The following is a 138249-nucleotide window of genomic DNA, read 5'->3' on the forward strand; positions in this document are numbered from 1 at the left end:
CTAAAACAGATGCATGGACAGAGGGGCACCAATCAAAAATAGTGAGGAGCCTGTGGCCAGGGGAGGAGATAGGAAAGGAGGAAATTCCAAAGGCCACCCAGGTCAAAGCTGCCCCCCTGGACTCCTGGCTCCAGGGCCCCTCCTCTTGGGGAAGTCTGTGACTGTTGCTTTGGCCGTTAGCCCGATGCCGGCTTGTGACCTCTGTGTCCGGCTTTTCAGTTCTTCGCTGAGCAGAGACAAGGAACCCGGCGCCCCTGGATGGTAACATTAGCATCTCCCCAGAACCTCCGCCCTTGCTGTGTCCCCTCCCCCAAGGGCGATTCACTGTTTGCCCTACCAGCGGGAAAGCTTTGCTGCTGTCACCCGCGGACACTCCACTGTCATCTCCCTCCCCCGCTCACATGGTCCAGAATCCACCCCCGTCCCCAGAGTGGCCCCCTTTCCCTTAACTTCTGGAGGGTTCTGGAAAATGCCCCGACACCCCCTCACACCACCCAGACGATCGCCCCAAACTCTGATGACCGAACCTCCCGGCACCCGAGTTCTTCACGGGCACAGACGCAGTTGGGGAGATGCCAGGTGAGGATGGAGGGCAAGCAAAGCCAGTGACCCTGCCTCTAACTCCTCACCAGAAGCCCAGGGGAAGGAGTCACGCCCCTGTTCTTCGCGGCTTTCTTCAGAATGTGAGGTTTTCAACTTGTTCCCAGCTTTGGGTCCGAATTATCCATTCAGGGGTCACAGGACTCATGACACCTTTGATTTCTTTCAGAACCAGGTGGACCCAGGTTTGCATCACCTTTTTAGCAGCCACTGTGGCAGAATGCCCTGGGCCACACGGGTGACAGCGTACACCTTCCTCTCCCTATCCAAACCCAGCCCCGCCCACACCCAGTCCTCATTCTCCTGGGAGGAAAGCGAACATTTTTTTCTTAATATGTATTTTTTAGGTGTAGATGGACACAACACAATGCCTTTATTTTTATGTGGTGCTGAGGATCGAACCCGGGTCCCACCCGTGCTAGGCGAGTGCTCTACCACTGAGCCACAATCCCAGCCCCGAAAAAGCGAACATTGTTTAACAATGGTATTGAAATCCCTGAAGTTCTGAGCTCAACCATCTACCCCTAGTAGGTGATCAATAAATGCTTTGGCAATAAGACTGAGTACAAACAGGCGCCAACGTTTCTCTGGTTGCCCTGCGGGGAAGGGAGGCCTGGCCAGCTGTTTCTCATGTGTCACCCCTCAGTGCAGAGCGAAAACTTGCACGATGACCACATCTCAGCAAAAACAGCTTTTAAGAAGGTCCATCTATGTTTGTCACCATCTGAAGTCAACTGTGCTAATGACCTTAATTAATTAATAATTATTATTATTTTTTGCACGTATTTCTTTCCTGGGAGGAGAATGGACCTGCACAGAGAGCAGACCTGCTTTGCCTCTGATTTTGTCTCTCCTTGGGGCCTGTTTACTTTTTTCCTACTTTTTATACCGAGTCCCCCAACTTTGGAAGTTGGCCTGAGCCAGGTCACTGCAGACTGACCCACAGCTGAAGGAAGGATGCAGAGTGGGCTGGGGGTTTAGGTTTTGGAGTCCAATTTCCAGTCCTCCTCCAGTCACGCACTAGGCTAGCTCTGCCATCTCAGGGGAATACTTGGCCTCTCTGGGCTGGTTCCCTGCTCTGCCAAATGGTGATAATGTCGTCCCCACCGTGTGGCTATTGAGGAGGTAATGGATCCAGCCAGCTCCTAAGATGGTTCACTATTATTTTTCTTTTCCCTGACCCAGAGCCTCGGCCAGAGGCATCCTGTCGTCTAGTTCTTTCCCTTTGGAGTCTGGGTGCTGATGCTTCCATTCACCACGTGAGAAAAAAGGAGAATAAAGAGAGACCATTCTCTTTTGCTCGCTACCAATTTATTTGGGTGACTTTTCTCTGTCATGGTTCACAAACCGTCCCTGAAGATCTGAATTCTTTGAGCACTGGGAACTTTCCGGTACAGCCCACCGAGGGCAGGTTGCTCCCCACCCCTGGGGCCCTGTCTGCTCCCTTCCCGACCTGAAGAGTGAACTCCTCCTTCTCCCCTCTCCTGGCGCCAGGCCGCTCCCTCTGACCCTGGGCACCACTCTTTCCTCCTTTTCCCTCAGAAAGACACAGGAATTGGCCTTTGCTGTCAGGGCTGGGGGCGGGGGGGGGGGGGGGGGCGACGCTGGGGGAGGTCATTTTCTTCCAGAGAAGTCTCGGATCCTGACAACTTCCCAGAGTCAAATCCAGAGCAGATGGGAGAACCAGAAGAGGCAAAAAATCAAGAGCTGGCTTCTGTGAGCACATCCCTAAGAGGGCAGGGTGTCTGCTCTGCCCCTGAGCCATATCCAGTCGTCCTGTCACGGCATGGCATGGTCCTGCCCTGGGGACATGGATCTGCTGCACCTCCCTGCCCCAGAGGACCACACTCTCAGCCCAGACCTTGGGGCTACCTGTTCCCTAGCCTTCCTGGAGTCTGTCCCTGCTCTCTAGGTCGGACAGTCCTGCACCTGCCCCTCTCCTCCACCCTTGACCTTCAACTCCACGCTAACCTCCAGCCTCCAAGGGCTGCAGCCGCCCATCAGCCTCCTCAGCAGCTCCTGGAAATCGGCTTGGAACCTAGAGGATGAGAAATAGTAGACAAGGGGGTCCACGCAGGAATTCAGGGTGCTGAGGAGCAGCACGTAACTCCTCCAGGTGGGGCTCTGACCCTCGAAGTAGCCCACCAGGTGGGACATGTTGTAGGGCCCGAAGCACACGAGGAAGTTGAGCAGCGTGGCCACCACGAGCCCCACCACCCTCCTGCGCCTGCGCCGGCTGGTCCCCCTGCTGAGGATCCACACGAGGCGACTGTAGCAGAAACCGCTGATGAGCAAGGGCACCCCAAAAAGAATCACGGCCATCTCCAGCCGGACGGGCAGCAAAAAGGCCAGCTGGTCCTCCTGGAATTCCAGGTAGCAGGTCCCGTTGGATCCCTGGCTGTGGGATTGGTCCCCAGAGAATTCAACGACGTAGACCACGCTGCAGTGAGAAGCCGCCAGGAGCCAGCAGATGCCACTGACCAGGGTAGCCTGGCCCAGCCTCGGCCGCGTCTTGTACCATATCGGGTAGGCCACGCTCAGGAAGCGCTCAGTGCTCACGGCTGCCAGGAAGAGGGATGTGAGATAGATGCTGGTGAAGAAGAGGAACCCGGACAGTGGGCAGAGGATGAAGGGCAGCGGCCAGCGCATGCCACTGGCCGCCTCCACCATGCGGAACGGCAGGAAGAGCAGCAGGAGCAGGTCCGAGAGGGTCATGTTGAGCAGGAGAATGTCCACCGCCACCGGGTGGCGCCGCAGCTTGCCCACGAAGATCACCAGGGCCATCAGGTTGAGCGGGAGCCCCACAAGGAAGGAGAAGAGGTACACAGAGAAGTACAGCCAGTGGTTTCCCGGGAAGAAGAACCTGTCTGGGCTTGTCTCCATGGTCACAGCCACTGGTAAGAGGGGGAGAGGTGAGTGCAGGAGTCCAGGGAGGGGTCTTTCTGTCCCTCACCCATCAGCCAGGAACTCTGTCACCAATGCCAGCCCCACCCCCACCGTAGCACAGCCCCACATACTTTTCCAGGCAGGATCAGCCAGCCTGCCTCCGGGGACCTGCCCTTTCTCCTGTCACTCCCCCAGCACAGAAAGCACCCAGGTGCTCCTCCAGCCCCGTGCTCACCTGCTTCTTTGAAGATGCAAGCCCCCCGCTGCGGGTCACCTTGCTCTCCTCTCCAGAACAAGTGCTCTGAGCTCTTTATCTGGCAGAAATGCTAAAGACCTAGCAGTGCCCGTGACGTCACTCACTGTGGAACACAAGCACAAAAGATGCCTTGAGCTCTGTTCCCAGGGCTGTGTCCCTATGCAAAAAAGAAGAGCAAGTTCCACCACGGGCCTCCTCCTGAGCAGCCTCAGCCGGGATGTCCCGTCCAGGCCCATGCTCCGATGACGCCGTGGTCCTCTCTCCTCTTTTCCACTTGATTTTGGTCTGTTTTCTCTAAGAATGGCACTTCTCCAGTTTGCCTTGTAAGGGCAGGAAGTGTGATGTGATGATGGAGGGCTGGGCTCTGGAACTGGCTTTGTGACTCGCCAACTTTGTGATTTGGGGCAAGTGTCCCCCTTCTGTGTCCCCTTTCTCATCTCGAAAACAGGGATGGTTATAGAAACAGAGTCACAGATTAAAACATGAACACAGGCCAGGTGCCTCCAATGGAGCCTGGAACTGTCCCTGCCACAGTCCCTGTCATGATGCAGGCTTGACGATGATGATGATGATGATGATGACGAAGACGATGGTCACAGCGACAGAGGTGGCCAGGCTGCTACCGGCTTCATCCTGGTGGGCACGAGATCCATAGCAGGCCCTCTGTTCCTTAGGGTATCACTGCTTTATCTCACTGTGTGAAATCCTTCAGCCTCTCCACGGGGAAGTGACTTGCTCCAGGGCATAAACCTCATTAAGTATGACCACCAGGGTTCAAAGTCAAGTTCTCTCTGGCTTCAGAGATAATGCATTTATTCACTTAAATACTGAGGGAGCACAATGTGATGCCATTTCACACCCATTAGGGTGACTATCATCCAAAAGTCAGACAGTTCCAAGCACTGAGCAGCCCAGGGGAGGAAACCAGGGCTCTCATCTGTTGCTGGTGCAGCCACTTTGGAAAGCAATTTGGCAGTTTCTTAAAAAGTTACCCTAAGGCCCCACAGTCCCACTGCAGATATTTACTTAGGAGAAATGGAGCCCCCTGTGCACAAAAGCTTGCTCCTGAATGTTCCTACAAAGAGTGGAAACATCACGGGCTGTCCGTCAACCTGTGAACGGATAAACAGACGGACACATCCGCACAATGGCGTTCTATTTGGCGATGACAAGGAATGAACCACACACTGTGGCCAGGGTGAACCTCAAAACCACCATGCTGAGAGTGGCAAGCAGACATAAGAGACCACACCACACGTGATTCCATTTATAAGAAACGTCTAGAAGAGAGACTTTTTTAGAGACAGAAAGTGGATCAGCAGTTGCCTGGGGGCTGAGGGAGGAAAGGATTAATTGTAAATTAATTGTAATAAACTGTAAATTAATTGAGCTTGAGAGATCTTATGGGGTGGGGAGCAGGGTGATGAGAGCACCCTGAAGTCAATTTACTAAAGATCATTGCCTTGGAGGCTTGGCAGGGGTGCCTTTTATATGCAAATGATATCTCAAGTTGTTAAAGGTACAGCCCTGAACAAAGTTTTAGTTGTGGTGTCCTAACATCTGGTGAGGAGCCAAACGAAGAGGGAAGTTTGCTGAAGACATCAATACCTGAGAGGTACAGAAGGGAGAGGGGAACAGGAAGGGAAGGAGGAGGTACTGGAGTTTGAATCAGAACAAGATATATTCCATGTCGGGTGTGGTGGCACACGCCTGTAATCCCAGCAGCTCGGGAAGCTGAGGCAGGAGGATTGCAAGTTCAAAGCCAGTCTCAGCAAAAGTGAGGCACTAAGCAACTCAGTGAGACCCTGTCTCTAAATAAAATACAAAGTAGGGCTGGGGATGTGGCTCAGTGGTTGAGTGCCCCTGAGTTCAATCCCTGGTACCATCCCCACAAAAAAAAAAAAAAAAAAGATACATATTCCATGCATGTATAATTATGTCAAATACATCCTACTGCTGTGTATAACTAAAAAGAATCAATTTAAAAAGAAAGATGCAGAGAGACATCTCAGAGAACATGCCAGAAGAAAGGCTGATATACAACTCGACCTCCTGGGCTCAAGGTGAACAGAGGAAACTGGGGCAAGTCCTGCAGGGCCTCACAGGACCAGGCAGGAACTGCATTCTCCCCCAAGTGGGAAGAAGCACGGGTCGCTGGGAGCAGCGGCCCAGCACCTCGCTGATGCTCCAGAGCAGCGAGACTAGAAGGCTGTCCCTGGCACTGTGAGGGTGGGCAGAGGGGCCTCCTGGGCTGGAGTTGGGGTTTTTACTAAAATTTGCTGATGTCCCCCCTGCACAGGGACCGAGTTTATTTCTGACTTTGGTAAAAAGTTATTTAACCTCTCTAGCCTGTTTCCATATTTATAAGATAGGGTTCTAGAACATTCTTTGGAGAGCTATTATGGGCATTTATTCTTTCATTCAGCAAACATTTATGGAGTGCCTGTGATGTGCCCATCGCTCTTCTAGACACCTGTAGACACTGAAGTGTGCCAAGAGACCATTGGGATAGCCCAGTTTGTACATGGCAGCCACATAGCCCCATAGGGGCTCTATGAACATCGGTGGCATTATTGAACAAATTTGATTCCCATTCCTCCCCTCATTAGAGCAGATGCCCAGGTCTTCTACAGCTACTTTTCTCTGTCTTCCCCCTTGAGGGCCACTCTTTACCCTTCCCAAAATGGGTCACCAATACAGGTATTATCCTGACACTCCAGGTTTTCCCCTGACCCTCAGGGGAGCCTGCTTGGAAAGATCACATCGGACTCATCCCTCTTCTTTGCTATAAGCCTTGGGCAAGTTTCCTTGGGCCAGATGTGATACACCTGGCCCCAACAGAGGCTACCCCATGCAGGCCTTCTGAGCCAAGCGGATAAGGCACCCTTTTGGGGGAGTGCCACCCTGCACCAAGGGGCGCTACTGGAGGAGCGGGTGGTGTCTTTGTTGAAATTAAAATGAGAGGCTCCTTCCCTTGATTGGAAGCAAGGCAGGCACACGGCTTAGTGAGCCCAGCACAGGCTAGTAGTCAGTGTGTGTCCCCTCTGCCTGTCGCCCCTGTGCAATGAACAGCCTGCTCATCTGGGCTGCAGTCACCTGGCTAAATCCAAGGGTTGTGTGATCTGGACACCGTGGCATATACCTTGGTCCCAGCTTCTTGGGAGTCTGAGACAGGAGGATCGGTTGAGCACCAGAGTTCAAGGACAGAGTTCAAGGCCAGCCTGGGCAACAGAGCAGACCCTGCCTCTTAAAAAAAATAAAGGGAGTGGGAGGGTTGTGTGAGGATAAAATGAGAAAAAGCTCATTATAAAGCACTGGGCATGGTGGCTGACCTGGGCCCCTTCTCACCAAGCATCTTTTCTGGGCCAGCTTCCCATTCACAGTGCGAATGCTGCCCCCTTGTGAGCTCTAAGTGGTATGGCAGCCTCGTTATCTTGGCTAGTGCCTCCATCTCTTCTTTAGAAATCAAAATGTTCTTTCCTCACAAATGGCTGCAGGGTAGCATTGCACAGTGGTGTTCCTCTGGATTAGAAGCCAGACGTCATCCTCCTAGTGGGCAGAAAGGACGCGAGGAGTGAGGCAGAGGCAGGAGGCAAGCTGACGTGTGGAGGTACCAGCCCCTGGCCTCCACTCCTCTCTCTGGACGGGGTGTTGTCCTCTCCAGGCTTAGCTCTTCCCACAGATGGCGCTGGGGATGGCTCCTGGCAAGGCTGCCCTGCAGTTCTGATGGGGCAGCCCCGACATGGGGCCTGGAGAAGCCCCTTTCTCCCCGCAGAAGCTGCTATTTCTGGAATGTTCCTCCTTGCATTCTTGCCACACACACCGTCCCACGGCCAGGACCTGCTCCCAGGTAGCCAGTCACCAGTGGATTGAGCACCACACTCCAGGCCCCTGTGATGAGCCCCAGTTTTCGCCACTGGGCCCCCATGTCGGGGCGCAGGAAGCCGGCCACGTTGGAGGCGTTGTAGGGCCCCAAGCAGAGTAGCAGCGTGAGCAGGGCCCCACCGGCCACCCAGGCTGCCCTGACCTTCCGCCTGTGGCTCAGGCCCGAGTGGGCCAGGGCCCGGAGGCAGCCCACGTAAGAGAACGCGGTGATGATCAGGGGCACAAAGAAGAGCAGGAGGGAGAGACTGAGGCGGGCGGGGCCGGCAGACGCCGGGTCCCAGGCCTCCAGGCAGACGGGGGAGCCGTTGGCCACTCTGTTGATGCCCAGGGAGCTGGTGGTGTTGTCCAGCCAACCTCCCGGAGCCTCCAACCCCAAGACCAGCCCCAGATGACAGAGGACGAGGGCCCATATCACCACGCAGACGCCCCAGGAGTAGCGCGGCCGCCGGAGGGCTTGGTAGCCCAGGGGGAAGGCTGCGCCCAGGTAGCGGCCGGCGCTCAGAGCAGCCAGGAAGCCCCCGCCAGCGTAGAGCGGGGCGAAGTGGACCAGGGAAAAGGCAGGGCACAGCTGGACCGGCAGAGGCCAAGTCCCCGAGGCCAGGGCCTCCACGGCCTTCAGGGGCAGAGAGATGGCCAGCAGGAGGTCAGAGCAGCCCAGGTGGAGGGCGTAGACCAGGCTGGGAGTGAGGCGGTGCCGGGCGTGGGAAGCCGCGCTTCTGATGGCCAGGACATTGAGCGGGAAGCCCAGGGCAAAGGCGGCCACATACAGGGCGAAGGAGAGCTGCGGAGGCAGGTTCATGAGGCAGCCGCTCCTGCACTCCGCTTGGTCCCACTTGGTCTTCAGATCGCGACCAGAGAGCTGGCTTCCGCGCTGCCTGGGGTGAGGCAGAGGAAACCGAGGCCGCTGAAGGAGGTGGCAGCCAGGCAGCCGTGGAGCCAGGATCAGCAGCAAGGACTCAGCTGTCTTTCCACCATGTCACCTCTTGCAAAGAAGAGGACAGCGGTGTGGTAACAGGAAAAAACAGCCAGGCATGCAGTCAAGGAGGATGGGCAGCCTCTGGCTCCCTTAGGCTCTGGGGAGGGAAGGGATTTAGAGAGGTCAGAGTGGCTTCCTTGGGGATGGGTCCCACTCCTGAGATTACTCCCTGCCAGTGGGGAGCCCGCAGGGCAGGTGCAGAGGTGAGGGAGGACCCTGGGCTTGGATATGAGCTACAGGGAGCAGAGGAGGTCCCCAGGGGAGAGCCCAGGGTAAGCCAGATCCCATCCATGTCATGGGGGAGGAACTTAGCAGATCTCAGGGGACACCCCAGGCAGGGGACCTGGGGGATCATTGGTGAGAAGAGGAGCCACAGAAAGAGGGACTCACCTCTTGGTACTGCCAGATGTCTCTGAGGCTCAGGAGTCCCCTCACTGGGTTGCCGGAGGATGCCCGGGATGGGCAGTGAGCTGGAAGAGAGGAGGGCGGGGTGGCAGGGCCATTAGCCTCAGGCACTAGCAGCTTGGGTGAGCAGCTAATGGGGCATCCTGGGCTGGAGCGAGGCTGGACTGCCAGAGGCGAGGGGCTAAGAAGGGAGCCAGGATAGGAAGGGGCTTTTTTCTGAGTGATGCATGTGTAGCCGAGATCGTGGGGGTCCACCAGAGGACAGCTCTATGCCTAGCCACTGATGGCTCAAACTGCCCCAGGGGCTACGTCTTCCCCAGTGCAGGAGGAACACTTGGGCCAGGCCCCTGCCTTATTGGCTCATTCCAAGTGACTTTAGTCACCAACCCATTGGTGTGCAGCAGTTTATGTTGGGATGTCAAAAGCGTCATTCCAAGGGAGAGCTTACCCTGGCTGTGGGCATGCTCCCCCTCCTTCTCTCCCTAGCTTCATGACAGCAGCTGCTGACCTTTGCAGTGTTGGTAAAAGACAGGAGAAGAAGGAAGAGACAAGCAGAGTCCGTGTGGTGGGCACTGGAGTAACTGGGCTGCGGCCTCAGCTCAGCCTCTCTGGACAGCGAGGATGTCCAGGCCGATTCCTCCCCAGGTTTCTTGGGTAGGGACATTGGACGGTGCTCCCTGGGGACAGGAGTTACCTCCAGCAGGTTGCTTAGCTTGCTTTTCTCAACCCTGGGGAAAATGCCTGGCCATTTACCTCCCCATGGAGGTCATCTTGACCTTCCAGAAAAATCTCCTAAGCAAGACTTAAAATGGCTCCAGTCTGGCTGTCTCTCAAATGTGGTCCACATCTGGTCAGTGGAAAAGAAGGCTCTCAGTCTCTCTGATTCTCTGACCATGCCTGCACCTCTTCATCTGTCTCTGTCTCTTTCTGCCTCAACTTCTCAGCTTCAGTTTTCTTAAGGGTGTGTGGTAGTCTCCAGGCCACCCTGCCCCTTCCAAATCCCCCGTCCAAATAATGAGTCCTCTCACCAGGCTGCAGGAGTGAGCAGCATGGGGTTCTCAGCACATCAACAACTCCCTCCAGAAGAATTATCCAACTTCCTTTTTAGACCTCAGATTCTATTATTATTATTTTTTTTCCTTTTGAGCGGGTACCAGGGATTGAACTCAGGGGCACTTGACCACTGAGCCGTATCCCCAGCCCTATTTTTTATTTCAGTTAGAGACAGGGTCTCACTGAGTTGCTGAGTGCCTGGCTGTTGCCGAGGCTGGCTTTGAACTTGCCGTCTCAGCCTTCCCAGCCGCTGGGATTACAGGCCTGCGGCTCTGTGCCTGGCTTAGACCTCACATCTTGCTTGCACCTCTCCAATCCTTCATCTGTGGCAAGGGGCCTCACTTTGAATGGAGAAGAACGTGCCACCGACTGCTTAGTATTTTATCTTTGGCAAATACTGAGAAATGGACAGAAAGGAGAAAAGAATCAAGAGTGCCATTTTACCTCCTGGGACAACTATTTAGGAGAAAAGCAGAGCTCTAGGGGAGACGTGGGGTCTTCCAGATCTCTGCTTAGCCCCCCATCACCTGGCTGCTGGGGCCGCTGCCCTGCGCCACTCCTCAGCGGGCCTTCCTCCATCTCTCCCCCCAAACCCACCCCCTCTCCCCCTCCATATCCATCTTGCATTGTGTAAATCCGGAGCCTCTGTGATTCTGCCACATCACATTTGCTGGCCCCTCTGCTAGAAGGCTGGCCTCAGGAGGGCAAAGATTCTGGGCTGCTTTGTCCATTGTGTGGCACCCTGCAGGGGCTCCGGGCACTGGGAGGACGGTAAAACCCAACCCGGGCGGGGGTGGGGTGGGGGTGGGGTGCCTGTGTTCTGGAGTCCCTGGCCGCCTGCTCTTCACGCCTCAACAATGCCTGTTGACAGTCCCATCTCATGGTCAATGGGTCATGAAGTAGGTTTATGTCAGCAGCTGGGCTCAGGGACAGGAGGGGAAGGCTCCCGGTGGTTGCCAGGGAGCCTGAGCCAGGCTTGGTGAGGCCCAGGGCTGCCTTCAGCTCCCTCCAGGTGACTCCGCCCTGAAAAGCTCTGGGGTCCCTAGACTAGACGGAAAGTCCCCAAGGCTGGAAGTGTGTCTTTTTTGCACCCCAACAACCGCCTCTGTGCTGGTGTTCAGTGAATGTCTGCTGCAGGAATGGATGAATGGTCAAATGACACTGGACCTAATCGGGGGGCACAGAAACCCCAAAACGCTCCTTCTTTCATTTAAACAGTTCTTGAAGTCCCACTGTCCTCCAGAAAAGTTAACGATGCTCACAAGAAATCAAACTAGCAGCAAAGAGGGCTTAAGGCAGGGGAGGATCCATGCATTGAGTGAGTGGAGATGGGAGGGGGGACCCGAAAGGAAGGTGGGACCTACTATGTGCCAGGAACTGTATGTCCATCACGTTGGTGGTTGGTTCGCCACCTGCTCCAGCCTTCTGAGCAGAATGGGTCTTAGTTCTGTGGTAAGCAGGTAAATGGGTGAAGAGAACTCAACCTGAGAAGTGACAAGGGGACTGAGGACAGTGACTGCGAAGTGTTGTCTTTTGACAAGTATGTCCCTGAACAGAGAACTGGTGGGGTGACAGTGAAGGACAGGAGAACTGTGCGGCTTCTCCTGGCAGCTGGCCTTTGAGAGGTTCCCCAACTGCAGGTTGTGAAAGAACTTGGTAGATCCCCTTCTTAGAATAGCTGTGAGTAACGAATCGGCTTCCCCCACTTTTTTTTCCTTTTGAATATTCTTCTAGAAATATAAACAAAAGCTGGGTGTGAGAGCACATGCCTGTAATCCCAGTGGCTTGGGAGGCTGAGGCAGGAGGATTGCAAGTTCAAAGCCAGCCTCAGCAACTTGGTGAGGCCCTAGGCAACTTAGGAAGACCCTGTCTCAAAATAAAAAAATAAAAAGGGCTGAGGATGTGGCTCAGTGGTAAAGTGTGCCTGGGTTCAATGAAGGACTTCTGGCCTCTCTGCTAGGCCTCCTATAAAGTGACTCAGGCGTATTTAAGGTTAGACTTCACTTCCTGCCATGAGCCACCTGCATGGTACGGAGTGCCATCCTCCTTTTACGGTTGCAGAAACTGAGCTGCAGGCAGGTTGGTGAACTCTGCCCAAGATCATTCAACTGGTGAAGCAGAAGAATCAGAGTCAAACTCAAGTTCGCCCAACTGAAAAGCCGGTGTGCTTCTCCCAGCCAGACAACTGGACCCTCTGATCGGCTGATTTGATCATGAGATAACTGTGACTCTTTTCCTTCCCCCTACACCCCACAATGCCATCCCCAGCTCCCCGTCCCCACTCTGACTCCACAGATGGGAAAGAGCTCACTGGCTCCTGGAAGTGGCCTCTGTGCCATTTTTATTATGCAACTCTTTGTACATTATCTTTGTTCTTCTCAGTGCATCTGCGCAGTCCACGAGACCCCGAGGGCAGGGGCTGTCACCGCAACGTCCTCCACGGAAGGCTTAGCTGGCTCGTAGACAGTTTCTAGAGGAGAAGCCAGCTGGGGACAATGCCTCTGTCTACCTCATTTCTGTCCTTCCCTGGGATTTCCCCAGGAGCAGAAAGTGAGCATAGGATTAGTGGGTGGCAGTGGGGGTGGGGAGGGCCAAGGGACAAGGAAGACAAAACAGTGTCAAATCAATCCCAGGGCAGTCGGGGAGGGCTCAGGAGGGGATGGATGGTGGCAGTGTCTCGGGTGTGGGACACAGGGGGCTGTGCAATCCTGGACGGGTGCATAGGTGAATTTCCGGGTGGGAAGGAGAATGGAAAAAGATCAGGAAGGTCAGGGTTACCAGTCCTGGGAAGGAAAATGGCTCTGAACCAGACAGACACAGGTTCTCCTCAGTGATTGTGTGTGTGTGTGTGTGTGTGTGTGTGTGTGTGTGTGCAGGGAGATTAAAAAGGTCCTGTGACTTAGCAGCTGAACAGCTGCAGCTGGGGACACCCTGGGGTTTCCTTGGCCCCATTGGCTCTGGGCACATCCAACGCAGCCTGTGTCCTGCTGTCAGTGCTTGAGAGTCACATAGTCCACATCTTCTGGTGCCCGAGGCCGCTCCCCAGTCCCAAAATGAACGAGCTCCGAGTAATGAATCCCGTCATCTTCTGGAAGATTTGGAGCCACATTCTCGTAGTCACCCTGGGAAAGCTACACGGGGGTAAGCCTGGCCTTGCAATGGGGGCCAGCCTCCCTCCACCTCCCCCACTTTTCCCTTGTTCCACTCGGGGAGGGAGGTCTAAAAGCCCACACAAGAGTCCCCTTGTCTAGAAACTAGCTGTCTTGGCCTTTGGTCACAGAGGTCCCTACCCTGGCTCCAACCACAGCTCCACCCATGTGTCCCCCAGATTGCATGGGAAATTCAGTCCCCAGATTCGTATGCTAATGTGTGTGGAGGTGTGACCTTTGAGAGGTGATTGGATTAATGGGTTGATGGGTGACTGAGAGAGTGGCTTTGTCATAAAATTGAGTTCTCTCTGGCATGCACCCCCCTTGCTGAGCAATGCCTCGTGCCACCTCAGAACTCTGCAGAGAATCCCCATCAGCAAGATGGCGCTCACCAGATGTAGTCCCTTGACCTTGGATCTCCAGAACCATGAACCAAAATAAATCCTTTTCCTTTATATATTACCCTGTCTCGGGTATTGAGTGATAGTAACAGAAAACAGACTAAGGCCACAAACCTCCCCCAACATCTAGCTTTAGCCACACTGACATCTACCCAAGTCCTTCCCCTGTGGGGCTCCCAGCTGAGACCAGGACCCAGGCCCCCCAACCTTCTCAGCCTTGGCCTCTTACCACATGACACTTCTGCACCACTGAGTAAGTGACCGTGTCTTCATTATCTGGGAGAGATCCTTGTGTTTCTGAGGGGCCTGTACCTCTGAGAGGGAGAACAGATGGAGAGCCATCAGTGAAGTGCTTCCTGTGAACTCTCTTCCTTCTCCCGACTCCCTTAGTGCCCCCAGCAGCACCCCAACCTCAGCCCTTTATGGAAAAACACAACTTGCTGTCTTCCACGAGCCCCATGCACACAGTAGGGGCTAATAAAAAACATGTGCCGGATGAATGAGCATGCATGTGTATGAGTCACCGCGCCTTAGCCTCCGTGACAAAGGTTGGCTCTGGGCACACATGCTCTTGGCTTGTAGAAACAGGTCCCGTTGTGAGGCCTGTTACTTAACAGAGGTTGTTATAGAACAGGAATGAGGTAATAGGTAGATGGTGTCAGGAGGTGCCTGACACAGAGCTAGGACACTATTTTCCCCCTACATCCCTCCCAGGCTGCAGGACCCACCCGTCCTGTACCCTCAGTACCCAGTTCTTGGAGTGTCAGTCTCTGGAAAGCGCAGAGTAGCATAATTAGTGCCGTCTTCCATCATTGGATTGTAGCATCCCAGGGAGTGGGGCCCTTCAGAGAGAAGGGTCCTTCTAACCTGGGAGAGAGGCAGGGTTGCAGTTCTGACTCTCTCTCCCCACCCTCCCCCAGCCTCTGACCCCATAGAGGACATTTTTTTGGTACCAGGGATTGAACTCAGGGGTACTTGGCCACTGAGCCATATCCCTAGCCCTATTTTGTATTTTATTTAGAGACAGGGTCTCGCTGAGTTGCTTAGTGCTCGATTTTGCTGAGGCTGGCTTTGATCCTCCTGCCTCAGCCTCCTGAGCCACTGGGATTACAGGTGTGCACCACCACGCCTGGCCCCAGAGGACTTTTGATCACTTTTCTTTAGCTCTTCACCTCGGTTCCTCACTCCACTTTAAGGGCTGCCCTGCATTTGATCTTCCTCCCATCCTACCTTTTTATTCCTCACAAAGAAGCTCCGACCATTGGAATTTTCCTGAGGCCCCTGTTGGCTCCGAGTCCTCTTCCAGCTAAGGAGAAGAGACAGGCTTGGTGGGGGTCAGGGAATGAGAACAGGACCCTGTGGATTCAGGAGACTGGAGGCTTTGGGCCTGAGTAACTGGAAATGGGACGAGCCAAGGGAGGGGGCAGCAGGAAGAGCTCACTTTTGCTGAAGCTTCACCCCCCAGATGACCAGGATGAGGATGGCCAGGCAGATGCCAATTCCCATGGTCGTTCGCCTGCCGATGGTCTCCGGGCTATCTAGTAGAGAAAAGAGTCGCAGGTTCGCTCTGCACTCCAGCACCCTTGACTTATCTCTGCATCCAGCCCCCGTTCTTCTTCCCAGCACATCTCCTCTGTGCATGGGAGAGTGAGGCAAGAAAGATGGAGAAGGGCCCTTGGTTAGAAGAAGGATCTCTGGTTAGGAGGAAAGCACTGTCTTTCCCCCAAGCAGGAGTTTTCTGCAGGCCTGGCCCTCACAGAGTGCAGCATCCTCAGCCTTCTAAACAAGTACAACTTTCCAGGCATTTTGGACACACAGGTTCTTTGACTCAGCAATTCCACCTAGGCATTTGTATCTTGTGCCTGTCCTTGTAGGCATGCCCAAAACAAGGGTCTACCTGCTCAGCCTTGAAGAGGGGGCTGGGGAAACTAAATGGGCAGCATCCATTCAGGGGACACAGTGCAACCCTTAGAAAAAGAGGCAAGTCTCAAGTTGTCCAAAAAGTGGAGACCCAGGGCATGGCGTTTCTATGCAACGCGCCAGTTACATTTCCTGAGAGAGGGACCCAGCAGGAGCTCATGAAGCCTGGAAGATAGGTGCAGCCTGAGGGAATCCTGGACAGAGGATTCCCTGTCCAGAAGGGGAGGTAGATGGAGAGGCTCCCGTGAAGCAGGACAAGGCGATTGCTCCAGCGGTGGCAGCAGGAAGCTATGGAGCAGGGAGTGTAGCTGGGCTGCTCTGGGCAGGAACTGGGAGGGAGGAAGCGGACTGTAAAGACTGTGATCTAGCAGCATAAGGCTTAGTGGTGGGAGGAGCTTCAAGCGCAGTCAGCACCAGAAAGGAGCCTGAGAAGAAACAGAAAGGGGCCTTACAGTAGATGGTGAGGGTGCTGGGGGGTGACTCGCCCTCGCCCAGCTGGTTGACCCCCTTGCACCAGTAGGAGCCCGAGTGCTCGACCTTCACAGGATCCAAGCTCAGCGTCTGGCCAGAATGCTGGAGGTCTTGGTTATTCCAGTCAAACCAGGTGTACTGTGAGATGGGAGGGTTGGCATCGCTCTCACAGGTCAGGGCTGCCTTTCTCCCTTCCATCACTCTGTCTCCTGGGGTAATGGACACCCACAGCCTCCGAGGTGCATCTGAAAGGGGAAAACAAGTCAGGGTCCAGGTAGCTGGTCTCCGGGTCTCTGCTGGTCTCCACTCTCAGCCTCCAGCGCCAGCCACTCACATAGCACTTGCAGCCTCCAGGCCTCAGATGCTGACTGTCCTATGGAGTTTTTCACCAAGCAGCTGTAATTTCCAGCATCTTCCGGGGAGACGGAGTCAAAGTTCAGTTCTCTTCCTTTTGCTTCAAGAAGACTTCCGTTTTTCTTCCAGAAGAAGTGGACTTCTTCCGGGTGGCTCTTTGAGAAGTGGCATTGAAGTCGGACCTGGTTCCCAGCATGAATCTCTGACAGGGAACTGATCTGCAGGACCTTCACCTCCTTGGGAGCATCTGCAGGGCCAGGGCTCATGCTGACCTCTCAGATCTCTTCTCCCTCTGTTGTCTCCAGTACTTCCCGTCCCCTTGGTCTCAAGCCTTTCTCCCACCCCTCAATTCTCTGTTGAAGACTGTGACCCAGGTCCCACCTCCTCGCCCTTCCATCCCAGATCCCATGGGGCCACCTCCCAGGTCCCCCCACCCTGTCACTCACACTGGACATCCAGGTTGATGGGAGAAGCTGGCGAACACCACTGGTTATGGTTACAGGCGGAACAGGAGATGGGTGGGGTGTCCCAGGCAACGTTCTGAATCTTCATCACCTCATGGGATGGCTCATTCCACAAGTGTTGGGGGCTCCACTCATACCGGGTAACTGTTGGGTTACTGGAGTTGTACCTACAGCGCAGGGTCACGCTGTCTCCTTCTCGAATCGGTGTGGGGCTTTCAATCACAGTGGTTACCCCCTTGGGGGGATCTGGGAGTAGACCAGAGAGGTGAATAAAGTAAGGCCAAGCCATGATGCCTCTTCCTGTCTGAATCCCCGGCCCACCTGCCCCTGTATTCACACAGCTGCTCCGTGGGGGGAAATCCCTGCTTCTCTGTTGCACCTGTGTCTATTTGACCTGGCTGTGACTTGAAGGAGGACAGTACAGTGGTTAAGAGCTCTGCTCTGGAGTCAGACTGCCAGATCCTGCCACAGAAAGTTGTGTGGCTGCGGCTGCAGGCCTCGGTGTGCCCCTCCTGTCCAATGGGGTCCTGAGAAGATCACACCTTGCAGAATTCTCTCAAGGATGAGCTAAGAGGATGCCTTAGAGAAGTGCTCAGTAAACCACCAATCAATGCCAGGGATGCCTAGAGTTTGGGGATCCCTATCCATCATTTCAGGGCCCACAGATCTCATGATCTTAGTGACTCAACTTCTCCAGTGCAACCCTTAGAAAAGAGGTAAAAGAAGTTCTACCGATGGAGAGGTAATGAGACACTTGCTCCAGTTCTTGAAACTTTCAGGACCTTTTCTGGGACCGAGCTGCTGCCTGGCGCCAAGTCTCTCTGTTCCTGGTGGAGCCCAGCATCAGTTATGCATTCATTCAACAAACATCTGAGCACCTGCCAAGACTCAGGCCTTGGGCTAGGCAGATGCTGGGAATACAATTGTGATCCCTGAGAAACTTGTGTCGGAAGAGCCTGGCTTCTGCTTGTTCTCCATTCTAGGACCCAGGGACCCCCTCTGCCCCCTCTGTCTTCCTCCTCCCCCTACTTTCCTCTTCTCTCCCAAGAACCAGAGGCTCCGTGACTGCTCACATTGGACGTCCAGCTCGGCTTCCTGGCCAACCTGTCCAGAACCAAGCCTGTTCTCTGCCACGCAGGCGTAACGCCCTGCATGCCAAGTAAGGACCTGGGCGATCCAGTATTTCTCTTCTGTCACTCCTGGCACTTCCTTCCCATTGTGATACCAGGTATAATTTGTTGGAGGAGGGTTGGCCGGGGACGTGCAAACCAGCTCTACTGACTGTCCCTCCTTAGCAGGTGTGTGGTGGATGTAAACCTCGGAAACTGTCGGGGGATCTGGAAGAAGGGGCAGAGGTGAGGCGAGAGGTGAGGGGAACCCTGTGACATGAGCAAGCAGCCACTGTCACCTCCACCCTCAGCTCCGAGGAGGCTCACACAGCACTTTGAGGGCCACTTCTTCCGACATTCCTAAGCCTATGTGATTGGAGGCCTGACAGCGGTACTTCCCACCACTGTCCTTGGTCACTGAGGACAGAGTTAGCGAGAGATTCTTCTCCCCCAGGAGGGTCCCGTCCTTGAGCCAGGATACAGTGCCATGCTCTGGGTTGCTGCTGGTGACCTGGCACGTCATGGTCACGGACGCCCCTTCCATTACAGTGGTTTCATTGGGAAAGACCTTGATCTCCAACTTCGGGGTGTCTGGAGGAACAGAGGGGTGATTGGGGAGGGGACTGGGACATGTGTAGTTCCCTTGTGGACCCAGGTGACTGTCAAAGCCTCCTCACTCCATTCTCCTTCCCCCTTCTCCACATGTCCTCTCTCTATGGTCCCCACCTGCATCTGCCAGGATTCCTGTCATTCAGAGCTTGTCAGTGCCTGCTTGAAGCCATCCAGTGGATTCCACACTTAGAATAAAACCCCAAACATGTCCCACAGTGCAGGAGACCTAGAGTCCTCTCCTGCCAGGTGGCCCTCGAATGCTGTGAAGTCCAACCTCTCAGGCCCTGGGCCTCATCACACACACACCGGGGTCTCACCCCGCGGCTTTTGTACCTGTTCTTTCCTCTCCCTGGAACCCCCTTTACCTGCCCCAGTCTCTCTCTCCATTCAAGGTCACCCTACATATTCACCTTCTTCAGAGAAGTCCCCGTCCATACCGTCACCCCCCAATCCTAACCCTGCTTTATTTATTTTTTTCTTAAGACACATACAACTTCTACAATTAGGTTCTGTGTTTCTTTGTTAATCTATTTCTCGTCTGCCTGTCTCACTGCAAGGCTAGCTTCATGTGGGCAAGAACTGGGCTCCCTGCTATATCCACCCTTCCAGCTGGCGGCCACTGTAGGACCCGGCACCTGGTAGATGTGCAGTGAATATTTATTGAATGAATGAATGAATGAGGCACAAAATAATGATATGAAAAGAATTCCCACAAGGGGTGAAAGAGAAACCCAACCAGATGATCCCACGCTATGGTGAGGATGGATCGTTTTATTTCTGTTAGGCCAAAGCAGAGGCTGAAATGAATCTGTGTCCCGAAATTCCAGGGCTAAGAGGGGAGTGGGGGGAGAGGCCGGGCAATGCCACGCTGCAGGTGATGGGCAGCAGATGGATTGTGCATCCTTCTGTAAGGTAAGGCTCCTCTTACCCTTCAGGGGCTCGATGGGGCATAAGGGAGAAGGTGACAAGGACTGCGTCACTCCCGTGGGAACATGGTGTGGGGGGGACTCACGCTTCACGTTCAGCTGCACCGTCTCTTCAGAGAGCACTTCGGCAGAATGCCACACCTGGCAGGTCAAGTTCTTCCCGTGGTGAGTCCACTCCGGTTTAAAGTCGATCTGGCTCTTGGTAGAGACAGTCTGGGTGGTAGGTGAGGAGGAGATGGTGGAGGAAGCAGGGGTGAAGGGGAGCCCCTTCAGGGCCCACCGCAGTTCAATGTCGTATCCAAAGCAGGTGAAGTTCAACAAGCAGGTCACAGTGACTGTGTGGGACTCCTGAAGTTCTGGAGGGAGCTGGATGCGAGGTGGAAAAGGAGATTCTGCAAAAGAGTGGGGACAGTTCTAGAGGCCTGGGGACCTGGATTCCATCCCAGTCTTTTACACCTGTATTTAGAGGTCCCGTTCCAAAGAACCTGGGCAGGAATCCTTATCAGCTACCTCTTGGCTCAGTTGAGATACTCTCTGTCATTCCCTGGGGACCCTGAGCCTCTCTGGGGATGTATTTCACATTTCTTTCTCTCTGACTTGCTGATGTTTGCTTTCTAAATGGCTTCAAGTTCATGACTCTCTCCACCCCTAGGTGAATTGTACAAGTTTAGTTCAATGTGTATTTCTTAGCTTTGGTGACACCTTTCTATTTGTTCAATGGCTTCAATATGGGAGGCACCCAGGCACCGCGTCCTTTTAGTAGGTGAGCCTGTGTACAGCGAGCCCCTCCCCAGTGGGAACACTCTTCAGACAGCAATGTCTGAGTGACAGCTCTCCCCCTAAACACACAGCTGCTTAGAACCGACCACCAAAGAAACAGGCATGACGTGACCACTCTCGTCAGGGCAGAGGCCCCTTGCTGTGTTTGATGGGTCACATCCACACCCTGCCCGCGTGTCATCCGGCCTTGAGAGGTTAATTAGAATTGGTCCCCAACATTAATACAAGGGGAGTTTTCGTTTGAAAATTCATCTCTCCATCTAAGACCAGAAGCTCTGGCTACCTGGAACCCAGATGGCTAGAATGGGCGGGGGCTGAGGGGCAGGGACAAGCGCTCACGCTGCAGTTGGCCCATCTTACGCTGCCACATCACATAGCTAGGGCATCCCTTTGCCTGACCTCTGCAGGGAACTCAGTTTGTGACTCCTGTCCCAGTGGTTGATTCTGTCTAGCCTCCCTCCTTATTCTGAGGTAAGCAGACACCTTCCCCCAAGGCCTTACTAGAGATACTTAGGTTTACGGTTTCCATCCATTTGTCGTCCTTTGTCATCATCCTCAGCCCCAGCCGGCCGCTGTCATTGACCGACAATGACTGGATGCTCAGGGTGCAGTTGCTTTTTGAGTCTCCCAGGAACTGTACCCTTCCCTGCTGAGAAGGGGACTTCCAGTCCACTGTGCTATTATAGAGGACAGTCCCCACGTAGCATTTGGTGGTTTTGTCATACTCGTGATTGTGGAACACGACAAGCCTGTCCACTTGCGCATCCGTCTTTGGGATTTTGTAGGTGCAGGGAATCCAGACGCAGGCCCCTTCCCAGGCATACAAGGTGGCGGGGTGTTTGAAGTTCCACAGATTTGAATCAGAGAAAGCCAAATGTTCTGAAACCCATGACAGTGATCAGAAAGCATTATTTAGGGCTACGGAGAGCTTTTGAAGGAATAGAGTTCTCTCTGAAGCTAGAGGGAGACATGGGGAGACCCCAGAGGAGCAAGACCAAGAGAGGGAAGCTTCTCTCTCTGTGTGTACACCCTGCCGGCCCGCCCACCCCACATTTCCTCTTCTCTGACCCAGATCTGTCCTCTTTCTCCAGTGCCCACTGACTGACATCCCAGAACCCAGGTACCTGCCTGGGCCACAGCCCTTACCCAGGAGCAGGAGGAGACAGGGACCGAGGAGATGCATGATGTTGTGTCTGGGCTGGAGCCTGAGTTGGGAAGAGTTTGTCTTTGAGCCATCTGGTCACCCACTTCTGGCCCATCCACACGGAGCTCTGACCCCTTGCTCCTGATCCTGGGGGCCACGTCTGGTTGCATTGTGGGGATGTGGGGGACTTGGGTGCTCATGGAGTCTTTTCTGGGTATGCTGTGCTTCTCCTTCAGCCCAAGAGCTTCCTTCCCTCCTTATTCCTTCTCCCTCCCTCTCTCCCTTCATCGTTCATTCATCCATCTATGCTTTTCTAAAATTCCTGCCCAGTTCTCAGGCTCAGAATAGAGCAGATCCCTAGGCATCTTGAGAGCCAGGCTCCCAGAGTAATGGGGAGCTCTCTTGGGGACTACTGGTGCAGGATTTTGCACAGGGGGAAGACATATTTTGATTTGAAAGACCAGGAAAAAAAATAGTCATTCCAAAACCAATAATGAAGTTCAAAGCCAGGAGAATATTTACAGAGAGCTGGAAGGTCTCAGGAGGAGAATATGGTCTAAGGGACCTGCTCATGCATCCCAGGGCTAAGTAGGAAACATCAGTCAATCAAGTGAGGGCAAAGGTCATGTCTTGTCTAAAGATGGTGGCTGTCTCAATCCAGCCGACTGTTGTCCAGTGGGAATCAGCATCCCAGCACTGTCTGACCTTCCAATGTTTCAGAAGAAGGAAAAAGCCACATTTGCACATTTAAATGTCCTGCTTTAAAAACAATACACAGGTGCCAGGGCCTTTGGTGCTATAATCCTAACAACTCAGGAGGCTGAGGCAGGAGAATCGTGAGCTCAAAGCCAGCCTCAGCAACTTAGCAAGGCCCTGAGCAACTCAGTGAGATCCTGTCTCAAAATAAAAAATAAAAAGAGCTGGTGTGTGGTTCAGTGGTACAATTCAATTCCTGGTACAAAACAAAACAAAACAGAACAATAACAACAACAAAAAGTCCAATATACAGTGCTGGTCAAACAAAACTTATCTGTGGGCTGGAGGTAGCCCAATGCCACCAATTGGCAACTGATATTCTCTCTCTCTCTCTCTCTCTCTCTCTCTCTCTCTCTCTCTCTCTCTCTCTTCCCTCTCTCCCTCCCTGTGCAATAAGCTTACCCTCAACCATTCTACATTTTTACACAGAGTTACATTCACAGAGTTAAATTTAAGTCCCTATTTATATGGTTATGAACTCTGTTCTGGTCCCCAGGGAGCCAGCAGGATGTGCCAACCGAGTGTGTCTCCGGTGTCACCACAGACCCTGGCCCCTTCCACCAGCCCCACCAACACTTCCCACACAATATATCGCATCAGTGGCTGGCTCTCTGGCTGTTTATCTCTCCAGGCTGCAGGATACAGGCTCTGGGTTATTGGGTGACTGATGACAGGGGAAAGCTAGGCTGTTGCTGAAGGCAGGAGGTGCTCTGTCCCCAGGTGTTGGGGTTGGCCTGGCCTGGGCATGGATTAGGGGTGAGGGGATGGAAGCCAGGTCAGATCCTCCCAGGCAAAACTGACCTCAGTTCTGCAGGTGTTAGCAATGTTTTATACAAAAAAAAAAAAAAGTCTTCAAAGTCAGCCACTTGGGAAAAGCTGAGCTTAAAAAATTAAGTAAGATTCTTTACTGTAGAACATTCTGAATCTTTTAATAAGCTCTATATACATCAGAAATCTCCAGACATGGGAGCCAGAGTGTAGTATATTACCTACACTTCTTTGGCCATGGGATCATTTTACCTTTTCCACCAAAAGCTTCACAAAGTCACAGGGCCATTTTCTGAGAGATAACTTTGAGCTCCCCTTAGGTGACAACAGGGGCTGGGCCATTGTACCCTTCTGGCAGCACCCACTAGTCACGTCCTATCAGGTCCTGGCTGAGTGGGAAAGGGACACAATGTGTGCCCACCTAAGGATCTCCCGACAGTCTCTGAAGCATAAGAAATGGGGACGCAGGCCAGGTGTGGTAGCATATGTCTATAATCCCAGCAGTTTGGGAGGCTATGGCAGGAGGATCTCAAGTTCAAGGCCAGCCTCAGCAACTTATCAAGGTCCTGAGCAACTTAGCAAGACCTTGTCTCAAAATGAAACATAAAAAGGGCTGGGGATGTGGCTCAGTGGTTAAGCATCCCTGGGTTCAATCCCTAGAACAAAAAAAAAGGAAGAGAGACCCCGGCCCTATAAGAACTGTAAGGCTGAAGGGACAGGATGGGGCTGTGTGTGGAAACATGTCATTAGGTTCAAAAGGCACCTGTCCAGAACTGCCTGCTCAATAAGGGCCAGATTAGGGCTTTGTGGGACCTCTGAGCCAGCTTCTCCAATTCCATCATTCCCTCCTGAGCATCCAGGTGACCCGTTCCAATCTCAGAAGACTCACCAGACCTGGCCAGGGAGTGCTCAAACACAGGGTCTGTCTACAACCTGTTGCCATGCAAGCAAGAAAGAGGAAAGGAGGTGCCCCCTATATTCCCAGCTCTGGGAATTGTGCCCAACACATAGTAGCCTCTCCATACTTGCTTTGAAGCAAAAAAAAAAAAAAAAAGAAAAAACAAAATGTGGCTTTTACCTGTCTCCTCGTGTCTTCCCTCTTCAGAGACCCTGGCGACATCTGCAAGTGAAACAGGAAGTACACTGAAGTCTCCAGTGATTGATTTTTACTCTCCTTGGCCACACCTCCTGCCTCTCGTGACTCTGAGGGTGACCAAGAGGCATCATGGATGTGGAGAGTAGGGAAAAGAAACAGTGGAAGGAAGGTGGGCTTGGGGTCAGATTGAAAAGGGGCACGTCCATATCTAAGGTCAGGTCTTAGTGTTAGTGGATGGGTTTTCTGTATCAAATTTCCAAGCTGGTTTCTCTACAACTCTTCACATCATTGTGCTTAAAGGTATTTGTAGTTTGGGGACACCATCTGGTTACAGTCATTCCCATGGCCTTCCATTCTGGACAGAAATGGCGGGAAATCTGCTCACTGACACTGATGCTTCAGAATCCCCAGGGTGGAGGGAGGAGCTCGTAGCCATCAGGAAGGAAAAGGCTATCTTGCATGAAGTGTCACCGAGTGGGAAAGTCTCAGTACTGAAACCTCACCACTTTTATCAAGTTTCTTGTTTTTGAGTATCTCAAGAGCAGAACAAGACAGCAGCCCAAACTATGCAAATCCTACAGATGATGCAAGAGGCTTCTGAGAAGATCTTCACTTTGACACCACTGTGCGTTAAGGGCCACTGGCCAGAGGAATGGAAACTGAAAGAGTAAAAACAACTTCTTCAAAAAGTAGTGCTATTTTTGAAAGATGGAGTAGGAGGATAGTTGTCCCTTAGAATCTGAGGGCGATTGGCTCCGGAACCCCTCAGATACCTGATGAACCCAGCCTAATTCCATCTTAGATTGGGAGCCATCTCGTCACGAAGTCATGAAAAGTAATTTCTGTTTTACTATAAATTATTGAGATTTCTAAACTTGCTTGGAATGCCTGCCCGTGCCTTGAACTCACCCATGATAATAACCTCTCTGAAACCCTAATGGCACCTCATAAATTCTGGCTTTCCCTGACCAGATAATAACCCTCTCTGAAACCTTAGTGGCAACTCAGAATTTTCTGATGTTGGGATCTAAATATACTCCCTAAGTGTTGAACCATTTAGACCATTAACCTACTACCTGCCTTTGTATTATGCTTGTCAAAATCCTATTATCTGTAAGTTCTCAAGACACCCCCCCACCCCGCTTTTTGCAACCTCTTGTGCTAGAAAATTGCACTCTTAGAGAGCTGGGATACTGTTCTCTAACCCACGGATTTCGGGAGAGACAGTCCCGTCTGGTTGGAATTACAAGCTTGCTTTAATTTGATTTAAAATAGGAGTTAGTGGTCTGCTCTTTGTGTCATGGTTTAACATTTGGAGGCCTGAGTGAGATCAGACCACCAAAAATTCTGAACCCGGACCTTCACTCTGGGACTCCAGGCTGGAGAGCTGCTCTGGGGAGTGTGCACCTTGAGACATTCCAAGGCCCTGGGGTGTGACTTCGGTTTATCGGATTGCTGGAGTGAACTGCAGCCCTAAAACACTTAGCAAGCATTTGGTGGAGGAGGCCTCCATAGGTAAGTGGCACCTGTATAACATCTGGTATCTGGTTAAGAGAGATCTCTTCTGGGGACAGAGAGGAGCCTGGCGAGGCACCTACACTCCTGTCCAGGACAGTAGCAAAGTGTCGCTCTGGTACTGGTTCAGTAAGGAATTCCTCCGGAAGGACAGTGAGGTACCCGATGGGGTACGCACACACTCCTGTCTGGGAACATTAGCAAGACATTGCCCTGCTCCCTCGGTTTTGGCGCCTGGTTCTTGTTTTCTTGTGTCTTGTTCTGTGTTCTCCATGTTTTTTCCTGCCTTTTTGTTGTGTGTCTTCTCTAGTAGAAACTTAAGACAATTGAACATCAAAATGGGTAATAAGGCAAGCGAGCCTGATGCCCCTTTGAGCTGTGTTTTAAGGAACTTTGGTAAACTTTACCCCCCTTAGTTAAGTGGGATTAGGGAAGCAATGTTTTCTTCCTCTAGTTGGCTGCCTTGAGAACACCCACTGCAGAGGTAAATGCCTGCTGGGGATCTAGGAAATGAATATCCCCCAAATTAACCTGCCATTAGGGCACCCTGGGAACCCCTACCAAAATTAACTCTTGGAAAATTCCTTTAAAACCCCTTGTTCCTCCAGATCAAGAGAGTCACAACCTTTGGGACAGATTCCCCCGTGTTTCTCCTTTGTTAGCAAAGCAATAAACCACCTTTTCCCTTTTCTCAGAACCCTCTCCTCATTATGAAATTGGCATTAATTGGCTTCGAGGACAGGAACCAAACTTTCAGTTAAAGATTTTGACACCCCAGGTGGGATTCCAAAGGAGCCCCCACTCTGCTTTCTTGGGGAAGCCTAGCACTCCAAGCAGCTGCATGCCAAGGATGTAAGATGAACTTTTTGAGAGCTGACTCCTGGAAAGTTAGGAGACATGCGAGCGTGCCTGGGGTCGGACTGAACCAGAGGAGCTATTCCTGTAGGTAAAAGGAGGGACTGAGGGACTCCCAGCAGCTGCCGAAGCCCCTTTTGCTTGGGGGAACCCCCGCCTTCCTTCCCTGCCCTGTGAGGATTGCTCCATCTCTGGGTACTTTAAAAAAAAAAAAAAGGAAACTGAATGCAGTCAAGTTGCCACACTGAGACCCTTGGTTTTACACTTCTGGTTCCCCCTTTGTGAGAACATCTGGTCCACTCGTGGGAACGTCTATGGTGCCACTGGTGTGGGAGTCGTGGTAAATGGGAGTTAGAAACTTGGGGAGATTTTTCCCTTATCTGGTCTGTCTGTTTTAAAGGCTCCTGTCTGTCAGCCATAGTTTGGGGCTCCTCTCTGTCTGTCACTGTGTCTTTGTATCTGTTTCTGGCCCTTTAAGACATGGGCACTAATGTGTTGATATTATAGATTGTTTCTTGGGAATAATCTTGGCTGAATGGGCTACTTATAGATGTAAATGTGTCTAAGGAGATGATGTTTTACTGTAACAATCTGGTATCTGAGTGGGTTTTTGAAGCATGGTACATTCTTGCAGTTAAAAGTTGGCTTGTCAGAGATCAAATAATTAATAAGGAGTCTTAACAGTCAAAAGCTGAGTTGGATGCAAAGGTGCTGCCTCTAATTCATGAGCACAGCAGGACTCTCAGGAGGATCCTCCCCCACCCATAATTCAGCTCCTCTTTATTCTCTCGCCACTTTCTTTCTTTCTGGAGGATGATATGAGCACCCGATGGCTACTGAAATGCAGCTAATGCAGCCCCAACTCTTGGAAATTCAGGAGAAAGGTATCCCAGCCTAGGTAGCTCTCAGTCACCGTCAATACAGAGCAGGCGTGTTGGGCTCTGCCTTCTGAAGCCGTTTCCTACTTTTCTGTCCAGGCTCAGAGAGCAGTTGTCGTGACTACACAGTGTCCCAAGTTCTGATCTGCCTTAGATGTGTGGAGGTAACCTCAGCCAAACTTTAACCTCAAATGCCCCAGGTACGCTTCTCCTGCTTCTCTGTAGGGGGCCAGAATAGAATAGAAGTGCCAGCTTTTCTGTTCTCACCTCGTACCTTAGACTTCTTAAAAATAGCTGAACAGCCTATTACCAAAAGGTTTACTTCCCGTAAGTTAGGAGCAGGCTTTGGAGCAAGATTTATCCTGTTTGTCACTGAGAGAGGAAGACAAAACCTAGGAATAGCCACACAAGGAAGTGGACCTGTAAACAGCAAATGGCTTAGTTCCTCTTAGTAAGGAACTTAACATCATAGCTTTGTTCCCAAAGTCAATAGGAAGTAAGGTATCATAATTTTAGATATTCAAACCTGTCCAACTACCAACTAGGAAAAAATGGTTAAAATGCCTTAGGCTTGAGGTTTCTGCTCAGAATAACAGTTTTCCCAGCTCCTTCCTGACCTAAGCCAGGACTCACATTGAAATGCAAATGGAGGCGCAGTAAGAGACCAGTCTCAGACCCTAAAACAGGAGAGAGAAAGTGTCCTTTACCTGAACTTATATTAGACTAAACCAAAAAGTAAATTGTATGATACTTTACTAATTACTGGCCGGTCATTTTTTCTAGGACTCTTGCTTTTTCTTAGATTCTGTATGTTTTGAGCCCATAATTTTGATCCCACAGACCTAGGTTAATGTTTTTCCAATCAGCCCTATTTTTTATTCAACTATGGAGATTTTAACCAGTGCAATGGAGATTTCACCTGCAAAAAGCTACAAGGCCTTTGCTATTGTGTTATGTGTGCACACTTCTGTTATATGTTGCGTGTCTATATGTGCATATGTCCATATATCATGTACATGATATGAAAATTGGCAGATATATAAGGAGCACTCATAAAATTTAGAAAAAAAAATGAATCCAAATACCTTTAATCCACATGATTCAAAATGGTTTAATTTAAATTGGGTAAACAGATGAAAATAAATATGGTTAAAATTAGACTTAACTCACAAGTCTCTCTAGGTGGTCAAAAAATTAATAAAACATTGATGTCTATAACATGTCTAATATTCTTTGGTTCTAGAAATTTTCTTCAACAAGGAAAAATGGCTAATACTGTTCAATATACTTCTCTGACATTTTGGTAAAATAAGTAAAGTAGAATTGACATGAGATTACTTATTTTTATCAGTAATTTTGTTTGTTAGACATCTGATTAATTTACAAGGTTAAAATGCTAACTGTTAAATATACTATCAAGTACTCTTAACTCTTTAAATTCCATTGGGTAACATTATTGATGTTCTCATAAATTGGTAAATGAAAAAAAAATTGCTTTATCATCACTAAAAAGGATTTACTAAAAATTTAAAGTCCTAACAGGCATAATTCTATATATTAAACATTGTGTTTGCATGAAATGGTAAACAGATGTAATTCTATATACAAAGGTTTATTGAAGATTTTAATATGCAAAGGCCCAAAAGTTTCAACTCTTCCAATTAAGAGTGATATAAACAACAAAGTGTTTTTTTTTTTTTAAATGAAATAATTTGTCTAAACTCAAAAATTTACAAGAATTGTTTCATATTGTGAACAAAAAGGGGGATAACAGATAGAAAAGAGAAATTAAAATTAAATTAATTATATGAGTTATATATATATATATATATATATATATATATATATATATATATATGTAAAATAATTAGTCAAGGCTATTTGAAGTTTTTCCTTAAGGTCAAATGTTAATATACTGACATAAACCAAAGTTTAATCTATATGTTAAAAAAAATGAGGATTTCTTAAAACATTGAATTACCTATAACATTGTGTTTATTAAGTATTGGGGTTTTTTTGAGCAAGTAATCTTAAAGGAATTAAGGATTATACAATTATGGTTAAATAACAACTGTTATTTTAAAATATTATGTTATTTCCTTGAGAGCTAAACTTAATTAATATAAAATTATCAAGGTAATTATGGTGCTACTGCTATTATTTATATATTAAATGTGTTCATATCTTCCAGGTATACAAGTTTTAAGGTAGAAACTTTAAAAGAACTTTATATCAAGCTGGTGTTCTCCAAACTAAAGTTGTATGGTAATTTGTGGCTTATAAAGATGATAAACTTTATTGGAGATTTATTTATAACATTTAATGTTCTATAACTGGACCTGTTATCAATAAGATCTAAAGTTTTATGTTACTTTTTATACTGGGGTACAATTTATTTATTTATTTTAAATATTTTTTAGCTGTCAATGGACCTTTATTTTATTTATTTATATGTGGTGCTGAGAATCGAACCCAGTGCCTCACACATGCTAGGCAAACTCTCTACCACTGAGCCCCAGCCCCAGCCCTACTGGGGTACAATTTAAATGTATTTTTAAGTTAATGAGAGCCTAATGTATGTAAAGGTTAATATTGTAGAACTCAAACATTTTGCAACTTTTCCACAAAAGGTTAAAAGTTCTCAGCCTTTCTGCAATTCATGTTTTAAATGTAATATCATATTGTGTTAGCTAATATTCATGTGACTTCAAGCAACAATATATGTAAACTTTATAAAATGATATTTTAGAAACAAAAATCAGGTTCACAACTAGAATAGCTTACTTAAGATTTATAAAGAGCCCTGCCTTACCTGAGATAAGGCTCTCAATACTTTTCATCCATCTTAATACTTGTCAGATGACTCCACAGCAGGCCAGACTTCAGTTCATTTAAAGTTGTATTGAAAAGATTGATTTTTGTTGTTAAGATTACTAGGATCTCAAATGGGATTATAATATGACTCAGTCGAAGTCCAAGGTGGATATTACACAAACTAAATATGTTTTTACTCTGGTTAATTTTATTTTGTATTTTCCTTATAAACTGTCTAAATGTTGCCTGTTAATGTTTTACAGGTATTGCTTCAAGAACACACAACCTGGGTTAATTTAAGATAATAAGCCTTCACTCAAAGGACAGATAGGATAGCACAGACCCCAATTAATGTGAGATTATAGACATTAAAGTTAAAGCCCAGTATTCTTAATTTAAGACTGGTGAGAGTGACTTGTAGATGTTTAAGATCAAGACTCAAAAATTAAAATTAAATTACAAGGGACCCAAGAACCAATATTTGGCTCTTGCCCTCTGAGTCAGTGTAAACCCAGGGAACAGGGAACTTCTCTAAAGAGCTTTGCAACTTTGGGCCCCATAACCTCCAGATCAGGGAGATTAATGAGACCCCTGGAGAACAGAAAGCCAATCGATGCACTTGCCATGAAGAGGAGGGTTATTGGAGAAGGGAGACATCCCTGGTGCTTCCAAGGGAAGCCACATGGTCTGCAAGACCTGGATCCCTCCTAGCACAAATGGCCCTAGCAGAACTAAGAAATTGCTCTCAAGTCCCCACAAGAGTAACTCCTATGGAAACTCAGCTGACTCTTAATAATAGAGAGAAACAAAAGTCATTTTGACTTGCTTTATCCTAAACACCTAACAAAAATAGTTAAAACCAAAAGATAGCCACTCCTAGGCATTTAAAGATAAATAATAATAGTTAAATATAACTTAACCTATACACTTATGTTAGCCCCCAAGATAAGTAAGACTGGAGGCTACAAAGAGGGATTCTCAGGCAGGAATGCCTGATAACTATCAAAAGAAACTATCAAGAGGAACTGCCAGAGTCAGAAGTTTTTAGTTAATTTAAGGCCTGCAGATATTCCTAACCTACACAGGTAAGCTTGATGTTTGTGAGTATGACTATCCAGCCCTAAGTAACAGAAATAAAGGGTTCTCTACTAGACACGGAGGTCATACCAGCAAAAATTTTACAAGATCAGATGACATTGAGTAGCTTAACTACATCTCATGGGGATGGACATCTACAACATTAAAAGTTAAATGTTGTGTTTACATTCCTGATAATTCTAAAGATGTTAAAAATTTACATTCCTATATAAAGGCCTTGTCCACTCTGGCCTTATTATGGGGACAGCTTCTCAATCTTCACACCTCCTGGTGAGAAAATATTAACTTCTGCCATCTTCATGATATTCATTGACATGTTCCAGAGGCAGCAATATTTGTTCAGTACTCATGTTTTTTGTTTCTCTTTCATAGAAGCACCCATCCTCACAGAACTTTACAACCTCTTCTTCCCCAACCAGACTTCAATCTGACCTGAACCCCACATCGCGCCCTCTCAGCTCCGAAGAAGCCAGAACAAGCACCACCCCTTTCCTTACAACAGTGAAGCCAGAAATAGATAGACAGTCAATATAGATAGGTAAATCTAGTCAGGTCGGATCAGGGGGCCAGTTTTGGGTGAGTCCAAGAGGGATTAAAATTGAAATGTAACCTGAGGGATTAAAATTCCTTCAGAGCTCTTCCTCTACCCTATCAAAGATTTGAAAGGGACACATAAGACAAGGGGGAATGATGAACCCAGCTTAATTCTATCTTAAGATTGGGAGACATCTCATCACAAAGTCATAAAAAGTTAATTTCTGTTTTACTATAAATTACTGCGATTTCTAAACTTGCTTGGAATGCCTGCCCATGCCTTGAACTCACCCGTGTCTGGTTTTCCCTGACCAGATAACAACCCTCTCTGAAACCCTATTGGTGCCTCATAAATTCTGATATTGGGATCTAAATTTATTTCCTAAGTGCTGAACCATTTAGACCATTAAACTACTACCTGCCTTTGTATTATGCTTGTCAAAATCCTGTTATCTGTAAGTTCTCAAGACACCCGCCTTTTTGCAACTTTTTGTGCTATAAAACTACGCTCCTAGAGAGCTGGGGTACTGTTCTCTAACCCACGGATTTCGGGAGAGACAGTCTCGGCTGGTTGGGATTACAAGCTTGCTTTAATTTGATTTAAAATTGGAGTTGGTGGTCTTTTCTTTGTGTCATGGTTTAACATACCAAAATCCATAGCTGCTCAATTCCTTCATATATAATGGCATAGTATTCGCATATCACCTACACATATCCTTCTGCATACTTCAAGTTCTTTCTAGATCACTTATATATACCTGATACAATGCAAATGCAATGTTGATAGTTGTGTACTGTATTGTTTAAGGAATGATAACAAGAAAAAAAGTCCATACATTTTTATTTTAGATGCAATCATGGTAAACCTAATTACATTTCTCTTTCTTTCTTTCTTTCTTTCTTTCTTTCTTTCTTTCTTTCTTTCTTTCTTTCTTTCTTTCTTTCTTTCTTTCTTTCTTTCTTTCTTGTGATGGTGGGGGGGTTACCAGGATTGAACTCGGGGTACTTGACTACTGAGTCACATCCCCAGCCCTATTTTGTATTTAATTTAGAGACAGGGTCTCACTGAGTTGATTAGCACCTTGCCTTTGATGAGGCTGGTTTTGAATTTGTGATCCTCCTACCTCAGCCTCCCGAGCTGCTGGGATTACAGGCTTGCACCACCTGCTCAGGCCTAATTACATTTTCAATCTATGATTGATTGAATCTGTGGATACCAAACCTGTGGACCCAGAGAGCTGATGGTGTTTTTCCCTATTTCTTCTACTAAGTACAATTAAAACCCCTGATATTATAAAACAAGCATATAAAGACTGTGAGGTAGACAGAAGACAGACAGATTAGGGGTCTTGGGACACAGGAATAATATGTTATGAATTCCCTGGATATTTTTTTTTCTTCATATATCCTAGACTGGATGCTGAAGAAGATAACGCTGGGGGAGAAAAAAATTCCAGCAAAACTCTATTTTAGCCAAAGAAACAACAAATAGGCATCCAAAATAGAAAATTATTTCTGCCAGTAAGTGCCATACTCCAACCAAATGACACACACACACACAAACAATCCGGGTAGCCTCACCCCCACCTCTGCTGACAAAAGCTGGGTGGGGGCCTGGACCTGCACCCTTTCCAGGCTGTAACAAAGACCCCTAGACCACTCCCCATGCTCAATAGGAGTGATGTCAGAGAAGGTTGAGAGTAGAGTTGGGAACTTCATGCCCCCAGGACCTTCTAAAACTAGTAAGTAACTTCAGCAAGTTGAAGAAAGTATGATCAACACAAAAATTAGTTGCATTTCTTTATACTAAAAATGAACTTGTTTAAACAGAAATTTGAAACACAACTCCACTTACAATGGCTAAAAATTACTTAGATATAAATCTAACAAAACATATATAGGATGTGTACCCTAAAAACTAAAAATACTGCTTGCTGAAAAACATCAAAAATTCTAAGTAAATGGAGAGATATACCATGTTTATGAATCATAGTAATGATGTCATTTCTTCCCAGACTGTGAAACAGATTTAATAAAAGTACTCTCAAAATCCAGGAAGCCTTTTTATAGATATATTCAAGATTATTCTAAAATTCATATGGAAAGAAAAAAGAACAAGAATAGAAAAAATTCTTGGAAAAAAAAGAATAAAAGGAAATCATTCTATCTGATTTCAAGGCTTTTTGTAGAATTAATATATGTAACTAAAACTGTGTGTAGTTGGTGGAGATATAGACACAGATCAAAAGAGCAGTCAAGAAAGCCAAAAAACAGCCCCATACAAGTAGGGCCAACTGATTTTTGACAAAAGACAAAAGCAATTCAAAAGTAGAGAGACAGACTTTTCAACAAATGGTGATAGAACAATTGGTTATTCATAGGCAAAAACATGAACTTCAACCTAAACTTTGTACAAAACTTAAAGTGGACAATAGATTTACATGTAAAACATGAGTCTATAAAACTTTCGGAAGGTAATATAGGAGAAAATATTTAGGACCTAGTATTTGATGAAGTATTCTTAGACATGACACCAAAATCATGGTCCCTAAAAATTGATTAATTAGACTTCATCAAAATTAGCAGTTTTAACTCTATGGAGAACACCATTAAGAAAAGGAGGGGATTGGGGCTGGGATTGTGGCTCAGCGGTAGAGCGCTCACCTAGCACGTGCGAGGCCCTGGGTTCGATCCTCAGCACCACATTAAAAAACAATAAAGATATTGTGTCCAACTACAACTAAAAAATAAATATTAAAAAAAAGAAAAGAAAAGGAGGGATGAATTACATTCTGGAAGGAAATGTTTGCAAATCTTATATCTGACAAAGACCTCGTATCTAGAAGGAATATATAACACATTTTAAAAAAACATTAAAATGACATAAATAAAATGATCCAATTAGATGAGCAAAATGAAGAGACATTTCGCCAAAGAGAATATAAAGACAGAAAGTAATCACATAAAAAGATGTTCAGCACCATCATTCTTTGGGGAAAAGCAAATTAAGAACACAATGGGAAATCACCATGACACATCTATTAAAACAACTAAAATTAAAAATAGTAGCATTATCAAATGCTACAAGCTAAATCTTTTCTCGATTGCTAGTGTGCATAAAAAATTATGCAGCCACTTTGGGAAAAAAAAATTCTCAGAACAGTTCCTCAAAAGCTTACGCATTGAATTAATATAGGATTCTACACTTGCTATACTCTTAGGTATACAAATAGCCAAGATAGAAACAAGAGTTGAGTTATTCATGAAATAACACATTATTATTATTGTAATAATAATATTGTTTTATTATTCATGAAATACAAAAAGAGGAAACAATGCAGATCTCCATCAAGTGATGAATGAACAAATGGAACATGGTATACACACACAACAGAGTATTATTTGGCAATAAAAAGTGAGGAAGGTTTGATAATAGATACTACAATATGATGACCCTTGAAAACATTAAATGAAAAAAATTACAAATGCCTCATACTTATGATTCCATTTACATGAAGTGTCTAGAAAAGAAAAATCTATAGAAGCAAGAAGTAGACTGAGTGGTTGCCCAGGGCAGAGAGTGGAGGGGGTTGGCTGTTCATGGGAATGGGATTGTTTGGGGGTGATAAAATGTTCTAAAATTGGTTGTGGTGATTTTCATAACTCAATTAATATACTTCAAACAATTGAATTGAAATGGAACCACCATTTGACCCAGTTAGCTCATCCTCAGTATATACCCAGAGAACTTAAAATTAGCATACTACATCAATGTTTATAAAGCTCAATTCATAATAGCTAAGTTATGGAACCAACTTAAGTGCCCTTCAACAGATGAATAGATAAAGAAAATGTGGTCATATGCACAACGAAATATTACTCAGCCATAAAGAAGAATGAAATTATGGCATTTGCCAGTAACTGGGTGGAACTGGAGACTATCATGCCAAGTGAAATAAGCCAGTCCCCCAAAAAACAAAGGCCTATTGTTCTCTCTGAAAGGTAGATGCTAACACACAGTGGGGGAGGTGATTAGAAGTTCACTGGATTAGACAAAGGGGAATAAAGGGAAGAGAGGGAGGATGGGGACAGGAAAGATAGTAGAATGAATCATATAGAACTTTCCTATGTTCATATATGAATACACAACCAGAGAAACTCCACAACATGGACAATCACAAGAATGGGATCCTAATTAGAATGAGTTATACTCCATGTATGTATAACATGTCAAAATACAATCTACTGTCATGTATATCTAAAAAGAACAAATTTTTAAAAAGAAAAAGAATGAGCAAGGACAGAGACAGCTCACAGAAGAAGATTAACAGGTGGCAACTCACCACACAGAAAGATGCTCCACATCACTGGCCATTAGTGAAATGCAAATTAAGGCCATGACAAGAGATCAGTACATGCTTATTAGAATAGCTAAAATAAAAATAGTGCCAACACCCTGGGCTGGTAGGAGACAGTGAGCCTGGGTCGTTCACACGTTGCTGGTGGGAATGCAAAACGGGACAACCGCTCTCAAAAAAGAGTTTGTCAGTTCCTTTAAAAACAGAAAAAAACACCTATCAGTTGATGAAGCAATTACACTTCTGGGCATTCTGTCAACAACAACAACAACAACAAAAAACTTACATCTGTACAAAAACTTATTCAAATTATTCATTTCAGCTTTATTTGTAATAACAAAAAATTGGAAGCAAACAACATGTCTTTCAAGAAGTGAGTGTTTAAAAGAATTGGGAAGCATCCATACCAGAGAAGACAGTTGTCCTTCAGTATTTTGGGATGATTAGGTTCCCAAATCTGTGGATGTTCAAGTTCCTTATATAAATTGGTGGTGTTATTTGCATTCAACTACGCAAATACATTAATGTATTTATTTTATTTTTTTTCTATTGCTATGCTGGGGATCAAACCCAGAGCCTTACACATGCTAGACAAGTGCTCTACCACTGAGCGACATCCTCAGCCCCTCATATACTTTAAAGTCATTTCTAGATTACTTAGAATACCTAAACCAATGCAAACGCTGTGTAGATAGTTGCTGTAATGTATAGTTGCTGTAATGTATTGTTTAGAGAAAATGACCAAAAAATGACATCTTCATTAAAAATGCAATTTTTTTCCAAATACTTTTGATTCACAGTTGGTTGAATCAAATGTGGAACTTGCAGATATGGAGGGCTGGCTGTACTCTGTAGCTGGGAAAAGGAATGGAGTATTGATATGCACCCACACAGATGATTCCGAAGGTCATTTTACTGAGTGAAAAACACCAGTCTCAAATGGTCATACCCTGTAACATTCTTCAGAGGGCAAAATTACAGAGATGCAGAAGAGATTACTGGTTGCCAGGGGTTAGGGATGGTGGAGAAGGAGGAGGGGGGAGCTCTTTGGGGAAGGGAGTAATTCTGTACCTTGATTGCAGCGATGGGTGTACATGTGCAGACACAATAAGAACGATGTGGGGTCATCCACATGCATTATGCCAAGGTCAGATTCCTGGTTGTGATATTGGACTGTAATTATGTAAGGAGCATCTACAGAGGGGAACTGAGTGAAGGGCACAGAAAATCTCTCTGTTCTATCTTTGCAACTTCCTGTGAGTCTATAATTATTTCAAAATAGAAGATTAAAAAAAAAAAAAAACAGCGATCTCAGTGTGGGACTGAGATCTTCCAGCTCCCAAAAGTCTCAGGCAGGGGACTCACTGGATTGCTGCTCATCACCTGGGAAGAGTATCTGAGGATTCTGCTGGCCACAATGCCAGGAGGAAATTGGGTGACAGGATGTCACCCAATTCATTTCTGGAAACCTCGTGGAGAAGGCAAAGACTGGGGTGCAGGACTCCCAGGAGAGGTAGTTTTGATGCCCTTGCTAATCCTTTCTTCTTTTTTTTTTTTTTAAATATTTTTTTAGTTGTAGTTGGACACAATACCTTTAATTATTTATCTTTATGTGGTGCTGAGGATGGAACCCAGTGTCTCACCCCTGCTAGGCAAGTGCTCTGCCATTGAGCCACAACCCAGCCCCTCCTTTCTTCTTTTATTTGAATGATGTATATGGTCTCCACTTGGGGTGACCTGACTGTCAACTCCTACTAGGGAAGCTGCGGGGCCAGGCAACTAGACTGCCACTCCCCGCCTGGCTGAGGGACGGTTAGTGCCTTCCTCGAGGGGTCAGCAGACTCCCACAGGGTCAGTGCTCTGCAGCACCTGCCCCTGGGAAGAGCACGTGGTAACCAGACCTGGGTTCAAATGCCAGTTCTCCATTCGTCACAGTGCTATCCCCTCAGTTTCTGTCTAAGGATGACATTGATGTCACCGAGTTCATGGGTGTGTTGTGGGATCACCCTTTACCACGGTCACAAGCGTTGTAGCACTGTGTGCTAGCTGTCACGGAAAGGGCACTCTGTAAAGGGAGCTGTTGTTATTATAGACATTGTCACTTGCTCTGTTGAACAAGGCTCCATGGTGACATTGGTTTCCTCCCCTCTGGATATCCGACCCTAGCCTGAGTTTGATAGAGAGGGCTTTTGAGACCAAATTGATCCCCCTCCTTGTGCCCAGGGAAGATATTCTAAACCAAGTGAGTTTGTGGGCGGGGTCTTCTGCTTGGCTGCTGTTCTGCCTGGGATGAGGTTGTCACCTCCTATCTGGGGAGCAGGTGGAGTTGAGAGTGAAGGATGGAGAAGGCAGGAGGTTTGGCTATTCCTGCGCTGTGAGCTCCCACGGGGGCCCATCCAGAGCCCAGTCCTCCTCCAACCAGGGACCCTGCCTGGATGAGGCTCGGGAGTAGCAGCAGCAGCCTGGAGCCCTTTCATCCAGGAAGATAATGGAGATGCCTGCCCCAGGCACCGTCCCAGGGACAGGCTGGGGGTGGGGTCCTCTGAACCAGAAGTAACTCAATGTCAGGAGTTGATAGGAGGAGAGTTGTCCCTGGTGCCTGGGTGACCTCCCTCCTGCGTGTGGCAGCCCATCCCTCCCCGCATCTGACACCATGAGACCTGCTCAGTTCTAGTCTGGCCCGCCCACAGCTCATCTCTGGAGTTTATCTGTGTCTCTGATTTGGTGGCTGTGAGTCACTGGGTCACGGGTTCTCCAGGGAAGGATGCCATCAGCCTTTCCGGTCCCCAGCAGCCCCTCCCCGGGCCTGAATGAGGCCAGAACACACCACTCTTGTGTTCCCCACTGAACCTGTCCTCTCTCTTCCTCTGGCACCTAAGGAACAGGGGAGTCGCCTCTGGTTTCCCTTCCTTGGGAATCCCCTTCTCCCATCTCTTCCTCCTCTAGGGTCCTGGCCTGGCCCCTCTCTCCATGTCCACTTCCTCTGTCTTGGTCACCGCTGCACCCTACCTACGCCGCTGCCAGTAGGTCTGCTACACCTCGAGCCTGCCCAGGACGCTTCTCTGAGTCCCATTCTCCGGTGGCTTCCCGACTCACTCAGAGTAAAAGCCCACGCTCTGCCCCTGGCATAGAAGCCCTCTGATCCAGGGCTTGGCAGCCTTGGGCTCCCTCATGGCTCAGACTCCCTAGTTTCCTTCTTGTTCCACGAGCACCACAAAGACACTCCCACCATGGGCCTTTGCCACTGATTTTTGATGTTCCTTGGACCCACATTTCTCAGAAGCTCCCAGAGCTCCCCCTCTCCCTTCCTTCTGGGCTCCACTCAAAATGACTCCTCTTCCTCACACACAGGTTTGTCCCACACATTCGCCTCCCAACCTGCTCGGGCGCCATATTGGTATGATTACCATCTAAAGTACAATAATGTGGCACTTGCTGACCTCATTGTTGTCTGTCTCTGTCTCACAATGTCAGCTCCAAGAGGCAGAGGTTGGTTCTGTTGGGGTCCATCCACAGGCCTGGCTAAGCACGTACTGAGTTCTGGAAGGGTCCAGGAGCTGGGTGAAGAAAGTCCAAGAGCGTGAATCCTACTTGGGTATCATCTTGGAGTGTCCGTCTCTCCTAAGGGATGGTCTTTGCCATCAGATGACTTCACCATTTCCCAAACTTTAGAGATTTTCCCACAATCTTCAAAACTTGGGTTCTGTCTGCAAACCTCGGGAAATATTTTCATTTAATACATTTCTTTAAAACAACTCACTTGATTTTTTTATTCTTTTTAGCTTAGTCTCCCTCCAATGCTTTTATTTAATCACTTATTTTTAAATTGCCAGTTGGGTACGCTGGTTTCCTTTTGTTGGGAGACTGACTAAATGAAGCACAAACAGTAATATAAAAGTCACGCCGGCCCCTCTGGGATCATCTCGAGTGCCACCATCACGCTTGGGTTGCACTTGGGGCAGCCAGATGTCATTCCCCGATCCCTGGTTATTGACACTACTCTGCTCTTCAGGGCAAAGTCCTCAGAGCACATTCCTACCTGGCCAGACATGCTGGAGCCAGGGTCTGTTGCCAGGGGACAGGTGCGCCAGGGTGGGGCCCATGAACTCGTGTGCGGGAAACTGGAAGAAACTTCCATCCTGCGGGTCAGGAGAGCCTCCTACTCTCTGCCCCATTTCACACGCCTCCTGCCGCTTCAGCTCCTGGAATTCTGCCAATCACATTCCTCCCTGGGACTTCACCCAGGCGTGATTTTTCCTCCCCTGGGAAGCCTCTCCTGACCGCTGAGTCCCTAAGTCACACTTTCATGCTATGCTCTGAAAGCCCCTCGCTTTCCCTAGCAGCAGGTGTCCCATGTCACTGTTTGGTATCCTGTGTGACAGAGACTATTTGTTTCCTGTCCTTCGTCCTTCGAGACGGCAAGAGATGACAAGCTCCGTGAAGAGAGCTCCAGCCCCTGATCTGGGTCCTGTATCTTCTGTCATCTTCCACCAACAGAGACAACTGCTGTCTTCTTTCCCTGATTCCTGATCCCCTTCCTGAATACCTGCAGCACCACAGCTTCCTTCTAAATCTTCTTTCAAGGCCCCAGGACCCTGCAAAGTTTGTTCTCACCAAAATGACAGGACAAAAGGCTGATAGGAGGGTGGCCTCTGAGCCACCGGTAGGTGCTCAAGTCTAGGCTCCACACCTACCAGCTGGGGGGCCTAGAGGAGGAGACTTGATCTCTCCGTGCATTAGCAACTCCAGGTTCTGAAACATCAGTGGGCATCAGCATCCCCCAGAGGCCTCAACACACACACACACACACACACACACTCTGCTGGCCTCTCCCCAGTGTTGATTCCTGCAGTCTGAGGCACGGCCTGCAAATTTGCCTTTCTAATGAGTTTCCCAGGGAATGCTTATGTTGCTGGCTGGTGAGTTGCACTTTGGGAACCATTGTCATAATTTTTAGGAAAAGGATATGGAGATTAATTAACGTAAATTGCACAGAATCCTGTGGCCCACAGTAAGCAATCAACAAATGGTGTCATAATACCATTTATACCAGAGAGACTGGCCCTTTAAATTCCTGACAGGTGTGACAGAAACAAGGCACATTTTAACCAGAAGAACTGAGTCCAAAGTTTGGCCACACCATTCCCTGGCTCTGGGACCCTGGAAAAAAATCACTCATCTTCTCCAATCCCAATAAACTCATCTTCATAGCCTTCTTCTGGGAGTCTTGTCTCAGGATGGCCTGAGCTTCCTGAAGGGGCTCTGTATACAACTGGCACCTAATATTTGTTGGGAAGCTGCAGGGTGCAGCCTGAGTGTGAAGGGTGGGAGAAAAACCAACACAGGCTCATGAGCTGCCTGGGTCTGGGGTTCCCACGTGACCTGCAGGGACCAGAAGATAATGTCAATGAGTGAAGCCAGTTGGGTGTGGACAAGAGGGAGCGGGGGGGACTGTGGTCAATGGGACCCTGCACCCTTCAGGGACCTGCCTTCCTTTCAGTGAGCCTCATGCAAATGGGAACCTGGGTGTCAGTTATCCTGACTGCCACCAAAGCAGGAATGAGGATTGTCACGTGAAATCCCCCAGAAGCCAGAACAGACCTCTCCCCCAGCCACCAGAGAGGAGAACAGACTCCCTGGGCTCAGCCCATACCAGGGCCCAGCAGAGGGTGAGGAACAACTGAGATCATTCCAGAAGCAGGATGCAGGATCCCTAAGGACACGTCAGAAATCATCAGGGCCTAGACATTTGGTGTTGGGGCATTTATTTCATGTCCCTTTTGTACAGGTCCAGGGTCCAGGTGTGGGGACAGGAGACCAGGCGGGGTGGGGAGGGGGGGCAGCAATAAATAACATGGACAGACAGAGCTCCCCTCCAGACAGATGAGGTTAGAGAGGATAGAGGGGAGCTGTAATGTGGGCGCGGGGTGCTGGCAGGGAGGGGGCAGCTGGGAAGGAGAGGGAGGCCAGGCCCCCAGGACCTCAGTGTCACCTGCCCCAGCCCCTTCCTGCCCCAGCCCCCACAGCTCTCAGGAGGAAGGGAGCCCACAGCCAGTGGGGGCTGTGAGGGTCCTGAGGGCGGCTGGCTCACGGGCTGCCCCGGCCCCCTCACTTGACGCGGATTTCCGCATACTCCGCCAGCTCCTCCGTCAGGGTGTAGCTGTCCTTGGTGGGTCGCTTTCCCAGGTCCGAGTGGGAATAGCTCAGGTCCAGCTCTGGGGGCTCCCCCCGGAGGCCCAGCAGCCTCCTCTCAGATCCCAGGCGTCTCTCGCTCTGTGGGAGGTGACAACCCTTCAGCAGTGTCCTCTCTCTCTTTTTCCTTTGCATCAGTAAGTGATGCAAAAATGACAGAGTGTTGGCACCTCCCCGGTCCCCAAGTTCAGCTCCACAGCCCTGCACGAGCCTCCTCTCTCAAGGACCACCAGCCCACGGAGCCCCACAGCCACCACGTCCCACTCTGGGACCTTTGCAGGTGCCCATGCCCCTAACACCACAACCTTCTCTTTGCAGAGCTTGAACCTGGCCTACAAAGTCTGTTCCTCCAGGAAACTCTCTTCAACAGGGACTCCAGGGCCACATGCTGCCACCGAGAACACCTTTCCAGGTGAAGTCTACTCAGTCAGATCCCACCTTTCCAGAAGTTTCCAAACTCCCCCATTTGGATTTGGCGTGGTCTCCCTCCTCCATCTGGGAGGACCTGTGGGTGTGACTTCATCTTCCCATGATGCTTTGCACCGGGTACCCCCACCCCCCAGGTATCTGGACACACATGGGACAGCAGCCACAGACAGAGGGAGCAGCAACAGCAAGAGTAGACGAGGCTGCTGGGCAGGGCCAGACTAAGCCAGAGACTGCCTTAGACGCCTGACGAGGACACACAGGCAAGCCGACCCCAGGACCGCGGAGGGCCCAGAGGGAGGCACACTGAGGCCCCGGAACCTACCTCCTGGGGCTCTTAGTGACATTGCAGGGTAGAGACCTCTCTGGACTATTGGAGAAGGAAAGGCAGTCATAGACACAGGCAGGGCAAGGGCTGTCTTGAGCCCTGTCCCTCATGGTCCCCCCACAGCCTCAGCCTGGCACCCCCTTCCCCACCTCCCAGCCAACCCAGCCCTCCACGACTCCTTCCTCTCCCCCCCGCCCCTTGGCCTCGCGGGCCCTGCTCAGGCCCTCAGTGTCCCTGACATCCAGGTCCCCTGGCTAGCCTAGAGCCATGGGGCTCTGGCCCTCACCTCGTACTTCTCCGGTGCCCCAGAAATGCGGAAGTCGCTGCTGTACAAGACATGAGGGTTGTCTCCCGCCGAGAAGCTGGGGCTCTCTGTCACGTTCTTTCTGCAGGGCAGGACATGTCAGCCCTCGTGGCACTCCCAGATCGCCCTCTCCCTGAGCTCTCCTCACCCACATCCACCTTAGGACTTTGGCCCAAGGGACCCCACGGTGGCTCCCAGCCCTCTCTTTCTGTTACCAGAGCAAATACTCTTCATTGCATTCACAGCTGCCCACCCTTCCCGGCCTTGGGGGCGCCTTCCCTGGTGGAGGACGGCAGGGGACTGTCCCTATAGGCAGGGAGGCTGAGCACACAGCTGGGCAGACAGGTCCTGTGTCATCCACATGCTCAGCCAGACTGGGCCCTGACCCATGAAGGCAGAAGCCCTCCCTCCCCGAGCAGAATCTGCCTCCCCACTCACGCAGGGCTGCCCTCCTGCCCAACCCGGCCTCTGCTGCACCTCCCGCTCCCATCCCCTGGAGCCTCCCCCTCCCCTTATCAGCCCCCACACTCACTTCCTGCGTGTCTGGGTGATGTAGCAGACGATGGCAATTAGAATAGCAAAGGCGACCACAGCTCCCACTGGCCCAATCTTGGCCCACATCAGTCGGTCTGAAGACAGAGAAGACCCAGGTGCCCTCAGGGATGCTGGTGGTAATGAGGACACTTGGGGTCTCCAAAGACAGGTTGGGAGAGTCAAAATATTGACACATCCTTGCAATGCCTGGCTGACGTGAGGCTCCGGCTCTATGCAGGATCCCTTTAGAAATTGCTAGAGGGCTCAGGAAGGGGCTCATGAAGAGCAGGCAGACTCAGGGCAGCTGCTCCTCAGTAGCTTGTGCTACTTTATTAATCTGCACCACTGATCCGTATCCAAGTGGCCTTGGTGGAGAGGGGGGTGCCTGGATCGAAAAGGGGCCCTCTGCTTCCTGGGGCTCCCACCCCAAGGCCCCAGCACTCACGGGCTCCCTGGAAGGGCAGCTCCAGGCTCTTGGTGCCGTAGAGGTTCCTGGCGGTGCAGATGACCCGGGGCGGGGCCTGGGCCTGTCCCCGCAGTGTGAGGATGCTGGTGAGCAGCAGGCCACTGCGCTCTGAGTACACGAATTCCCGCTCTGTCTCGTTCACGGTCACGTTGCGCGATGGCAGCTCAAAGGCCACAGACGGCTCTGGGTTGGACTTTACCACGCACAGGCACTGCACCGTGTCACGGGCCGCGGCACAGTGCGACTCCAGGAGAATCATGGGGGCAACTGCAGGGTCAAGACCAAGACGGAGTGGGCTAGAGCCCGCCCAGGGCTGGGCCTCAAAGGCCTCCTTGGCCGAGGGCAGGGCCAGGGTGGCCACGGGTGGGGGCGGTAGCTGTGTGTGGGATCCCCGGCTCTCCCTGCTCTTTTTCTCTGTCTTGACCAAGAAACACGGAGCGCCTTGACCCCTGTGTGATCCGGCCAGCTGCAGGTTTTCCCTGCAGAGTTGAACCTAGGCCAGGGCCTTGAACATTCCCAGGCACTGATAAAGATGTTTAGGTTGTTCCTCAAAACCCTGAAAAACAATTCAGCCCCGGCCCTGAGCCGAGTTCTTTCAACCCTCTTATAAACACCACATTCCAACACCCTCATGACAGAGATCCCTAGGAAGAATGTCCCTTTCTCTAGCTGTCTTTGGCAAGGACATAGCACCCCCCCCCCATCTGTGTGAGAGTTTCTCTAATAAATGCTTTGGACCGACCACCCTGGCCTTCAGAACTTCTTCCTTTAGAACCGCATTGGCCCCAACTCTGGAGGGTTCAGGATGTCCTCCTGCCACTGCTTTGGGGGCAACTCCAACCTCAAAATGGGCCAGACCAAGATATCATGTCACAGGGATGAACTGCACTTCCCTGCTTGCACCATCTCTAACTTTGTTCACCTTATAAAACATAAACCGAGCACTCCCTGCTCAAAGCCCTCTTCCAGCTGCTACCTGGATCACTTAGAATAAAACCTCAATTCAGGCCGGGTGCACACCTGTAATCCCAGTGGCCTGGGAGGCTGAGGCAGGAGGATTTGGAAGTTCAAAGCCAGCCTCAGCAAAAGCGAGGGGCTAAGCAACTCAGTGAGACCCTGTCTCTAAATAAAATACAAAACAGGGCTGAGGATGTGGCTCAGTAGCTGAGTGCCCCTGAGTTCAATTCCCAGTGCCAAAAAACCCCCACAATAATTTTTTTTTAAAAAAAATCTCAATTATTTGGTCTACAAAACCCCAGGGACCTGGCCACTCCCTCTCTCTCCTGCCCTGGCTCCTTCCTTTCTACCTTGGTCCCTTCCCTTGCAAGTCACAGTGGCCTTCTTACTGTTTCTCAGACCCATGGAGCACCTTCCCGCCCCCAGGTCTGTGGTTCCTCCTTCCACCTGGAACGCTCCCCTAGGAGACCTGCCCATCTCCTCCCTCCATAGGAAAGAGGCAGCTCCTTCTCTGACCCACAATGGAAACTACACTCATCGCTCACCCCTTGCCTTGCTCAGGTTTTCTTCCAGGCACTCATCCCCACCTGGTTATATACTGATAATGGTTGTTCTCTCATTTCCAAGACTGGGTCTTGCTGTGTCTCCCTCAGACATTTAGAAGGGAAGAGCTATTGGATTCTCCCGGCCCCCAGAATCCTGCACACAGATCCAGTCTCCTGTCTTCTTCCTGGCTTCCAGCCCGCTTTCAGTCCAACCATCACATGACTCCTACCTGTTTCCTCCCCCAGAATCCCCCTGCTCCCCTCTCATTGGGCTCCCCATTGCCACCAGCACCAAATACCAAATCCATCCCAAGTCATTTGGTTGAGCTTTTCTTTGCTACCATTTGATTACAAATATTGTATTGGAATTTTTATTGTTTCATTTTTCAAAATATGAAATTATATGAGAACATTGAATGTTGCTTTTTAAACCATGTTCTTTATCCCCCTTGAAAAATTGGTACTTTCCTCTGCTTACTCTGGACTGAACACTGGTCCTGTTAATTCTGACCCAAATCCATTTACGTGCAGGCAAAGACCCTTGGTCCACCGACCCCATGAATTTTCAATTTCCAGCAACAAAAGAGTGGGCCAGGAAGTCACATGAGCAGATAGATTGCACCAGGAACAATTCCAATAAGAATCTCAATGTACTTGTCTCTTAGTCTACCAAGTGAATACAGAAGGCCCAAAATGCCATTTAGACAAATGTGCAGTATGCTCGTTGTACTACTGACCAATCAACTCAGCCCAGAGAAAATTAAAAACAATAAATCTAAAATGATGGAGATTGAACTCTACCAAAACCCTTCCACTCAAACAGCACAGCTGTCACTCCCGTGGTGGGGCATCCACCCTGGACCATGGGGGACACTGGCCAACACCTTAGTCCAGGGCATGTGCTCAGTATCTTGGCAGCTTTGCGGGGAACCTGGAAGACCTATGAAACCCTGACATGATGTATAAATCCCAAGGGGAACAAAGAATGGGGAGTTTGGGGTGGCATGGCTTTGGCTTGAGTCTCAGCTCTGCCATCTACTGGCTAAGTGACATCACCCAGCTTCCCTGGGCCTTCCAGAGGGACTTCTCTGTACAAACAGGGGTTGTGGTCCTTAACCTGCAAAGGGCTTCGGGCTCTGCAGATTGGTGCATGAGTGCACTGTAAATACTTAGAGTCCTACTCAGATTAGGTAGATAGCAGCATCCTAGCAGAGACAGCACATGAGCCAGGTCTCAGCTGCAGGAACTCGTGACAAATACCCAAGCTGGTGTCCCAGTAAAAGGTGGATGAGAAAAGAGATTGAAAACGAACATATAGAGTGCACAGGATTCATCAGGTGCTGGGAGGCTCAACACGAATCCCTTAGTCCTCTAAGCCTTGCTTGTAGTGCGGTACTGTTACTGTTGATCATACCTTTTTCGGAGGAGGGATCTGAGACTCAGCAAAGCTGAGGTCACTTGCCCGGGATTGTGCATCAAAACAGGAAAACAGAGCTGGGATTTTTGTCCTAGGTCTGCTCAACTTTGTCAGGTCCAGGACTCCAGTAAAACTTTATAGTTTCCTTCTATTAAGCTGCGGTGAAGAACAGTCCCCTCTCCCCACGCGTGTGGTGGTGACAATGAAGTCAGTCAATATGGGCACCTTGCTCAGACCAGTCCTCTGCATATTGTAAGCACTCAGTAAAGGTGACTGCCTCCTACATGCCCTATGGGGACACTGACTGCATGGACAGAAGGGACCTGGGGGCAAGCAGTTTACAGAGTTCTTGGTGAAGAAGGAGGACCTCAGGAGGCAGGGCAGGGGACAGGGCCACTGCTGCCCTGCACCTGCCTCCAGTAGGTTGAAGGCCTCATGCTCCAAATTTGGTCATTTGTTTTCAAAACAAGATTCAGTGAGTCCTCCTGTGTCAAGGGCTAGAGGGAGGAGAAGCAGCCAAAGATCTAAGAGCAGAGGCCAGCTGTCAGGACTCTAAAGACCCAGACATCCACCCGCCTTCCTAGCTTTGTGGCCAAGGCTACATGGCCGCAGGGAATTCTGACCTTTCATTTTCTCCTCAATTAAAGGGGATGATGATGACGTGTATCTGCTTTGCAAGATAATACCTGCGAAGAACTGGGTTCCATGGCCCGGGGCAGGCCCTTAAGGAGAGTGTCCTGCCCCCTCTTCTGACCCAGGAGGGGTGTGTCTGTTCTGAGGCTTCTACCAGATTCTCAGAGGGTTCTCCGGCCCTTAAATATAAGAACTACTGATTTGGGGTAGCATGGGGGAAAGAGTGCTGAAGCAGAGGGGACACTGGGCCCAGGATGGCACATATGAGAAAGAAGAGCACCGTACAGCCACCTGCCATAATCATGAGGAAGTTAGAGGGGGCAGTGATGGGGCGGGGGGTGCCCAGGATTATAGGTCAACGGAGGAGCTGCTGACCAAGGCTTAACCACCCGAGATGGCGTTTAATGATCGTTCCTATCCACTATGTCCTAATTACTGCCACAAACAGAATAGTGAGCACAGACTGTGGGGCAGACACTACTGAACGCTTTACATGTCCAATCTCACTGGCAAACTCATATGGAGGGGGCCGTTAGAGATGGAGTCACTGAAGCCTGAGGTGAAGTGCGGGAGAGACCTGCGCCAGAGGCCAAGCAAAGCTGAGGAGGAAGCAGGGGAATGGAAACCCAGAAGTGACACACTCCAGAGGGAGTTACTTGCCCAAGGGGAGTGGAAACTGTGACTTGGCTGCTACAACCTGCAGTGATGGCCTGGGGTGGGGAGGCGGGAGCAGAGGGTGCTATCTGCAGAGAGGAGGTCAGGAGAGGCCCTAGTTTGCAACGGAACGATGCATTTCATTGCCAAGACAGTAGCTTTTTTAATGAGCATCCCTCTCACCACTCAAGCTGCACTGTATCTGTTAATAAGCTTGGAGTCTTCTAAACCTGTGACCCACCTCCCACAGAGTCGCTCAGCCCTTTGCACAAAACAACTTCTCAGTCCATGTACGCTGATGTAGTAACACAGGATGAGGTCCATTCTGGATAGTACAGGAGAGTAGAATCAGATCACCTGGATTTGAATCTCAAATCCTGCCATTTGCTGGCTATGTGACCTTGGGCAAGTGGCATAACGTCTCCAGGTCCCAGTTTCCTTCTCTGTAAACTAGGGACAGTAATAGAACCTCCCTGGGAAGATGAAATGAGTGGGTCCTTGGACCGTATTTCCAACAGCACCTCGTACATAGGAATGATCCACAGTCTCTGTTCTAGTTCATGTAGAGGGGCAGTCGCCCCAGGACCCTGCAACCTCCCTTGGTCATAGTTCCACGCTGGCAGGTGGGAACACAGTATTATCTGGTGAGATTTTTATTTTTTATTTTTTTGCTATGGATTCAGCTTCCCTGACACCCCCATTCTCATCTGCTGGTGAGGACCTGCAAAGCTTCCCCTGGCTAAAATGTGTGTGTCCCTTCCAGGTGTCCCCAACTTTTATGGCAGGTGGCTGTACCACCCATCACAAGTGAAGGGAGTGAGGGCTACCAGTGTGTGGAAGGGGTACTCACACTCCACAGACAGGTTGAAGGCGGTGGCTCTCTGGCCATACTGGTTCTCAGCCACACACCAGTACTCCCCATCATCCTCGGGCGTGACTGCGGGCAGCTCCAGCTGCAGCTGGCTCTCATAGATGACCGTGGCTAGGATCTGCTTCTCCTTGAAGATGGTGAGAATAGGGTCCGGGTTGCTCTGTGTGGAGCACAGGATGGAGACTGTCTCCCCCTCCACAGCCACCATTGTCCCATTCACGGTCGGCTTCCAGGGTGCATCTAGGGGACAGGACAGAGGACCGATGGTCAAAAACCAGGCAGTGCTGCTGCCCCTACCAGTCAACTTCCACCATGGCACCATAAAGCTAATTCAACCACTCAGGATGGTACAGGTAACCCCAGTCCTGGCTGTCTTATAAATTTATAAATGTGGTTCTGCAGCCAGAGTGCTTATCTGTAGCTCCTGATGCTATCTATCCCTTCCCACCTATGTGCAGCTTTTTTTCATGTGGAAAATGGGCTTAATAATAATTCCATCTTCATAGGGTGATTATCCTGCATTCACTGAGAATCTGCTGAGTGACAGGCATTGTTCTAGCTTAAACAATGTCCACATGGGGAAATGCTCTATAAGCAAATATATTTACAAAATAGGGTAAGTGTGGGGGAAAACAAAGGAAAAGTCAGGGTAGTCACAGTTTAAAATAGGATGACTAGAGGAGGCTTGGGGAGACTAGGAGGAGGTGGGCAGGGGATGCCTGGGGGAAGAGCATGCGTGTAGACACTCAGGAAGTGCTGAGTAAACATTGGCTGTGGCTGTCATTATTATCCCCAATCCTGGGCACTTTGCCTCAATAAATATTTGTGAATGAATGAATGAATGAATGGCCTCTGCTTGGTTCACTGCTAGCCAGTTCTGACAGCTCCCCTTGTGTACAGTGCACTCAATGGGGCTGGGTTCCCCCTGGAACTGTAACAGATTAAAACACAGATTCCTGGGCTGGGGTGTAGATCAGCGGTAGATCCGTTCCAAGCACACACACACACACACACACACACACACAGAGGCCCAGATCTGCTCTCATCAGACAAGGGCTGACTCCAGGAAACCATTTAAAGGGCTTTCCTAGGTGGCAGGGACAGAATCGGTGTCCTCCGGTCTTGTCCTTGGAATAAGAGTGGTGCAGAACAGGAGCACACCAGATAGACACTTGTGGGAAAAACAAAGGAACACCTTGATCTGCAGTCCTCCCCTCCACGTTTACGGCAGGCTCATGACTTGGACCACGTTTATGGCAGGTCCCAGGGATCCCCAGTGAACACTTTGGCTCTTATCTGTCCCCTGCTGAGGTGTGTGGGTGCCTGGGGTGCACAGGGCCGGGACTCACACATGACGCTGAGTTCCACGGTGCGGTTGTCCTGGCCATAGGCGTTCTCTGCCAGGCAGGCATAGACGCCGTCCTCCCCGGGGGTCACCTCCTCCAGCTCCAGGTACAAGATCTCTGTCACAGCTTCGCGGAGCACCGTTCCGTCGCGCATCCAGGTCAACAGTGGGGGGGGATTGCTGTCGGCCCCACAGACCAGGCTGACGTGGGAGCCCTCGATGGCCTCCACTGAAGAGTTCATCTCCACAATCACCGGGGGGTCTGAACCGACACCGCGGGTCAGCAGGTGGGCGGGGGCTGCGGACTCGCCCCGCCGTGGCCCCGCCCTGCCCCGCCCCGGCCCCGCCCCCCGGCCCGCACCCAGGCTCACACTTGACGTCCAGGCTGGCGTAGCCCTCGAACTGCAGGGTGGTGTTGGGGAAGGCAGCCTGGCAGCCCAGCCTGTGGCCGTTGGCCTCCCTGGTGGGCACGAAGTGTAGCAGCGACACCAGCACCCAGGTGCCCTCGTCCTCGCGCAGCCGACCCAGCACGGTCGGCTCCCCGAGTCCCTCATGGCCCAGCCAGCTTATTTCTGGGCGTAGCTCTGGGCAATTGTCGGGCACCATGCAGCTGACCTCCACTTCCTTGCCTGCCACCACTTCTGGGGGAACCACGATGTTGGGGGTGTCTAGGCCAAGTGAAGAAAAGGAGAGTCCAAGAGACAGCATTGGGCTCCGGGCCTTCCCCACCTTGTCCAGCTCCATTCCTGGTACCTGGGCCCCTGGATATCGAAATCTCCATAACCTTCCCTCCTCCTGGTCACCCCAAAGCCCTCCACAGACCCAATCGGGGTGCAATAATAATGAAGTAACAACAAAGTGCTCTGAATACTCGCCGTGGGTGCTTAATTCACCCCATCACCCCAGCAATGCGAAAAGCTCACGGTATTATTTTGCGCATTTTGCAAAGGAGGAAACTGAGGTCATAGCTTGCACAGGGTAAAACTGGGCTTCAAACCCTGCCACCTGCAGTCAGCGTCAGTGCTGTTGACACTAAGTATATTCTCTAAGAAACCTTGCGTTGCCCCCATGCTTGCTTTGATTGACCTGCCCGCCTGTGTGTGTGCGTTGTGTATGTGTGGGGTGTGTGCAGTTTGTGTGTATGTCATGTGTGTATATAGTATGTGCACTGTGTGGCGTGTGTGATGTGGTCTCTTTCTACACCAGAGCTATAATCCAGCTCCCCGTATAGACCTTGTGTTACTGGGGAATCTGAATCTTAGATCTCTAAGTAATAAGTCTGTCCATAAGTTAGGCAGTGGCACTGCCTGAAATTAGGCTCTATTTTGATTGACAAATCTGGAGTTAGCCACATTTTATTTGGCCTACAGGATTTTTTTTTTTTTTTAAATTTTATGGTGCTAGAGATGGGACCCAGGGTCTCACACCAACTAGCTACACCCCAGGTCCAGGATGTTTTTAAAAGTATATTTAAATCAGCACCAATATTTAGGAATTAGGAGTTTACACTGAAAAATTGACAGTTTGGTTTCCCTTGAAAATTCACAATGCCTGACAGTAGTGGCCCTGCATTCTGTTAGCCTGAGCAGGGTACCAGGTGCCAGGCACCGCCAGGGGCACTTGACAACTATTCACTCATTGGCTGCAAGTGCTGTTCTTATCTCTATTTTACAGAAGAGCAAACCAAGTCCCAGGGAAGTTAAAAAACATGCCCAAGACCACCCAGTTAAAGCAGCGATCCAGAGAAGTTGCCCCTGACCCCTGGGCCCCACTTCCTTTACTTCCAGATGTTTCTAGATGAGTAAGAGCAACCATTTTCCTCCGAGGGCAGCTAGTCTATTTAGGGTCCTGCTTTGCTCATCTGGGTCATGTGGGCAATCCATGTGGTCTGCACCCCCACCCATTCCTCCTGCATCTGCCAAAGACCTCCCGGGAGGATGCTAGGAGGACGGACTGCCACACTCTTGCCCAGCCCAGCGCTGTCCCCCCCCAACCCCCTGGTGCCTGCACGACCCCTGGGAGACTCACTGATGATGTCCAGGACGCTGTGCTCTGAGAAGGTGTACTGGTTGTAGCCCCCCAGGTCCCCGCGGAAGTAGTACTTGCCCCCCAGCTCGGGGCTGAGGGTACTGAGCAGGAGGGTGCAGTTGCGCAAGCCCAGGTCCCCCAGGAGGCGACTGCGGCCCTGGAAGCTCTCGTGGACAACTTGGGTGCGGGACTTGAAGACCACGGGCGGGTAGTTCTTGGGGTAGGGGCTGTTGAAGTACCAGACTCCGTGCACCACGGCCGGCCGGAGCTCATCCGGGAAGTCAAAGCGGCAGGGGATGGAGACGCAGGTGCCCTCGAAGGCGGAGATGGACGAGGGCATCCAGGCACTCCAGTGACCCCCTCGAGAGGCTGCGGGCAGGCAGGACAGCTGAGGCTGAGGGATACTTCCTACCAGATAACCCCCTCCGGCTCCCATCACCTGCCATGGCCTGGGGGTCCTGAGACCAAGGCTCAAGATCCCCAGCACCCTCTCCCCCCAGACATTACCTGAAATCATAATCCAAAACAGGGGCAGAGCCGTGAGGAATATCATTGTGGGCGGCAAGTGAGCGAGCCACAGCTGGAGAGGGAGAGGGGCAGGTTAGAGGCCAGGGAAGTGACAGGCGGAGCTTCTTGAAAGGCCTCAGGAAGGAGCCGCTGCGGCTGCTGCTGCTGCTGTTATTTTAATTACAAATACTTATATAACAACGGTCATGTTCCAGGCCTGTGCCTCACTCTGCTACATTAACGCCTCTGATCTCTTCAATGTGGGAAGAATTATTATGCTCGTTTTATAACTGAGATCCAGAGAGGTTAAGTAACTTGCCTAAGGCCACTCAGCAGATCTGTGATCTCAGCCACCAAGTTCCTTGTCTCTGTGTGGTAGGGATACACTGATAATGATCTTCAGCACTGTTATGTGCTTGGGGGTCTCCAAGGACAGTGCTGAGGCTGGGCCAGCCACGGAGAAGGGAGAAGCAAGGCAAGCCAGGAGGAAAGGGAAGTTGGTACCTGTCCCTTACCTCGGTCTCCCTGAGTTGGGGATATCTTGTAGTTCCACTTTAAGCTGCCAGTCACCAACCTGGAACAAGAGTCACACAGGTGCCAGGGGGTGGGGGCCTAAGCACCCACTGTCCCCTTCTTTCTGCGGGTTGAGCCCTGTCGTAAGTCTGCCCATGTGTCCTCTTCTGCTATAGATGCTGGGACTCACCCACTCAGTCTCCAAGCCACTCTAAGGCTACACCTCCCCCCAAACGGAGGAGGCGGGAGAACTGTGGGAAGGAATGGGCTGGGGGAACAGGCGGGTATGGTGAGTGGGGTGAAGGAGCAGATGTCCCACCTCCGAGGCCTGGGGGTGGCAGGCAGGGACCCGGCCCCATCAATGACAGGGTTTCACAGCATCAGCATTCCCAACATGCCGCGTGAATTCCTGCCGCCCTCTCCCACCCCGCGGCTGGCCCTGGTGTCCCCACCCTCACCAGAAGCCAGTGCCCAGTACAAAAGAGCCCTGTTCCCTCAGGGTGCGGGTTCCTCGTCCTGGGGGGCTCCTGAGGTAGGTGGGAAGGGGAGAGGAGTCACACTCTCCTGACTGGGCTCTGAGTGGGGCCAGGCAGGTCCAGGGGTTAGCGAGCCCCTGGCACACGGCTGCTCTGTGGGTCGCCTGGGGGTTGGAGCCAGGATTTTCAAGTGGCTGCTTTCCCAGTCTTTGCTGCCCTCTTCCCACGGACACAGACTCATGCACAGACACAGGCAAGCGCTGGTAAGAAATGTGACGGCCAGAAGGAGCAGGCTCACCCAACAGACTCCGGAGGACGTGGGCACCGTGACCCCTGTGTCCACACTGAGGTGCCTCCAATCACACCATACTATTGCAGCTCTCCAGGCTGCCCTCCCTCCTGTGCCCCCACACCTGGACAGACCTGGGCCTGGACTCCAGGTACACACACACACACACACACACACACACACGGCTCTGCTCACAAGACACAAGGACAGGCATGCGCACGCTGAGGTGTAGCCCTGGATGGCTCCACCCAGACTCATAGCCATGGCAGAGTGTCAGGAAGGTACAGGAGACAGGCACAGGTGAGGACCAGCCACATCCTGGGCAGATATGTGAGATGAACATGAAGACCATTTCTCAAGGGATGCGAACACTGGTCTTAGGCAGGGAACCAGACCATCTTGGCTGTGACAATGGCTGATGGATCTCTAAAGACCCACATGCATTCACAGACAGACAGCAAGCACATCTGCAGGTTAAACTTTCAGAGGAGGGATGGACATAGGAAAAAGTCAGGTAAAAAGTTGTTTAGTGAGGTATAATGAAAAAAGTTGGAAACACTGATGTAGACTGATAGGCGAGGTGTAGTCTCTCTGTCTCTCTGTCTCTGTCTCTCTCTGTCTCTCTCTCTCTCTCACACACACACACACACACACACACACCTGCTGTGCAGCCAGATATTAGAACTTGCTTTCACAGCCTGCTGTCCTCCCCCACTACCAGATGACCGCATGCAGGTGTCTGGTCACTTGGGCATCCTTCTGTCCTTTGCCCTCCCCAGACCATGGCCACCTAGCTTGGGGACCCCAGGAGAAGCACTGTTGCAGAACTTCCAGCCACCAGGGGTGCTGAGGAAGGTCTCTTGCACTTTCTTTTTCGGTCTCAGCCCAAACCTCATCACTGTCCCCACTGTGGGCCCAACACATTCCCACAGCAGTCCCAAGCACTGCCCCCGCCTGAATCAGTGGCCTTCACAGTGACCCTCCATCGCCCATAGCACCTCACCTTGCACATGCTCTGGGTGCTGCCCGTCCTCTCAGCTCCCCAGGGTGCTCTGCCCCGCCCGTGCCCTGGCCCTCGCGGTACTCACTTGGAAGCTGCTTCTGCGCCCTCGGCTTCACCGGCCCAGCTCACAGTCCCCTGGCTTCCCAGGGTCTAGGCCCCCACTGGCCAGCCTCTCCCTTCCCCCCTGGGTGCCAGGGGCCGCCTGCCTCCAGGGCCCAGCTCCTCCCTGCCCCCGAGGGAGGGGGGCACAAAGGGGCCCTTGTCACTAGGGCTGGGACTGGGCGGCCTGACGCCTGGGTTCTACTAGCTCCTTCCTGAAGGGGTGGGGGGCTGCCTCACTGCTGCCCCCTCCTTCATCACCGCGTACCCCAATTCTGAGTCCCTGCTGGGGGACGGTCTCTTCTCTATGGAAGTCCCAAGCTGAGGAACAGAGGCATTGTCCTCAGGGAGCTGTGGCAACGTTAGGTGTGACATCGGTACCAAGAGGCCAGCAGAAGCCAGAGTGGGCAGGAGGAAGAGGAGTCAGGTCCTTCCCGCCCTCAGCTTCAGTGTCACCTCTGCCTTGTCTCCGTCACTTCCCCTCCATCCTCCGTCCTCGGGCTCTATTCTCTTTTGGCTCTTGCTGTGCAAATGACCTTAGGTGTGACCCGCCTCTTGGCATGGGGACACGCCCTCTTTACATTATTCTGAGTGTGTCCCTTCTTATTGATGAACGGACAGTGGGTGACCGAACACATTCCTCGAATACCCCGTGACCCCTTCGGACTCAGGGCCGTCGCCAGTGTCGCTCCTCCTTCCTGGAAAGAGGTCACCATCTCACCCCGCTGCCCACGCCGGCCCTGGCCACAGCCCACTCATCCTGAGCACGGAGCATGGCGTGGACACCACTTCTCCGAGGCCTTCCTTACCTGCCCCTCCGTTTAAATTCGGTCCTTTCCTCCCATGGGACTTAGGCACCTGGAGCTAGAGCTGTGGCTCGTCCTCTGCTTACTGGGCCAGCCTCGACCTCCCAGGGCAGGATCTCAGCGGCCTTTTGCACCCTGTGTCCTTAGAACAGTGTGTGGTGCGAGGAGGACTGGGCATGAAGTCCCTCTGTGTGCAGGTTCCACAGTGGTCCTGAAGCCCCCGGGGCCCTGCCCTGGGTGGTGACCTTTACAAGTCTGATTAAGAGCAGCGGAGGTTTGATACAAGTAGGTCAGCTGCACTGTGGTGGCCAGAGCTCTGGGGAGGTGCGGGGAGGGTCCTCTCTCCCGGGAGAACCCGGGGTGGGGGTGGGGGTGAGGGGCGGGGAAATCCCTCAGACCCAGAGCAGAGAGAGGAGTCAGGGAAGGCTGGGGGAGGGGGAGTCCCACCCCCACCTCAGGCTTCATGATGTCAGACTCTGCCCGTGCCTTTCCCAGTCTGGGACAATAGCCCATTGAAAGTGGGGTGGGGCTTGAACGCCTGGGTCCTGGAGAAGAGAAGGGCCTGGTGCCTGGGCTTTGGGGGAGGACACAGAGATGCTGGGGTACTCATGTGTCACCACCATCCATCTATACCAACCCCTCTAGGGTTGCAGTTGGGGACTCTCTGGGCATGAAATGAAGGCTGCTTCTAGGGAAAGGACGCACAGACATGGGTATCACACAAGGATCCTGCTAATTATTGCCAAGATCTGCCATTGCCCTCAGCAACGCCGGAGTGAGGCCGGTGGTGTGAGAGTGAGTGACAGGCTGGGTGAGGGGGCAGTGGAACCAGAGAGCATGTGTCCTCTCCAAAGGGGCCAGCTGCCAGGCAGATCCAACTGCTAAATCAGCTGATGTTTTGAGAGAAAGCAGGTGTATTAGTTTGCTAGGGCTGCTGTAACAAAACACCACAAACTGAGTGGTTAAAAAAAAAAAAAGAGTGTATCGTCTCACAGTTTTGGATACTTGAATTCCAAAATCAAGGCGTTAGCCAGGATGGTTCCTAGATATACGAATATAGTTTTTTGGTTTGGTACTGGGGATTGAACCCAGGGGTGTTTAACCACTGAGACTTTTTTATATTTTATTTAGAGACAGGGTCTCACTGAGTTGTTTAGGGCCTTGATAAGTTGTTGAGGCTGGCTTTGAACTCTCGATCCTCCCCAGCCACCAGGATTACAAGCACGTGCCACCACACCCAGCAGGATAGTTCCTTGTGAGGGTCACAAGGGAACGGTCTGTTCCGGGTCTCTCTCCTTGGTTTGTAGATGGCTGTCTTCATGTTCACATGGTGTTCTACCTATATCTGTCCAAATTTTCCCTTTCGACCAGGATGATTGGGTCAGGACCCACCATAATGATTTCATTTTAACTTAATTACCTCAGTCAAGACTACCTTCCACTGAGGTCACATTCTGAGATGCCCAGGGTTTAAGACTTCAACATATGAATTGGGGGGAGAGGGCACTGTTCAGCATATAAGAGTATAATTTTTTTAAGTGCTCTAATTTGTAGTTATTAGTGCAATTTTATCTAAAATGTCACGCAGAACAAGGAAAACTCATCTCCAGGTAGAGTGTCCCTCTCAGTCACTGTCCTCCCTTAATGTTCTCTGGAGTGGGGGCTGGGACTTCATCCAACCCATAGGCACTTACTTGTCTTTTAGTCAAGCCTGGCAGTTTCACATCAAAGGTCCTCAAGTTGTGGCCTTAGGGCCAGCCGCCCTGACACTTCCTGGGTGACCTTGTGAGAAATACAAATTCTCTGGCTCTAGCTTCACCTGTTGAATGAGGAATTCAGGGGAACCTGCATTTTATTAGGCCCTGGAGATTCCCTTTGAGGCACCCTGAGGATTGAATACTGCTGTTTCAGATCTTCTAACCTCCGGAGGACCCCCAGGAGAATGGCCTCAGGAAGTGAGAGAAGAGCAGGGAGCTGTATGGGAGGTGGGTGGGTGGGGGTGTCATTCAGTTTAATTAGCAAAGTCAGGTTTCCCATCTACCAGGTATTTATCAGAGAGGTGGGAGAGGGCTTCACTCTCTCAGTACCAATACTAATAAAATAGTACTAATCCTTTACACTTAGGAGGTCTGTGACAGTTTCCAGCCTCTCCATACTCCTCCCCATAAGCCATTTGCAGAAGGGCGAAGACCTGGCATCGGGCTTGGCTCTGAGGAGACTGAATCGACTGCAGGGTCCTCCCGCTGCCCTTGGGGCTTCCTTCAGGAAGCTGAGTTGAGCAACTCAGGGACCTGGGCAGTATGGCCACCAGAAGGACCCAAGTTCTCCAAGGACAACTTGTTGGCGGATAGGGGATATGGGACTGTCCAGGAAAGGGGGTGTTATTTGCCATTTCCACTCTCCTGGGGTACTCATAGGTTATAGCCTTGACATTAGCAGGAGGGGAAGGGGAGTCTTGAGGGGCGGGATGGGGGTCAGGCCATGGGGAGGAGCTTATTGGATGCTCCCATTTTCTGAGGGGGCGGGGCTTGGGGATTTGGGCATTCTAATTAGGGTGGGTGGGACACCTAATATCACTGTTCAGCAGGCGTGCTGCTTGAGAGCTTTGAACTGAGCACGCAGGCGGAATGTCCACTGTACACGGTACTGCACATGCTCTATTCTGCTTTCAACTGGATCAGGGCTTGTGGTTTTAGTGTCTGTTGGGTTAAGCTTACCTGAGAAGTTAGTGAAGCAGAAATGACAAGGTTACAAGAAATAGGTGTGATGACCTTGGCCTTCTGGGGTCCTCCATCCCTTCATCTTCCCCCTGTCCAGCCTCTGATGGCTTCTAAGGCAGAATGCAAAAAAGTTGGTAGTATACAGGGCTGCCCTCCTCCCGGTTGGGTTTAGTTTGGCTTACAGAGTGTTGATTTTAAAAAAAGGTTCTTTTAATCAGTTGTTGTGAGGATGGCCCTAGGCCTGAGCCTAAGCAACTCCATTTTAAAAACTCCAGTTTGAAACCTGCAGTCTCCCCAGGCACATCCACAGAGCAGAGCCCTCCAGTGTGGCCTCAGACAGGTCACTTCCCCAACCCTGATAAACAGTGAAGCCCCTGGCAGGCTGTCCTCCCCTGATAAGAGGGAAAGGCCAGAAGATCAGGGTGGAGACCACCAGACCAGATGTTTCTGACCCCAGGGTAAATGATGTCATGGAGAAATCTGGTGGTAGCTGATAAGGATTGAAAGAGGGGTCAAAAGCCCCCAAATTTAGTATAAATAATAGAGCTGATGAACAGGGATTCAGCCAGCAGGAACAAGAATGCACTCGAGCTGGAGAGCCTGATGAGGACCTGACATCCCATCACTGGTCATCGTTTGCCTGATCCTCTGTGTGATCCTCACCACCCTCAACCTCTACCGCCTCGTCTGGACCCTGGTGAGAGCCGCACCTTCTCCCTCTCCTCAACCGGCCGTCCACTCCACCCAGGAGAAGCCTGCCTTGGTCCTGACCTGGTCACCACGGTCTGAGTGAGTGTGCAACTGCTGGACGGAAAGCCTGAGGCTTGAGACTTTTGAACTGAGCACGCAGAGGGAAGGTGTGTCACTAGCCTGTCATGATTCAGTGTGTCTGCTGTGCTTAGAATAATCGAGAATTGTGTGCTGTGTATTAATTAATCTAGAATTGTTTGATGTGAACTGATTTCGTCTATTGCAGTGCCCAGCATTAAGGATTGTCATTTTCTTGATTAAGAACCTATAGAGTGAAATTGTATTGAGTGATTTGAGTGAATAAAGCATTGAAAAGGGCAGAAATGTGTGGACATTCTTTATTTCTCCCCTCAACTGCATACGTCACAATTTTGCCCCCTTGCAACAATTGTCAATATTTAAAAAATCAGAACATTTCATTAAAAAAAAATAAGAATACCCATCTCCTCTGAATGAAATCAGAAGTTCTCACGCTTTGGCCTGCTTTTGGGTCTGGTTGCCATCTTTTGAAGGTCCCCTTAAGGGGGCCCCAGGCTGCCTTCCTTCCTGTCAATACCCTTCCTTCCTATCAAAGGGCCAAGGCACTTTATCGTCCTACAGGCGCTGTTGTAATCTTATGAGGGAGGGAGATAATCTCTTTCTACCAAAATTAGGTCAATAAGAATGAGACTGACTCAGGGAAATTCATTACTGTAAAGGTGAACAGTATTCCTATGTGCTTCACGTGAAAAGTGTGTCATATTGAGAAAACACAACCTGAGATGCTCCTGTAAAGCAAATCCAACATTCCTCACTCACTTACTGTACCTTTCTGATCCCCGATGGTCAGTGATTCTTTGAACTCTTCTAAAAAAAGTTTTAAGAATCTCAGAGAGATTTTGTTTTAAGTTTTTGTACGTTAAAGCTGTAGTTGCTTAATGTAATAGAAATTGTAATTGATAGATTTTGGAGCTCGAGATATACAAGCACATATATCAGCTATCAGCAATGATGTCATCGTGTCACAGAGCCTTGCAAACACGACACTGTACACTTTGGAGAGTGAAAAATGGCAAATAACGTCTTAGTAGTTTCCACCTCATGGAGCCCTGGAAGGAGTCCCTGAATCTTACTATGAGAAGTTTTATTAGGCAATAGAGTTATGACCCCTGTTTTAGGAAGACTCCAAAGACCTGGGTATGGTGGTGCTCATCGATAACCCCAGATACTAAGGAGGCTGAGACAGGAAGTTCCCAAATTCAAAGACAGCCTAGGCAACCTACAGAGACCCTGTCTCAAAATAAAAATAAAATAATAAAATAAAAATACATAGGGCTGGAGATGGAGCTTAGTGTAGAGGGCTCCAGAGTTTTCAATTGATACACACCAAGATTCTGAGGAGAGGCAACTTTGTTTAACTTTTCATTTCTTGCTATTGCAACATAAATTCCAGGTCTTTTGAAGTGGGGAAAGAAGGGAGAGAACAGAAAACAAATTTACTTCACCAACTTTCTGGCAAGCTCCCGTAACACACCAATCTAATATTGGCCCTTGCAATGCACGGGCTGCGAGAAAGGACAGCAGACACTCCAGTTTGAAAAATAAAAGAACCAGGCATTTTATTCCAAGACGATGGTTGGAGGGCAACAGGAATAAATAAGGGAGGGAGGGAGGCCCAGGGGCTCAGGACTGGAAGACTCTACAGGAAGACTCTAGGTCCTGCAGCAAATTCCACACCCGGAATTTGTACAGCAATTGCAGCAGAAAATGCAGATGGGAAAGTGGGTGTCTCGCCTCCTTAGCCTCTGGCTCACCGGCTGTGGGAAGGAAGGGAGAGTGAGCGGCCGGACGCAGCATGGCCTGGGCAGGCGAGGGGACAGGGTAGGGAGTTAAACCACTCTTACCGTCAAGTGGGCTTCAGTCACAGCTGTGTACTGGGGGTGGCGCTCTGCGGGCTGCCTCGTGAGTTGCCCTGTCTGTGAAAGAGAAGGGGGGCATTGAGGATGGCAGAGTCCAACAGAGATCTTGAACTTGCTCCCACCAACCTGTTCCTCCCCAGGTACTTGGTGACCTCATCATTCAGCTGGCTCGGAGGAGGGAATCTTGCCTTTCTGCTTTCCTCCCTGTTTTCCTAAAAGCATCCTAGATATGTCACCTTCACTCTCTGCGGTCACTCCTCTTCTTCGGGGTTGTCACCCTCCCTTGGCTGGATGCCAGCATCAGCCAGGTCTTCCTGCACCGGGCCCCTTACGATCCAGTGACTTTCACTCAGACTCTTACCATCAGAACATGGCTTTCCTCATTAAAAAAGCCTACAGCCCTTCCGAAGCACTCAGAGGAAAAGTCAGTGTCCAAGCAGCTGCCCACGAGGCTGGCCCGATCTGTGTCCTGCCCACCCGACCTTGTCTCCTGGCACCATCTCCTCCCATCCTCAGGAGCTCCACGCTCCTGCTCACCTGCTACCGTCCAAAGCACAGGCCAACTGGAATTTTCTCACAGAACACTCTTGCTTGACTATGGGCCCCTGCCTCCACCTCTAGTCCCCCTGCCCTGTGGTCACACTACCACTGTCCTTTACATCATTCGTGAATAGTATTTATTAAACAGAATTATTTATTTGTTTAATTGCTCATTAACTAATGACCTGACCAAGACATAAACTCCATAAGAGCAAAGATGTTGTCTCTGCCTTACGCATTGCTTTATCCCCATTGTATACAATAAGATTTGACAGAGGAGGCCCTCAGTGATACTTGTGTCATTACATCAGGGTCCCCGAACTTGCCACTCCATCCCTGTTCTTTCAGCAGCTGCCAGTGTCCCTGAGTTGTCCTGAGCTTTGCTCAGTGCTAGGGGTCCTCCGGCTGCCTTCAGCAGCCCCTTCCCAGGGGCTGACCCTCCGATCCCCGTCCTGGCCCCAGGGGCTCTTACCTGTTGCTGGAGGCTGGAGGTAGTGGCCAGGCTGGAGAGGAGGAGGAACAGGAGGCAGGCAGCTCGGATCTGGGTGTTCAGTGCCATTGTGCTGTCTGTCTGTCTGACCTGCTCTTGGGTCTAGGACTTGCCGTGGTGACTGGGGTGCAGTTACAGTGGCTTTTATGGGGCCTGCTGGAGGCGGTGGTCCGAGCCCCCACCCCTTTGCCCTAACTCATTTCCAAGAAGGTGGTGGCGCCGAAAAGGCGGGAGAGATAAGCGGGAACAGAGTGACAGGGAACAGGGTTGTGTCACCCTCAGCCAGCAGAGGTGTATTCAGGGGGCGGGGCAGACGGGGCCACAGACACAGGCGTCTAGCCAGTCACCCAGAGTACCTTTTTCCCCAATATAACGTCACCCTGTTGATCTCAGGGAAAGAAAGAAAAATTCCACTTTTTGTCCCGGAAGTTGACCTGGTTTGTGAGTAGAACCCTCGACCTTGTCTCCCAGGACCATCTTCTGGTGTCAGATTCTCAGGTGGTCCTCAGGTGTTCCCCGCTGTGTCTCCAGACTTGTGAATGGAAGGGGTGCCCCTGGCTCCTGTCCTGCCCCTCCCTGGCATTCTCATTCACACCTCTCTATTGCTCATGGGCCCCTCAGATGGGCCCGGCATGGTTTGCGGGGAGAGCGCCCCATTCCTTAGGGTTCTCTTCACACAGGCTCTGGGGGGGGGGGACACCAGAGAGCCAGGTGCCTGGGGAACTCGGCCCACAGGAGCCCCCAACACGCTCTGTGCTGCTTCCCAAGTATCAGAACCTTGAGACGTGGGCCTAGTTGCTGGAAAATGACTGAGTGAACTTTTGAGCATGAAAGATGGCAGTCGTGGCAACAGCTGGCATCTGCTGGCTGCATCTTCTATGCCAGCATTTGTATCAACTCACTTGTGTCAGCCAGTGCCACCTAGGTAGCCCCCGACTTCCCCAACCTGGGCTCTGCTCCGTATCTGGGGGCCTTGAACACTGACCCCCAGGTCCTGGCATCTCTGACTCCAGGGCCCAAACCTGGCAGGGCACAGTAGCACTAGACCTGGCTCAACAGGGGCAGCCGGCGCCCACCCATCCCAACACTGTATTTCATGGTGTCATACCTGTACCTTGAAATCAGCAAGGTTTTGTTTTGTATTGCTTTTGAGCTTGTTCCCAAGCTGCTCCTAGGAGGGGAATGAACCAGGGCTGTGTGGTGCCTTCATTCCCCTCTAGTAGCTGGGCCACCTCACAATGCATGTGGCTCAGGAGACCCACCGATCTCAACTCTGGAGACAGGCTGTTGGCCATTTTGACTCATGCCATCGCAATCCATTGGAGACTTGGGAATGATGTCGTCAAGGAGTGACACTTCTGGCCAGTAAACTGCTGTCGGGACCCATTTGAAACCACAGAAATGGACGGGTGCTGGGGGAGTGAGGGCTGCTCCCTGCCACAGCCCCCCATCACTCTGCTAGGGAGCTCCTCCCGCCACCCACTCTCAAAGACGGCTTCAAAGGGGGATGATCAGGAAAAGGGCTCTCAGAGGGGAGAGGCCAGTTGGAGGCACTTGGGGAGCTCAGCATGGTGACCTGCAGCAGGCCTGGATTTGGGGAGGGCATGAACAGGGGCCAGAGGAGGCTGCGAACGATGGGAAGCTCACCCCGAGACAGCAGCGTCCCCAGCCCTAGCAGCATGGCTGCGTCACAGCTCAGGCCAGGTTTCATCACCAGCCAGGGCCAGGGGTCACAGCACAGGCGCCAGAGCCACGGTGCGAGGCGACAGGCTGACGGGCCAAGCCTGGCTTCCTGGCCATCTGCCCTCCCTGGGGGTGGGGGGCTCAAGGCCAGGCCCCATCATTGGCTGGTGTGGAGGGGAGGGCTTCGGCAAGGGCAAGGCTGGGAGCCAGGCCTGTGGTCAGGAATTGCTGACCAAGGGACCCCAGCCTCTTCTCCAGCATGCAGCAGCATGTCCTTGACCCCAGCTCCCCTGACCCCACATCCATGTCCCCTGGGTCTCCAACACACAGACTGGGTACCCACTGGTGTGGGATGGCAAGGACTGGCACACAGCCATGACCACAGCAGCTGAGGCCCTGGCCTCAGGGAGCTCTGTACAGACGCCAGCCCTCCCCACACCTGCAACGCACAGACACAGACAGACAAGGCGGGGGCCACGTGGGCCAGTTTATTGCAGTTAAATACCTCTCTCTCTCTCTATTTTTTTTGTCCATTTTTCCATAAAGAAAATTACACACACACACACACACACACACACACACAAACACACACACGCGCGCCCGCACACACATACACACACCCAGAGGGAGCAGGGATCCAGAAACAAGAGGTGGGGTGGGACGTGGCCTCCCTGCTTAGGTCCAGGTCCCAGGGATGGCCCCCCCCAAAGCTCCCTCCTTCCCATAAGCACCCTGTCTCAGCACCTCTAGAAACCAAGGAAGCAGCGGGAAGCGGCAGGGCCTCTGTCCTCCCTTTAGCCTCCAGGTGAGACCACTAGAAGTGCCAGGGCATGGTGAGGGCCAGGGGAAGGGAGACGGACAGACAGATGGGGAGGGGTATCGTTCCAAGTTGAGGAGGGCGGTGGGCAATGTATCCACAGAAATGCATTATTTCTCCCCGTTTTTGTTAAAAATCTACTATAAAAAACGCAGCTGGGGGAGGGGCGTCTGTCCCTCTCTGTGCTAAGGGCTGGGGGAGGGGGCAGCAGAGGCCAGCGGCTGCACACTGGGGGCGGGCGTCACGTCACTGCCGGGTGCTCTCGCCCACCATCTCCAGGTTGTGCTGCTGCAGCTGGGCTCGAAGCAGGGCGTTCTCATTCTTCAACTCCTCGATCTGCAGACATGACAGGGGTCAAGGGAGTGAGCCGGGGCTGGCTCCTGAGGCCCCAGTCTGGCCCCAGCCTGGCTCTCACCTGTTGCCGCAGGAGCTCATTGTCCATCTGCAGCCGCTCGGCCTCCTTGAAGGTCTCCTGCATGCGCTGGTTGGTCTGGCGTAGCTCCCGGATGTAATCGCAGGCCTTCGACAGGATCCCCCCTTTACTCTGGGGCAGCGGGTGGGCAAGAGCATCAGAGGGAGCACTGCCCACCATCCCATCCCAGGACAATTCTGTGCCCACTGCCAGCCAGACTTCCTGGAAGAGGCCTGGGAAACTGGGCCACCGAGGCTGGCGGACACTCACCGCTCCTGTCTTGCTGTTGTCTGCATTACAGTCTGGAATGATTTTTGAAAGTTGGACGATCCAGTTGTTGATCTTGTCCCTCCGCCTCCGCTCCACTGAAGGAAAAACAGCAACAGTTCCGGCTACAAGGACAGCACTTCCGGTGTGCCTGGCAGCACAGGCTGTCGGTGCGGAGCACACCAAGGGACAGCGAGGGCCCTGCCTAAGCCTATAGCCAGGAAGTGCCAAGACGAGAACCCTGACAGGCCTCCCCCAAGCTGGCTTTGCTGCTTCACAAGGAGGAAGGATCAGATCCTGACCCTCGTGCCTCACACCTCGGGCACACCTCACACCCTGGCAGAAACCAGAAGCCAGGGACGGTGGCCATTTTGTTGGCCTGCCCAGCATACTGGCAGAAATCTGAGTCAACATTTAAAAATTAAGAAATTTCACTCATAATGGGCATCTTGGGCTTCTTTTAAAAGATGGAGTCTGGGCACAGTGGGCTCATGTTCTTGGGAGGCAAAATTGACACAGGATCCTACAACACTCCTGTGCCCACAACCCCTACATTTGATTCTCTACATCGTCTCAGAAACTCTGGGTTCCATGATCTTGTTTTCCCACTTTTTTTTTTCTTGGTACCAAGGATTGAACCCAGGGACACTTCTTAACCACTGAGCTACATCCCCAGCCCCATTTTTATATTTTATTTAGAGACAGGGTCTCGCTGAGTTCCTTAGGGCCTCACTAAGTTGCGGAGGCTGGCTTTGAACTCGCAATCATCCTGCCTCAGCCTTCCAAGCCACTGGAATTACAGGTGTGCGCCACCACCATCTGGCTTTCCTTCTCATCTTTAAAAATCAAAGTCTAATCTCATCTTGCCCCTATTTAAAGTCTTTCTCCAGGGTCCTGGCAACAACTTCCAGCTCCCCAGACTGGCACCCATGGCTCCCAAGGGCTCCCCAAGGTCATTTGCTCTTGGGGAGCACGATGGAACATGAGCAGGAACCCTATACCCTGAAGGCCAAAGATGGTGAACTAATAGAGAACTTCACCTGGAAAGTCCGGGTTTGAGATTTTATTCTATAATCTCTACAGTGTCACTCGGAAGCAGCTGAGCTGGGTGGCAGTCACCCCTGCAGGCAGGCCGTGTGCTCTTCCTTTGGCCAAACTCAGTCCCTAAGCTGCTCTCCCTAGGAGCCGGGTGCACTGGACCCCAGATCCTCTCAGGCTCCCAGAGGCAAGACTGCCTCAAGCCTTCATTAGCAGCTGGTTCAGGGCCACACCCCGTGGGGACACGGAAGCCCCAGGCACTCCCAGCTGCCCTCACCCCAGCCCCACCCTCTGGCCAGGAAGGCTCAAGAATTCTGTGGAGTCTGTGGAGTGGGGAGATTAAAAACCGGGTAAGGGGACATTTTCTAAGGGTTGGAGAGTGGTGACGGCAAACCGGCAGGGGGAGAAGGGAGGCGCGAGTGAGGGCGTCCTCTCCACTCCCCCCGGAGATCAGCACCTCCACCCAGCCCTGCCACCCCCTCGAGGGTTGCTCATGGCAATATGATTTTACCATAGAAGCCACTGTCTTCTCTGGGTTCGTCCACTCCTGCTGACCAGCCTTTCCTGCCTCCAAAAGCCTTCTGTATTGGCCTGGGTGACATCCCCCTCCAAGGACGGCTCTTCTCCCCTCCGATCTCTCCTCCCAGCCCTACTTCTCCTCATTGTCCTCTCTTCCTCTGGAAACTGCCCAACACCATGCTGAGAACGATGCCTGGTGCCCAGGGCTGCACTTGCTGCAGGGGCCGAGCTCACAATCTCACTCTGCACTGGGCTCTGGTGCAGCTTTGCTTCCCATCACCGTCATGGTGAGTGGGATCCGCCACGGAGGGTAGCCGCACCTATGGGGACTCTGTGGCCAAAAGTAGCAGCAAAGCGGAGTCCACCCCAGGCCTGGCAGCAGCACCACCACATCCCTCCACAGTGCGCTCTTCCCAAAGCTCTCAACAGCAGCTGCCTCTCGGCTTCCTCTCCCTCCATCTCAGCCTTCCGAGCCAGCCGGGGCTGCAGACTCATCTCTTGGCACTGTCATTCCAGGCCGGCAGGGGCAGGGATGGGGGCGGGGGTGGCCTCTGTAGTTTACATTTACTTCTGAAAAAACCTGCTGCCTTCATGGTGGCCTGTGGGACCCTCCACGAGGCTGGGATCTAGGGTGGAATCAACTCCTGGTCCTGTCTTGCTGACACTCAGCACCGCTGCGGGGCCACAGTGACCCCACAGCTAATGACTACACAGTGCCCGGGAAGGCCGGGTGGGGCAGAATTTTCTGCCTGGGACTGAGGCTGGGATGAATCTTCAGAGGAGACTTGAGAACATCTAAGCTGGCTCCCGTGAGGAGGGGCATCAGGTGATAGGTGGCAAGAGCCCAGAAATGGTGACATGAAAACACAATGTGGGTGGGTAGGGGGAGCGAGAAGAAGTGCCACAGGTGGTCAAGTCTTGCATGCTCTGCTGGTGGGGCTGGACCTCAGCTCTTCCTCCAGAGCTCCAGCCTCTCAGGCCCAGGGCTTGTCACCCCAAGCAGTGGTGACGGGATCAAGCCTGTGGCTTGGGAAGACATCAGAGCACTTTTGAATGGAGGAGGCTAGGGTCACATTCACTCCATGGGAGAACTTCTGTTACACCCACGCAACACTTAAAACACAGTCGAGCAGCACAACCTACCAGGACTGAAGAGAGAAATGGACAAACTCACAAATCTAGTCTGAGAAGTCAACATTCCTCAACAACCGCAAGAAAAAGCCAACAAAACAAACAAAAAATAACACCAGGAGAGAAAAGTCCCACACTCAGCCAAACTGGCCTCCTTGACACAGAGAACCTTTGCCCACAGCCACAGACACACGGCCAGTCAAGTGCACACGGCACTTTCACCCAGCTACCAATGTTGGGCCCTAAGGTCTCAGAAAGTTCAAAGAATTTAGAACCACATAAAGTATGCTCTCTGACCACAAGAGAACTAAATTAAACATCAATTAACAAAAAAGATATCCAGAAAACCCACAAATATTTGGAAGTTAAGCAACACACTTATAAATGACCCAAGGGTCAAAGAAGTAATCAGAAGGAAAATATTTTGAACTCAAGGATAATAAAGACACAACCTATCTAAAGCAGTGTTAGAGGGCTGGGGCTCAGCAGAGAGCACTTGCTCACATGCGTGAGGCCCTGGGTTCGATCCTCAGCACCACATAAAAATAAATAAATAAAAAGCAGTGTTAGAGGGAAATATACAACATAAGTGCTTGCATTAGGAAAGAAAGACTTAAAATCATATTTTAAAGTGAGGGAGTCAGAAAAGAAACACAAACACAAAAAACAAAACCCTGCATATTGAAGTTGAAAGTAGGTAGATGAAAGGAATTAGGAATATTAATAGTGAAAACTATGAAATACAAAAAGCAATTCAATCTGGTACTTAAGTCAGATTTCATATAAAGATTTGGATTTCTGGCCACAGGCTGACCCATGCACCCCAGTTCATTTGGGGTCCCCTGTCCCCCTCTGTGACACACTAAACATAAGGCACTCCCTCAGGCCCCTGCAGGTGTCCTCCTGGGAGAGACCCCTGCAGAACAGCCAAGGTGGGGAGGAGGAGAGAAGCTGAGTGAGAGCCATTTACACAGAACCTTGAAGATGTGGATGCAGGGCAAGAGTGGCAAGCTGCTCTGGCCTCAGGTTTCGGGTTTGGGTGACTGATAGGACTGCCTTCCACTGCTGTGGACAAGGAAGTGCTGCAGGGGAAGCTCTGGGGAGGGGAGACAGAGTTCTCTTTTGGACAAAGTTGATCTTGAGGCATCTCAGACAGGAGCGATGGAGATTTTGAGTGGCACTTCCAAACAGGGGTCTAGAGTCCAAGGGAGAAGAATGGAGTCAGCACAGCTTTGCACAGAACCAGGATCCAGGTAGTGGACAAAACCCAGGGCGGACACAGAGGCAGTGCTCAGCCTGCTGTGAGTCACAGACTCTTGGAGAAGAGAATGGCAGGTACTTATAACTGGGGTCAGAGTGTTAGGGACACTGACCAACCAGAGCTTCTGAGGGGCCATCCCTGGACCTCATGAGTCATACTTCTGAGGCAGATGGAAGAGACCTTAAGAAACACCAGCCACCAAAGCCATTCTCCAAACTTTCCTGATGTGAAGAAACACCTGGAACATGCATCAGAAATAGATTCCCCTCCGATCTAGTCATTTGGAACTTGCAGGGAGGGTCCTGGAGAGTTTGATTGTTAATAAAACTTCCAAGAAAAGTTGGGGGACTTTGCTTTGAGGAACAGATGGAGAAGAAGAAGCAAAGACTGGAATGTTGGGAGCTGTCACATGGGAACCGAGCACCCCTTAGCCCTGGGCAATGAGAATGTGGCACTGTGGCAAGCCAGCTGCGGGCTGTGTGTGTGTGAACTATGGGCATTGAGCGCACAGGGTGGACTGAACCGATGCTGCCCCTCTTTTTGGGGGGCCTCGCTCTGGTCTTTTCGCTTGCTCTGCCAAGATCTCCACACAGCTCATGAGATGGGTGTGGCCTCCCTAGATGTCAATCTGCTGACAGCAGACATCACCAAGCTAGACTCAACCACTGAAACCTGACCCCTTGCCTCATTTGAATGGCTTCTCCCCATTAAAAGGGTTCAGCTCAGCTCCTCTCTCTCTTTCCACGGACCCCTAAGGTGAGAGGAGCCGTCACAGAACCCAAATAAAAATGTGTTTCTCTGTCTCTGTGTGATTATTTCGTGCAGCCCACTTCCCCTGGAGTGACCCTGCATGTTTTAGTCGTGGAACTGTAGAAGAATCAGAGAGGGTAGAAGAGAAGGGGACATTCCTGGAAAGGGGGTGGAGGTGGGTGGGGAGGAACATGGTCAGATGCTTGGAGCTCAGATGGGAAAGGAAGCCAGTGGATTTGGCAATGAGGTCATCCTGGGTGACCTTCAATGGAGCCCATCTGTAGGGCCAGACTGCCACCGGAAAAGGAGGATTGGCAGATGGTGGGTTCAGTGTTATGGAGTTTAGGAGCGGGAGGGCAGGACGTGCTGGAGGGTGAGAGCAAGTTTAGGAGGAAAACTGCTTTCTGGAGGATGAGGACTACTGGAAACCACTTGAACTGCGGGGAGAGGTGGAGGAGGTGGGAGAGGTGGAGGAGGGTGGGAGAGGTGGAGGAGGTGGGAGAGGTGGAGGAGGGTGGGAGAGGTGGAGGAGGTGGGAGAGGTGGAGGAGGGTGGGAGAGGTGGAGGAGGTGGGAGAGGTGGAGGAGGGTGGGGGGGGCTGGAGGGCACGACAGGGATGTATACTTCCAGCTTCCCATGCAACAGCAGTGGGGCCTCCCAACCTCAGCTTGCTGATCTCCACTGGGAGCCCTGGAGTGAGCGTGTTAGTGCCATTATCCAAAGGACAACACAGGCAGAGCCGTTCAACGCTAGTCTGAGGCCAGGAGGCTGGAACCATGGCTGCTCTGGTAGCCCACTGCAGGGCCCTCAAACCTCAGCCCCTCAAATCAACCCAAACCAAGCTCCAACTCACCCCGTCCCTTTAAAGCAACCTGATCTCAGCCAAGGCCCTGACTCTTCAGCAATGGGAGTCTTCTCTCCACACCTGGCCTCTTTCACACCTGGCTGTCTCAGGTGGACACCCGTGGTCACCTCCTATTTTCAAAACTTCTGGTTTCCTGCCACTCTTACCATCAGTCCCCACTCGGGAACTTTCTACTGGCTTCCCGTCACACCAGAACCCCACTCAGAGGCAGGGACAGCTACCCGGGAAGCCTCTCATAAGGCCCAGAGGAATCTGGCGCCAACAGCGCCCCCTTCCTCCTTCCTTCCATGAGTTCTCTTCTTACACACAAGCTGGGCAGCAGTGCAGGGCCTGAGCCTTTTCCATGCTCCCTGCTGTCTGGGACTCCTCCCAGATCCCCAAGTGTCTCATTCCCTAAGGTCCATTCGTGCCTCTGCACAAATGTTACCCCTCGAGAGGCCATCAGAGCACGCAGCCACCATTCCTCTCACCCTCCTCACCCAGCTTTATCTTCTGCAAGTGTCCACCATGCCACCTAAAGCCACATTGCAGCTTCGTGTGACTCGTTTCTGCCGTCAGAGTGCACACTGTGAGTCGAGACCTCGTCTACTCTATCATCCGCTGCACCTGTGGGCCTGAACTCTGGGCTGCCAGAGTACGCACCTGTCGGCCCAGTGCCTGAACTCAGCCAGCGGCTCAGAACAGAAACGCACAGGGAGCAACCCCACCCCACAGCAAACGGTTCAGGACCCACAGCCTTGCCCAGCACCCAAGGCCTTCCTCAACCCTCGAGGCTCTGCTCCCCAGGCCACCACATGGAACCTCTACTACAACTGAACCAGCACCCCTGAAGCAATATGACCCCCCGCAGTCTGCTCACAGTCTTCCTGGTTTCCTCACATCACTGCACTTCAAAGCCTCAGCCATAGGTCCTCCCTCTTCTGAGCCTCCATGTTCAGGCCAGGCTCTAGACCTGGCACAGGGCCTGTGCTGCTATGACAGGGATGCAGGGTCAGTAAATATTTATCCAGTGATGTCTGTTTGGTATCAGTGCTCCCTTGGCACCTATAGGCTGCCGTATCTGCAGTGACGACGATTAAGGCAGGAAGACCCAAGAACAGCACCAAGGGACAAGAGTTCAGGATGGGATGTGCTGTTTCTAGGAAGGGCAGGAGGGTCTGGGCTCACCCAGCCAGAGGCACAGCCTCCTACAGCTCAGGTGTAGAGTGTGCGCCCAGGGGACCAGAGCTACTGCTGGAGGGCAGATGGGCATGGAAATGTCATGCAAGGACACAACAGATGCCAGGTTGGTTCAGGGCAGCCAGATCAACACAATTTCTCAAGAAATCTCTATGTGAATGTAAAATCTGCCATTTTACATGCTGACCACCAATGCAAAACCAGGAGCCGGGTACCACATCAACAGCTGGCCAATACCAATTGCCTCTCTGTTCTTGAGCCCATGCTCTCCTCTCTTGCCCCTCCATTTTGATTGTTCCAGCATTCAACAAGCACCTGTCAAACACTAGGAACGAGTCTGGCGACGGGCTTCAGCTGCCTCCGTGTCTGTAATGCCAAACCCAGGACTGGCTGTGCCTGGGAGGCTGCAGCCTGGGCCAACCCAGGAGTCTCATCTGTCCTTACCTTCGTTGTGCTGAGCTCTTCTTCTCTCATCCCGTGGTGTTCTGGTTCCGTCAATTTTTCTAGAAGAGAAAAAAAATGGGCACCTATTATCTCAGGCTCATTTACCTAAGCATTTATTTGAAAAGTTAGACTCTGCAATTATCTTTGTATGGTAAACTCATGTGCAGAAAGCAAGAGCATGGTCTTTCTCTACTTGCCCTTCAAACGTAGAAACAGACTAAAAATGCACCTGGTGCCTGCTGTGTGCTGACCTGCCCAGCTCAGAGACCAGAAAACCCTCCCTTCTTCTGGTCTCAATACCAGACCTCCCAGCATCCCTGGGACTGAGACTCCTGCACCTACGGGGAATAGGGGTGTGTCCGGGGTGCGATCGTCCTCTGTGTTCCTGTCTGCAGCACATCCTGGGGTGTCATCATGACATAGAACTGGCCTGCAGGGGAAGCAGGGGTTAGCGCCAAGATGGGGCAGAGTTGGAACTGGTTGGGGACTTCCCTCCCTGATAGGCCTGTTGCTTCCCCTGCCTTCCACCCTCGCCACTTCCTCTCCTTACCTCCGGCCTGCAAGCTCTGGTCGGTGGTTTGCACAGACACAGCAGTGGTATCTCCCACACTGGATGCGGGGAAATAGGCAAACCGGGCCTCTCCACTGACAGCCTCCGCTGCTGGGCTGCCACCATTGCTGAAGGGATTCTGGATTACAGCCTGGGGAGTAGGAGGACACAGAGGCCACCCTTAGCTATCTCTGTCCCCCTTGTTGCTGTACTTGATTTTTGGTGCATTTTCTGTGGGGACGAGGAAGCCCTCTGAGCGCACTATTTTGTCCTGTGTCTGTGACAGTGTGACAGCCAAGCAGCTTGACTCAGCCTTCACTTGCTGAACTGTTCATTTTTTACTCCAAGAGGATTTTCACTTACAGACATCATCCCCATTTTACAGGAAAAACAGACAAAACTCCAAGAGATTTAAGGATTCCCTCTGCCCAAAAGGCACCTGACCCCACATCATCCGACAGCCTAAAGGTGGCATGTGTGCCACCTCACCTGCCCCACCCCCTGGAGCTTCCAGGATAGTTAGCATCCCTCTCCATATTCCCAGAAGTTGTTGGGCACCTACCAGTGGGAAGGGTGCTGCGGGACCTGGGGGCACAGAGGCAGCGGCGGGGCCAGGGCGCTGGGCTGCCCCGTCCACGCCCACCTGGGTCACAGCCTGCTGCCCCCCCGCAAAGGCAGCCGTGGACACGACGCTGACGGCGCCAGCTGTGTCTCCCTGGCCATCCAGCTGACCATCAGTCACCTGGACTACGCGGTATGTCACCTGCAGGGGGCGGCAGAGCGACGAGACCGGCGCTGGGGCCGGGGCTGGGGCCAGGTCAGAGCCTCTCAGCCCGCCCGCGCGCCCGCCCTCTGCTCAGCCCACCACTGGCCCGCCGGGCTCCCGGCCCGCTGCCTCACCTGTCCTCCATTATTCTCTGTGCGAAACTGGTACTGGATGTTGTGGTCACCGAACGCCGCCTGCTGGACGCTGGCGATGGCCACCGCCGTTTGCTCCTCCGCCCCAGGACCGTCCCCGCCTGCGGTCAGAGTGTAGAGGGCAATGATCAGCGGTCGCCTGGGGTCAGAGCGCCCCCAGCCCCTCTCCGGGCGTGGGCCGCAGCCCCAGTGGACCCGCAAGCACTCACCTTCTTGCAGCTCGACGCCCTCCTCGGCCTCGGGTCCCTTGTCGTGGCTGCGGCAGGGACAGGAGGAAGAGGGGTCAGGGTCAGGGGTGCCCGCGCCCCTTCGCCCAGGGGCAGGGCCCCACGCCGCCCGGCACCGCATGGGGCCGGACGCCGCCAGGGTGGGGGGCCGGGGGCGCTAGGCACCGGGCGCCCCCTCCCTCGCGGCCTCCATTTTGAGCCGGGCCCGGCGGCCGCTCCGGATCATGGCGGCCCGGCCGGCAGGCCGAAGGGCCGGGACCCGGGTGCGCGAGGGCACCGGTCTGCCGGGCGCTCTTACCTGGCAGCGGCAGCAGCGGTGGCCGAGGCAGCGGGATCCAGACCCGGGTCCAGCATGTCCATGGGGGGGTGGGGGCGGGGGGGGCGCGGGGCCCGGGGGGGGGAGGGGAGGGGGTAGGGAGGGAGGGGAGGGGGCGGGCGGCCGGGGGGGCCCCGAGCCCGGCGCTCACGCCGCGCGGCAGGAGGGGACGGAGGAGACACGGGAGCCGCTCGCGCTGATCACGGGGACAAACAGTGGGGTCATGTGAGGAGGAGATGCCGCCGCCGCCGCCGCCGTCGTCGCTCCTGCAGCCGCCGCCTCCTCCTGCCGCCGCCGCCTCCGCCCGCCCGCCGACTCCGGGCTGCCCGAGGCTCCGAGACTCAGTGCAGCCGCCCCCCGCCCACTGCACGCGGCCCTCGGGCCTCCTTCCCTGAGCAGCCGCCGCCGCCGCCGCGACTTATTTTAACAAGGCCCGCTCTGGATGGCCGCCGCCTCTCCCCTAGATCGCCGGTTCGCGCGCCCGCCTCCCGGCCTGGACCCGTTCGGCAGCGGATCGCTGCTGCAGCCACCGCCGCTTTCTATTTTTTCCCCCTTTTTTTTCCTCCTTTACTTGAGCTGCGCGCGCGCGGCGGCGGCGGCGGCGGCGGCGGCGGCGGCGGCGCGAGCCCGGGGCTTGACGCGCGCGGGGGGAGGGCAGCCCCCGGGGAGCGCGCGCGCTGTCTGTCTCCGATGGCAGGCGGGCGCGCGCGGGCCCGGGTCTCGGCGGGGCGCGAGGTCGCCGCCACAGCCTTCGGCGGCCGCCCGGGGCCCGCCGCTGGATGGAACGCGGGCCCAGATGGAACGCCGGGGGACCCGGAGGTGGGACTCTGGTCGCCTGGGGGCCAGGGAAGCTGCCGGGGTTTGAAGACAGCAAAGTAGGTCGGGGGGTGGGGGGGGCGGCTAACAGGGTGGAAGGGGAGAGGGGCGCGCGCGCGCGCCCCCGGCTTCTGGGCGAGAAGGCGGAGGCGCGAGGCGCATGCGCACGTCTGGGCGGGGCCGCGGCGCGCACGCAGAGGCCGGGCGGAGGCGGCGTGGGGCACGTACTCCTGGCCAGGGCAGAGGTAGAAGGCAGAAGGCTGACTTGGGTCCCTTCCTTCTGACCCAGGACTCCAGCTCCCGGAGAAATGGGACATGGCATTTTCAGACACAGAGCAGCTGCCCAGGTCCCCCACCTCGTGCAGCAGAACAAATGCTTCTCGAGACATCACTTTTATGATTGTCATTTTATTAGATTTACAAGATCTTCATCAATACTCCCTCAAATTAAAAAAAAAAAAAGTACAAAAACTACATACAAAACATGAGGTCAGACGACTAAACTTTCCCGACTCAGGGCCAAGTTCTGCAAAGGAGAAAGAAGAGTGTAAACTGGGCAGGGACTGAGAAGAGGGGCCTGGGCAGGGTCTAACCTCGGGGAGGACCATTCGCTCACCTTCTTTAGCCTCCGCTCCCGTGAGGCCTGGGAGTCCGTCTCCGAGTACGGGGGAGGCGGTGGAGGGTAGTAGGCCTCCTCTTCTTCCTCTTCCTCCCTGTAATGTTTCCTCCTCTCCCCTGGCCCCTTTTTCCTTAAGGCTTCTTCTAGTAGACGCTCATCATAATGCGGGTCCCCAGACCTAGAGCCTTCATCCCGGGAGTCTCGGGATCGGTGCTGGCGGGATCTGGGGTCCACCTGAGGGCGGTCCCTAGACCTGAAGTCATCGTAGTGAGGATCCCGCGAATGTGGAAAGTCCCTCGAGTCATCTGGGTCGTAGAGGTCATCACGGCTACGGCTTCGTGGGGGTGCGTAGGCACGTCCTCTCCTCCCACTACTTGGGGGAGACCTCCTCCCAGACTCAGCAGAACCCGGCCGGGTTAGATCATCCAGAGCATCCACAGAGTGGGCCCGGGGCCGCCTGCCCCCCCAGCCACCCCCTGGCCGCTCTGTGGGGGGCTCCTGCTCCCATCTCCTGGGACTCCGGGGGGAGTGGCGACCCCACTCCTCATCCCGGATTGGGGTGAGGGCAGGACCCCGGGAAGGCCGGGATCTCCAGTCGTCTTCATGGAGGGAGGTGACTTCACTCATAGCTGTAGGGAATGGGGAATGTCACTGATGCTGGATGGGGCCAGGGCTAGCAGTTGTCACCCCTTGGCTCAAAAATTCCCTAGGGGACATGATAGGGAAGGAGGAACTATGCTCAAGGTGTTTACAGTCTCCTTGGGGCAGGTATCAAGGAGCCATGCTTCCCCATCCCCCTCAGGGAGCCCTCAGACCCCAGGTCTCCTCACCCCGTTCTAAACGACCATTGGGGGGGCCAGGTCCCGGTCGAGAGGGGTCGAAGTTGGCCAGCTCTTTCTCCATGTAGTACAGGACTCTCATGGAGTCATCCTGCTGGCTGGCCTGGATCCTGTACCCACTGCGGACTTCTAGGGATAGGAGAAGGTGATCGATTTGGGAAGATGGATGCTGACCCACCCAGCTTCCCTCTACAGGCATATCCAACTTGGGAATGACAGGTTCTCACCAGAGGTCATGTTGCTGTCTGTGTCCCGAAGCAGGGGTACCTGGGAGCTGTGGCCAACTGAAGGAGATTGGTGGTCAGTGGCTGCCCCCCACGCCCCCAGCCTTGCATTCCCAGTACCTCCCACCCACTCTTCCTCCCAGCCCCAGCCCCCTTTGTGTCCAGTGCCCAGTCCAGCTCCTCTTAGGTCAGCCCTCACCTGAACTATTCCTGTCAAATTCTCCAGCGTACCCTCCTGGGTATCCATTGTAGACAGGGCCCATGGGAATCATGGCTGGCGGTGGAGGTGGGGTCTTGGTCGGGGAGAGGTGGGCGTAGGTGCTTGGGGCGTAGATGCTTGGGACGCCTGATGTGGCTGCTTTGCCAGCTGCATACACTGGGAGGGCACAGTTGGCATGAGAAGGCGGCCAGGAGCCATGCTGCTGTGTGAGGGGGTTCTAAGGGCTGTGCGCCTGCCTCCCCCACCACATTATTACAGTACCTCAAAGCCAGGGAACATCAGCTATGCTTAGGTTGTCACCTCCTGTGATTCTTCATGGAGCTTTCAGAATAGGGGGCGTGTGGCACACTGGCAGTCCACGGCCCCCAATCTGGCAGGCCAATACATTTTGTTTGACCTTGTGGTTTGCCAACATTTGTCAAAAAAGATTTATGTGAAATTCCAATTCTCCAGCTACCTTCCCTAAAGCTCTGGCTGCACTGTGTGCTTACAGGCGACAGTGAGCAAAGCCACCTCTCGGGCCTACACTATCCCACGGATTGAAACCAAGTTTCCCTTTGGGTGGCAGAGTCCCTGCTCTGGAACAGGGAGTTGCCGGAGGATATCCCATGCCCACTCTGCTGTCATGCCTGCTGGGTCATCCAGAGCCAGATGGCAAGGAAAGGAAGTTGGTCTGAGACAGGCCACAAGGGCCCCAGGAGTTAACTGGGCCGCCTCAGCCAGGAGCAAAATAGCTCCTCTAGGGTTTCCAACTCCTGGCCCCGCCCACTCTCACCCAGAGGGCCAGCCAGCCTGGCTCTAGGCTTGACAGCTCAAGGGCAAATCCTTGCTTCCTTCCTCCCACAGCAGGAGGTTGGGTCCCATGGCTGCTCTGTGGCCAAGTCACTGGGCTCTAGGCAAGTCACTTCCTCCTTGGTATCCACAGGCCCAGGGAGACGCCCTACTCTGATTTGGTTCAAAAGCAGAAGAATAAGTGCTGAGCCCCACCTAGGAAAAAAACCTACATCAGCTCAGGTGACTGATTTGCTGTGTTATAATTAGCAGTGGAAGCTGTTTCCTGATGGATCTGCAGGGGGCTGTGGCTGGGGCTAGAGCTGAAGTAACAGGGATAGGCGGTAGGTGGAGGAGGTGTGCCTGGGGACAGGCCTGTGCACCTTGACCTCAGCCTCAGTGGGCTAACTGAAAACTTGGTAGCAGCCCTTTAAAGTTCTTTTCTGAATCTGTAAAATGGACTAACACCCACCACCTGAGCCAGAGCTCTCAATTAAGTGATGGGAGTGAGACTTTGAGGAGCCGGGTTGCCCACCATGGTACCAGCTGGCATGGACGGAGCTGCAACTTCCTGGGCACTTTCCCAGTCTTCCCTTCAAGCTCAAAGAGAAGGGAATGCTGCAGGTCAGAGGTCACAGTGTATGGGGGGCCCTGAGCTGTACCCTAGCCTGAAGGCATTGCTAATGTAGACTAAACCCACGTCCAACAGCTAGTAGGCTCCAAACGCTATAGAGGTCCAGCCTTGTGCTGAAAGCTGTGAACTGAGTTCACTACATCCCTGACTCACCCTGCCCAGTGAGCTCTGCCATGAGCCCCATTTTACAGAAGAGAAGGGCAAGGCACTCACTGGGCCAGCCCATTAGGCATTATCAGGCCAACCTCAAACATCCACCTACTCAGGCTCGTAACTGCCTGTTTTCCCGTTAATACTCCTTGGGTTGTGTGCAGAAGTAGTGGTCTATCTACTCGCCCTCCTGAAGGACTAAGGAACTGGTAACAGCTGGTGCCCCGAGGAGGGAAACAGGCAGTGGTGGGAGGGAGACTCACTTTCTTTCTCTTTGCTTGTGTCCTCCGCCCACTTCATCTCTGGTCCTACTTCTATTTCTGAACTTCCACAGGTACCCCACTCTGATACATCAGGAGTGCCCCTAAACGCAGGCTTCATGTAAAATGTATAGTGTTCATGTGAATATGTGTTTTTTTTAAATGTGCTGAAATTACATGGTGCGGTAAACCTTGTTTTCTTAACTTTTACACTTGAGATTTTGTTTTTAAAGCGATCTTTGCTTCCCTGTGAATAATCTTATATGTTGGACTTTTTTTTTTTTTACTATGTTCATAAATTATATTAAAAAACCAAAAACCCTCAATAAATGAAAAATATAAGTTGAAATAAGTAAGTGATAATCTAAAACAGCAGGTCCTCCTTGGCGTCCTGCCTCCCTAGTGCTAACCTCCTAACCTCCAGATCAGGGCACTGTCCTGGGTAGGCAGCCACTGCCCAGCAGGGAGGCTGCATGAAGGTGGCATGAGGAGCACTTACGGGCCTCGGGACAGCAGCACTTCTCCGGGCAGCAGGGGCACCTGACGTAACAGCAGCAGGTATGTGGGCAGCACTGACACCAGCAAATGCCCAGGAGGAGAAAGACAAGGAAGGCAGCCAGGCAGACCACGACCACGAAGAGCCAGTCTGCAGGGAGACCAGAGGAGGCCCTGAGCCGGGAGCCGGGAAAAACCAACAGGGGCAGAGAGGCTCTGCAGGGGCAGCACAGAGCCAACCTGGGCCCAGGGACCTGCAGCCCTCATTGGATTCTCTGTGCCAGAGTTGGGGGCACAGGACAGAGGGATGGCGAACCCTCTACAACCAGGGCCAATCCCCAAGTTAGGGATCCCTTGGGCTTCAAATGGACAAGGCAGAAAACAAGAGTAACCTGGCCAAAGCAAGATGGAGTGTAGCCTCTAGGAGGGGAGAGAGCCATAGCCCAGACCCAACCCCTGAAGAACACAGCTGGCGCCAGTCACAGGAGCCCCTGCCTACACCCCAGGTCCCTCCTCAGCCAGCCCAGCCCACCTCCAAGCCCAGAGCCAGGCCACTAGATGCCACAAGGTCAAACAGAGTTAGTGGGGTTCACAGCGAGAGTGATTAGGGGGGGAGGAAAATGCCAGAGAGAAGCCCCACTGAGGACTCCACCCCATACCTTCCATGGGCCCCGCCTGAAAATCAGGTAAGAGTTCAGTCACCCCCGAGGTCCTGCCTGGAGGGATAAAAGAGAACAGGAGATTATGCTGGCCAGAGCCAGCCCAGGCAGTCCTGTCCCTAAAAAGTGCCCCATTCCAGGCTGCTCAGTAGAAGGTGTGTCCTGCAGCAAGCAGGCAGGGGCGAGGCTGGTGGCCTAGAAGAGACTTGGCGTGTGGTGCCTGCCCTCCACCCCTGCTCACATGTGGGTGCTGGTGGGTGTGAAGGCCACCATCACATAATCCACTTGCTGTCAGCCCCAGCAGGTTCCAACACACGCCACGGGGTCCCGAAAGTTTGACCTTAGTCCGGTCACTCTATCTTTCCCATCCAAGGGGCCTATCTTCCCAAAGGTTCCAACAGACAACAGCAAGGATCCCGTGGTGTCAAGCAGAGCAGGCCCAGCACCCTAGGACCCAGCAACATGCTTTTTTTTTTTTTTAATCTGGAGAAAAAAAAAAGTATAATACTAAGTATATAAAAATGGAATGTCTTTGTGTGTTTTGTTTTGTTTAAATGGAGAAAGGGGCCCACAAAGGCAGAAGCTTCTGTGGCCCATAGAAGTCACATGGGATCCTGGTCCTGTGACCCACCAGGGTTCCATCCTCTGTACATTCTGTCACGTGTGCATGTTTCCTGACCCAGTTGGTGCCTTCCCTCAGGTGCCATGGGGGCCTGCGTCCTGAGAGCAGCACATGGCGGGAGCCCACACACGCAGTCCCTCACCATGGAGCTCTCGTGGGGCTCCCACGTAGCGTCACACACCCCCGTGAGGTGCAGAAGCATGGAAGTCTGGTTCTAAGCCCAGACCCTTTCAGGACACCAAGGCATTACTTGCCTTCTTTGCCCTCCTTCTCTCATGTGGGGCTTTCCAGAGCCTCTGTGACACAATGACGTCATTGCCTTGAGAGCTATGGCTTGTGCACTTGTGTATCTTATGCTTTAAAAAGTAGCCAGTTTCAGTTTCTAACACACTAAGCAACTATAGACATAGCCTCAAAGACCCTGAACAACTCCTCCGAGGCCTCGGAATGTTCCAGGGTGAACAGGCCCTGGGGTTAAACTCGGAGAATCACTGTTGCCACCGGTGTGTTTCCAGAACTTCCCGGATGGCGGGATTGCAGGTGCAAGAGCATCCTGGCCCATGTTCACCTGGCATGCCTGCTCCGTCACACACGTGAGGGGACGACACCCTTCAGCTCATGGCACCGCTCACACTAGCACACACCACTGTGCTGTGCTTCTAACAGAGCACCCGGCCCATGGTAGCACCTGCTCCACAGGGCCGAGGCCACCCAGCCGCGTGGGAGCTGCTGGTGGACACCTCACCATGCCCCTGGCATTTGGTGCCACCCTCATTTTACATACAAACTTGCACACTTCCTAGCAGTCAAAAGACAAAGATGCTGCGTCTGTCAAGGAACTCCAAAGTGCCCTAGGGCCCTATGAGGAGAGAGCAGGTGGTCCAGTGGGTCCAGCCTCTCAATCACACTGTCTATGTCACTGTTGTTGGCCCTCCCTGACCAGGGAGGACTGAAAAAAAAAAAGTCCTTACTGAACATGGACAGGACTTTTTCCCATGTTACCATTGCCTAAGCAATACAGTGTAACAACTCCTGACCCCATGACATTGTATCAAGTATTAAAAGTAACCAAGAGATGACTTAAAGTATACCGGAGAATTAGAGGTAGGTTCTTTGTAAACTAAGCCCTTTCACACAAGGGATGGGAGCATCCTGGGACTGTGGTTCTGGGGCGGGGTCCTGAACCCACCCTGCCCCCGCCCCCACGACACACACAGTCATCCTCCTCCCTCCTTGTCAACCACATCTGAGCATGTCTGTTTTCAAAAAGGGAGACTGGGAAGAGGTAGAGCCCCCGGTTCTCTCCATTCTTAGTTTGGCTCTGGCTGACTTGGAAGGCTGCAGGGGAAAGGTCCCTTCCTGGGGTGCAGGGCACAGAGAAGCTCAAGTGACTGGCGGTGGCATGAGGGGAGAGCAAAGCAGGTAAAGAGCCCAGTGAGTGGGCTGGAGGGCAGAGTAAGGACACAGAAGGACAGAAGGGCCTGCTCCCCCTCCCCCTTCCAAGGACCTCAGAGAGCAGCCCCACTCACCAAGGACGATGAGCTCTGCATAGGCCTCGTTGTTCCCCTGGAGATCCTGGGCCGACACCACGGAGCAATAATACACACCACTGTCCCCCCAAGACGTCTGCTCAAAGGTCAGGTCAGCATCTGAGACGGGAAGAGATGGTGTGAGGGCACCTCATGAGAGGGGGTGTCTAACCCTGACAGGACCAGAGCCCCCCCATCCCATGGGCACAGCAGGGAGGGAGCAAGGGGACAGGTCTCGGTGCTCCTCGTGCACTGTTCTGAATACGGAACATGGGTCACTTCAAGAAGCCTGGTGGGGGGCTGGGGTTATACTGGTGGGGTGCTTTCCTAGCACGTGTGTGAGGCGCTGAGCTTGATGCTCAGCACCACATCATAATAAATAAATAAAATAAAGTATTGTGTCCAACTACAACAAAAAATAATTAAAAAAAAAAAAAAAAAGCTGGGGTGGTGTGAGAATGACCTGATCCACCGGAAGTGGCACAGCTCACTGATGGCAGAGCAGGGTCAGGTTCATGGCAGGGTCAGTGCTTTTCAGCTCAGAACCATCCTCCCTAGGACCTCTCCAAATCGAGGTGTGATCTCCTGACACAAACGGCCCGAGGCCTGGTGCAGACTGGGGGATGGGTCCAGAGGGAGGAGGCAGAGCTAACTAGGCCAGATTCGAGATAGGAGATGCCCAGGCAGGAGGAAGAGCGGGCGGCGTGATGTGTGGGAGACAGAGAGGACTCTCCCAGTTCCCTGTCCACCCCCACACCCTCCCCGCCTGTCCCCGCATTCCAGGCCAGGCCCAAGGCTTGGGGAAGCTCAGTCTGAAGCAGCCTCAGGCCAGGAGCCTATTAATTATGCCACTAATGAAAGTCTTTCAGCACATCCGGTTTCCTCTGGACTCCTCAGGCTCTCATTAGTTAAATCCCTTCAGCCAACACAAGTGTGGAACAGGGTGGCACCAGCTTGGCAACTCTGCCTCGGGCCCATGGGGGACAGGAACAGGCTAGAGACAGGCAATCCAGCCAGGAGAGCCCCAGTTCAGGGCCACCTTCTTTCCAGCCACTCTGGCTCCCATTGCCTGGCCCATCACCTGGCCCCGTGGACCCAATGTCCTTCTCCACAATAGTGCCAAGAGCAGTAACTGTGGGTGCCCCAATCCTCAGCACCCAGCACCTAGTGAGACAACAGCCACTAAGTGCTGAGGGAAGAACAGAACTGGAGCCTCTTCCTCAGAAGGTAGGCCTCACGTCCTCAGAAAGACCTGCCTTTTAACACTGTCCACATCCATCCAAAAGCCTCCCTGGACCACCACGTGTCCTCAGCATGTTCTGGCCAGTGGCTATCATGCCAGCCGCATCCATGCCATCTCCTTTGTTCACTGGGCTCTGCACAGGCTGGCCTCCATGTTGTCCCCAACATGCTGGGCTCAGAGCTGCCTCAGCTTGCCCTCTACTTGTCCACCTCCCACACCTGTCCCTGCAGACCCTCTCAGGCTGGTTCCTTCCCATTACTCAAGTCTCAATAGGGAGGAGTGTTCTTCCCTGGCCATCCCAACCTCTATGGCTCTCCTGCCCAACTGCTGACCTCCATCACCCAGTGCTGTCTGCCCACCTCTGCCCCTGCAAGAATGTGCACTGCACACAGAACCAAGTCTGTCTTGGTCACTGCTGGCCAGACACAGGGACTGGCCAAGGTGCAGAAATGTCCCCCTTCTCTCCTCATGCTGACCTTCCTTGGTTTCCATTGCCTGTTCCAGTATTCTGGGCACATGGCTATAGTCAAATAGAACTTGATTCATCCATTCAACATTTAACAAATAACCACTGAATGCATCTTGTTTTTCAGGCACTATTTGAGGCACCTGGTATACTACCAAACAATGGTTCTCAAAATGATCTGTGCACCATGGTTCCTGGTTCCTCAAGACCTTTTTAGGGGATCAGTGAGGTCAAAGTTATTTTCATAATAGACATTATTTGCTCCCCCCCTTTCATTTCTTATGAGTGGGCTGTGGCCTTTTCAGAGTGTAGGTGACATTTGAGCAATATCACAATAGACTGAAGCAGGGTTGAGGATCCAGCTTCTTCTATTCAACAAGACTTTCAAAAATAGAAAACGCCACTCTTCTCATTAAAAAAGACTTGTTTTTGGAAAATGTAGTTACTTTGTCATAAAGATATGTTATTTGGGGACTGGGGTGGTGGCTCAGTGGTAGAGTGCTTGCCTAGCATGCACAAGGCACTGGGTTTGATTCTCAGCACCATATGTAATAAAGGTCCATTGACAAATAAAAATATTAAAAAATATATATGTTATTTTAATAATGAGTTTATCATTGTGATTTGAAATATTTTTCAAGTTCCTCTCTGTTTGCTTGCCATAAAAACAAAAACACTTTGACGTCTGCAAGAATAAGAACCACTACTATGGAGAACTTGCCCTTATGGAGCTTAGATTCTAACTGGGAAAGAGAGACAAATTAAAACAAAACAAAACAAAACTTCACCATATTGCATATTCTGTAGTGACAAACAGTTTGGAGCAAATGAGCCAGGGAAGGCAGAGAGAAAGTACCAGGCATGCAGGTGGGGTGTGCAGTTTTGAATAAGGAAACCAGGGAAGGCCAGAGGTGACCTCCGGAGCACATGGCCACTCTTTATAGAGCTTTGACTATGTGCTGAGTTTCTTTGTATAGATCCAGCCTTTCATCAAATCCTCAAAAACTCTGATCTAGACTCTCCTAAACACACTAGACTCCTCTGCAGTGACCTCTGGGCCCACTGTTTTCCACCTGTATCTCTGAGGTACATCAGCAGGTGGTAGTAGTGCTGTGGACTGGGGCACCCACAGTTAATGCTCCCAAAGAGCCACCATGAAGGAGAGCATTAGGTCAGGCCAAGGGGAAGTGCTTGGCTGGAAAGAATGTGGCCATGAAGCTATGGGGGCTCTCCTAGCTGGGATCGTCTCTACCCTGTTCCTGTCCCCCATGAGCCTAAGGCAGAGTTGCTAATGAGATCCTGACCACATCCCTCCAACAACAGTGCTCAAGAGCTGGGCCCAGCCCAAAGCCAAAGAGGCAGACAGGAACCCCCCACCATGGCAAACAATTATATAGACCAGAAGTTGAAACCTGGGGTCTCCAGGACCGGACCTGTGGGTCTCGGTGTGTTTTGTTTGGCCTGCATGTTTCAAAACTCAAGCAAATAGGACTTTCCGGCCTCTTTTGGTTGATCCTAAGGCAGGCCTGGGCCCACTTCCTTCCTGCAGGCGCACCCTGTTCCTGGTCAAGGGCTGCCCTAAGATCACAGGGCTGGGCACTGTCTTAACTGTTCTAGGTGCAAAGAAAAGATTCTGGTCTCTAGTGGGGACAGAAGCTGGACCTCCTCTATGACGCTGGCCTCAGGTTCCTTAACTACCTACCACAGAGGTGGCCCTCATGATTTCAGAGGTCCAATGTCTCTGCTCTAGTGGGACTGAGAGGGGACTCACATGGCCCCAAGCAGCTTGAAGAGGTGGAACAGGGCCTCCAACACTAGCACCCCACATTGCCCAGAGCAGGGAAGAATGGAAGAGAAGCAGATCCACTCCAAGTGGAGGGGCACCTTCTGGTTTGCCCAGAAATGCTTTTGCTTTAAAAACCAAGAAGGCTGGTGACCCAAGGAGCACCACAGAAGTCCATTTCTCCCTGTCCTCAAAGCTGAAATGGAGAAAGGTCTCATGGCTACTGGATTTCCTCAAAGGACAGACATATGACATGTCATGGCCCATATCAAACACTGGCTCAGGGTTAGGGAGTCTGAAAGGCCGAGGCCTTTGAGGCCTCTGGAGCCCAAAGGGTCTCCCCTCCCCCTCCCCCTGATAGAGCTGAGGCCATTCTGGAGTTCTGTGCACAGCAGAGGAGATGTGATTCCAGCTGGCCCTCTAGGGCAGGCTCGGTATTCGGTTTGTCCTGATAGGGGCTAGATATGTATGTCTGATCCATGCTGGAGAGGCCCCCGGGTTGGAGAGGGTGTCCATATAGAGTGAACCCCCAAGACGCCCTCCAACCTCAAAAATGGCAGGATGCTTAGGGCTGACCTGCCATGTAAATTCAGAGCAAGCCTGTCCCTGCCCTGAAACACCAGGCTCAGTCCCTGGAACCCTGCCTATCACCTGTGTCTGACACAGTGGGAGAAGGAGAGTGTTCCACGGCCTGGTCACTTGGGGTCTGCAAAGGGATCCACCCTTCTCTCGTTCCCATTCTGTCCCATGCCCGGGATTGAGGACACACAGTTATGTGCGTGAGTCTTCATCCCTGGCTCACGGCTGCTCGGCCCTTCCTCTCTGCCTTCTGGATTCTTTAGGGCCTGGTCCCAGCACCTCCTCAAATCTCACTGGAACAGGCTGTAAGGCAGGCACTTCCAAGCCGTTCCCTACAGCACGTCCCCTGCTGCTGTGTTCTCGTGGCACTTGGCACAATCTGAAATTCCCTTGCTCTTTCTCCTTGTTTATTTGTTACCAGTCTCACCCCACTAGAATGTTTTCTCCCAAGGTCACGGGGAAGGGACCTTGGCCATTCTGAACGCCACTCCACCCCCAGTGCGCACAACAGCACCTGGCATGTAGGAGATGCTTGATAAATACTGAATGCACGATCGACCTTCCCCCTCACTAATCCCAACAGGCACTGGCTGTCAGGAGGCAGCATTATGGCTAAGAACAAGGGCCCTCAGGGCTGCCTGATTGGAATTCCAGCACCAGCTCTTTACTACCTGTGCACCTGAACAGGTTCCTTAACCCATCTGCACCTCGGTCATTGAGACCACTCAATGGGAGAATGCATGTGCCGTGCCTGGGAAGGCACAGGCTTTCTCCATTAAGTCGCCTGCCAGTGTCCTTTACTCCCCTCACCTCCTCTCTGAGGCCCTCTGCTGATTCCCTGCCCAGAGCTTAGGGGCTTAGAGACTTGGCCCAAAGTGGCTGAGTGGGAACTCAGCTCTTAGCAGCTCAGTGGTCAGCTGTGGAAGTTACTTTTTCTTTCTGGGCCTCCTAAAATGACAATAATAGACTCAATTCATTCAATTTCTGTGTGGTGTAAATGAGTTAATCCATGGAAACCTGGATTAGAGCCTTGCACACAGAAGGGCCTTTACAACTGTTACTTCTTTAACTTTTACTTCTTATTGCTGGTATTACTGGTCCTATTATAGAACACACCCCTGCCTCTCCACTACCGCATTTTTTTAACCGCACAAGCATTTGACAGTGTATGTTGTGTTTGTTTCCCTTGATGTAATATGAGCCAATGAGGGAAATGATTGGATGGTTTTGTTTACTGCCGTGTTCCCAGAGCCTAGAACAGCACCTGCTATACAGCAGGTGCTCACTAAATCTGTGTTGTGGAGATAAGGAATAGATGGATGGAAGGATTCCTCCCTTTGTGGGTCCTTTCAGGTTCTATTGCCAGCTTCCAGGTGGGGACTCCAGGCTGGGCACCAGGAACCCTGCCCCACCACCCACCCAAGCCAACCTCCCAGCCCCCTGGCCCCACGTACTTCCTGTGATGGTGATCCTCCGGCCTTGGTAGTAGTCTCCCAGGGTCACAGCATTGCCCTGCTTGGTGGCCACAACCCTGACTGTGCGCACACTGTCCTGGCACTCCACATAGGGATTGTAACCGGGATTGCCTGCTGCCAACTGGGCATTGATCTGGTTGTCCACACTGGCTGGGGAGAAGGCATCAGCAACGCGGTCCCGGCAAAAGGACTTGTACTTCCAGATTACGATGGGCTCTGGGAGGGTCGAGCTCATCTGATAGGTGCAGGGCAAGGTCACAGGCTGGAACAGTATCACTACGTGGTAGGGGTCAGACACAGTCACCTGGATGCCACCAGCAGGGGCTGAGGGCAAGAGGAGAGTCAGTAGGGATCATTGTAAGCTCAGGAAAGAACTTCAACAGGAATGAGTCACATCATTGCCACCACATCACTTGCCACACAAGTGTGTGGCTGTCCAGAGCACCTGGCACACATTGTTCTTTAATTCCCAGGCCTGGTGAGGTAGCTCTGACAGTCATGCCCATTTTATAGACCCTTGGGGTTGAAAAGTGGCAGATATGAGGTCAATGGCCATTTTACTGGAATGTTCTGTCCATCCTTCCAGACTGTGGCCTCTGAATCACCCCAGTCTACCCTCTGTTCCCTTGCCCATTCCCTCTGTGGCCTGTAGGGGCAAGACCAAATAGCCACCGCAAGGCGCGCCAGGGCTCAAAACCTCAGCTCAAAAAGAACTTTCCCAAGGATTCCAAGTTACCGGGGTTTTGTGAATTTTGGAGAAGTCTGACCTGCGTTCTCTGGAGTGGCTAAAGCCCCCACAACATTTCTGTCAACATCCCACCTGACCCTACCCAAAGTCATCCCAAACACACACCGAAATATGCTTGCTGAAAGACAAAGCCCCCTGTCCCCCACCAGGGTGAACATCCAATCCAGTTCAGGGCTGGCCTGCGGAAGATGGTTTCGGGTCCATAAGTCCATCTTGCCAGTCTCTTACGCACAGATACCAGGGAACCCGCGCGAGGTGGGTGGGGCCGGGGGTGGTGGGAAGTCCCCATCCCACGCCCACTCGAAGCTTGGGCACTACTTCTTGATCCCTTCCTTTAGGAAACGTCTGATTCACCCCCTCAATCTAACATTTCCCCGTTACCCCAACCCTTCTCCAGGGAAGCCTAAGATTCCATTTCAGCTTTTCCCGTGATCGAGGGGTCCTTCACTGCTACCCCACAAAGGGTCCCCGTCTCCCAGCCGCTCCAGGGCACACGATCCCGGGAGTTTCACTTCCTGCTGTCTCCGACCAGGGCGCGGGGAGCGCTCGGTGAGAGGGTGGGGAATTCCCTCACTCGGGCACCGCAGAGGTCTCCCCAAACCCGACGGATCTGGAGGTCCTGAGCTTTTGCGCCTTCGCACCCACCCACCCCCCGGCCTCGCCCTTGTTCTCCCACCTCCCGGGCCGCGGAGAACTGAATCCACCCCCCGCCGTGTGGTGCCCTCCCGCGGTTCCCCAGCACCCGAGGCCCCACGTCCCTTACCTGTGCACCAGGTACTGAAAAAGAGCCACAAGAAGCCCACCGCGGCCGGGTGGGCGCAGGGCGCCCAGGAATGCCCACAGGCCACCCGCGCCATCGCGGCCGTCTGGGCGCGTCGGCCCCGCGCGTCCCCTCCCAAGTACCGGGAGGGTAGGGGGCGCTGCGAGCACCGAGGCCGGGAGGGGTGCGCGCTCCTCCCCTTTCCACTTCCGCTCCTTGTCTCTATTCCAAGTCTCTCCGGCCGCGCTCGAGGAGTTCGACCAACAAAAATAACGTGGATGAAGCGCACGCCTTCAGCTTTCGGGGAGAAACTGGGTAGACCCACGGCGCGTCTCCGAGCCGCTCCACCCCCGGCGCGCCCCTGGGAATGGATCGGCCCAGGTACACACGGTGGGAGCCCCGGCCGGGTTCGGGGTGGGCGGCGGGGTGGGGCTCCTCGGCCTCCCTCCCCGGAAGTGGGCTGACCCAGGTGCGCTCTGCCCCCAGGGCCGAAACCAAGTGACCGGCCCGCCAGGAGGGCGCCCGCAGACTGCGGGCCTCGTGCAGCCCTGTCCTGCCCCCAACAGGCCGAGCGGACGAGGTCCACGAGAACAGAGACCTGCTCGGAGAGAGCCACCTGTTAGGAGGGGCGGGCCCTGCCGCGCACCTGTTCCCTGCCTGCGCACACCCCTCTCCGGGGCCGGCGATGGACCCGCCTAGGTGCGCCCTGCGGGGAGGGGCGAGCCTCAGCGGGTCCCGCCCGGGAGACGCGCGCCGGCAGCGCCCGGGTTTCCAGCCAGTGGGGTTCGGTCCGCCCCGGTGCGGGGAGGCGCTGCGGGCTTCATACACCTCCCAGTTAGATGACCTCAAGAATCAAAATGAAGTCCCCAGAAGGGAAGCTCGGACCCTCTAGGGACGCCCGATGGGACTCACCCCTTGAAAAAGTTAGAATTCTACTTGGGAAGTTCTTCCCGCCTCCCCCTACCCTCCACCGGTGGTTCAGCCCCCGGGCATCCCTCGCCCTAGGTCAGACCTCCGGAAACTCGGGCTCTTAAAGGGGCCGAGCAGAGGCGCGAGGGATCCGTTTCCGCCCAGGAATTCCCTGGGACTGGCTACCTGCGCCCGGGCGGGGTGCTGCTCTGCCAGCCACCGGGGCAGCGCTAGGCGCGACTCTGCTGCCTCCCGGTGGCGTCAAGTGGGGAGCGCATCCTGGGAAACACGACTCAGGCGCTTCCCCCACAACCGCTGGAGGTTGCAGACCCGCTGGTGGGTTCGGGACCCAGGCAAGTTCCCGACTGAGTCCTGTAAAACTTAAGTCGATCACCTGCCTCCGCTCAAAGCCTTCCGGTGGCTCTTTCTCAGAGGACTTGGAGTGGCCTGAGTTTTTCTGATAACAAAGGTTAATAATTATTTTATACATTTTCTTTTATATCATGTAAGCAATAAAAACTGAAATCACAAACCAAAATTAGAATAAAATTAGTTTTTATAACTGCACATGTATTTACTTTCCAAAAGATCTTTACTTCTTCATATGGCCTCGGGTTACTGCTTATTATCTTTTGGATGATAAACAGTAACATCCCGTTAGCATTTTTAAATAGGACAAGTCTAGTGGTACTAGATTCCTTCAGCTTTTGTGGATGTGAGGATGTCTTAATTTCTCCCTGATTGTTAGAGGATAGTTGTTTGTTTGTTTTTTTTATTATAGAATTCTCTCCTCCCCCTCCTCCCCCTCCTCCTCCTCCTCCTCCTCCTCCTCCTCCTCCTCCGATTGAACCCAGGAGTGCTTAACCACTGAGCAACATCGCCAGCCCTTTTAATTTTTCATTTTTTATTTTGAGACAGGGTCTCCTTAAGTTGCTCAAGTTGTTCAGAACCCTGCTGAGTTGCTAAGACTGGCCATAATGGTCTTTATCATGTCTGAACACAGACAAAGCAGGAACATTGTCCAAACCACAAGATATCAAAAATCCCCCATCCCAGATGATGCGTGACGACTGCTTCTTCACCCATTTTAAGTTAAGCTGTGCTCCATTTTTCTTATCTCCTAAAGAAGATAGAATTAGTCATACTTCCTGGCAGCTCCCCATCCCAGCAACTCCCCACATCTTCAGACTTTTCTCAAAAGTCACATAACAGAGTTCACATTCCACAGTCTCCTCTAGCTCATCTTTCTGAGACACTGTATCATTTCCCATGGTCTCTTCCCTCCCTGCAGTGAATCAAATAAACCCAACTTTGTTTACACGTATGCTTCTGCTAGTCTTAGGATATTGACCCATGTCAAACCTGTGCCCACCTGAAGGACTTTGCATGTGCTGTGTGATTAATCCAGACTTTGCTTCCCCTGGAATATTCATGGCTCATTTTATGGAGAACTGCTCAAATATCACTTCTTTAGAGAGACCTTCTCTCCCTACCCCCTTTACAATAGTCTCTATACTAGTTTTCGAGGGATGCTATAATAAACACCATAGGCCAGGTGACTTAAACAACAGAAATTTATGTCTTCACAGTGCTGGAAGCTAAAAGACCAAGATCAGGATGTTGGAAGGTTTGGTCTCATTCTGAGGATTCTCTCTGGCTTTTCACTCCGTCTTCACATAGTCTCCCTCTATCTGTGTTCTCTGTGTCCTAATTTTTTTCCTCTTATAAGGATGTCAATCACATTGGACTAGAGCCCACCCTAGCAATCTCATTTTAATTCAGTTGCATTTTTATATTCCCTCTGAAGGATATGACCACCCCCAGGACAGGGAAATGACAACTCCCCCAAACTGTCTGACCCCGAGGAAGAGGGAAGAGGAAGGCAACCATGAATCCTCTCCCAGTAAATCCTTTCCCAGTAACAATGGGCCCCAAGGGAAAGAAAGCAAACTTTGATCCCTCCCCTGTTCGTCCTCCCATCTCTACCACCAGCAAACATTCACCCCTTCCCAACCACAGTGGGACCTGCAGGGAGGGTGGCACTGAAACACTGGGCCCTGGACTTTCACCCTGTCCCGTTGCCAATGAGTCCTGGAAGGAGAAGAGCAAGTCGCCAAGCTCTGGGTAACAGTGGGTCCAGAGGAAGAAGAGAAGCAGGGAACACCGAGTTCTGAGCTTTTCCCAGTGACAGTGAGTTTGGGGCTTTTTACAACTTTTTCACTGACCCTGCCCAAATCGACATTCTGCCTCAGTTTCCAATAATTCAACCATCCTCATTGTAAACTATAAAATTCAGACTCCTTCTGTAACCGGTGGTTATTTTCCTACACAGAAAATGACACACACACACACACACACACACACACACACACACACCCCGCCCCCAGCATGCCTGATTGATTGACTCTGCTGCAAAATAAAAGAAAGCTTGCTGATCCGCTTGAGGTCTGCTTCCGTCCTGGTTCTTTGTGTTTTCATAATGGTGCTGAAACTGTGTTGGTTATTTTTGCTTATACCCTATTTCCAAATATAGTCACATTCTGTGAGAGTGTGAGTTAGGGCTTCGACATATGCATTTGGGGTGGGGGGGTGCATACATACCTTAACAGGCTCTATCTCTAATTTCTCTGTCCCCACTTTTTGTTTTCCTGAATTTACTATCATCTGATGTTTTGTTAGTCATTCTTTGTCATCTATTTTCTCTCAATGTAAAGACAAGTATCACTCAACAAATATCCCATGTGCATTCCTACATTTCTCAGCCCCTCTGTGGTCAGGTGGGACTAGGTGGTTGATTCTAGTTAGTGGCCTGTTGACAAAACTAAGGTGGACGCCTCCCAGGCCAAAGCAGTTAATTGCCAGTATGTGACTCAGTTTTCTCCCTTCTTCTGCCATAGCAACTAGTGGTGTTCCCAGTGGTATCTTTAAGGACCTTGTGGAATAGAGTGCTCCACTCACCAACACTGGGACATGGAGTGTGAAAAAAGAATTGTGTTAAGCCACGAAGATTCCAGAATTCTTTTGTTACATAGGATAATCTAACCTAACCCGACGAATACATCCCCACTAGACTGTAAGCATCAGGAGGTCAGGGACTTAAGCTGGATCCTTGGTACCTGGTGCAAGGTTGGTCGTCAGTAATTATTTGGGTAGTAAGTGAATGTGTGTGGCATAGAGAGGTAAAGCTTGGAGCTGGAACCATTGTCCACAGTGGACATGGAGCATAACTGAGAAGCCAACCTTTGCTATTTGAAAGTCACTCAGATTTGGGGGAAGTTTAGTATAGTAGCAAATAGGCTTTCTTGATTGATACCAAAATGAGTGCCAGGAGTAGGGGGCTACTGTACTCAGAACTAAAAATAGATGGCATTGACTTAGACATTTTGGGTTCAAGGAAAATTATTAGAACCCAGAGGCTGTTGCCTGAGATACTTTGTAATACAGGTAATGTATTTAATGAACTTGCAGCTTTAGGGGAAGCAGTTGGAATACAGGATATTAGGAGTGGATATTGGCCAAAAGTGGCTGAAAATTGAGAAATCCTTTGAAAGCCCAATTAGAACTCAGCTTTTGGCAAGTTTAAAACCAAGATTATGGTTGAATCATCACTAACCATTGTTAAAATCTGGGAATATCCAGGTGTGGTGGCACAAGCCTGTATTCCCAGTGGCTTGGGAGGCTGAAGCAGGAGGATCTGAAGTTCAAAGCCAGTCTTAGCAACAGAGAGGCGCTAAGCAACTCAGTGAGACTCTGTCTCTAAATAAAATACAAAACAGGGCTGGGGATGTGGCTCATGTGTGAGGCACTGGGTTTGTTTCTCAGCATCACATATGAATAAAATAGAGGTCTATCGACAACTTAAAAATAAATAAATAAATAAGAGCTGCAGATGTGGCTCAGTGGTTAAGTGCCCCTGAGTTCAATCCCCTGTACCTCATCCCTCACCAAATCTGGGAATAAATTAAGATACTATCAGGAAATCCTTCCAGGTGGACAAATACCTCATTGAAATAGAGATGAAGGATATGGCTCTCTGATGAAGTCTGAAACATGTGAAGATACCTAGAAATAAGAGGGAGGGGGAGAGGGAGAAGGAGGAAAGAGAGAGGGGGGAGTTGCTTAGAGGTTTGTAAGAATCCTTAGGTATCAAACTTTGGGGAACAGAAAGTAGACTGAGAAACGGATGATGTCTCAAGGAGGCACGTCTTCCAACGCTACTTCAGACATATCCAAGGAGGATGATGGGGAGGGAGATCTGTCCCTGGAGGTTAGAGGTATGAACCTCAGAGAACATGGTTCAGAAGTGTCTGACTCTATCAAGGAGCTGGTTTGAGGCTGATAAGAAATCCTCTCCATCTATGATCTGGAGGCCCTTAGAATGTCTTCTCCCTGGGTTTAGGAATGGTACAGAACAGTGATTTCTGTGTGTCCCCCTTCTTCTCTATCTTGGTGTATGTGAAGGCCTTTTATCCCATTTTATCATTGTATATTGAATAATTTGCCTTTTTAGTCCACTCATTTCTGACTTAGGCTCACTCATTTCATTTCCTCTACAGCTCCTGGGGACATCTGAGTTTTTGATGCTACATCCTTTAGTCAGCCCCTGGATGACATGAGTGGACATGACATGGCACTCCGGGAGCACCTTGAGCCAAGGTTCATTCCGCTGCCCAAGCATTATTCCTGAGTTCTGTGGGTGACCTCACAATGCCCAGTGTGGCACCCAGACTCTGCCTGTAGTTGGTCCACCATGTTGGCCACCCTGTGTCTGGTTAGTTTTTCTTTCCCCATTCTGTGGGCCCAGACGTTAATCAGCTGTTCCTACAAGAGTCTGTGCCAGAAGGCACTGCTCTCGGGCAATGATATCGTCCTGCATTGTGACCATAAGGCGGCACTCTGGTATTTTTCTTCCATTCTTGGGGAGAATATCTTCTTGCTTAACTCATGGCCTAATATAAAGAAACTTCCTGGGGGCAGCCTGCAATTGACCAAGCCTCAGCCCTCGCAGGCAGGCCTCTTTCGCTGTGAGGACAGTGCCAACGCCCTCATAGTAGAATATGAGATTGATTTCCAGGATGCCACCACCCTGCATATCACACACAAAGACCTGGGCCAAAAGCCCCTGCAGAATGAAACTCTGAACCTAGGTGGCGAGGTATTTATTTTTACCCACTGGGAGCCCTGGCAGGACTGTAACCGCTGTGAGGAGCCAGGCGAACGCAAGCGCCTGGGGTACTGCTATGTTGAGGAGCCCCCGGAAAAACCCATGCCCTGCTGGCTCTACCTGAGGGATGAGAAGGTGCAATACAGCCGCTTGCGGCCCGAGATGCAGGTGGAAAGATGCCTTGTTCCCTGTGACCCCGGCAAGGAAATCAAACAGCCATTCTTCATCTATGACATTTACCAGCTGGGCAAGTTGACCAACCACATGTGGCTCACCTGCCCCTTGGCTTCCATCTGCAGGTGACAGGACCAGGACGGCAGCCCTACCTTTGGCCCTCACCCAAGCTTTGTTTCCTGTGCCCACTGGGTTTGCCCTCCTGTGGAAAATCAGGCTTTTTCTTCCAGCCCATAAGCTTTCAGGGTCAGTCTGGGCAGGAAGGGGTCTGCCCAGTGGCTGACTCAGATGTTCACTGGGCAAGAATTCCCAAATGCTGCCTCTGAGCCGGGCCCTGGGTGAGTGATCTTGGCACAGTGTGACAGCTTAAAAATACCTGGTCTTTGCCCACACGGGCACCTGCCATTCAAATATAAAACCTAGAGACCAACACACTCGGGCCCTTGCTCTTGCCCACATAGACAATTGAATGGCTTCTGTCTCCTGACTTGACCCTGATGAGCATGATTTGTCCATCTTTGTACCAAGGCCATCTGTTCAATTATCTTAATAATTGTGCTTTTTCAATAAGTCATGATATTAGCCAGTGAACATGTTCCAATATTGTTCTGCAAGATTCTCTTGGTTACTCTTGGTCCTTGGTGTAAAAATTTTGGAATCAGTATGTAGTTTTCATCCGCCCCAAATCCTATTTTTAAAAAAAAATTGGGACTATTTTGAACATAAATAAATTTGGGGTAAATCATTATTTTACAATATTAAATATTGTCTTCCCATCCTTGAATATGGTAAATGATCCCATTTAAATATATCTCAAAAATCTACAATTATTAATGTAGATGACTGACATATATTTTATTATGTTTATTCCTAGTTTTTCATACTATTAAATTCTGAAAATTTCATCTTCTAGTTCTATATTACTTGTATTTACATTATAGTTGATATTTGTATATGACCTTGTATTTTGTTAAATTCACTTGCTTTTAGTAAAATATCACACGGAGAAGTCTATGGCGGATATACTTATCTTATTCTTAATATTTTTGTATGGAATACAGTTTTCTCTGGGTTTTCATAGAAACACTTTATTAAATTAAGAAAAATTTGCCTCTATTCCTAGTTTGCCCAGAGTTTTGAGCCATAGATGGCTGTTGAATCTTATCAAATGCATTTTCTGCATCTACTTGAGATAATAATAATGTTTTTCTTTATTATGTCAATGTGGTGAATTACATTGATTGCTGTTCAAGGAATTGCTGTTCACATGTAAACTCAAACTTTCCTTACAGGGATAAACCCAATTTGGTCATGATGTTCTTCTTTCTTTCTTTCTTTTTCTTTTTGCTTTTATTTTTATCATTGGATAAAATTAATATTTACTATTTTTTTTTAGGATATTGTGTCTGTGTTCACAAAAGAGATTTTCCTAAAGATTTCTTTTCTTGTGATGTCCTTTGGTTTATACCAAAGGTGATGTGTGCCTCATAGAAGTTCTAAGTGTTCCATCTTTTTCTATTTTTGGAAATGTTTTATAATATTAATGTCATTTTTTATGGTACTAGGAGTTGAACCCAGGGGTGCTCTCCCACTTGAGGTACAATCCCACTCTTTTTTGTTTTTATTTTGAAACAGGAGCTCACTAAATTGTGGAAGCTGACCTCAAACTTGCAATCTTCCTGCCTTAGCCTCTTGAGTAGCTGGAAATCCAGGTGTGCACCACCACCATGCTCAGGTGATATCATGTCTTAATGTCTCAGAAGTATTCAGATGAACTCACTGGCAAGGCTTCCTGGGCTTAGAGGAGATTCTGTGCACAGGCTTTTAAGTGCAGATTTGGTCTCTTTCATTGTAAATATAGGTCTATTCATTTTTTTTCCTTGCTGATTTTTTTTCATGAATTTACCCATTTAGTCAAAATTTTCATAAGTTTTGGCTAAAAGTTATCATATTTTGTCATTATTTTTTATATCCATAGGGTCTGTAGTACTCTCTCTCTTTTCATCACTGAGATACGCCTTTTCCCTTTTTTCTCCATCAGTCTTGTTCTAGGGCTTTAACAACCTCATCCATCTTTTCAAAGAACCAAATGTGCTTTGTTTGTTTTCCTTTATGGTGCTTTCATTTTCTATTTCTTTGGCTTCTGGTTTATTATTTCCTTTTCTGTGTTTGTTGGGTTAAACATTGTTCTTTACCTAAGGTGCTTCCTGAGATTACTACTTTTCATCCTTTTCCATTAAACTTGTATTTAGGCCATAAATTTCACTTAGGCACAACTTCCCTGCATCCCAAAAGTTTTGACAGGTTATATTTTTATCAATAGTCAGTTAAAAATTACTTTGTATCTTCAGTTGTGATTTCTCTTGGCCCATTGGTTATTCAGACATTATATTGCATAATTTGTAGATATCTGTACAAATTCCTGTTTTCTTTTTTGTTATTTAGGTCCAATTTAATTCCACAGACAAAAAATATGATCCAATTTTAAACATTTATTGAGACTTACTTTATGGCCTAGAATATGGTTTTCTTAGGCACATGTTTCACATGCATATGAAAAGAATGTATGTTGTGCAGTTGCTGAGTACAGTTTTCCATATGCATGAATTAGGTCATTTGTTTATCATGTGGTTCAAGTCTTCTGCATCTCTACTGAGTTTTTGTTAGCATGTTCTGTCAGTTACTGAGAAATGTATGTTAAAATTTCCAACTGTGATTGCGGATTTGTCTAGTTCTACACTTAAACTGTCATGGTTTCGCTTTATATATTTCTAGTTCTTACAAACTTAGGATTGTTAATATCTACCTATTGGATTGACCATTTTATAAAATGTCTCATTGACTATTAATACTCTAGATTTTCTTGTCTACTTTCTGTTATTGATTTATCTGGGGATTTTTGGGTTAGTTTTCACGTGATATTTCACCATGTTTTCACTTTCAACTCTTCCACATTCCTTTATTTAAAATAAACCCAGGGTTGGGGATGTGGCTCAGTTACCTGTCTTGTGTGAAGCCCTGAGGTCTATCTGCAGCAGCGTCAAGAAAAATTTTAAAAAGAAATCTATTTTAAGCAGTGTATATTTAGACTTGTTTTGCTATTAAGTATGGAAATCTTTGCTTTGAGTTGGAATATTCACTCTTTTGCAGTTAATGTAATTACAGACAGGCTTGGGTTTTCTGCTTGTTTTTGTCTGTTCTTTATTTTCCCTTTTCTTTAGCTATGAAAAGTATTTGTTATTATTATCCATTTCCTCCTGTTTTAGCTTATCAGATATGCATTATCTTATTATTTACTCTAGAAATTACAGCACTCATCCCAACTCATTAAAATATAATATAAACTTGCACTTGTACCTTTTCCCAGAAATTTTACAACTCTTTTCCCCTTCTGTGTGGTGCTCTAATTTTATTTTACATGTTTTAAATTCTACAAAATTTTTTTTTTGTACCAGGGATTGAACTCAGGGGTACTTAACCACAAAGCCACGTTCCCAGCCCCTGCCCCCCTTTTTTTTGTGTGTGTGTGTGTATTTTACTTAGAGACAGGATCTCACTGAGTTGCTTGGGGCCTTGCTAATTTGCTGAGGCTGGCTTTGAACTCAAGATCCTCCTGCCTCAGCCTCCTTAGGTGCTGGGATTACAGGCATGCAACACCACACCTGACAAGAAATTGTTTTTAAAACATTCCATTTTGGGCAGGGGCTGTGGCTTAGTGGTGGAGCGCTTGCCTAGCATGTGTGAGGCCCTGGGTTCAATCCTCAGCACCACATAAAAAATAAAGCTACAAAAAGAAGTCATTAAAAAAAAGTCACTCCCTTTATCTACTTCTTTGCTCTTCTGGTGATTTTCATTCTTGCGTTACTTTGCTTCCATTTGGGATCATTTTTTCTGTTGCCTGGAGAATCCTCTTTAGTATTACCTCGCATGTGCTCTGTCGTGGTGACTTTTCTCAGCTTTCACCTGAAAAATATTTACTCTGCCTCCATCTTTGAAGAATATCATTACTGTGGCATAGAATTCTAGGTTGGCACTTATCTTCTTTTAGTGCCTCGATGACATCATTCCATCGTTTTTAGCTTTGGTTATTCTATTTAAAACTCAATCAAAATCTTATATTTGTTGCTTTGAAAATAATCATCTTTTTCTCCTCTGGTATTTAAAAGATTTTTCTCTTTGTTTTTCAGCAGTGCTTTTACTACCGTGTACCTAGGTAGGTTTCATTTATGTTCATCCTGTGTGAGAGTCAAAGATCTTGGATTTGTGGTTTAATGTCTTTCATCAATTTTTGGAATGTTTTTAGTTCACATCTCTTCAACTACTGCTTGTAGTCTTGGCCCTGCAGGGGGCAGGGGTGTGACTGGAAACCATAAGGAGACAAGTAGAGACCTTAGCAAAGACCTAGATGAACCCCTGACCTCACCACCTCTCCCTTGTCCACTCCTCCCTTGTCCACTCTGGTTTCCGTGCCCTTTGGATACACTCACCAGGAAGCCATGAGTCTCCTTGTCTTATTCTATCCAGTTGTTTGGGAAACCTCACATCCTCAGAAAGGGCCTGCTATTCTGCCTAAAACAGCTCTCACCCGCACACTATTCTTTCAATTCCTATTCCTTTCCCTGCCAGCTTTCTTTTGAGCAGTCATGGTTATAGTCAGTTCTCGTTATTTGCAGATTGTGTATTTGCAAATTTGCTTCCTATTCACTGGATTTTATTTGTAACTTTGAAATCCATGCGCATAGTGTGTTCATGGTCATCTGCCATCATGTGCAGGGTGGTGAGAACTCTGAGTCACCCAAAGTGTTTAATATTCCCAGCCCAAGGTCAAACAAGGTGACACTCGGCCTTCTCATTCCAGCTTGCGTGCTGTTCAGAAGCAACTTTTTGGTGATCTATTTAGTCCATGATTTTCACCATTTTGTGCTTTTCTGGTAATTTTGCTGTTCAAAGTGGCTCCCCAACAGAGTGCCAGAGTGTAGTCTAGTATTCCTAAGTGCAAGAAGGCTGTGATACGCGTGTTTAAGAAAACATGTGTCCCAGGCACGGGTGCACACCTATAATCCCAGCAACTCTGAAGCTGAGACAGGAGGCTCATGTGGTTGGGGCCAGCCTGGGCAACTTAACAAGACCTTGTCTCAAAATAAAAAAAAATAAAAATGGGTGGGGATCTAAGGCAATGGTAGAACAACTCTGAGTTCAATTCTCAGTAACAAAAAAAAGGGAAAAAGAAAAAAACACACACGTTTTATAAACTTTGCTCAGGAGTCTTAGTGCTACCAGAGTTCAATGTCAACAAACCAACAATATGTATTAAGTGATTATTGCCTTTAAACAAAAATGCACACAAAAACAGGGTCACTCATATTGATTGGTTGTCAAAAATGTTATGACCAGGGGCTCAGAGGAACTTAACCCATATTTCTCTTTGGGGCGATTATTCAATATTCACGTGTTTTTAGTGTTCCTGGCAACTACATTTCATAACTGCCGTGAGTAGTGGAATTAATTATATGTGTCATTGTGTTTATTGCCTATCTTTTTTCCACTAGAATACGAGCTTAGGAAAGGGAGAGGCTCTGTCTAACCTGCTCACTGCTATGGTTAGAGTGAGTAATGGCTGGCACACCATAGACATTTAGTGAACATCTGTAAGATGGGTGAATGGCAGAAAATCAAGCCCACACAATAATTTTTATTTTCAGGTCTGAAAAGGAGTTGAGGAAAAGATTTGAAAAGGGAACAACTTATAAAAATGTTTGTTTAATATGAATTGAATTATGCAGCTATCTAGGGAAAGAGGCAGGAACTAGTATGTGCAAAGGTCCTGAGGCAGGAGTCCCTCAGCTTAAATAATATGTTTAGAAACTGAAGGGGGCCAGCATGTCTAGAGAGATAGGGTTTGTGGGAGAAGTGTTGGAATTCAGAACACTAATCAGGTAGGATCTGTTCACTGCTGTGTCCCAAGTGCTAAGAAGCATAATTGAAACTTAGTACCTATTCAGGAAAAATGTGTTGAGTGTTCGCGTGTGACACTCTAAAATTCTTTTTTTTATATATTTCCAGCCATATTTCTTTTTTTTTTATTGATTGTTCAAAACATTACAAAGCTCATGATATATCATCTTTCATACATTTGACTCAATTGGGTTATGAACTCCCATTTTTACCCCAAATACAAATTGCAGAATCACATCGGTTACACACTCACATTTTTACATAATGGCATATTAGTGACTGTTGTATTCTGCTACTTTTCCTATCCCCTACTATCCACCCTCCCCTCCCCTCCCATCTTCCCTCTCTACCTCATCTGCTGTTGTTCAATTCTCCCCTTTCCCCTCACAACCTCTTATATGTAATTTTGTGTAACATTGAGGGTCTCCTACCATTTCCATATGCTTTCCCTTCTCTCTCCCTTTCTCTGCCCCCACTCGTCTTTGTTTAATGTTAATCTTTTCCTCATGCTCTTCCTCCCTGTTCTGTTCTTAGTTGCTCTCTTTATATCAAAGAAGACATTTGGCATTTGTTTTTTAGGGATTGGCTAACTTCACTTAGCATAATCTGCTCTAATGCCATCCATTTCCCTGCAAATTCTATGATTTTGTAAGTTTTTAGTGCTGCGTAATACTCCATTGTGTATAGATGCCACATTTTTTTATCCATTCATCTATTGAAGGGCATCTAGGTTGGTTCCACAGTCTAGCTATTGTGAATTGTGCCGCTATGATCATTGATGTGGCAGTATCCCTATAGTGAGCTCTTTTAAGATCCTCAGGGAATAGTCCGAGAAGGGCGATAGCTGGGTCAAATGGGGGATCCATTCCCAGATTTCCCAGGAATCTCCATACTACTTTCCAAATTGGCCTCACCAATTTGCAGTCCCACCAGCAATGTACAAGTGTACCCTTTTCCCCACATCCTCGCCAACATTTATTGTTGTTTGACTTCATAATGGCTGCCAATCTTACTGGAGTGAGATGGTATCTTAGGGTGGTTTTGATTTGCATTTCTCTGACTGCTAGAGATGGTGAGCATTTTTTCATGTACTTGTTGATTGAATGTATGTCCTCCTCTGTGAAGTGTCTGTTCAGGTCTTTGGCCCATTTGTTGATTGGGTTATTTGTTATCTTATTGTTTAATTTTTTGAGTTCTTTGTATATTCTGGATATTAGGGCTCTATCTGAAGTGTGAGGGGTAAAAATTTGTTCCAAGGATGTAGGCTCCCTATTTACCTCTCTTATTGTTTCTCTTGCTGAGAAAAAACTTTTTAGTTTAAGTAAGTCCTATTTGTTTATTCTTGTTATTAACTCTTGGGCTATGGGCGTCCTATTAAGGAATTTGGAGCCTGACCCCACAGTATGCAGATCGTAGCCAACTTTTTCTTCTATCAGACGCAGTGTCTCTGATTTGATATCTAGCTCCTTGATCCATTTTGAGTTAACTTTTGTGCATGGCGAGAGAAAGGGATTCAGTTTCATTTTGTTGCATATGGATTTCCAGTTTCCTCAGCACCATTTGTTGAAGATGCTATCCTTCCTCCATTGCATGTTTTTGGCCCCTTTATCGAATATAAGAAAGTTGTAATTTTGTGGATTGGTTTCTGTGTCCTCTATTCTGTACCATTGGTCCACCTGCCTGTTTTGGTACCAGTACCATGCTGTTTTTGTTACTATTGCTCTGTAGTACAGTTTGAACTCTGGTATCGCTATACCTCCAGATTCACACTTCCTGCTTAGAATTGCTTTTGCTATTCTGGGTCTTTTGTTTTTCCATATGAATTTCATGATTGCTTTATCTATTTCTACAAGAAATGCCGTTGGGATTTTGATTGGCATCGCATTAAACCTGTAGAGAACTTTGGGTAATATTGCCATTTTGATGATGTTAGTTCTGCCTATCCATGAACAGGGTACATTTTTCCATCTTCTTCTATCTCTCTCTTTAGGGTTCTGTAGTTTTCATTATATAAATCTTTTACCTCTTTTGTTAGGTTGATTCCCAAGTATCTTATTTTCTTTGAGGATATTGTGAATGGAGTGGTTTTCCTCATTTCCATTTCAGAAGTTTTGTTGCTGATATACAGGAATGCCTTTGATTTATGCGTGTTGATTTTATATCCTGCCACTTTGCTGAATTCATTTATTAACTCTAGCAGTTTCTTTTTAGACCCTTTTGGGTCTGTTAAATATATTATCATGTCATCCACAAATAGCGATAATTTAAGTTCTTCTTTTCCTATTTTTATGCCTTTAATTTCTTTTGTCTGTCTAATTGCTCTGGCTAGTATTTCAAGAACTAAATTGAATAGAAGTGGTGATAGAGGGCATCCCTGTCTTGTTCCAGATTTTAGAGGGAATGCCTTCAGTTTTTCTCCATTTAGGATGATGCTAGCCTGAGGTTTAGCATATATAGCTTTTACAATGTTGAGGTAAGTTCCTGTTATCCCTAATTTTTCTAGTGTTTTGAACATAAAGGGATGCTGTACTTTGTCGAATGTTTTTTCTGCATCTATCGAGATGATCATATGGTTCTTGTCTTTAAGTCTATTGATGTGGTGAATAGCATTTATTGATTTCCGTATATTGAACCAGCCTTGCATCCCAGGGATGAATCCTACTTGATCATGGTGCACAATTTTTTTGATATGCTTTTGTATTTGATTTGCCAGGATTTATTGAGAATTTTTGCATCCAAGTTCATTAGAGATATTGGTCTGTAGTTATCTTTCTTTGAAGTGTCTTTGTCTGGTTTCGGGATCAGGGTGATGTTGGCCTCATAGAATGAATTTGGAAGAGCTCCTTCTTTTTCTATTTCTTGAAATAGCTTGAAAAGTATTAGTATTAATTCTTCTTTGAAGGTTTTGTAGAACTCTGCTGTATACCCATCCGGTCCAGGGCTTTTTTTGGTTGGTAGTCTTTTGATGGCTTCTTCTATTTCTTCCTTTGTTATTGGTCTGTTTAAATTGTGTGTGTCTTCCTGACTCAATCTGGGCAGATCGTATGACTTAAGAAATTTATCGATATCTTCACTATCTTCTATTTTATTGGAATATAGGGTTTCAAAATACTTTCTAATTATCTTCTGTATTTCTGTAGTGTCTGTTGTGATATTGCCTTTTTCATCCCGTATGTTAGTAATTTGAGTTCTCTCTCTTCTTCTCTTCGTTAGCATGGCTAAGGGCCTGTCGATCTTATTTATTTTTTCAAAGAACCAACTTTTAGTTTTATCAATTTTTTCAATGGTTTTTTTGTTTCAATTTCGTTGATTTCTGCTCTAATTTTAATTATTTCTTGTCTTCTACTACATTTGCTGTTGTTTTGCTCTTCCTTTTCTAGGTTTTTGAGGTGTAGTGTGAGTTCATTTATTTGTTGGTTTTTTCTTTTTTTGAGGAAAGAACTCCAAGAAATGAATTTCCCTCTTAAAACTGCTTTCATTGTGTCCCATAGATTCTGGTATGTTGTGTCTGTATTGTCATTTGTCTCTAAGAATTTTTTTTATCTCTTCCTTTATGTCTTCTGTAACCCATTGATCATTCAGTAGCATGTTGTTCATTTTCCATGTGATGTAGGATTTTTCCTTCCTTCTTTTATCATTGATTTCCAGTTTCATTCCATTATGATCAGATATGGTGCATGGTATTATCTCCACGCCTTTATATTTACTAAGAGTTGCCCTGTGACATAATATATGGTCTGTCTTTGAGTAGGATCCATGTGTTGCTGAGAAGAACGTGTATCCACTTGATGATGGTTGATATATTTTATATATGTCGGTTAAGTCTAGGTTATTGATTGTGCTATTGAGTTCTATAGTTTCTTTATTCAGCTTTTGTCTAGAGGATCTGTCTAATGGCGAGAGCGGTGTGTTGAAGTCACCCATAATTATTGTGTTGTAGTCTATTTGACTCTTGAACTTGAGGAGAGTTTGTTTTATGAACGTTGCAGCTCCATTGTTTGGTGCATATAAATTGATAATTGTTATGTCTTGTTGGTGGATGGTTCCTTTTAACAGTATATAGTGTCCTTCTTTATCCCTTTTGATTAACTTAGGTTTGAAGTTGATTTTATTCGATATGAGTATGGCCACTCCTGCTTGCTTCCGAGGGCCATGCGAGTGGTATGATTTTTCCCAACCTTTTACCTTCAGCCTGTGTATGTCTTTTCCCATCATATGAGTCTCCTGAAGGCAGCATATTGTTGGATTTGTTTTTTTGATCCAGGTTACTAGCCTATGTCTCTTGATTGGTGAGTTTAGCCATTAACATTTAAGGTTACAATTGAAATATGATTTGTACTTCCAGTCATGTTTATTTATTTATTTATTTTAGTTTGGCTAGTTTTTACTTTTTGGTTATTTTCCTCCCCCTTTACTGAGATACCTCCTGCTGTTAGTTTTGGGCACTATTTTTCAATTCCTCTTCTTGTAGTATTTTGCTCAAAATGCTTTGCAGTGCTGGTTTTCTGGCTGCGAATTCTTTTAGCTTTTGTTTATCATGAAAGATTTTAATTTCATTGTCAAATCTGAAGCTTAATTTTGCTGGATACAGTATTCTTGGTTGGAATCCATTATTTTTCAGCATTTGAAATACATTGTTCCAGGATCTTCTTGCTTTCAAAGTCTGTGATGAAAAATCAGTCGTTAACCTAATTGGTTTACCCCTGAATGTAATCTGCCTCCTTTCTCTCGTAGCTTTTAATATTCTCTCCTTGTTCTGTATGTTGGCTATCTTCATAATTATATGTCTTGGAGTTGGTCTATTACGGTTTTGAATGTTTGGGGTCCTGTAGGCTTCCAGGATTTGGCAATCCATTCCATCTTTCATCTCTGGGAAGTTTTCTAGGATTATTTCATTTAATATGTTGTCCATTCCTTTGGTTTGAATCTCTATGCCTTCTTCTATCCCGATGACTCTCAAATTTGGTTTTTTTATGACATCCCATATCTCTTGAATAGATTGCTCGTGGGATTTAAGCATCTTTTCTGTGTTGACTATATTCTTTTCAAGTTGATAAACTTTGTCTTCATTATCTGATGTTCTGACTTCTACTTGATCTAGTCTATTTGTAATATTCTCATTTGAGTTTTTAATTTGGTTTATAGTTTCCTGCATTTCTAGGATTACTGTTTGATTTTTTTTAAGATCTCTATCTCCTGGTAAAGCTCATTCTTTGCCATTTGAATTTGTTTAATTCATTTTCAAAATATACTTTTATTGCTTGGACTTGCTGCCTCATGTCTTCTCTAATATTCCTTTCCATCTGAGTTAGGTATGCCTTGAGTTCTTTCCCTATCCCTGTTTCTGATGCTTCTAGGTCCTCCTGTAGATTTAAGTTGTCCTGCATTGTTTGTAATCCTTTTTTCCCTTGTTTTTTCATGATGTTCATGTTACTTTCCAGCTCTATTTGATTGCTGTGTTTCTGCTCTCTTCTATAGATTTGTTTTGGTTTTGTATATCTCTGTTGTCTCTCCTTTGTGTTGGTAGACTATGCCTGCTAAAGTGGAATCCGCTGGGAAGGAATTCCGACCGCCGAGCTCCAGTGACGTCACCTCTCTGCTATGGCTGGCCCCAGGCTCCTTGCCGGGGTGTCCGAATGGGGGGGTGGGACTGGACTGTCTCTGGTTGGTTTCAGCTCCCAGTCGCTGGCGGGTGTGTGGTCTCCAGCCGCCCAGTCGCGCGGGCAGCGGGTGGGCTGTCGCCGGCGGGCGGGCGATCTCTAGCCGCCCAGTCGGCGCGGTCGGTCGCCAGCGGGCGGGCGGTCTCCAGCCGCCCAGTCACGCGGGCAGCGGGTGGACTGTCGCCGGCGGGCGTGCGGTCTCCAGCCGCCCAGTCGCGAAGGCCTGGCCTCTAGTCCCCTGGTTTCTCCTGTTAGTCCTGGTTTCTCCTGCTAGACCTGATTTCCCCTGAGTGATGCCTCTCGGCAGTTCAAACTGTACTCTGGGCCTGCCGTTTGTTGGGTGTGGAGGTGTCTATTGGGAACCCCAGCACTCTATTGTTTTGTTTTTTTTCCGCTTGCCCTTCCGCCAGCTCTGGCTAGACAGGTTTCGTTTTCGCCGCTAATGGGAGGGGGAGTTGAAGGTCAGGTGTCTCTAGTTTTCCCCGCGTCTTTATGCAGGCTCGCTCTGATAATCCCACCCCCGGAAAGCCTAGGAAAGATTTTATGCAAATTCCCCGCTGTATGGGAGCTGAGCTGAGTAACACACACCTGTTTTATTGTTGCAATCTGTCGGAGAGTGGCGGTGGTTACTTCAGCTCTCCAAGATGGTAGCCGCTGGTTTCCCTGGTGGAGTTTCCGTCGTTGTGGGGGATAGAACTGTACCGCTTCCTTCCCCGTCTGAAATCCCGAACTCAGCCCGGGGCTCAGTGGGTGCTCAGCCGGCAGGATTCCACAGAATCTGCAGCAATGTTTCTTCCTGCTTGCTGGTCGCTTCTCGGTGGTGCCCTGCCGTCTGTAGCCACGGGGCGGGCCGCGCGGATCAATCAGCCCGGGTCCTCTAAAATTCTTGACCATCCCTGGCAAGAGAGCCAAGGTGAGGTAGGTGGTAGGGAAAACCCTGAAGAGATCAATTAAGTTTCTTCCTGTCTCAGCAAAACAAAAGATTGAGAACAGAAATTAAATGGGGTTGTCAACTGGACACAAATCAAAAGGGGATGGTGACCTCACAGCCCCCTGCGGTAGATTGCCATTCATCTTGCTGCTCAGGGCTGAGGTCTGAGTTTGTGAGTGACCTCACAATGACCAGAATGGGGCTCAGCCCGCTGCCACAGCCTCAGTCCACCATGCTAAGTACCCTGTGGCTGCTGCTCAGCTTTGCTGTCCCGGTGCGGGGGATCTACAAATTTGTCAGCTGTCCCCATGGCAAGCAATGCCAGAAGGCCCTGCTGTCCAGCAATGACCTACTCCTGCAATGCAGCTCTGCTGGGGCACACTGGTACTACTTCTTCCTGCAGACCAGGAGTGGCTGGACCACCACCAACACCAGTGTTTCCAATATGGTCACGACGCCCGTAGGTCACCTTCTCATTAGAGACCCTCTGCCCTCCCAGACCGGCATCTACAGCTGCTGGAACAAGAATGGCACCCAAGAGACACAGTACGAGATTGATTTTCAGGATGTTAGTTCCCTGCATATCACACACAAAAGCCTGGACCAAGATCCCCTGCACAACGAGTCCCTGGAACTGGGTCGTCAGGAGACGGTCTTCACGCACTGGGAGCCCTGGCAGGACTGTAACCGCTGCGACGTGCCCGGGGAGCGCAAGCGCTTGGGCTACTGCTACATCCAGGAGCCCCAGGAGGAGCCCGTCCCCTGTGGGATCTTTCTGGGACAGGCCAAGTTGAAGTCCAACCGCTTGCGGCCCGAGATGCAGGTGGAAGCCTGTTTGGTGCCCTGCGACCCTCAACACTCCTACCGCCACGAGTACACCATCTTTGACAGTTTCAGTTTCAGCAAGGAGTCGGAAGCTCTGTGGCTCACCTGCTCCTTAGGATCCATCTACAGGTGATAGGACCTGGTCACCAGCACTGTCCTGGCCCCCGGCTGGGCTCCTCCAGCCGGGCAGTCTTTGTGGTTCCTCTGTGCAGGGAGGGAAGGGGTTCTGTGCAGGCCAGCCCGGCCAGCTCAGGGGTCCTCAGGCTTGAGCCCAAGGGACACAGCCCAGGTGGCCAGAGTGGGCTGGGAGGAGCCCTGGCAGAGCAATGGGCTGCCCATGAATCTGGGCGGGGGGTGGGTTGCTTCTGAGAGGCCCCTGAGTCATCTAGAAGGGCCAGCAAGGCCCTAGAGGACAGGACAGTGGCCCCCAGTTGTCCTTCAGTGCCCGTTTCCCAGAGCTTACTCTCATGTCCTGGCCTTCCTGCCCTGAGCCCCTGGGAAATCTGCCCGGCACCTCCTCTTCCCATCCCCGCTTCCCACCCCTCCCCCAGTAGATGCCCAGCAGCATCGGCGGCCACCCCAGGACAATGTCCTCTCCCAGTCCACCCTCCTGGCTCAGGAGGTGGGGACACCAAGGAGGTCATTTTTTAAGATGGGGAAACTGAGGCTTGGAAGTGTGATCCTTGCCCAGAGCATGGTGGCCATGCAGACCCTAAGCCCTGTGGACTGGCCGTGGGGTGTCCTACCCTCTGCAGAGGCCCGGGGCGGGCAGCTCCTGATTGCCTGGGGCCATGGTCAGGTGGAGGCTGATCTGCATTGCGGGCCTCGGCAGACACGAGCTCTGTGGGATCTGGGCTCAGCACCTGCACTGGGTCCTCTTGTATGGTCCACTTGTGACTTCCATTCCTCCCCCTCGCTCTGGGACCCTGTTGTCCCCCTCCCTCCTCCTCTAAGTATAAAAGCCACGGCCTCTTTCCTGAGACCAGCCAGTTCAGGAAGGCAGGAACGGAGTGCGGACCCCTCTCCCGTGTCACATGAGGAGTTCCCAGGTCCCAGGCCCAGGGAATGAGGTAAGAAGGGAGGGACGGCACAGGGAGACCACCACATGCCCTTGTTTCTAAGGCACGGAGGGGACAGAGGGGACGGCCTTTCTGGTGAAATTTTGATCTTGGGCTCTGGATTCCGCCAACCTGGGGTTCGCAATTCCGATTCTGCCATTTTCCAGTTAGGTGACTTTGGGCCCAGGGCTTCCCCTCGGAGCCTCGGATTCCTCATCCGTAGACTGGGGTCACATTCGTGATGCACAGAGTACCCTGGACTGGGTGGCTTACAACAGTGGACATTTATTCTCTCGCCTTCCCAGAGGCTGGGAGTCTGAACCCAGGTGTCCATGGGGCCAGGCACCACCTCAGTCCTTCCCTGCCTCTTCCCGGCGGCTGGTGGCAGCCAGAGATCCTGACGCTTGTCCCCGTGTTGCTCCAGTCTTTGCATCTGGCCGTCGCCGCTCGGCCTTCTTCCTGTAGGTCTGACCTCCCTGTCCAGCCTCCTCTTCTAGGAGGACTCCACCCTACCCCAGCATGACCTCGTTTTTACCTAGTCACCTCGGAAATAGCCCAGCTTCCAAGTACAGTCGCACCGAGTCCTGGGGAGGGTATCAATCTGGTGGGGGAAGGAGTGGTCAGCGCCTGAGGCCTGGCTGACCCCAGCCCCAGGGTGTCATTGTGATGTTTAAAAGGGCCAGTGACAGTCCAGGGCTCACCGCTGGGTCTTGGCCTCATGAGGAGACTGGGATATTCTCTCCTGGGCTACTCTATCCTTCCGCCACAGCTGCACCAGGCTTGCTGGGGGCCTGTTCCTTGATGTGCCAAGCACGGTCCTCGGGGCCTGGGACCCGGTACTGAGCAGACATACCCACCACCCTCGCCTTCTTGCAGCAACCACTGTATTTTTATTTCAGAACAAATAAAACACAATATTTTAGATGATGTTAAGAGTCAAAGGGAGAGGAGGACATGGAAATTGGAAATGGGTCAGGGAAGGCTTCTCAGAGACAATGCCATTGCATCCAAGACCAAAAGGAGGCAAAGGAACCATGTGGATGGAGCGAGGAACAGAGTTCCAGGCAGAGGGAACAGCCAGGCCAGAGGTCCTGAGGCAGAGGGCACCCAGCATGTCTGAGGGACATCTGGGACACCGTCTGTTCTTTGGACGCCCTGGGCATGTTGTGGGATGGGCAGGTGACTCGGGGGAGGGGAGGAGGTGAATTCAGGTAGGTGAGGGGACACAGGGGACCAGTTAGGGAGTGGTCTTGCTGATGTCTCCAAATAACTCAATGAAAGGTGCGATGCTTGATTATGTTTCCATGGTTAGAGGTGGGAAGGGACAGAGGCCTTGGCTCAGGTCACCCAGCCAGGAAGGGGTGGCGCTCTGGGGCTCCCAAGGCATGGCCCGCCCTCCCCTGTTCACCGCCCAGCCACCTCCCTGTAGAGGCAGCACCTTTCCTCTCGGGGCGTGGCCCTGACCTTGTCCTCCCCACAGGCCCATCATGTGGGAAGTCAACGGCATCCCCTTAACTTGGCGGGGCCAGCTGATCGGCCAGGGCATGAACACCGTCCTGGACACCTCCACCGGCGGCAGGCAGCTGCAGATCTTCCAGCCGGCCACGTACAAGTGCTACGTCCACCAGGAGTTCATGGCCCAGTTCAGCCCCGTGGTGGGTCCCGAGGCCCTGGAGGAGCAGAACAAGAAGGAGGAGCAGCAGTGGCAGGTGGGCAAGGTCCTGGTCCCGCCCAAGGAGGCCGACTTGGTTCTCAAGGGGCTGAAGCTGATGCTGCTCATGGTCTTCGTCCTGGCCCTGGCCGGGCTTCTCTTCAGGGTCTTCCATCCTGCCTGGGACAAGAGGAAGAACTCCGTCCTGCTGGTGAAATAAAGCGAGCCTGCTTGCCCAAGGGGACCCGGCTTCCTGTTCCTTTATGGCCTCCGCTGTCCCACAGATAGCTCCTGCCCACCCCGTGCCCACCCCGTGCCCACCCATGCCCCCCTCTGAGATGCCCTGTGGGCCACAACGGGCCCAGGGCAACAGCAGGCCCTGCCCTGCTGCAGCGTGAGGGATGGCACCCCGCTGGTCTCGGGGGAGTATCAGGTGTGGTCAGTCGCAACCTCCTCTCAATCCACTCTCCAAGGACAACACGGTGCGTGCAAATGGGCCGTCTCCAGGTCCTCCCGGCCTGCCCGGCCCCTCCTGCTTGTTCATTGTCCCAGGCTTCAAGCCACCGTGCCCCAAGTCTGGGCCCAGGGTGGCTTGAACACCCTTCATGTTGCCGGGCTTTTGCAGTGGAGGAAGCCCCCTCAGAACCACCAAAGGGACAAGGTGCCAGGCCTGGCTCTGCAAGGGAGTCACCAGGCCTGGCTGATCCCAGAAATGCTCACACTGTCGAGCAGGGTGCCAGGCGAGAGAGGAAACAGGAACGCCTTTTAAAGTTCATGGCTCTAAACCTCACTGTGGAGCAGAGACAGGACAGACCTGAGACTCTCCCAGGGCAGCCCTGGGGTCCTGGAGGACAGGGCAGAGCACCCCCCAGGCACCAGAACGCTTGGCCTGGTACCCAGAGACTCTCAGTTTCCTGCAGGACAAGGGGAAGGCCCCTGAGAATTCACGGGGACTCCCTGGGAGGCAGGGGCCAAGGATACGATGATGATGATGATAAACCCTTTTGGCCCTCAGGAGGCGTGGTTAAAACTTGCACCCTTCATCAACATCATGTCCCCACAGCCACCCACGAGGCTGCTGCCACTAGAGCCCTGTTCTGCAGCTGAGAACATCCAGGTGCGGGAGGCACAGCCACCTGCTGAGGTCACACAGTGAGTTTGGGAAGGGGACAGTGAAAGGAAATATCGGCTCCTTGCTGGCTCCTAGGAAACCCCCAGCCTGGTGTCCTGTACCTACAGTAGCCCCCCCTGGGCAGCAGCCGGCAGGGGAAGAGCAGGCGCCAACCAGCAGCCTGTGCCCACACTGGTCTACACAGCATTGAATGTCTCGTGACCCACAGCCGAGGCCATCAGCACTGTACTGTGACAGGCAGCCCCTGAGGTGACCGTGGCTTTCCACCTCCTGGTATCCACATCTTTGTGCAATCCTCTGCCCCTTGTGTGGACCAGATCTGTGACCCTGCTTCTGACCACAGCATGTGCTGACGGTGTTAGACGGCCATTCCTGAGGAGGTTGGGTCCTATAAGACCTGCCTCAGTAACCAGGAGCACAGACTGTTGTTGCTTTGATGACACAAACAGCTGCTGTGGTTTGGATAAGTGTCCACCAAAGGCCCATGTGTTAAAGACTTTGTCCCCAGCCCGTGGCTCTATTGGGGGTGGTAGAACCTTTGGAAGGTGGAGCCTAATGGGAGAAAGTTAGGTCTTTGGGGCATGGCCTTGAATAGGATATTGGGACCCTCCCTGTCTCTCTCTTCTGCTCTCCTGACACCATGAAATGGGCAGCTTTCTTCACCACGTGTTCCCACCATGAGGTGCTGCCTCCCCACAGGCCCCAAAGCAACTGGATTAACCGATCATGGGATGAAGCCTCTGAAACTGAGAGTAAACCTTTTCTCCCTAAAAGATGATTATCTCAGGTATTTTGTAATAGTAATGAAAAACTAACATAGCAGTTATGTTGAGGAAGTCCATGCAGCATGAAGCTGCAGCCTGGGAACTCTGTAGAGATAGTAAATATCAGGTTGGGGGTGGGGGATATGTTTGCTGCTCCGATGAAGCTGACTAGGATATGGAGGCAGCCATGATGGAGAAGGATATCCAGGAAATATCCAGGGGCCAGATCCTGTAGGGCCTTGTGGACCAGAGTCAGGATTTTTGGGGTACCAGGGATTGAACCCAGGAGTAGTTAATTACTCAGTCATATCACATCCCCAGCCCTTTATAATTTTCATTTTGTAACAGGATCTAGCTAAGTTGCTTAGGGCCTTGCTAAATTTATGTGGCTGTCCTCAAACTTGCAATCCTCCTGCCTCAGCCTACTGAGCCACGGGATTGTAGGTGTGTGCCATCATGCCCAGCTTTTGAGAGCAGGTCTTTATTAGAAATGAGATGGGAGCCCCGGGAGAGTTTTGAGCAGTGGAGGGACATGATTGAATGTCCATTTAAAGTGGTGATTCTGACAGGGTGGGAAGAGAAGTAGCAGCCACTTTGCAGGTGACCATAGGACAATGAGAAACGGTCACCACCAAGTGGTCAGGCCTGCCCTGGCCACCCTCTGCCTCACCTCAGAGCACAGCATAAGACACAGTATGCCCACACTCCATTCTTTGTTTTCTGAGCTGGGTCTTACATTGTTGCTAGTCTGGTCTCAAAATGCTGGGCTCAAACAGTTCTCCCACCTCAAACCCTGAGTAGCTGGGACTCGAGATGCACGCCACTGAGCCCAGCTACTTCATTTTAACCATCCATTCTGCCCTTTCCCTTCTGTATCGTCATTTTTTAAAAAAAAAAATTCTCAGGCTTACTTTTTTGAAAAAAAAATTGCTAATAAATGTCATTCCAGGAAAGTAGTCCTCCTTCTGCTGTGTTACTTTCTATGTTATCAGTCACTCATGTTCTTGGTTACCTGTGGTCAATTGTGACCTGTGAATATTAAATAGAAAATTCCAGAAGTGATTAATAAATGTATTATCAATAAATAAATTTTATTACAGTATAATAATAAATGTTCTATTTTATTATGAGTTATTGTTAATCTTTTATTATGCATAATTTATAAATTAATCATAGGTACTGATGTATAGGGGGAAAAAAGGTATCTATAGGGTTCAGTGTTATCCATGATCCAGGCACCAGTGGGGCTGTGGAATACATCTCCCATGGATAAGGTGGGGCTACTGTACTTGGCCTTGCAATCTAGCTCCTCTGACCTGCTGAGGAGGGGATGAGAAGGGGAAAATGTTCCCTTTTTTCTTTTGAAGTCGCAGAAATGCAGGCAAGGCTGCCAACAGCCTATGTATCATCTCAGTGTAAATTTTATAAAGGCTCTTTCCACATGGACACAGCCCTATATGAGGGTACTTATTGGCTTGGTGAATAGAGCATGGACTGGATTCCTACTTATCCCTTGGCTGGATACTTTGCACAGTGCTTGACTTGCACAACTCCACAAGGCAACCTGAATACAGACACTTTTCACATCATGAAATTGTCCTGGCAGATGTTACTGTATTAAAGAAGTTCTTCATGATTCTGGATTAGTCAGTCTAGAATAAGTTCTGCCGCAGTAATAAGTAGGCTCCAGAATCAACACAAAGGTCTGTTTCCTGCTCACATTATAATCAGATGCAGCTTCAATGACCTTCTTCCAGTTGAGTCAGGTGACTCAGGGATGCAGGCTTTCATCTAAAGTGTTGGTTTCCCATATCACTACAGATTGAGCAGACAGTACATAAAATCAGGTATCAAGGATACCACCAGGCCTAGAAGGGTCAAGTGTTTCCTCTATATTGAAAGGAAAGTGACCACAACACTCGGAGTGACCAAGAGATCTTTATTGCAGCAGTGCAACAGAGGAGAAGAGAGAGAAAGAGAAGGACAGAGAGAGAGAGAGAGAGGAGAGAGCACACGCGCAAAGGAGACAGAGCAAGAGAGAAGAGAGAGCAAGAGAGAGAGGCCCAGCAGGAGAGAGTTTTTATAGCCCAAATCTAACAGGGTCTCTGGGTTTGCAAGCTGCCTTGTTGGCACAAGGGGGGTTAAGTGTTCAGCCTTGAGCGGCGGGCTGAGTGTTCAGCCTTGAGCAGGCGGGCGAAGCGCCCAGCCTTGAGCGGGGGCTTGGGCGTTTGGGCTTGAAGCAAACAGGTGATAAAGAACCAGACAGAGGGTTTGAGAGGCCAGGTCATCCTGCAGCTGACTTTGTTTGGCATGCCCTTCAGACAGTTTATTCAGCCTGTCCTGCACCTAACATTCCTCCCTTTTTGTTTTTCTAAGTGACATGGGGAATGATGTAAAGTCCTCTGGCTACTTCCTGCTTAATGGTGGGCGGTGTTGGGCCTAGAAGGGGGAAGTGGAGGAATGTTCAGGGGACAGGTCTGAGAACACCAGGGCAGCCAAAAGTAACACTCAGTGGCTACAGACAACTACTTTGGTAGGGGTAAAGTCCATAAAAGTTCCTTGAAGCCACAAGTCATCGATTGCATCAAACCAGTCCTGGATGGAGGAGATTTTTGGTATCAGCCACTGGTCCTGTAGCAGGGACTCTAGGAAGTATTGAGATGGCTTGGTTGAATCCAGTAATATTAAGGGTGACAGCCCAATTGCAGCCAGTGGAAGGGCAATTGCCTTGACCCATAAATTGAGAGTGGGTGGTGTCATCCTGGTGCCATGTCACTTGGATGTAGAAGCGCCATCTGTGGTTGGGATAGAAACTTGAGAGAGATTAATGATTAGTAACAGAAGAAGAGGGTTGGTGAGAAATTTTGAGTTTGGTGGGCGTGGTGGAAGTCCAGGACTGGACATTTGGAACAGGTGCCTTTTTAAGGCAGGAGACATGGTACCAGGGGGAGTGGCCCAAAAGCTTGGTCACCATTGGGGTAGTAAGCATGACTATATGGGGTCCCATCCAGCAAGGTTCCAACGATTGAGAATGCAGTTCCTGAAGTAAGACTGAGTCACCCAGTTGAAGAGTTTCCAATTCGGTTTGTGGTTGTGCTGGGATTGAGGCAATGAATGGCGCAGGAAGGCACCAGTCTGCATGTTCCCTTAGGAGTTTGTGTGGAAGTGTGAGATAGGACAGGTAGGACACAAGGAGAGGAGGAGTGATTGGAAAGCTTTGGATGGTTAAGAAAGGGCATCCATAGAGTTGCTCAAAGGGGCTAAGGCCTTAGGGGGCCCTTGGGGCTGCCTGATTCAGGTGAGGGCCAACGGCAGGAGATTGGGCCAGAAGAGCCTGAGTTCAATAGCAAGTTTAGTGAGATGATCCTTGAGAATGCCGTTAGGCCTCTCAACCTGACCCAAGGATTGGGGTTGGTGGGGGATGTGGAGCCTCCAAGTGATGTTGAGGCCTTTGGAGACTAGTTGAAAAACCTGAGAAGTGAGGGCTGGACCTTTGTCTAACTGGATGGAGGCGGGAAGTCTGAACCTGGGAATGATCTGCTCAATGAGGATGGAGGCGATGGTGTCAGCAATTTCCCTGGATGTAGGGAAGGCTTCTATCCAACCTGAAAAAAGTATCAACCAAAGTAAGTAGGTAGTGAAGCTTTATGTGCCTAGGCACAAGAGTGAAGTTGATCTACCAGTCTTCGCCTGGCTGGTGGCTCCTCATCTGAGGTGTGGGGAGTGTAGGTTTGATGCTTCCTTGTGGGGATGCTGTAGAGCAGACAATAGAACAAGCAGAGTGGACCTGCTGGAGAGTAGTTCTCATTCCTAGGAAGTGAAGAGGGGTTGTAAAAACTGGAAAAGGGGTTAGGGAGGGTTTTAGGTGGGGGCAGAGTCTCTGGAGCCAGAGGAGTTGGTCATGAGTCATAGGTCTCCATCTTGGGCACCAGAGCTGGTAGTCTTAAAGAAGTAGTTGATGATTGACCAGCTAGTTGGTGAATTTGTGTATATGATCTTGCAGGAACTTCTGTAGGCAATTTAATAGCCATGGTCCTATTAGGAGAAAGATAAAGAGGACTAATAGGGGTCCTGTGAGGGGGAGGAGCCAAGGCCATTACTTGACTGAACATTTCCCATGGAGACTGTTGGCCTGACTGCTGTCTCCTCTTTTCTAGCTGTTCTTGTCCTTCATTACCCCCAGGAATGACTGTGTTTTGGTTTAACTGTTTTGGGTAGGTGTTTAAGATCAAGTTGGTCAAAATTGACTTTGTTTCTATCTATTGTTAAGAGTCAGCCGAGTTCCCATAGGAGCCACTCGTGGGGGGACTTGAGAGCAGCTTCTCAGTTCTGCTAGTGCTATTTGCGCTAGGATAGGTCCAGGTCTTACTTGACCATGTGGCTTCCCTTGGAAGCATCAGAGATGTCTCCCTTCTCCGATGACCCTCCTATTCACAGCAAGTGCACTGATTGGCTTTTCATTCTCCAGTGGTCTCCATAATCTCCCTGATCAGGAGGTTATGTGGCCCAGAGTTGCAAAGCTCTTTAGAGAATTTCCCTGTTCCCTGGATTCAGTCTGACTCAGAGGGCCAGAGCCAGATATTGGTTTTCTTGGCAATTTTAATTTAACTTTAAGTCTTGATCTTAAACATCCAGAAAAGTCAGTTTAAATTAAGAGTATTGGGATTTAGCTGAAGTTTGGCCTACTTTGGAGTCATTCTGACATGTAGTAAGATGGGAGGCACAGCCTTATCTCAGGTAAGCCAGGGCTCTTCATAAATCTTAGGTAAAGTGTTCTAGTATTGAAGCTGATCTTTGTTTTTAAATATCATTTTATAAAGTTTACATATATTGTTGTTCGAGGTCACATGAATACTAGCTAACACAATATGATATTACATTTAAATTGTACCCAGTGTATAGAACTTTATATTATTCTTATTGATAACAGGTCCAGTTATAGAACATTAAATGATATAAATAAATTTCCAATATGTTATTCTTATAAGCCTAAAATTACCATGCAACCTTTTGGAGAACACCAGCTTGATATAATTTTTTTTAAAGCTTCTATCTTAATGACTTATATACCTGGAAAATATGAACACATTCAATATACAAAGAAGAGTAATAGTACCACAATTACTATTGATGCTTTATATTAATCAAGTTTAGCTCTTAAAGAAATAACATATTACAATATTGCAAAATAACAGTTGTTGTTTAACCATAGTTGTATAATGTTTAATTCCTTCAAGATTACTTGCTCAAAAAACTTACATATATAACCGACATACACAGACCTTCTTTATCACTTGCTTAAACCTATATAGCCAATGTACGCAGACCTTCTTTATCACTTGTTTAAACCCTCTTATTTACTTAATAGACTCTCTTATCCAGAAACACCTTTTCCTTCTATTAAATCCATACTTAGAACCTACTTCTAATTTTTCTTTCCCATCTGTTAACTCTTTCTTTATTCACATTTTGAAACAATCCTTGTAAATTTCTGAATTTAGGCAAATCATTCCATTTTAATAAGAGATATTTTGTTATTTGCAGCACACAATTAATCACATCTGTTGACCATTTCATGAAAACATGAACAGTGTTTAAGTGTATAGGATATAATGTTGTAGGGACGGACAAGGCAGGCACCTAAGATAGCACTGAAGGTAGGGAAACAGTTTTATTTGGTTGCAGCCAGATTCAGAGGACACAGTTTCTGCTGTAATCAATTAATCCCCTGAACCCCAAGTTTAGTAGTTTCAGAATTTTGCACCCAGCATGTAAAGGGTGGGGCTCAGAACTTCACAGTCTGCAGAAGTTCATAAAAAACAGGGTTTTTTGTTGTTGTTGTTTGTTTATTTGTTTGTTTCTGTTCTGGGCAAGTTAACCCTTCAAGGACACCTGGGAGGGGGAGAGCTTCTTCTCCCCTTTCTTTCCTCCCTCTGCCAGCTGTTACCATGGAGCCCAGTGGGTAACTCCCTTATCTTAGAAATGTAGCCATCACTGTGAAGCCCAGCTCAATGCCAGAGGCCTTGTTTACATATCTTGTGAAAAACTAGTAAGGGGGTGTCCAGCACCTGGAGTGCTGATTTTTCCAGCCAGTGGCCAAGTAAAACAGGGCAACATGAAAATAGGAAGTTTATCTACACTGAACTCTTTTGTAGAGATTCTTTTGTTGAAAGTCCGAAAATCAGCCATGGTGAATATTGCTGGAGAAGGTCAGTTAAGACTTTTCTGTGGGCCTGGTAGGGAGGGGGAAGACGGGAAGGCGGGGCTGAGAGCAGCTCAGTGGATCTGAGAATGAGGAAGGAGAGATGTAAAAGAATAATGGGAAAGGGGTTTGGGATTTTCCCTAGCCAGGAAAACTTGAGCAGTAGAACAGATAGAACAGAGGGGAAGATGGGAATGAATATCCCAAAAAGCCTGTAAGGGACTTGAATCCTTAGTAACCTGTTTTCAGTGATGACAAGCCAACTTTAAAGGCCATTTCACCAGATCTTGGATAGGGGTCTGAGGGCTGCTCTCAGCTCATTTGAGCTTTGGCTTAGCTGGTAAGAGGACCTGGTGGGTGTTAACAGTAGAAGAGAGGAGTGAGTAGGTGGAGGGATTCCTTCAGTAACTGCTACCTCAGCAAGGAGGCAACAGTCTGAGGAAGGGTGGTGGTGTAGGTTTCTGATCTAGTAATTGGAGGGAGAAAGCAGGTTACTGAGGTGGGAGTGACAGAGGAGAGTCTGGAGTGAGGGTGGGGGGTGAGGATCTGTTGGAGCCGGGCGATAGGGTGGAAATTCATCAGCAGGGTCAAAAGAAGTGGATGAGTCTGGAGGAGAAGATTGGGGATCAGTGGTTGGGGGAGTTGGTTTGCAAGCTAGAAGAATTTGTAGAGGGTTGCAAGAGGTGCACAGAGCACAAGCAGGAAGAAAGCTTTGATATAGCAGCTCTTTACCCATTTTTTTCAAATGCTCACAGCAATTGTAGAGATCCCTTAGAATGGAGGGATCCATGGACCCAAAAGGGGGGCTATCTGTTTTGGTTGTTTAAGGGATAAATGGGCCAGGCCTGGGTGCTATATTTGATCAATTTTTTGGGTTTGATGTCTGGTGTCAAGGAGAGGGTTTTGAGGTTATCCAAGAGGCATTGTAGGGGAGAGTCGACCGGCAGAGAGGTCACATTACCCATGTTGCAAACGTAGTATAAGAGAGGGAAGGAGACGCAAAGATAGTATAAGAGAGAAGGAGGAAACTGATTTATTGGCAAAAGGGGCGTCCCCACTAGAGCCAAAAATCAGGAGTGCCTTAGTGGCAGGTTCGAGCTGCAGAGATTAGTCGTCACGGAATCCTGACCGTCGAAGCTCAGCTCTCGTCCTGGACGGAGCCGGAGCCGTGGGAGACCTTGGCCAAGGCTTTTCGGGACCCCTCCTGGAGAGGCAGGATACTCCCAGGGCCGGAAAGAGGGGAAAGAGAGAGACAGGGGAAGAGGGAGGAAGTGGGGAGGGTAAGCGTCTCTCTGGCAGCCGAGTCTTGAAGGTGAGAGGACTAGGACTAGGAGAGCCACCTAGACCGTGAAGGTCTGGGTGCGGTGATGTTCAGTTCTCTGTTGTGTGTCCCCGGAGGTTACACAGTCCTTCTAGGGAGACCTACAAAGCCTATGCTGGGAAACTACCAGCTGGGAAGGGAAGGGAATAATTTTGAACCCAGGAGTCTATTCTGCCCTAGGAAGGAGTCCCTGAGGGCCACTGTGGCCTTGAAGGCTGTGGTGGGGTGTTTTCCTCCCTGCAGGTGGGCAAAGAGGTTTGCCGGACAATCAACGTCAAATCCTCCTGACACCACCATTGGGTTTAGGACTCCAGGAAGGGGAAACTCACCAATCGAAGGCCGGTGGTGGATGGAGTTCTGGTGGTCGAGAAAATGGGTTCAGGCTGTCCAGTGAGTGGCATTTCAGAAGGAAGAGGGACCCAAAAGTGGGTTTTAACCCTTTCCCGGGTCTCGGCACCAATGAAAGGAAAGTGACCACAACACTCGAGTGACCAAAAGATCTTTATTGCAGCAGTGCAACAGAGGAGAAAAGAGAGAAAGAGAAGGAGAGAGAGAGAGAGAGAGAGAGAGAAGAGAGCACATGCGCAAAGGAGACAGAGAGAGCAAGAGAGAGAGGCCCAGCAGGAGGGAGTTTTTATAGCCCAAATCTAATGGGGTCTCTGGGTCTGCAAGCTGCCTTGTTGGCACATAAGGGGTTAAGTGTTTGGCCTTGAGCAGAGGGTTGAGTGTTCAGCCTTGGGCGGGGGTGGGGGGGGTGGGGGGGTGGTGCTTGGGCTTGGGCGTTTGGGCTTGAAGCAAACAGGTGATAAAGAACCAGACAGAGGGTTTGAGTGGCCAGGTCACCCTGCAGCTAACTTTGTTTGGCAAGCCCTGCAGACAACTTACTCAGCCTGTCCTGCACCTAACATGTATCACATTGGCTAGAACTCAGTCATATGATTCCCCATTTATTTGCAAAGAAAGCTGGGAGATGTAATCCCTTTAGGATCCCTTTAGATCCCTTTAGGAAGAGAAGGCAAATTGTTGGGCATGTGACCAATTAATGCCACAGGTCAGGTTTCAGATTGAGGCCGTGTCCTCTGAAAGAAAATTTGAACTGCCAAAAAGCATCTGTAATTCTTCTTCTTTTTTTTTAATCTTAGTTGTAGATGCACACAATAACTTTTTATATATATATATTTTACGTGGTGCTGAGGATCAAACCCAGTGCCCCACACATACGAGGCAAGCACTCCACCACTGAGCCACAGACCTAGCCCCAAAAAGCATCTGTAATTCTGACTCCTTGTACACACTAATAATCTATTTACCTGAAGTTAATATTTAAATTTACTTCTCTTAAAAATTTCCTGTCCAAAAGAAAAAATCTACTTACTCTCCAAAATAGTTTTTCCTGGCCAAAATAATAATAATAAATGGGCTTCTCTGGATTCCTTTTTTTTTCTTTTCTTTCTTTTTCTTCTTTTTTTTTTTTTTTTTTTTTTTGTTTTTGGTTGGGATTTGAACCCAGAGGTACTTTATCATTGAGACACATCCCAATCCTTTTTATTTTGAGGTAAGTCCCCAGTAAGTTGTTGAGCATCTCTCTGAATTGCTGAGGCTGGCCTCCAACTTGCAATCCTCTTGCCTCAGCCTTCCAAGTTGCTGGGATTTAGGCATGTACCACCACACCTGACAACTTCTCTGAATTTCTAACCTCATATATCCTCACTGCTTCTTTGCTCAGATAAGAGGATCACTGGGATCTACCTCTTCACTTATATTTAGGTAAAAATACAGCTTTGACTCTGCAGTCCTATTAGAGAATTTCAGAGGTTCCATATCCCCTCCCCAATAGCTCCAGACATACACTCTTGGCCTTTATGTGGGTGTCTGGCCATGTTCTCCCTGAATTCTTAAGCAAATCTAAGAAGACCCTACATTTGCCTAAAACCCTGGTAATGGCCATTCATTGCTCCTTGAGTCAGAACCACCTCTCCTTGTGGTCTATAGGACGTGTACAGACAGACAGTTAGCTGCTCACTCTTCCCTTTTGCCTACCACCTCTCTGCCACCATTACCTCCTCATTGTTCTGTGCCCTCCATCGAGAAAACCCTCCCTTTCCCTCCTCTCAGTTAGCTCTCATCCTCCGGGCTCAGCTCCAGCACCATCATGGAAACCTTTCCACCATACACACTTTCTGAACCATCAGTGCAGCTCTGGGAATCTCCTGGATCTCCACCTCCAAAGCTTTGGAGAGAAGGATTCTTTCTGGACTTACTGTGCAGAGGGCCATGCAACTAGTTCCAGCCAATGACTGATGGACAGAAGCTATTACCACATTTAATAGCCAGGGAAAAATCCTCCAGGGTTCTCTTTCTCTCTGTGAATAACCCAGAAAGCTTGAGATGGAGGTATTTCTGCCAGCCTGGACTGAGGAACTGAAGAGACAGGGAGCAGAGCTCCAACTAAGCCACAATAGACACAGCACATAAGTGAGAAAGAAACTTTTGTTATTGCAAACCACTAAGACATTGGGGGATATTTGTTACCAGGCATAACTGAGCACATTCTGACTGATACGATCTACTTTTTAAAAAAAAAAAAAAACTTGTCATTTTTGTATTTTTTCACTTGTTTCTATCACTAAGAATTAATATTTTCTTTAGCCTGCTAAACTCACAGCACCATGAAGTCAGGAATTGTTGTTTCCCCATTATGTCCCCAGCTCCTGAAAGAGCTGGAACACGGTAAGTACTCAATAAATTTATGTCAACAGATTGGAGGAAGAAATGAATGAATAATAATCTTAGGAAGTAGGTTTGATTATCTTTATTTTACAGGGATGGCATGGAAGATCAGAATGGTCCCATTGGATGCTCAGTGTCACATGACAGATAAGTGGCAGAGACTGGCTCAGAATCCAGGTCTGAGTCCAGAACTTATTATTACTATGTGCTGCCACCTGACCTGAATAGGAGGATCTCAGGGTCCCAGTTCCTGGCACTTCTTTCTAAGGGCCTTTGACTCTCCCACCAAGGAATGTCTCTGTGTTGATGGTGTTAAGGACTAAGGGACTTGGAAGTCTGAGCAATCTACCTTGGAGTAATCCACAGCTAACTGCACAAGGCAAGGAGATTCTGGGTGAAAGGAACGTTTCTCAGCTGACTCTGCCTTTCCTTATGCCTCTGTTTAAAAAGAATTGCCATTGAACTGCTCCAGTCTCCGCCAGTGGCTAAGGACTTCATATTTGTGTCCCTCCAAACTCCATTCACTGAAACTCTAACCTCCAAAGGGATAGTGTCAGCAGGTGGGTCTTTCGGGAGGTCATTAAAACCTCCATAGGGATCATGTCTTTGCAAGAAACACAAAAGAGCTCACTTTACCTCTCTCTGCTCTCTGCTCTTTGCCATTTGCAAACCCGGAAGCAGCCCTCACCAGACATCAAACCTGGCTTCTTTTTCGTTTTAGACTTCCTGGTCTCCAGAACCGTAAGAACTAAACGTTTGTTTAAGTCACAGTCTATGGCAATCTATCCCAGTAGCCTAAGGGACTAAGACAGGATCTGAGCTTTAGGACCATGGGCTCTGGGCATCTTCATAACCATTCCAAGAGGTTCCTATTTTTCACAGGAGGAAACTGAACCCCAGAGAGGTGAAGTCACTTTCCCATGGATGCAAAGTTCAGCTATCACTTTGGGGCTGCAAAACAAAATACCCCCCTGATTGGATTTCAGAAAGCATTTATAATTATTTATAAGTCTCCAAACTAGCCGGGCTGTGCTAGTCTTAGCTGAAGTTGTTGGTGTTTCTCTGATCAGCAGTGGGTTGGGCTTGGCTCTGCTGATCTTGGCTGAGATCTCTTTTCTGAGAGTCTGTTTTCCCGAGCTAGATGTCAACCTAGCTGGGACAACTGGGCTCTTCTTCACAGGATTTGTCTTCCAAAGGGCCAGCCCAGCCTTGTCCACAAGGTGGTGGCAAAGATCCAAGAAAGCTCGTGAAGTTATAAGGCCACTTGAGCACAGACAAAGCATGAGCACCCAGTCACCAGGGACTGGGCTGAGGAGGCCTCAGTTTGCATGTGACCTAAACGTCAGGATTTGGGAAGATTCCCAGGCAAAACTGGGTTGAACCAGATGAAACAATTATCTAAGGTTGCATGAGAAGCCACACAAAACCCAGGACTTCAAACATGGCTGTGCTTTACTCCTTGCTCCACAGGTGGGTGGTAGAGTCTGGGCTCAGCAGGGCCGTTCTTCTAGCCATGGCGTGGCTGTCCCGTACCTCTGTGGTCAGCTCTGGGTAGCTAAGTGGCTCTGCTTCAAGAGGCTGGCTGGCAGCATCCGGCCTCCCATCCTTCCTCAGGTTGGCCCAGTTAGGTCCACGAGATCATGGCAAATGTCCAAGACACTGAACGGAAGCTGCAAGGTTTCCAAAGCCTGGGCTTGGGACTAGCAGAGTGTCACGTTCGCCTTGTTCTAGGGGCCAAACAAGCTGCAAGCTTGGCCCAGATTCAAGGGGTGGGAGACAGACTCCATCTCTTGATGAGAAGAAAGGCAAAGTCACGGTGTAAGAGCACTCCTGGGGAGGAGGGGAAGTCAGCCACTCTGCCGTACACAGTCAGTAACACCCTTGGGCCTCCAACCCAGGAGGCCCACTGACCTCCCACAGCCTGCTCCTCCCAAGCAGTATTACTTGTCTTCCTCAGCATCTCCCACCCTCTCACGTATGTTCCCTAGCTACTAATTGAGCCCTCCAACAGCCTTGTTAGGATGTATTTGGCTGAAAGTAATAGAATTTCAAGCAAAGTGGTTTAAGCTAGGAAGAAATTTATGGGCTCTTGGGATTGAGAAGCCCAGGGTAAGGTTCTGCTTCAGGCACAGTTAGACAGAGGTGCTCACAGAATGTCCTTCAGAGTTCTCTTCCTCCGTATCTCCAGTCCACTCTTTTCTGCGTTGTCTTGATCCTCAGCAGGTGTTTTCCAAGGGAAGATGAGACATCCTTCAGTAGCTCCAGCATTACATCACTGCAGCCTGGCCACCTCGGCAGAAGGAGCGCACACTTCTTAAAACATCAGTGTTATTAATAGTTGTAATAATAACGGAATATTTTACAGTCACTGGTCACTATTCTCAGGATCTGGCCAGGGTTCACTTATTTTATCCTCCTAATCACCCCTCCTATTTTACTGATGAGGAAACTGAGGCCCAGAGAGATTAACTCCATGTCTATGGTTACGTTGACTCTAAGTGGAGAGGGGCTAAAGTTACGCCCAGCCTGGCTCCAGAGTCCTTGCTCTGACTATCACAGAGTCTGGCAGAAAAATACTAATAGTAGCAAATTGTTATTCACAGCAGCTACTATGTGCCTACTTTATCCCTTGTTAGAAGGTCATTATTGTTATCATTGTCACCACCACTGTCACCACCATCACCACCATCACCACCATCACCTCATCACCACCATCACCTCATCACCACCATCATCATGATCACTTCCACCATCATCACCATCACCACCATCACCATCACCACCACAACCATCGCCATTGCCACCATCACCATCACCACCATCACCATCACCATCATCACCATCACCATCCATCACATCACTATCACCATCACCATCACCATCCATCACATCACTATCACCATCACTATCACCATCACCACCACCACCATCACCATCACCATCACCACCACCACCATCATCATCACCATCCATCACATCACTATCACCATTACCATCACCATCACTACCATCACCATCACCACTATCACCATCTCCACCATCACCATTACCTCCATCATCATCCATCACCATCACCACCATCACCACCATCACCATCACCACTACCACCACCACCATCACCACTATCACCATCACATCCATAATCATCACCACCATCACCATCACCACTATAGCCATCACCATCACCATCACCACCATCACCACCACCATCATCATCATCACCATCACCATCACATCACTATCATCACTATCACCTCCATTACCATCACCACTATCACCATCATCATCATCACCATCACCTGCATTACCATCACCACCATCACCATCCCCATCATCATTATCACCATCATCATCATCATCATCACCATCATCATCATCATCACCATCACCATCACTGTCACCACCATCACCATAACCGTCACCATCATCATTATCATCCATTCAATTCCTCCAGCAAGCCAGGTGTGGGGGGTGCACGACTGTAATCCCAGCTACCTGGGAGCCTAAGGCAGGAGGCTCACAAGTTCAAGGGCAGCGTTAGCAACTTAGTAAGACCCTGTTTCAAAATAAAAAGGACTGGGGGTGTGGCTCAGTGGTTAAGCACCCCTGGGTTCAATCCTCCAGCAACCCTGCTGGGTGGTCACTGCTTTTATCTCCATTTCATTGATGGGGAAGTGGAAGCGCTGAGTGGGTAGATAGAGCCCGCAGTGACCTGGGGCAGCCAAGACTTGAACCCAGGCGGCGGAGTCTGGAATCTGCCTCTGCGGCCTCTGAGAACTTTGTGAAGCCAGGTGGAAGGGGACCCAGGGCTGCCCAGGGCTCTCACGGGCCCTGCACCTACCTCCCCCCGCGGCCTGGCACAGCCTTCCCAGAACTCATCTGCAGACGGATTGATCTAATGCAGGCTGGCGGGAGGGGTGGGTCCAGGCAACCGGGCAGCGGCTGGGCCTGAGTCACTGGGCAGGGCTCGCGAGGCCCAGAGTGGCCCTGAGCCCACTCCAAGGAGGGCCTGGGGGTGGGAGGGGCGGGGCCTGGGGGTGGGAGGGGCGACACGTGGTGCCCGGGCCGCTGAGGCTCCTTCTGGTCCTGCCTCAACACCTGCACGTGACCATGACCTTGACACCGGCAGACCCTGCAAAGCAGTCCTCGCCCCGCGCCCTGACAGGAAGCCTGGGCAGGACGCCAAGGAACTTTTAACGCATTTATGAGAAACCGAGATGCGCCTATTTATAGCTTTTTGATTTGTCTGCCAAGTGCGAACCCGGGAACGCAGCGCCGCCTTGCGAGTGGAGAGACGCTGCCCGCAGAGGGCCCCTGCTGCGGGGCTCCGGGTCTCCTGCCTCGGGAGGGCGGGAAACGGAGGCTCGGAGGCTCGGAGGCAGAGGTCACTGGCTCCCAGCCCCGCGGCGGGTGTCAGACTGTTACCAGCCCCTGGGTGGCCGTCGGTGGGGATCCTGGAAACCTGAACCTGCTGCCGGCCTTCTCCTTCCACGCCCGTCTCCACCCTCCTCTTGGCTCTTAAAATGTTTTCTTCTCCTCTCTCTTTTCTTCTTTCGTTTTTTTGGGGGAGGGACCTAGGATTGAGCTCAGGGGCACTCAACCACTGAGCCACACCCCCAGCCCTATTTTGTGTTTTATTTAGAGACAGGGTCTCACTGAGTTGCTTAGGGCCTCGCTATTGCTGAGGCTGCTTTGAACTCGAGATCCTCCTGCCTCAGCCTTCCAAGCCGCTGGGATGACGGGCGTGCGCCACCGTGCCCGGCTTATTGCTTTTTCTTGATCTATGTGCTTTTTGCTTTTGGAGATGGGACCTCACTGTGTTGCCCAGGCTGGTCTCAAACTCCTGGGCTCAGGTGATCCTTCTGGCTGAGCCTCCGGGGTAGCTGGGACTACAGGCTTACCCCATAGTATCCAGCTTTGGATTTAAAAAAATAATAATAATAATAAGGGGCTGGGGATGTGGCTCAAGCGGTAGCGTGCTCGCCTGGCATGCATGCGGCCCGGGTTCGATCCTCAGCACCACATACAAGCAAAGATGTTGTGTCCACCAAGAACTAAAACATAAATATTAAAATTCTCTAAAAAAATATTTAGATGTTGATGGACCTTTATTTTATTCATTTATTTATACACAGTGCTGAGGATTGCACCCAGGGCCTCACACATGCTAGGCAAGTGCTCCACCACTGAGCCACAGCCCCAGCCCCCCATCCCTTTTTTGTCTTTTTTAATCAAGGCCATATTCTATTTTTCACAAGAGCTGACGTTAGAACGGGCTCATATGTGTCCTAACCCCTCTGTGGGTTCTCCACTAAATGCCACCACTATCCCCATGTTGCAGATTTAGGCATTTAACAGGCCTGCGTGGCAGGCGGGGCTTCCCACAGGGGGGCCTGCCGTCCTCTCCAACTGGGGTCGGGGTCAGTGCAGCTGCGATCCAAGTGAGGGTCCCATGTTTGGTTTGTACCTCCTCTGCAGTAATCGCTCATGGCAAGAGGTCCCAGAGGTCCCCGAGGTCCCCAGGGCAGTGGTCTGTCACGGGGGCACCTGATCTGCCTGCATCCCCCTGGGTGTGGAGCGAGGTCACACCCAGACCCGCCTCAGTCCGGTTTCCTGGTGCAGGTGGTTGTGTCTCAGTCAACCCTGGGGAGGACACCGGCAAAGCCCCCCTAAAGGAACATTCCACGCATCCATACGGAATATTCCAGGCCTTCCAAGCTGGAGTCCTCCTGCAGGCAGGAGGTCTGTGCCCCAAGGCTAGTCCCCAAACCTCAGTCGCCTGCTCTGATTTTATTGTCCCTCTGCTGGGACACCGTGGGGAGGATGGGACACTCACGGGTATGGCTGTGGTGATGCTTGGGGTCGTGAGGGGAATGCTCTGGAGTCCGAGCCTGTGACTGTGGCCTTCCAGCCTGAATGGCCGGCCAGCCGCTTGGTGCTGCCACCTGTCCTCCCTGTCCCTCCTCCTTCCTCCCCAGGCCCACAGCAGCCGGCTCCTGCCGTTAGGCTTTTCTAACCAGATGTCTCTGTGGCTCTTCTGTGACTCATCCTTGTCACCCACAAAGCCCTTCTCTGTTGACTTCCTGACTGGAAGGGGCGACTCTGATTCATACCCGCCGCTCCCTGCAGACACTGTGCACCCTCTCCAGGGGCTGGGATTCCACATCTGCAAACAAGAAGGCACCCACCTCAGGGTGGCCGTGAGGGGCACCTGGAGGAGCCTTGCAAACCGCCCAGAGCAAGGCGGGGCAGCAGCGGGGCAGGGTGTGGGCCTCTCTGATTTCTCATTGTAACCTTCCACTTTAGACAATCTCCATTTCTTCTTGCCTTCCCTTTCCAGGGCCTGCAGTGTGGCCTGGTGATCTCCAGCCACTGAGGACAACACCTCTGGGTGCCACATCGCTGGAAGAGAAGGGCCTGGCTGGGATGTCACTGAGAGAGACACAGACTGCAGCCGGCTTCAGCCCGAAGGATGCCCATGGGGCCTGCACCTGCAGAGTCCGAGATGGGAAATAATCTGGAATTGCATGTGTTCTGAAGATGTTCAGCCCTTTTTGCTCCCCACTGTCATTGTCCCCTAATTAAAGCAGTAGAACAGCGACTGGTAGACCGTTCACATTGTCTGAGGCATTAGGAGTGAGCTAGACGTGGTTTGAAGCTTATAGAACGGGGCTGGGGAGGGAGCTCAGAGGCCGAGTGCGGGCCTGGCATGTGTGAAGCCCTGGGTTTGATCCCCAGCCCCGCAAACAAGTAAATAAAGTGTATGAAAGAACAATGCAAGGTTTATATGCAATTTTAACACCTTTTATTTTTATTTATTTCCTTCGGGGGCGGTACCAGGGATTGAATTCAGGGACTCTCCAACTCTGAGCCACACACCCCCAGCCCTATTTTGCATTTTATTTAGAGACAGGGTCTCGCTGAGTTTCTTAGCACCTCACTAAGTTGCTGAGGCTGGCTTTGAACTCTCGATCCTCCTGCCTCAGCCTCCCAAGCTGCTGGGATTACAGGTGTGCATCACTGTGCCCAGCTAAATGCACACTTGCTGACTTTTGACCAAGGTACACCTTTATGTATTACACACTTCTGTTAAGATAAAGAACATTTCCATCAGCCCTTAAAGTCTCCTTCTGCCCCTTCCCAGTTAATCTCCACTCCCTAATGCACCCCCAAAGGCAATTGCTGATCTGATATTTTTATCTCTTTGTAGCTGAATTATCAGGGTTGATGAGTAGCATGTTCTGGGAATGACCTTAATTAAATTTAGTGGTTGGTGGTTAGAACTGAAGAAAAAATATTCACGACTCCCTTCTACGTGATGGTCCTCATAGTCATGGACGGCCGTGATTGGGCCTGGAAGAGATCAGGAGTCTGTCTCAACACAGACAGCTGTGATAATGCCCAGTAAGGGCCACTGACTGGGCCATCCTCTCAGTTTCCTGCGCCACACTGGCTTACCCATCTTGTGTGCATTACTCACCCCAGGTGTATCATATAAGACACAGTTGGCTGCAAGTAATGAAGAATACATTCCAAACATTGTAAAAACTAAAGGCCTTTATTATTTTACAAAAACAACTAGTTCCACAAAGGTAAGGAGATGCTCTATATCTATCAATTAAATGGTGTCTTCCTGGACTCAGGGTTTTGGGCATGTTGGCCTGATCATCCCTCAGGGTGGCACTATGGCTGCCATAGTTCCAGCCATCATTTTTCTACAGATGCAAAACTTTACAACCTGACACTTCCTTTGGCTAAAAATGGACTCTGCCCATTTCCTGTCCTTCATCTAAGTGTGTAGCCTCTCTGATTTTGCTCTTGATACTAACTAAAGGAATTCTAGCTCTCAAAGATCATAGGTTCTTCTGAGTGCTAGTGAGAGCAATGTCAAAGAGATGCGATGGGGAGGATGGACTCTTTCCTTGCAGCTGCAGAAAATCATCCGCATCATAAAACTCCTCTGGCAAATGTTCTTTGCGGACCGCAGGGACTTCAGAGATCATCGGGACATCTCGCATAAGGAAATTTTAACCTTCCCAAGTGTGCAATTCTGATGTGTTGTCTTAATAATTCTTCATCCCGGGAATAATGCTTCAATTGGCACACAGACTCCAAAAAAGAATAAATATTTGTGAGTTTTTCCTTTGTTAAGCCAGAAAAATGTCACACCCACCCCCTCTTCTCCCACACGGATGCAGGGAAAGAGAAAACCCTGGAGTGCTGTAAGTCTGCTTTGGATGGAGAGTGTGAGAGAGTCTGATTCCATGCCAATCAAGGCCTCTCCACGTGGCCACACTGTCTCTGGCAAAGGGGGAAATGAAGTTTCTTTCTCCTGTGTTATTTTTTTTTTTTAGTGGGGAGACTGGGGATTGAACCCAGGGATGCTTTACCCCTGAGCCCCACCCCCAGCCCTTTTTGATTTTTTTGTTTTAATTTTGAGACAGGGTCTCACTGAGTTGCTCAGGGCCTTGCTGCGTCCTGCGTTGCTTTTCTAAAGGCAAAACCATTTTCCTCCCCAAAGCCTCCTGCTGACCGGTCCTCAAGGGGTTTCCTCTCACCTGTCCTGGGTCCCAAGTGGCACAGCCCTTCCCAGCACCAATTCCTAACAAGAGACTGGAGAAGGCTGTCGGGCGTGGGCCACACAGAGGCTGAGGTTGCTTTTCCTGAACACGTGGCCAGAGTTAATAAACTCAGGCTGATAAAATTAAGGCTCTGCCCACCAAGGAGAAGAGTAAAGGGAAATGGATCTCTTATTAATAATGCAGATTCCCAGTTCCTGCTGCCAGGGGCGGGGCTGCTCCTGCAGCTGCTCTACCTCTGACCTCCTGCTTTGATTCTGCTTTTCTGCCTCGGGTTGCACAAACCTCAAACACTCAGGTCTCTTACAACCAGAGTCTGTAGAGGGGGAGTGGTTTCTGGGAAAGGAAGCACCTGCCCACATCCCTGGAGGGGAAAGTACCTAAACTTGACTCCTTGCCGCCCATCTTATTATCAATTAGGCCTTCCCCCCGCAAGTGACTGGAACCCAAACCAGGAATTTGTTTGTTTTTATAATAGAAACTCTGGAGGAGCGGGGGAGTTTGGATTTCAGGTATGGCTGGATCCTGGTGCTAAACTAATTCACAGACGACCGTGCCTCTTTTCTTCTCTTGCTTTCTTCAATACTGGCTTCGTTTTCATGCAGTTTCTCTCCTCGTAAGGCAGGGATGGTCCCCAGCAGCCTAACAGACAAGTAACTAAGGCAGAATGAAGATCTGCTTTCCCAACTGTTCCAGAGATGTCCCACAGCTGTTTCTCATTGGCGTTACTTGGATGATGTGCTCATCGCTGGATCTGGGGAAGGGGTGGACCCAGACCAATCGGTCCACGTAAGAGAAGGGAAGGTGGCTTCCAAAAGAAAACTGAGAAGGGAAATGAATGTCCCTCGGGTGTTCTATGGACACAGAGCCCCAGTGAGGAGCCGTCCTGCTGCCACCAGGGCCATGGGGCCCAGCTGGGGTGGCCAGGGGAGCACCTCGGAGGGCCCTGTTGGAAACAGATCCCTGGGGGACAGTAGTGAAGTCGAGGCACCTCGGGGACAGAGCCGAGGCAGATCCATGGTGACACACAGGTGGCCCTGCAGAGACAGTGCCAGAGAGCCAGGACATGGCCGGGGGGGCGGGAAGCTGCGGCTGGGCGAGGACCTTCAGGGGACATGGCAGGGAAGGTGGCCTGTGAGGGGCGGTGAGCAGCCGCCCAGGGCAGGAGGAGAGGCTGGCCGGGCTCTGCGGGGACCTGCCCCTGTCCCCCCACCCCATTCTCACTTCCTCTTTTCTGTTCTCCCAAGGTAACAAACTCTTTCCCACCTGGGGCCACCGGGGCCACCGTGCTTACTGTCCCCTCTGCCCAGGCACCTGTTCCTGAGAACTCAGGGAGTCTGGCTCCTCCGGCCCTCAGGTCCCCTCCTCAGGCAGAGCCCCCGCCACCCTACTGCATGTCGCCCCTTCCCTCCCTGCACCACTTCCTCTCTCGGCAACTGTCTTGTCACGGCCCAGTTGTGGCCATAGCTGTCACTCTGGTGCCCACAAACGGTGGCACAGAGGAGGTCCGCAGAGCTCTGGAGACCCGGGAGCCCAGGGACCCTTGCCAGGCACCGAATGGCAGCCTTGCTCCTTTGTCCCCCAGTACATGGCGCCCTCGGTCTCCTCCCCCCATCAGTCTGACAATAGCCCAAGCCACCAAAGATCCCCCCATGAGGGACTCGGGGCCTGGCGCTCGGCTGATAGTGGGTGTCCTCCAGGAGTCCCCGTGTCATCAGCACCAGGACGGCTGAGATCTTGTCACCACCTCAGGGATGCCGGGGACTCTCAGGGGTCATCTGCTTGGGCCGCAGTGTCCAGATTCCAGCCACGGTTGTGTGACAGTCCCCGCTCTGGGCTCTTTCTGTCTCTGTAAAATGGGGCTCTCCTTCCCTCCCTCTATTTCTCTCTCTCTCTCTCTCTCTCTCTCACACACACACACACACACACACACACACACACACGCCGTCTAGTGCGGGTTCTGGGCTGATTTACGATGTCATTACTCAGCCAGAGAGAGCCCGGGAGCTTTCCCACAGGACACGTGACCTCCCTGATGGCCTGAGTCCGGCCTCAGCTCCAGCCCTCCCCAGCCCCCGCTCAGCTCCAGGGTCCTGCAGGGAGGATGGGGACAGCAAGCCCAGCCCGGTGCTCCCCCTCCCACCTGCGCTGTCACCAGGTGGGGCCCCTGGATGGCAAGGACGCCACCACTTTGGGCTGAGAGCTGGGGTGGGGGCAGGGCAGACAGGAAGAGGAAGTCCCCGGCCTCCAAGTCAGGCCTCCCTCGTAGTGGCCTCTTCTCAATCTGGGAGCTCAGTGGGTCACCTTCAGGTCCCTGCGGGCAAGAGACAGGGACCTGGGAAAGTCCAAGTAAGGACACAGAAAACAAAACAAAGCCACTAAACTACAAAAGATCGCCGTCTACCATAGTGGCTTTCAAATTGATTGGACGGTAAAAGAGTTGTTTTATATCACAACCCAGGACACACACACACACACACACACACATTTCCCAAAATCACACTTAGTGTTGGTGACTGGAGACAAACGCTGATGCTCTGAAATATCTCCTCTAGTACTTATTTTCATTTTTTAAAAACTGCTCTCATGAACCACTAATGAGTCACTACTCAAGGGTCTGCCCAGCCCTCACCGCCCACTAGAGACATGTTGAACACCAGGGAACATGGGAAAGTTGTCCCCTGGCATATTCCTGTCTTGGTCTGCTTTCTGTGACTATAACTAAATACCACGGACAGGTAACTTATGAAGAGAAGAGGTCTATTTAGCTCAAAGTTCTTAAGTCCAAGAGCATGGGTGGGCATCTGCTCGGGCTCTGGGTGAAGGCCCTCCAGGGGGTCATGACATGGCAGAGGCCATCACATGGTGTGACAGAGCAAGCCAGCAGAGAGGACTTGCTTTCCTAGCAAATCCACTCCTTCAATCACCGTTAATGTGCTCAATGAAGTCAGAGTCCCCAGGACCCAATCAGCTCCTAACAGCCCCCCGGCCCCACAGTGGGGTACCCTCCAACACGAACATCGGGGAGACCTCTAACCGCTGCACGGGGTTTAGCTTCCGAAACGTGCGTCTTTCTCACATATAAAATGTCTCCTCCCACCCCCACGCCCCAGAGTCCCAAGTCATCTCAGCATTAAAGGCCACAGGCCCTCCTGAGACCCACGCCCTCCCCTGTGTCAACCTAAAACGAGTTATCTGCTTCCAAGGCCCACGGTGGACAGGCCAAGGGTCACCCCCATCCTGCTGTGACCTGGATGTGGCTTGAGCTTCACCTCCAAGGCTCAGGCCTCCGTGGGTTGCGCTGTGGTGGTGGGAGCCTGAAAGGAGGAGCAGAGTGGGTCGCGGGAGGGATGGAGCAGATCTGGGGGATCTCAGTTAGCTCTGTGACAGTGACTTGCCAGCCCCTCCCCTCACTCTGGCTTCCCATCTCACCATGTGATCTCTCTCACTGTCTCCCTTGCACACACTCCCGCCATGAGGCCTCCACCAGGGCTGAACAAAGCTGGCACCATGCTGTGGAGCCTCCTGGACTGTGAGCTGACTAAACCTCTTTTCTTCATAAAGCACTCAGTCTCGGGCATTTGATTATAGTAACAAAAACAGACTATTACACATTCCAAAGGGGAGATGGAGGCAGTAGGAAAGGTGTCCCAGGCTCCAGGCAAGTCTGAGACCCAGCAGGGCAGATGTTAAACCTTAAAACTCTAGGTCTGGCAGCTGGAACACAGTAGGGGTGGGGAAGAGGGGTCACCAAGGCCTTGGGGAGCCCCCTCCATTGGCTCTGCTGGGTGTGGTGTGTGCTTCAGCTCGCATGGGTCGCGCACTGGTACCCGGGGAGGAGTGGCATGCTGCCCTCCCGTGGCCGCAGTGAGCATCGTCTCGGTGGGCACTGTCATGGGTCCATCTCGGTGGCCAGTTTTTGCCTGGGTGGGAAAGCTGTTTGATGCGTCCTTTGAAACCTAGGTGGCAGTTTCTGTTCTCCGTGCGCCTGCATAATGAGCACCATGTGGTCACCAACACTCATGGCTTGTGCCGTCCAGGGTAGAAGTGGCACGAGTCACACCCGGTCCCCCTGACCCACAGCACATCTGCCAAGCTTTATAGCTTGCACTCTCCAGAGTCTCCGCACAACCTGAGCTGGGCCACGTCGGGGTGACCACGGGCTGTGCCCACTGCGGTGGGGGAGCAGTGTCAAGGCCACCTGGGCAGAGCCCCTGGAGAGCGCCCAGGCCCCCGCTGCCTTCCTGGGCCCCGGGCCTGTGATGGGCAGCGCAGCCTCAGAAGTCCCCGAAGCCCTCAGAGGCCTTGGCCCAGGTGCTGATGCCGGCACCCGGCTGCCTTTCGGCCCCACGAGTCCCCTTCACAAGTGGCCGCGCTGGCCACACTCCTGGTATCTTCTCCTAAAACTTGCTGCTTTACTTTGTGCCACGCGGCCAGACTGGGTCTCCCAGCCGCTCTGCTGGGCCGCCCTCTGCCTACACGTCCCACCTTTAAGTCTGTTTTCTCCTCTCACAATCCAGGTAACGGGGAGTCTCCAGGGGCCTGACGCCTGCTGGGTACACGTTTCCTCTACCAAACACCCCCTCCCCGTCCTTAGGTCCTCCTTTCCTCCAGTGTGGACACAACGCAGCCAGGGCCTTTGCCACAGTGGGACAGGAGCGCCCTTTGCTTCAGTTCCCAGTAAGATTTCCAAATTCCCTCGGAGACCTCATGGCCGTGGCCTTTCCTGCCCACAGTTGTCGTCGTCGTCTCCTCCTCCTCCTCCTCCTCCTCCTCCTTCTCCTTCTTCTTTTTATTTATTTATTTATTTTTAACCAGGGACTGAACCTAGTGGTGCTTAACCACTGAGCTCCCCCACCCCAGCCCCTTTTATTTTTCTGTTTTGAGGCTGGGTTTTGCTAAGCTGCCCCGGGAGGCGGGCCCTGAATCTGTGATCCTCCTGCCTTAGCCTCCCGAGTTGCTAGAATTACAGGCACGGAATTCCTGGATGATCCCGACTCTATAACCCAGGAAAGGATCAACCCACTTGTGAGCCAGTCACCTCTTAACTGTCTTACCTGGTCTCACGTCT

The 138249-nt window shown here is 50.5% G+C and overlaps 9 protein-coding genes and 3 long non-coding RNA genes across 25 annotated transcripts; 5 read left to right on the forward strand and 7 right to left on the reverse strand.

Moving 5' to 3' along the window:
* Positions 1-2508: 2508 nt before the first annotated feature.
* On the reverse strand, positions 2509-3839 carry Ffar3 (free fatty acid receptor 3). The gene is made up of 2 exons (XM_027941326.2): positions 3722-3839; positions 2509-3494 (listed from the first exon to the last, which is right to left on the reverse strand). The coding sequence occupies exon 2, from the start codon at positions 3481-3483 to the stop codon at positions 2509-2511; it is 975 nt and encodes a 324-aa protein (XP_027797127.2). The 5' UTR covers positions 3484-3494; positions 3722-3839.
* A 3684-nt stretch (positions 3840-7523) lies between these two features.
* Positions 7524-8426, reverse strand: Ffar1 (free fatty acid receptor 1). The gene has a single exon (XM_027941327.2). The coding sequence runs from the start codon at positions 8424-8426 to the stop codon at positions 7524-7526; it is 903 nt and encodes a 300-aa protein (XP_027797128.1).
* A 3950-nt stretch (positions 8427-12376) lies between these two features.
* Cd22 (CD22 molecule) lies at positions 12377-24093 on the reverse strand. Of its 4 annotated transcripts, none has more exons than XM_027941242.2 (14): positions 23994-24092; positions 21394-21452; positions 20749-21126; positions 19554-19859; positions 18257-18520; positions 17894-18157; positions 16803-17066; positions 16337-16603; positions 15984-16247; positions 15053-15149; positions 14842-14917; positions 14360-14478; positions 13841-13925; positions 12377-13183 (listed from the first exon to the last, which is right to left on the reverse strand). In XM_027941242.2, the coding sequence occupies exons 2-14, from the start codon at positions 21428-21430 to the stop codon at positions 13052-13054; spliced, it is 2553 nt and encodes an 850-aa protein (XP_027797043.2). In that variant the 5' UTR covers positions 21431-21452; positions 23994-24092; the 3' UTR covers positions 12377-13051. The 4 variants fall into 4 exon arrangements, with proteins under 4 accessions (XP_027797043.2, XP_027797042.2, XP_027797044.2 ...); XM_027941241.2 differs by having other exon boundaries at positions 12377-13192; positions 23994-24091; XM_027941243.2 differs by lacking the exons at positions 17894-18157; positions 18257-18520 and having other exon boundaries at positions 12377-13192; positions 23994-24091.
* Positions 24094-30320: 6227 nt separating this feature from the next.
* LOC139702663 (uncharacterized) lies at positions 30321-32134 on the forward strand. Its single transcript, XR_011705227.1, has 2 exons — positions 30321-31158; positions 31544-32134. It is a non-coding gene; the product is annotated as an uncharacterized lncRNA (long non-coding RNA).
* A 9692-nt stretch (positions 32135-41826) lies between these two features.
* On the reverse strand, positions 41827-53316 carry Mag (myelin associated glycoprotein). Its single transcript, XM_071604086.1, has 9 exons — positions 53271-53316; positions 52764-53132; positions 51107-51403; positions 50740-50997; positions 49370-49630; positions 44293-44580; positions 43846-43942; positions 43296-43395; positions 41827-42336 (listed from the first exon to the last, which is right to left on the reverse strand). Exons 1-9 carry the CDS (start codon positions 53314-53316, stop codon positions 42172-42174), a joined length of 1881 nt encoding a protein of 626 aa, XP_071460187.1. The 3' UTR covers positions 41827-42171.
* An 8212-nt stretch (positions 53317-61528) lies between these two features.
* Hamp (hepcidin antimicrobial peptide) lies at positions 61529-63828 on the reverse strand. The gene is made up of 3 exons (XM_027941364.2): positions 62837-63828; positions 61810-61881; positions 61529-61722 (listed from the first exon to the last, which is right to left on the reverse strand). Exons 1-3 carry the CDS (start codon positions 62921-62923, stop codon positions 61618-61620), a joined length of 264 nt encoding a protein of 87 aa, XP_027797165.2. The 5' UTR covers positions 62924-63828; the 3' UTR covers positions 61529-61617.
* Positions 63829-64998: 1170 nt separating this feature from the next.
* On the reverse strand, positions 64999-75837 carry Usf2 (upstream transcription factor 2, c-fos interacting). 4 transcript variants are annotated; one of them, XM_027941317.2, is made up of 10 exons: positions 75214-75318; positions 74898-74944; positions 74671-74789; positions 74333-74533; positions 73771-73921; positions 73563-73650; positions 73221-73279; positions 66037-66131; positions 65770-65898; positions 64999-65690 (listed from the first exon to the last, which is right to left on the reverse strand). In XM_027941317.2, exons 1-10 carry the CDS (start codon positions 75273-75275, stop codon positions 65601-65603), a joined length of 1041 nt encoding a protein of 346 aa, XP_027797118.1. In that variant the 5' UTR covers positions 75276-75318; the 3' UTR covers positions 64999-65600. The 4 variants fall into 4 exon arrangements, with proteins under 4 accessions (XP_027797118.1, XP_071460563.1, XP_027797119.1 ...); XM_071604462.1 differs by lacking the exon at positions 73563-73650 and having other exon boundaries at positions 75214-75836; XM_027941318.2 differs by lacking the exon at positions 74333-74533 and having other exon boundaries at positions 75214-75317.
* Positions 75838-75865: 28 nt separating this feature from the next.
* On the forward strand, positions 75866-81445 carry LOC139702692 (uncharacterized). 4 transcript variants are annotated; one of them, XR_011705259.1, is made up of 3 exons: positions 75866-76106; positions 76337-77010; positions 77579-81445. It is a non-coding gene; the product is annotated as an uncharacterized lncRNA (long non-coding RNA). The 4 variants fall into 4 exon arrangements; XR_011705260.1 differs by having other exon boundaries at positions 76803-77010; XR_011705261.1 differs by having other exon boundaries at positions 75866-76050.
* Positions 76484-90322, reverse strand: Lsr (lipolysis stimulated lipoprotein receptor). Of its 5 annotated transcripts, none has more exons than XM_071604459.1 (9): positions 90127-90322; positions 88595-88939; positions 83070-83189; positions 80264-80410; positions 77929-78105; positions 77733-77789; positions 77497-77631; positions 76664-77295; positions 76484-76573 (listed from the first exon to the last, which is right to left on the reverse strand). In XM_071604459.1, the coding sequence occupies exons 1-9, from the start codon at positions 90218-90220 to the stop codon at positions 76538-76540; spliced, it is 1743 nt and encodes a 580-aa protein (XP_071460560.1). In that variant the 5' UTR covers positions 90221-90322; the 3' UTR covers positions 76484-76537. The 5 variants fall into 5 exon arrangements, with proteins under 5 accessions (XP_071460560.1, XP_027797006.2, XP_071460559.1 ...); XM_027941205.2 differs by having other exon boundaries at positions 77497-77634; XM_071604458.1 differs by having other exon boundaries at positions 76538-77295.
* A 5460-nt stretch (positions 90323-95782) lies between these two features.
* On the forward strand, positions 95783-96499 carry LOC114097331 (protein FAM187B-like). The gene has a single exon (XM_027941206.1). The coding sequence runs from the start codon at positions 95783-95785 to the stop codon at positions 96497-96499; it is 717 nt and encodes a 238-aa protein (XP_027797007.1).
* Positions 96500-109148: 12649 nt separating this feature from the next.
* Positions 109149-112688, forward strand: LOC114097399 (protein FAM187B-like). The gene is made up of 2 exons (XM_027941316.2): positions 109149-109870; positions 112280-112688. Exons 1-2 carry the CDS (start codon positions 109149-109151, stop codon positions 112668-112670), a joined length of 1113 nt encoding a protein of 370 aa, XP_027797117.2. The 3' UTR covers positions 112671-112688.
* A 17569-nt stretch (positions 112689-130257) lies between these two features.
* LOC114097448 (uncharacterized) lies at positions 130258-131374 on the forward strand. The gene is made up of 2 exons (XR_003583585.2): positions 130258-130341; positions 130940-131374. It is a non-coding gene; the product is annotated as an uncharacterized lncRNA (long non-coding RNA).
* Positions 131375-138249: the final 6875 nt, after the last annotated feature.

The sequence above is a fragment of the Marmota flaviventris genome, chromosome 18, assembly GCF_047511675.1.
Source record: "Marmota flaviventris isolate mMarFla1 chromosome 18, mMarFla1.hap1, whole genome shotgun sequence".
Classification (NCBI taxonomy): Eukaryota; Metazoa; Chordata; class Mammalia; order Rodentia; family Sciuridae; genus Marmota; species Marmota flaviventris.

Bases quoted from the DNA above. Each gene is read 5' to 3' on its own strand.
- Usf2 (XM_027941317.2), bottom strand. From the start codon at position 75,275: ATGGACATGCTGGACCCGGGTCTGGATCCCGCTGCCTCGGCCACCGCT. The intron at 74,945-75,213 runs GTAAGAGCGCCC...TCCCTGCCGCAG, and splicing joins ACCGCTGCTGCCGCTGCCAG to CCACGACAAGGGACCCGAGG. The intron at 65,899-66,036 runs GTGAGTGTCCGC...CCGCTGCCCCAG, and splicing joins ACAACAGCAAGACAGGAGCG to AGTAAAGGGGGGATCCTGTC.
- LOC114097399 (XM_027941316.2), top strand. From the start codon at position 109,149: ATGCTAAGTACCCTGTGGCTGCTGCTCAGCTTTGCTGTCCCGGTGCGG. The intron at 109,871-112,279 runs GTGATAGGACCT...TCCTCCCCACAG, and splicing joins TCCTTAGGATCCATCTACAG to GCCCATCATGTGGGAAGTCA.
- Lsr (XM_071604457.1), bottom strand. From the start codon at position 90,220: ATGGCGCGGGTGGCCTGTGGGCATTCCTGGGCGCCCTGCGCCCACCCG. The intron at 88,940-90,126 runs GTAAGGGACGTG...TCTTGCCCTCAG, and splicing joins TTTCAGTACCTGGTGCACAG to CCCCTGCTGGTGGCATCCAG. The intron at 77,635-77,732 runs GTGAGAACCTGT...TCCTATCCCTAG, and splicing joins AGACAGCAACATGACCTCTG to AAGTCCGCAGTGGGTACAGG.
- Cd22 (XM_027941241.2), bottom strand. From the start codon at position 21,430: ATGCATCTCCTCGGTCCCTGTCTCCTCCTGCTCCTGG. The intron at 14,918-15,052 runs GTGAGCTCTTCC...TCTTCTCCTTAG, and splicing joins GGGGTGAAGCTTCAGCAAAA to CTGGAAGAGGACTCGGAGCC. The intron at 13,926-14,359 runs GTACTGAGGGTA...TCTCCCTCTCAG, and splicing joins ACTGACACTCCAAGAACTGG to AGGTACAGGCCCCTCAGAAA.
- Ffar3 (XM_027941326.2), bottom strand. From the start codon at position 3,483: ATGGAGACAAGCCCAGACAGGTTCTTCTTCCCGGGAAACCACTGGCTG.
- Hamp (XM_027941364.2), bottom strand. From the start codon at position 62,923: ATGGCACTGAACACCCAGATCCGAGCTGCCTGCCTCCTGTTCCTCCTC. The intron at 61,882-62,836 runs GTAAGAGCCCCT...TCTCTTTCACAG, and splicing joins CCTCCAGCCTCCAGCAACAG to ACAGGGCAACTCACGAGGCA. The intron at 61,723-61,809 runs GTAAGAGTGGTT...TCCTTCCCACAG, and splicing joins TGACTGAAGCCCACTTGACG to CCGGTGAGCCAGAGGCTAAG.
- Mag (XM_071604086.1), bottom strand. From the start codon at position 53,316: ATGATATTCCTCACGGCTCTGCCCCTGTTTTGGATTATGATTTCAG. The intron at 50,998-51,106 runs GTGAGCCTGGGT...GTGTCGGTTCAG, and splicing joins CGCCAGCCTGGACGTCAAGT to ACCCCCCGGTGATTGTGGAG. The intron at 42,337-43,295 runs GTGAGGGCCAGA...CACCTCCCACAG, and splicing joins GGGCACCGGAGAAGTACGAG to AGCGAGAGACGCCTGGGATC.
- Ffar1 (XM_027941327.2), bottom strand. From the start codon at position 8,426: ATGAACCTGCCTCCGCAGCTCTCCTTCGCCCTGTATGTGGCCGCCTTT.
- LOC114097331 (XM_027941206.1), top strand. From the start codon at position 95,783: ATGTTGGCCACCCTGTGTCTGGTTAGTTTTTCTTTCCCCATTCTGTGG.